The sequence below is a fragment of the Hoplias malabaricus genome, chromosome 9, assembly GCF_029633855.1.
Source record: "Hoplias malabaricus isolate fHopMal1 chromosome 9, fHopMal1.hap1, whole genome shotgun sequence".
In the NCBI taxonomy this organism is placed as follows: Eukaryota; Metazoa; Chordata; class Actinopteri; order Characiformes; family Erythrinidae; genus Hoplias; species Hoplias malabaricus.
Window position 1 is genome coordinate 28,640,099 of NC_089808.1, and position 126,954 is coordinate 28,767,052.

The following is a 126,954-nucleotide window of genomic DNA, read 5'->3' on the forward strand; positions in this document are numbered from 1 at the left end:
TCTGTTTGGAGTTGAACCGGAGACTTAATCCTCTTAGCTGCATTTTCTTTGTTAAAAACGACTAGTGACAAATCGAGCTTCTATTTCTGGTGGTTTTTTTGTAGCTGCTTGTGTTTGGAGACTGACTTCTATCACTCTTTCTGACTTTTATCGCAGTTTCTGTCCAACAGGTGCTGCTGAGCCCCTCCACCGTCACAAGGAACTGAGGGTAGAATTTTTCTATAAATAAACCAACACATTTTATGATGTAGGACGAAACTGAGCTTCCCCTCCTTGAAAGACCAGCCTCCGCCACTGCTTCACACATATGTGGGTTGACAAGTTGGCTGACACCAAACATGATCAAATTTATTCAATTACATCTACACTGGTCAAATGTAAAATAACTTGTTTAATGTTTATATTTGTCAACATTTTTTGTGCAGATTTTGTGGTAGAATTTTGATGACTGTAGTTGTTTTTCTTCGTAAGGTCCAACCCTCTGTGCCCTTTGCTGGATTACAGACTTCAGACCTTCTGTGTTTCTTAAATATGACAAGGGACACAGCATTAGAGAGAAGCTTATATTCTTTATAACACTTTTTCCCCCTTTTCTTTTTAGACCTTGAGGATTGTTAAACAAATTCCAGTAATCTGACACATTCCTCCCTGTTTACTGTATGTTTCTTAACTCCATCTCTCTGGCAAAGAGAGAGCGAGGCAAAAGCTAAAAGGTACCATTTTTCGGAAGCTTGTTTTTAATATTTTATTATTGTTTATTTGTTTTTATTTTTGTGCAAGCAGTGGAATGTTTTACAGTCCGTTGGCAGCAACCCATCTCTTATCCTGAAAGCAGGGATAATTTAGGATTACCATGGAATTAATTAAAGAAGCTTTAGAGCTACTCCAAATGGTTGCCATCAAATAGCACTGCGTGACTCCCATACAAGACTGTGTAGAGGGAGGTGAGATTAAAGCAAAGAGAATCACATTGTGGTGTTTTGTCAAAGTAAGCTCAGTGGAGCAGAGAAATAGACAGGTCAAGTGTTTATCAGGTGGATGTCTCAGAGGATCTCTCTTTCTATATCTCACATTCTCCCTGTGGTATATGTAAGACTGGTCACAGGTTATGACCTTTGCCTTACTAGTGGCCTCAGTGGTCCTAGCTAAAAATGTCATACTGGCATGAGATTACAAATGTGTCACACACCACAAACACAGCTTACTTTAGGGTCTCAGTTGGTCTCCTGGGGTCAGTATGTCAATAATGAACCACTAAAATATAGTCAGCTAGTGAACCTGAATTTAGTGTCATTGTTTTATGGCCACACTTACACAAAAGCTTTGGCAAACACATTCACGTAAAAGGACACCTGTGAATTTACACACTGCTTTAGCCACTTATTGGCAGCTGTACCGGATGTTTGATTAAAACAAAAAAAAATGTGTAATGTGCCATCTATTTAATCTCGGCACAGCTGTCTTTGTGGAGAGCTGAATTATTTTCATGGCAAGGGGTCTAATCTCTCTACTTTTCACAGCTATATGTCACACCCACAGTTACCAGAGTGGCCTAGAATTCTAGGGGAATATTACAGGAATTAAAGGAATATTACCACAGAAGTAACGGGCTACAGAAATGTGCTACAGGAGTATTCCAGTATACATAGAGCATTTTTGCACCTAATTCTCACTAATCTCTCTATCTCTCTCTCATCTACAACCTATGATCATCCATCCATCCATTATCTGTAACCGCTTATCCAATTTAGGGTCGCGGGGGGTCCAGAGCCTACCTGGAATCATCGGGCGCAAGGTGGGAATACACCCTGGAGGGGACGCCAGTCCTTCACAGGGCAACACAGACACACACACATTCACTCACACACTCACACTTTCGAGTCGCCAATCCACCTGCAACGTGTGTTTTTGGACTGTGGGAGGAAACCGGAGCACCCGGAGGAAACCCACGCGGACACGGGGAGAACACACCAACTCCTCACAGACAGTCACCCGGAGCGGGAATCGAACCCTGGAGCTGTGTGACTGCGACACTACCTGCTGCGCCACCGTGCCGCCCAACCTATGATCAATTAATATTTATAATATTTTGACTAACCTACAGAAATTAAACATTTTCACTCTGAATATGTTCAATGTGCAGTGCATGAAAAGGCCTATATAATGCTAACTTGAAATGACAATCACTACAGTCTATGAGTAGAGACCAAACAGATTTGAGTAAAATGTCTTACTAATGCTGTTCAGTAAAATAGTAATTCAGCTTATTAAACTCAAGCCACACCTCTACTCTGTAACATATAACTTTTTTTGTATGTAAACATTCAATAAACTAGTGGTTTGAAGTATTTCCGCATTCTATGCTAACTTCAGGCACACAGCTATGTGATCTAAAATAACAAACGATAGCAGTACTCTGCTAAAAATCTTCAGCAAGTTTCTATCAAACAATCCATTCTTTGCAAAATTCACTTCAAGTTTTTGCCCTGCTAGGGTTACCATGGCCTACTGTGAGAACAAGCGTGATGCAAGTAAATAAACACGAATGAGAGTTGACAAAGACATGTTAATAAATATGTGACCACAGCAGCCATTCATTAGAACCAAAATCACTGAAAAGTTATTTTTGATTTTACTGCCTACATACATTGGATCACAGCATGTAGTTGCTTGAAATAGCACTGAAACCAAGGAAGACCCTAAAAGCATCAGCTGGGCTTGCATTGTGCAAACACTGAGAGATGCTACTTACTTCTATATGATTGCCATGTCTAATAGTTTTGGACTCAGTAGTTTGAGTTTTTCTCATGCAGCGTGCTAACAAGTTCACTAACTTCACATGGTTTGAGTGAACTGCAAAGACTAATTAGACCTTCTACATAAATTGAGCCTATAAACAATTCAAGATGTTTGTGCATAAATGTAAATTTCTTGGTGGCAGAAGTCACAGCACCTCCAGTAATTCATTTCTATTACGTCATTTTCTGTAACTGCTTCATCCTGTTCAAGGTTACGGTTCAAGGGAACCACACAGTCACAAAATGACACACACACAACTATGGGCAATTTCACACTGTTAATCCACCTACCTCAGTCACCTACCTTTGTCGAAACAAGCTCGACAAAGACTATGACCCAAGGTGAAGTTTGCGGCGACAGTACTTTTCTTAACCAGGGAGGAACAATGGCTCTACTCTGGGCTGCAGAGCTGTTCAACCAATCACAGGGAGTTTACACTGCAGCTTGCCAAAGAAAACTCATTACCAGCTATACGTGATCTCATGATGCCTTGCTACCCTGTCTAAGGCCCAGCACTTCCCATAGGATATCTCAGGTCGAATGCCTTTTCCAGATATAGCAAACACATGTAGAGAGGAGAAACAAACTCACAAGCCATCAGTTATCTTTGAGAGGGTAAAGGACAGTAGCCTATCAGTTGTTCTGAATACTTTGTTGACTCCCTTTCATCTCGTTCTTTGATGGTCAGAATCCCCACAGAGCAGGTATGAATTGGGTGGTGTAATCACTCTCAATGCTACAGTGACACTGACATGGTAGTGGTGTTTTTTAAACACTGAGTCCACTTACTGTCAATGCTATTAGACACACCTACCTCGATGGCCCTCCTTGTAGATATCAAGTCGGAGACAGTAGCTCTGTCACTGCACAGTTTGTGTTGGTCTGTCTTTAGTCCTTCATTAGTGGACACAGGACGCTGCCCACTGAATGCTATTGCCTAAATATTTTTGGTTGGTGGACTATTCTCAGTACAGCAGTGTCAGTGGAGCTTAAAAACTCCAGCAGCCCTGTTGTGTCTGATCCAGTGCAACACACACTAACACACCATATATATATGTGTGTGTGTGTGTGAACGTGTGTATATTTCTGAAAATGACAGTAGCAAACTGTCCTTATTTCACACATTGCCTGTGTAATATGAGCAGTCATGACGTCTGCTTTATCTGCTTGTGTGAGTGTGTGTATGTGTGTGAGATGAGTAAAACACGCTTGATCACATCAGATCAAATGCTTGCTCTCCATTTAACTTTGATACCCCATAAATAACCACTCCATAATTTGTCACATCCAGTTGCGCTCACACTCCATTTTCAAACGTGAGAAACAATTCTCCACAGTCACCTCATCAAGTGCTCTGAGTTTAGTCAGCACAAAGATAGGCTTTTGAAGCCAAACTTCATTGTTTTTATTAGCAAGCTCACGAAAAGGCTTTGTGTTGTGTCACTGTTGTGTGACTGGGCCCAGTGTAGTGACACATTCAGAGCAGCTCAAACACACCAACAGAAATGGAGAGCTGGAAAAGTGGGATGGGGTGGCAGTGGAAAAGGAAAAAATGAGTTGAAGAGAGTAGAGGGAAAAGTTGAGGCATTTATGAGTTATTTAACACTTATGTCATTTTCCTTGTCTCTTTTAACCTAGCTTTCTCCCCGGTTGCAGTTATTGCCAACTCTATCCTTTAGCTAGCATCCCACCAATCAGAAGATGTTACCAAGCTGAGAGGATTGCACCTTCTAATACTGAAACATATAAACCAGCTCCATTTCTATTTAAACTTCTGTCAGTGAAGTACCATTGGTGCCTAACAGCACGAAGGGGAATGCTAACTTTAATTTATAAGGAATATCTGTAGAATTAACTCTGTTGTTTTGCCAGGGCTAGTTATTTTAACCCAGTGGGTTCCAGCACTCTGTCATGAATTGTGCATTAGTGAATAATCAGTCCAGCCTGAAACACTTCCAATAACTTCCAGATAACAGAAGGTGGTTCAGGCTACAGGGGTTTCTTGATTAAGTTCTGCTTTGATTTAAACTCTTATTTATGACTTTTTAAGCTCTTAATGGCCTAGCTCCAGTGTTACATTGTAGTATGGTTAATCCAAAAACACTTTTCATATAATTCAGAGAATGTTTCATCACAATAGGTTAGCTCTACAGTTTGTCTGTGTACTGGAAAAAGCTCCAGTATTTGTACACCGCCCTGGCTCCGTAAATGGGGAAAATGTTAAGGCTAAAATACTCTAGCTCAGACATTACCTCTATGCATTGCTTGCTCAGGCACAGCTGAGAAACAGCATTCAGAGGCGGCTGAATTGTGGAAAGCCCTTTGAATGTTACTCTATTTCTACTCCACAGGTGTGTAACATTAATTTATGTTTGCTGTTACAGAGTACTTAAGGTAAAATTTGAGCGACCAAATCATACACTGAATAACAAGAGCATAGAGAAACTAGGCAAGCCTGGTTTTGCCGGACCACCATTAGCTATATAACCATTGTCACAGAGGTATTTCTGGCATTTCAAAAACACAAAAAAATAGCCCAAAATATGTACCCTTGTCATTGGAAGGTCTGGAGAAGCTTTGGTGCTTCATATCTATGTTTACAACAATAACAAATAGTAACAAGCTATGTGATAAATCTCACCCCTTCACCATCACCAAGTGAAATGGTGGGAGGTGTTCTCTATGGGTAGAGTCGGGCGAGAGGCCTGAGATGATGTAAGGTCGACTCGAAATAACACCGAGAGGTTCGATTTTTGGTTCCCTTCCACCTTTATTTACACACCAGACTTTATATTACTATTTACAATATATACACGTGCGCTCCTTGAGAACAAAAAAAATTAACAAAACAAAATTCTCTATTAGCAGAGACAAAAAAGGATAATGACAACAAAATCAATTGAGTCTTATTATACACGTAAGTTATGCTTTTCTTGCCACGGTCTAGCAGAGTCTCCCCTCTTTTCCCCGTGTGTGGTATATATATATAGGTAGCCCCGTCCCCTAGAATATACCATTCCCTTAAGAGGTAAAAGTTATTGTATCTTGGATACACAAGTTTCATAAACAATAAAAATAACAATGAACTAACAACTTTACCAAGATTCAATTACGGCCATGGCATGTTTAACATTCATTCATAATATCAATATTTATTAGTTAATATATTATCCCTCTTCTACATGCTAGTTCTCCCTTCCCTCTGTGGAGAATGGATTCAACCAGGTAAGTAAAACTCAGCATCAAGAGATAGTACTCTTTTCCCTCTCACATGACCCGTATGCAGGTGAGTATACATAATGGTTTCTCTTGGTGATGTGTCACAGGTACTGTACATCATCACAAGCTATAAAAATACTTTATCTTGATCATGATTATTTTCTGTTCATACAAAGCTATAAAACTGAAGTACTGTGTTGAGATGACATTAAACTAACTTGTTTACCAGAAAGCAACAAAAAGTTTTTGAACATTTCTAAAACCAAGCACTTTAACATTTTATCAACCAAGTAATCTATATTTGATAAAGGAACATGGCATCGCTGGAACTAGATATTTATTACCGACTTAAATTTCTATAAGGCTCAGACTGATAAAACGGTACTGTAACAAATTCACACCATTATTTTGAGTAACAGTTCGCTCTGGTGTTCTGGCTTTAATAATCCAGAGATTTTGTAATGTAAAGTTAAACAAAAAGCTGTGCAGATGTAATTTACTTGTCAGAAAGTCAGTAACGGCGAGATGTGACTTTCTGTTTGTTAAATATATAGTAGACAACAAAAGGCTGGGTCACAGAATCATCCTCCAAACATACAGAACAGACTATGTTAAATATTACCTCAACAACGTTCAACATATTTCTGTTCAAGGCTCCAGTAAAACACTGAGCTGCTCACTGGTGGAAGATTTTTTGCTGGATTCTCCTGCAGTCTACAGCAGACCAGACCAGCTGCTCACCTCCATCTACTGCTGTCAGCCTCTGTCAACCATGATCAACTACAATGAAGTAGAATTGGATTCAGATTAGCAACACTCTGACTGATGCTTCCAGTATTATGTCATTATTATGCCCCCAGATTTATGTCACTATTATTATTATTATACTGTAGCATAATGACATTTAACTGGTCTTAATTTAAATTTCTTTCAGTAGTTTGATCAGAGGAGGATGGATCCCATTTTTGAGTCTTGGTTCCTCCTTCAGCCTCAAGGGAGTTTTCACTGTTGCCTTCGTCTTGCTCGCATTGGACTTTGATTCAAATGTCCTGTTCCGATATTAAATATGTGAAGCTACTTTGTGACAACATCAGTTGTAAAAGGAGATATATAAATAAATTTGATTTGATTTGACTCACCGTGGTGGTTGGTGGACCTACAGCTCTGAATCGGCACGAGTGTATCCCAATTCAGCTCTCAACTCTGACCCCTTGAACACTTCAACCCTCGCGCCTTCTGCTCAACCTCATCAATGTGAACATTTTAATGAAGGATTTAGGGCTTATAGCAAGAAATGGGACAGTGGAAAGCCTGCAGGCAGTAAAATCCCAGACATTTTTGGCAATTTAGAAATCCCTTTTTTAGGTCTCAAAAAGAGGACTTGTCCACTCGCCCATGCACGTTTCAACATTAGGTGTTAGTCAGTCAGTAAGGGTATATGCCTTGTCTAGGCCGACCTGGTAGGCAGTCCAACAAAAACTTAGACCTTTTAACCTTCAGCTACAAACAAGGTAGGGTTTTTTTTTGTTTTTGTTTTTTTTTCTGCTGTGAGAACAGTTGTTCTCCAGAATCGTTGACGTTGCCTTTAAGTTGCCTGTGTCCAGACCATGGTGCTCAGCAAGGGCAGGATTACTGCAAACCCCCAGAATCCCTTACAGCTCAGTTGGTGGAAGATCATTTGTACATAGCTTCTAACAAAATGTGGAATTAGAAATGCAGGGTTTATAGGTCTTTCCAAATCTGTATTAAATACGTATTCCTAAAGGCTAGCATCTGTCTAGACATTTTCACACTTTCTGTGTGAACTGTTGTTATTGTTATTATTCATTCATTCATTATCTGTAAGCGCTTATCCAGTTCAGGGTCGCGGTGGGTCCAGAGCCTACCTGGAATCATTGGGCGCAAGGCGGGAATACACCCTGGAGGGGGCGCCAGTCCTTCACAGGGCAACACAGACACACTCACACAACCACACGACACTACCTGCTGCACCACCATGCCGCCCATTATTGTTATTATTATTATTACTATTATTATTATTATTTCAGTAATATTGGAAAGATACACTTCTGTGAACTAAATAGAATTTGAAATGCAACAAATACATATGTTTTTCTGACATTATAACACAATGAACACCACCTTCTAAATATGGACTCAGTTCATTGTACAGTGGATGTTTTACTTTACCAATAGTTTTCCTATGAACCTCACAGGGATAAGGACTATGGAATGGATCATTCATTCGTTTGTACATTCATTCATTCACTCCAAAAACTTGTCTCTTCTACTTCTTTCTTTCCCTCATGCTCCTCTAGTCAGAAATAGGATTTAAAAAAGAGAATCTCTGCTTCATGGAACAAGTGTGCCATCTACTGAAAAAAAGAATGCTACAAACACACACACACATACACACACATGCACTCAGAGGCATGTATGGATAGTGAGCTGAGGCAGCTTGAGTGAAGGATGAGAATCCTCTGATGTTGGAAGGCATATCGGCTACAGCATCTTCAAAGCAGAGACAAAGCACTGTGCACGTGCACACACACACACACACACACACACACACACACACACACACACATACACATACACACACACACACACACACACATTCACACATTCATTGTGGCATTGAGTGTCCTTGGTGGTCCAACTGACTGACAGACGACGGTGAGGGTCACCTAATGGAGCCCTGAGCTGAGCAGGAGCCAAGCCCAGTGTCCAGTCATCTGCACTCTCAAAAACAAGAGCTTCCCTCCTGTGCACATTAAGATTCACTTTAGCAAATTAATGTGATAGACAGCTCTCTCTCTCTCTCACTCTTTCTCTCTCTCTCTCTCTCTTTCTAAGGCTTCCCTCTTCCCCTTAGACTTGGTTCCGGAGGGTGGGCAGTAGAGGAACGGAGAATGGAGGGATGGAGCGGAGGGTTTTAATAAGGAGGGGGAAGTTGAAGGAGAGCCACATGTTTTATTCATGCATGCTCACAACCGCTGACTTCGCACAAATCCAATAGAAACTCCTGTTGTTTGACAGATCAAGCCTGGCTCTTTGACACATATGGAAATGATTGAATTCCTCTTATAGAGTTGGGAGAAGGAAGAAAGGCATGAGGAAAAGTGTGTGGAGAAGCAGAGAGTATGAGTGAGTGAAGGAGAGATAGCAAGAGAAAGAGAGAAGGGGAGAGGAAAGACGGGTGGAGGGAAGGAAAGAGGTGAGAAGCGATTTAGAATCAGAATCAAGCTTTACTGGCCACGTATTAGGTTACAGTAGCTCACAGTGCACACAGACAGACAATATTTCACAACAGTGCAAAAAAGAATAGGAAAGAAAATGACAGAGAAAGAGATGGAGAGGACAAAAGAGAAGTGGGAGAGGGAAAGAGGATGATGAAGAAAGAAAAGGAGAGTTGTAGGAAAGAGGGCAAAAGAGAAAGTGTAAGTAGTAGAGAGAGAAATAGAGGGGACAGGAAGAGAGAAAATGTTGATGAAGAATGGAAGGGAGAATGTAGGAGAGAAAAAGAGGGAAAGATGGTATGAGAGAGAGGTGAACAGAGGACAAAAGAGAAGGGGAGAGGATAAGGGAGGGAGAGAGTGTGTGGAGAGAGTGAGAGAGAAAACAAAGAGAGGTGGAGAAAGAAAAAATATATGGGTGTGAGTTCGGGGGGGGGGGGTCTTACAGGAATAAACAAAACAGGAAAGACTGTCTGTAGCTACATTGTTCACTTTTCTGCCTAACTGTCTACCATTATTCCCTCCTCACTTTGCCCTGGGACTTCAGATTCTCTCTCTCTCTCTCTCTCATGCAATATTCTCAGAAAGAGTCCTGGCATTACCTGGGTGTCCTGCTAAATGTGCAACTGTGGCCACTTCTGGCCTCCACATCTTCAAAATGGTCACTCTCTCGTGTCTCCTCTCTACCCGTGGTGAGTGTACTGGGAGGACTGGCTGGTGTTACATGATCCAGGTGGATGCTGCACACTGGTGGTATTTGAAGCAGCTCCCTAAACTTCTAGAGAATACAAAGCACTCTGAGTGAATTATTTTTTTCTTGTGTGAAAACCTGACAAAATTTTTGCAGCTTTAAATAATATATTTATACACCATGTGGTTGGGTTGCCAGTCCTCCAGGGGCTGGCCTTGAGAATTTGCTGAAGCCTCCTGAAATGCTTAAATGCCAATTATTTTTTGATGATTTAATTTCAAATTGAATGGAAATAAAATCAGAGGAAAATATAATATGTTTGTTTCCCTTCTTTGTCAAGGTTAAGGTTATTTATGCAACAAAACAACCCAGAAAATCCCAGATGTTATAACCTGTCATTGGCTGTCACCACCACTGCCATTCTCCTCTGCTGACAACTCAGAACAGACCCCCCACCCCCCACATACACTGTCAAATGGAGCTGCCATCCAAACTTAGTGTAAATGTGTTTAGCATACAGTTATTGATATTTGTACTTTATATTTTGAATATTTGTCATTGTTTCACATCAAAACAAATGAAACGAAAGTCAGAAACTCTTGTTGAAGAATGTAAATTGAATGTCAGTGTAATTTCTTATGTAATATGCAGCAGTAAACCATGACTGAGTGCTGGACCTTCAGATTGGGCCTTAAATGTGTTTGGGATTCCAGGAATAAGTTGGATACGCATGACTATTTTTTTTACAATTCATTAAACAGAGACAGTGAAAGCTGAAATTCCACTTATTGTTTGAAGCTTTTACCACTCATCCTTGCATATATTTAACCTTGTATGTCGCAGCTATACAATGACTCCTTTAGTGAAGAACCCAGGCATAGAGCTGTTTTAATTAAAAACATGACTATAAATAAGGCTCATATGAGCCGTGAGTGCTGTGCCTTGGAGTCTTCCAGAAGGACTGCACTGAGGGTTTGACTGATCACACATATGTAATATCACAACGTAACTGGTTTATTCACTTCTAATCACTGATTCTGAAGGCCTAGACTATTAAAATATTGCAAGGATACAAGTGAAACAAGTGTATTGTCTATTTACAACATACATAATAAATGATTAAATATCACTGGTATGTATAAAGAACTCTAGTTATGAATTCATTTTCCTTCTAATAGCAGAAAGAGAGTGCTAAGTGTCCAGAGCCATGTATTTGGAAAGTCAGCATTCCTCTCTTTCTCTCGCTCTTTCCCTCTCTCTCTCTCTCTCTCTCTGTGTGTGTGTGTGTGTATGTGTGTTCATACAGTACATCCCTTCCCTTTCTCTCAAAGATCAGGGCTGTGCAGGCAGCAGAGACTAAGCCAGTGTGACATGGGGAAAGTAGAACACTCACCTTCTATACTTTCACCTATTCCACCACTGAAGGCACATGGGGAAACTGTGCATGAGAGATTTGAACATCAGCAAGAGCTTCTTCCTGAGGGCGCATCAAAACACTCGCACAGGAAATGAGGAGGTAAGTAGAAAGAAAAGCCTCATTATTCTCATCAGCAGCACAGTCTGTCAGGAGCCAGTCCCCACACTCTTAACCTTAACACGCTTCAGCTGAACTGAGCCAACTCTCTCCCTCTCCCTCAACTCTCTCTTGCTCGCCCTCTCTGTTACTATTTTTCTTCATTTGCCTCTTTGTTTTTTTTTTTTCCTTAATTCTCTTTGCAACCTTCATTAGTGTTCATCTCCAGAGGTTCTGAACTTTATAAAGCCAGCTCTGATGGGCTTACTCCCAATTCAACTAATGGGGAATGTGGTAATACACGTGTTAAATCATATAACATTAAAGCAGAGAAACTGTAAAGCGGTGATAACTACCCAGCAGTGTTATCCCAGAACAAATCTTACCCAAACACACATCACAGAGCGATGATGTAGTAATCACAGTTGTTTAATATACACGACTATTATGTGGACTAAGAGTTCATTCATTTTCTTTAACTGCTTCAAAGTGATCAGGGTTGCAACGGATCTGGGACTTCCCTGGAATCACTGGGCACAAGGCAGGAACATACCCCGGACATTGAACCAGCAAATCACAGGGTGCCAACCAATCTCAGTACTCTGTAATTAATACTCGAAAAGTCATAAATTAAGATTAAGCAAATCATATACATAACTCACCCCTGTTGAAGAGTTATTGATGAACCCACTGTGCCAACATCAAAAAAACACCCCAGCAGAAGAGCTATTCCTATTAGTTAACCTGTGAAGGTGTATATTGCAATTAGTAGCTGCAGCTGACACATTTAATGACATTTAAAGACTCAGCCTTGTGAACCTTACTAATAAAAATTTACAAACTACTTTTAAATAATTTCATGATATTTTGCTCCATAAAATCTAACGACATGCTACTGGTAACTCACATCAATTAGCTTGAAAAATAGAGGTTTGGCATATAGAATAAGCATATATTTCAAGCATCCAGGAACGCCCCCAGAGCACTTTGAATTCTCCAGTCTCCTCCCTGGCCCCACCCACTTTAACCACCCACACCTGATGCTCATTCTTTGGACTCTCTTATATCTTTTCTTTGAGCATTGTGGTAGGTCGCGGGTGGTGGTGCTGTCACACATCTCCAGGGTCCTGGGGTTGTGGGGTCGAGCCCTGCTCCTTGGTGAGAAATTTGGTGTGTTCTCCAAGTGTCCCCACGGCCCATAAACACGTTGGTAGTTGGACTGGCACGAGGTCCAGGGTGTGTCCAGCCTTGCACCCATTGATTCCAGAAAGGATTCAGACTCAATAAATGATTCTTATTTTATATGTATGCATTTTTTAAAGAACATGAGAATATATACTACAAACTTAATCAAACATGTCATTTAATGTACATGTTTAGTGCAAGGCCCACTTCATTAACGCATTAGTCCAGAGTCGAGACCTCTAGTGGCTAAGTAGATGAACTGCATTAACTCAGACAGGCACTCCGGTGAAGAGCAGTTTGCCAAACAGGTTTTCTCAGGCACAAAATGCACTTGTGATTAAATCTACAGAGTCTGTTTAATCATGTTCTTCATATTTTACAGGTTTATACTGGTTAGAAAATGAAATGAAAATGACTAATGCAACTTTAAAGTGGAATGGCAAAATGAATGAGAAACTGGGGATGATTAAAAAGACCACTTCATACAAACGTTGGTCTTCTTTTGTTTCACGTCCCTTAGTGAGACGTGATGGCGCCACGTTTGCTCACAGCCAGGACATTATTCACAGTAACGTCCTTGCTCACGTGTTACGTTGTTTAAATGAAGCATTCAGTAAGATCTGTGTAATTCAAACAACATTCCGCCAGACCTTCACTCTCTACTGTAGCTTCGTGCTATTTCTGGATGATGAGGGAAAACCTGTTTTGTGCACTTGTGTTATAAACTCCATACCATACTGAAATGCTTGCAAGTTTTTTTTTTTTTGCTCCAAATCAAGGAGCAAAAAAGAAAAAAAAATGAATACAAAAATGTACAAAATGCAAAAACATCTTTGGTATTTGGTCATATTACTTTTACTACTGTTAATTCCACAAATTACTCTCTGTGCATTTTTTGTAATCCTCATACTTTCCACACTCATTTTAGATTAGTGAGGGATAAGAAATAAAGAAGGGAGCCCAGCACATTTTACACAATCTCAGTGATCGGTCACTGGTCTCTAAATGGCCACTGTGCGAACACTCAGAGGAATGTTTTAAATGCACTACGTGTTTCTGTAGAACATCACTGCCCTCTAGTGCTCCACCTGAAACTTGCTTCAACTCACTGCTCTATGATCCGCTCTGTGTCTCAACCGCGGACGTGTTCTGTCTTTAGGAATTATCACTGCATTATATTAATGAGGTGTTAATTAAAGTTTCCTCACTTTTTAAAGCTGAGAATAATTAAAAATCTCTTTAAAAATCACAATAAAAATGGACCAGAGGAATTAATACCTTTGTAGATGGGCGGCACGGTGGCGCAGCAGGTAGTGTCGCAGTCACACAGCTCCAGGGGCCAGGAGGTTGTGGGTTCGATTCCAGCTCCGGGTGACTGTCTGTGAGGAGTTGGTGTGTTCTCCCCGTGGCCGTGTGGGTTTCCTCCGGGTGCTCCGGTTTCCTCCCACAGTCCAAAAACACATGTTGCAGGTGGATTGGCGACTCGAAAGTGTCCGTAGGTTTGAGTGAATGTGTGTGTCTGTGTTGCCCTGTGAAGGACTGGCGTCCCCTCCAGGGTGTATTCCCACCTTGCGCCCAATGATTCCAGGTAGGCTCTGGACCCCCCGTGACCCTAAATTGGATAAGCGGTTACAGATAATGGATGGATGGATGGATAGATTTCTCATAGATAGATAGAGTGAGATAGATAGAGATGTGATAGAGCAGCGGTTCTCAAATGTAAAAAAAAAAAAGCCCCCCCCCCCACCTTGTGGATGGTGAGTGCAACTGCACAACATCTTTAACATGTCCCATGAAACCATATTTTAATAGGTCTCGTCAAATTTTCGGATTTGGGATTTTTTTGCGCTAGGCTTTTCTTCAACACTACTTTCAACTGATGGACCATGCCCTTGTCTTACCAGAATCTTGCCCATTTTGCTGGATAACTCCACAATACTTGCCCTTAACTTCTAGCAATGTGACGCTATTCTAAGTAAACAACCCGCCAGTTCAACACGACGACTGTGATTTGTGGTTATCTGGCAGATATGTATTTTTAGGACTTTTTTTAAATAATAATAATAATAATAATAATGGCAAATAAGTTAATGATAAATAAACATAACTGAAAATGATAAATAAAAGAGATACAACCTCGAATGTTTTTCTGTGGCCTCTCTAGTGCCACCTTGCGGCCTCCAGTTTGAGAACCGCTGTGCTTGAGTATGTAACTCATAGGGTTGGCTTCCCAGACAGGGATTTAGTCTAGTCCTGGACTACACAACATTTTGAATGGTTATTTTCCACTGAAAGGAGGATTATAGTCCAGGACTAGGCTTAATCCCTGTCTGGGAAACCAACCAATAATGTGGGTCTAAACAGTGGTATCATCATTGTTTCAGCATTACAAAACCCATTTAGTCTAGACATAATCTTGTTCTGTGGAACTTCCTTTGACAGTAAAAACTGCAACAAAATAACTTTTGTAGATTTTTCATTATCAGCAAACAAATAAATCCAAATCACTGGTGGACAATCTCCTGAACTGGGATTAAACTAGGGTCACGTCTCCGGGGTGGATTGTGAAATTCTGCCCGGACATTTTTTAAGTCTAAAAAAGAGGACATGTCCGGGTAAAAGAGGACGTCTATTCACCCTATTTAAACCTCGTACTAAACTAATTAAAGTGAATAAGATTTATTGAGAAATCTGTGTTGTCTAGGACTAGACCCAATCCCTGTGTGGGAAACAAGCCCTGATGTCGATCACAGCGTCTCCTAACAGTCCTTATCTCCTGAAAGATCAGAGGCCTGGCTGTGTCCATATAGATCAAGCAGGACCGAAATTCCAAGTCCATATTACATCAGCCGCTCTGCACACAGTGAAGGACAGTGATCCTCTTGGAACAGCACTTTGTTGGGCATCTTTTCAAAGTGTATACTTGGAGAACCACAATGCAGTGAGAGAAACAATGCATCTCATTACTTATGAGAGTTATTCCTCCATTTTTTATTAAGTTATTGTACAGTATACAAATATTCACACAAAAAATTAAAATTAAAATAAAAATGAAAAATCTGACAACATTCACCTGCACTTCGTTTGTCTTAGGGATGGGCAATGAGAATTCAGTTCAGTACGGGTCAGCCAAAGTGATCTGGGAGTATGAGTGAATGATTTATTAAGTGCTTCCAAATTCTGAAAAGTAGTAGATGTGTGACATGGTTAGGAATTTATTTTAACTGAAATATTCTTGTTTGTTTACCCACCACTTGAGTCTTCTCTACCAGTTCCAGTTATGTGTGTTATGTTTTCAGTCCACTGTAAAATGGGGAAATGACTGTAGAGTACATTGCTTGTTGAGTTCATTTCAGCACACATCGTTATGCACTTAAATTGTTGGTGCAGTGGTTTGTCACCACCCAGCATGGTTAGATCTGTTTCATTACTCTGTTTGATGGGTCTGAGTGAGTGTTCTGCACTCTCCAAAAGCAGATGCATGGTGCTGTACCGAATTTTAAATGTCTGGATGTTTTTGCAGGCCCATAGTCTACTCTCCACTGAATGGACTGAATAAGATTAGGTTAAAGGTCCTAAGGCTAGTACCTCATGGAGTGGAGGTCTTGACTCCAGCAGGAAGGCCCAAATACTGACCTCAGGCATACCTGCAGCAAGCATAGAAAGCCTACACACTGACCATTCCTGTTAGTACAGGCCTATGGCATTGCTGGTGGAAGACTGCTCTTATTGCAAACAAATCACTCAAGTAGTTTTAGTCATTTCTCTCTGTAGGACACTATGTTTCAGCCCAAAGCTTTATCACAGCTAAAGTGTGGTGAACTTTCTCTCTCACTGCCCTCCTCCACTTGCACAACCCAGTGACTACAACACAGTGGGGTAGCTTTTTATTACGTGTCTGTTCCTAATGTTGAAGAGAACTGTGGGCAGGCTATCTGCAAAGAAATAAACTGTTCTATAATTCTGTTATCATAACTTAGCCTTAATTATCACACTCATTTAATTGTGAGTGTCAGAATACATTCCTAATCAGCTAAAATAAAAAATAAATAATCATATACTAATAGCATAGCTTATGTGTTATGACAAAATAAAAGCAAGTGAGTTGGGAAAAGGTTTTCAGAGCACACAGAGCATTCCAGTGCCCAGAAGCATAAGATGTGGTTGCAGATTACTACAGATATAAATAAAGACATGAACATAAACAGATGCATTTGGAAACTCCTGAAAATACACTCACAATCATACTGTGATAAACCAGATGTGGTCTCCCAGGTCAGACTTCTGGCTATACTAAGAGTGCACTCAAAAAGGCATAGAACCTCCTACTTTAAAGAGAAGGTTCCATTGTGTTGATATGCATAATGATCAATCACAGACATCATCATCAACAAAACCACACTCACATGGAATTAAAGCAACACCAGTTAAGATTTGGTATTTTGCTTATTTGGGCTCTGCCTACAGTTGCAGAGTGTAATTCACTTTTACAGTACTGTCCTTAAATCAAGTGGGAGGGAAGGGTGTGGCTTTCTACCCTCCTCCAAAAGTTACATAGCTAAGCAGCAATAAAAAAAGGCTCTATTGTCTCTATTACTGATCAGTTTGTGAAGCAATTTTCCAGCTAGTGTTTGGTTAAATTTGCAAACATTCTAAAAGAAAATAGTGATGTATAGAATTAAAGTTAAAAACTCCCAGATCATTCTGATAGCTGTGGCTATTGTAGGTGACATTTAGACAATGTCCCCTCAAGTGATTTAGCACTACATTTTAAAAATATTTATGTGCTATCCATTTTTTGTGCTGTATGAACATAAGGCAGCACCTAAAAACATCCACGGCTGAATAGCTGTTACCACCCTTTAAATGGTAGATAAGCATTTGACTTTGTATCCAACACACCATGCTACAACAGTAGTTTTTGGGTAAGAGTTCCTAACACATTCACCAACATCTGCAGAAAGATTAAAGGGCTAAGCCACTCTGTAAACCAGCATCTGTTGAATGCTGCAAATGCAATTACATTCTCTCTGGTCACTCACCCAAAATGAAGGAAAAGCCCAGCATGTTGTTGTTTAAAATCCAACTGTAGCAAACGATATCTAAACATGGACAAGAGTCTTCTGTTTCAGCTTTCAAACATTAATTAATAATTATATTTATCTACATGTCATTCAAATAAATAATCCTCTTCCTGTAATCCATGCATCTTTTTAAAACCCTTTTATACATTCAGAACATGTAGCCACACAACCTCTTCAAAAGACCGAGGTGGAACAGAAGGATTGGTGATCCCTGCCAGAGAACAACATGGGTTCTTTGACAAATATGCAATGCTGGGCTACTGCAGAATGAGTAAGGTGTGACACTGCTTTAGAGCTTTGGGCTGATTCATAGTACAGTACAAACACAGTCAAATGAAATGCAGTATGCTCTTTTTTTTTCTTTTGAAAATTTCATGTTTAAATGAGGAAACTCATGTTAAATTTCAAATCTTTGTACAGCTATGCCTTAAATAAACAGTTTGAGTCAAGGGCATAAACATATGCAGACATTTCCTATACTGACTGCTGTTCTCAAATATAATACATATTCAATATGTATTTACTCATTCAACATCAGGATAATTGAGCTTCTTTTACATGGCAGTCTTACAAATCACAGTAAAATAAAACAAGTTTGTTACAATTCTTCATCAATAGCACACATTTGTGTGCCAAACTATGCATTACAGTGGGTGAGAATGAGGATTGTGATCACAGTGATGGTTAGGCCCTTGAAACAGAGCATCGAGTCCAAGAATATAGGGCTGCTAAAGGAGTTAGAGGGTTAAAATTGCATATCTCTCTCATATATAAACACCACAGTCCTTCCACAGCTATATAATACAAATGCATGTTCTACATTGCAAAAAAAAAAAATAAATAAAAAAATTCTATCAGAACATTGTCATAATGAAAAAAAGAAAAGAAAGAAAATGCTAAGAAGCGTTTTAAATGCATCAAATCGTTTTGGCTTCACTGTCAACTTGTTGCTTTTTAACGCATCTCAACAACATACTAACATAACTTACTGTTATTCCGCAGGAAGCGGTCCTTTCCAAACAAGGAAAGCAGTAGTGCAACAAACTTTAGCAGGACTTTTCTCCTTCTCTCTCTCTCTCCCCCTTTTTTTCCCATTTATTTATTTATTGTTTTGTTTTGATGTTGTGTGTGTGTGTGTGTGGGGGGGGGGGGGGCTTTCACACACAGTATCAGTTGTATTCAGTTGTTGTCCACATGTGTTGCATTTTATATTATTGGCACAACCTCTTGGCACAATTATGAAAAATTAAAGTTGCTGTTTGACTGAATTTTTTTGTCTATACTTATTTTCTTAAATATCACTTTATATCACTTAAATCACACTTAATCAAAACAGACTGGTATGACAAATATGTTGCATCATACACAAGTTTGTGTTCATCAGTTATAACCCACATCTGCTTGACACTAAGTGTTAACTCAGTTTTTTGCCTTTGTAATGTCAAAGAACTTAGACCTCGTCCACACGGATCTGGATATCTTTTTCTGCTTTTTGGCCTCCCGTTCACACAAAAACTGCATTTTATTTTACTGAAAACCGAGGTTTTTCGGAAAAATGCTCTCCAAGATTTTTTCTCATGTGTGCAGGGAAAACTTAAAACCACTGACGTCACAGTCTTTGCCTGAAATTCAAATAGTTCCTCACTCACTATATAGTAAATTACATTAAAATATTGTAAAGTCATTAATGGTAAAGTAAAGTAATTACAATACCATGTATACATGCAGATAGCACTAGATTTCATATTCCGTCATATGAATACATATAAATTATGTTGTATTAGAAACATGTAGTGCACTACACAGGGAGTATGAATTGATTTCAGATGAAACCTGTGTTACTCACATGTATAGTGGTGTTTTGATATCCCTGGACTAGCATGATAGCGCAACTGTTTTTGCCTGGATGATATAGCCATTTTCCTTCCTGCATTTTTAAAATTATCCAGATCTGTATGAATGGGGCCTTAGTCAAGTACAGGAGTTGTACAGTATTATTAAACAGGAAGTGACATAAAGCACAAAATCCGCATTCAACCCTACATCAGATTAAGGGGCCTGTTGGTTTCAATTGTAAACCCACACTGATGACTTTTTACTACAAGATTTACACTGACACTTAAAATTGCTCAGTAATGTGTTATTGTAATCTACTATCGCAAATTTCTGAGCTAAAAGACCAACTGAGAAATAGCTGAATTTTATTGACAAAATTACCAGAGAAGAGCATCAGATACAGTGGCTATGGGAACATGCAGCCTTATCATTCATTAACAGCCTGACTAATAGCTCTATCGGGTAGAAAACAGCTCAAAATTAACAGACATAATAAAAAACTGAAGGCCAATATGGATGACATTTCTTTAGGATTTAACAAGGTGTCTTATGCTTTAAATAAATTGCTAAATCAAAGAATAACAAAAAAATGACAAAACTCTGAATTAGTTTACGTTCCCAGTAGAACCTCGGGTATTGTGTATTGTGTTATGTCTCATGAATGGAATTTCAGACGTCTCTCTATCTAGAGTACTGTGTAATTTATGAAATAACAGATTCTACACACAAATAGTGCATTATATATCGATTATATGGCCATGGTACATTTGGCCATATGCTACACAACTCCCTGTAGTACATTTAGAGCATGGTTTAGGTGCAGAACCAACGTTTCATGATCTGTGCATTGCACCAAATAGAGAGCAGAGATTCAGCTTCTGATTGTACTTATGCTTCTTGTTACCACTTTTAAATGGTGTTTTTTTTTTAAATTCGACTACTTGTAGTGTGCAATAAAATGAACATGTGTGCATATAAACAGATCAGTGGTAATTTAGAACTGGAATATATTCATTCAGACTGGTAAAAATCTTTGCATGTAAGCATAGCCAATGTTCCATGGATTAAATTAACTTACACTCACTGGCCACTTTATTAGAAATCCCAGTATCTAAATTTACTTTGCTGTAATTTGACCACATGCACCAATCTTCTAGCATATCTATCCCGAACCAACAATGGCTCAATGCTCAAAAATTAATATCTGGTCAACAGCAACAGTGCAGATTAAAACTGACCAGGGATTAATGCCTCAGATGGTGACAAACTTGCCTTAGATTGTGCTTGTATTAATACACCTATACTGTGGACCTACAGTGTTTGTGGACCTCACAGTGACCAGTGGCTGAAAGTTCAAATTAAGGATTTCTAATGTGTGTAAATTGTGTGTCACTTTTAATTACTACTGGTAAAAACAGGATTTTTAAATGCTTTGTGTTCACACCATTGACCTGTAAACTTAGGTTAAGTCGTTTTTTTTCATAGAATAATATGTTTAAAATTATCCACATACGGCACTGTGCAAAATCTTAGTCAAATGGGTCAGGGGCGTAGCTACGTGTGTGAATTTGACCCACCCAGTCAGCCAAAGCTAGATCCAGCGTGCAAGTGCACATACGCAGACTTTTCTTTCTGAATGTTCCGGACAAATACAAATTCCCCCACGAGGGGAAGAGATTAGGATTGCCATCCGTCCCGTAGTTGGACTGAAAAAGCCGTATTCCATTTTGAACCGATACGGGACTTGTTTTATTCCGTGTTATTGAGGTTCCATTGGCTGGAGGTGGGGCAGATACTTCAAGAATGCTAAACAGAAAATGCACTTCTCATTGGTCACCACTTCGATTTAGAAAATCAGCAGCCAGAATTAGTGCTGCAGCCAATGGAGTCACAGTCCTTCCTACAGGGGGTTGTTTTGAAGCGACACTGAGAGGTCAGTGCTGAGACACTGGGAACTTACAGCACTTCTATTAGATAACTGATGTTAGCACCGTGTATTGGAGAAACGACATTTCATTCTCCCTCAGCACACCTGCATAAAGCACCCAAACCCCCAGCAACAACATCGGTGCACTGGCTCTGCCAAAACTGAAACCTTCTGAAATCAATTCCTCTGCACCCCTAAGGTTTTTATTTGTTTATTAAATTTGAATATTAATAAATTGTGACATGGGCACAATTTTTTTTAAAAAAATTTGGAGTAAGTACATTTTATTAAAATCTTCATATAATCATATTTGGAACAAAACCTTGCATTACTCTTTCTAACACTTTATTTAATAATTTAGAAATACCAAATTCCATTTAAACTGTGTAAACATATAATGTCAAACACATGAAGAGAACGTGTCCAAAATCAATTTTATCTCTATTATATAATGAAGTACATTCTTAGAGACACAAGGTTTTGTCCTGAAAGTGAAGGTTAGAATGACTGCAAAAGATTAACGCAGTACAAATAATTATGAATTTCTTTTTAATAGCAACTAATCTTTTTATCTAGTTCCTGACTCATCATTAGTGCACCATTATCGGAATCATTGGAATTGTTAAATTCAGTCACCAAAAGAAAGCAAAGTATTTCATTCAAATTATTTGTATTTATTCTAATTTTAAACAACAAATAAATGCTTTCTGCCCAGACAAATAGCTACCTTTTGCACAGCACTATATCTATGGACAACTTTGTTTTACTTTAAGGCTCAATTATATTTTTTATGTGATTGTTTCTATTGTTGATCTCTGAGAATCAGTCTAAATTTCAATGTACAATGTAGCAAAAAAGTGAACAATTTTCCTTCTCAAATTACAGTAATGAAGTGGCCATTTGTTCTTCAAAAAATGACCAATATGACCCTTAAACTTTACCCATCCCTGACTTACAAATGATGATACCATGCCAGACTTTGAGTGGACTGCAAAAGGCATCATAAAAGGCCTCCAACCCAGGATAGCACCTAGACGGAGCTACATTCCGTTTTAATAAATAAAAAAGAAAAGAAATTTGAACAGAATATTTTGGCTTCTGGTTGAGAGTCTGTTACATGTTTTAAATTTTTTTTTAAATTTGATTTAAGGCTTTTCATGTCTCCATCTTGCTTTTTCCTTGTTTCCTATCTTACTATCTCTCTATTTCTCTCTCTCTCTCTTGCTCTCTCTCTCTCTCAATCTCTCTCTCATCACAGCTTTTTGCTCTTCTTAAATATGTTCTTGATCTTGGTGCGCTTCTTTTCACCATTTTCAGAGTCTGGGGGAGAGGGAGAGTGGAGTTGTTTGGCCGACTTGCTGGCCTTCTCCTTCGTGTCTAGAGAACTTATTGAGGGATAACGTCCCTCAGGGGGCGTCCCGCCAGCATGCAGCTGGCCCAGGCTGTAAGACTTCTCCAGCATGCCGTTATGGGCTGCTGACTTGGTGCCGGGATGAAAGGTCAGGCTTTGGGATTCAGGTATAGCGGAGGAGCGAGTTAGGTCAGGAGAGCCCTTGCGGATGGAGGAGGATACAGAGTCAGCTGAGGAGGAGCTGGGAGGAGACGAGATGTCTGAGGCCACGACCTGTGCCTCCTGGGCAAACAGTAGCTCATCACGAGAAATTTTACGCTGTGGAGTATCTGTCCCACTTCCACCAGAGAATTGCTTTCTGCTCAGAGAAGAACTCAGAGAGTCCGAGTCTGACCACGTGTCCTGAGAATCTCTGTAGGCCACAATAAGAACAAAGCATTTCTAATGTCAAGCGATAAAATGATCCACATGTAAAATCACATCAGCCCACATTATCTACATCCTATGACATTCTACATACAAAAACTGTAACTGAAACAGCTCAATATATTGTTCTTCATAAATATAGCCACTCCTCATATACATGAGCAAAGCAGTGTAAAAACACTTTGGTATTTTATACAAGGTATTAAGATGTATTTGAAAGAAGAAGAAATGATTAAATCATTGTGATGTAAAAAGCTATTTATTGCCTGTTTTTTCATGTTTACTGGGGGGGGGGACTGCATGTGTAAAAATATGAAGTGATGATGCTTTACCCTTTCCTGTCTGCAGTGAAGAAGATTTGCTCATCTTCTGCCTCTGATCTGTAAACCCCTGGTGCGGAAGCCATGGAGAGCAGGTCAGGGTCTGGTGAGAGCAGAGAGCTCTGGTGGGTGAGGAGGCTTCGCCGAGAGCGACACAGGCTGCTGCTGTGTGTCAGAGGAGGACGTATCAACGGGGCTACAAGGAAAGAGACGGGGACAAGTTGAAAATACCGTCTTTATAATTGCCTTACAACTGTGTTCATATTCTTAATCTGCTCACGGTTAAATTGTGAGACTATAGGTGGCGTGTCCTCGTCCAGGTCGTCTACTCCTCCTGCGATGGGGTAAGGAGGCAGGGAGACGCGGGGCATCACCACCCAGCTGTGGTCAGAGTAGAGAGAGGCAGTCAGGCTTGGCAGACCAGAGTTCTGCACCACAGGGAAACCACACAGCCTCTCAATCTGCTGCCAGCGATGCAGACGCTCACGCAGGCATGCCGTCACCTCTGACAGAGACTTTCTGTACAACACACAGCAAAACAACAATCAATAAAACCAAACAAAAATCAAACAAAACACTCTGTCTGGCATCGACTTTAAAGGTGCAAGTCACATTTAAGGTTTTGTATTTATCTGAATATTGCAACTACATAATAAAATATACAGATGTGTACTCATTTTTACTGGAAAGAATGAATAAAATTAACATAAATATGCCATATATTTTTTCCAGTATTAATAGTATTGTGTTAAATTTTTTTCAGTTTTAAATTTTAAGAATAATTTAAACTTTATACATTTTCAAAAATAAAGGCACAGCACAAAAGAACACCTTCTTCTCGCTACTGAATCTTTTAATGGATTGTCCTCTGAGATGTCACTTTGTGAAGGGTTTACTCAAATTAAGTTTTGCCTACAACCCTACATTCAGACAAAGAGCTATTTCATTCATTCATTCACCACTTATCCACTTCAGGGTTGCGGTGGGTCCGGAGCCTACCCGGAATCACTGGGCACAAAGAGGGAACACACCCTGGAGGGGGCACCAGGGCGACACACACTCACACCTATGGACACCTGAACACCCAGAAGAAACTCACATGGACAAGTCACCCAGAGCGGGACTTGAACCCACAACCTCCATAGCCCTGGAGCTGTGTGACTGTGACACTACCTGTGGCACCCCCAAAGAGCTATTTATGAAACATCATTCTAAAAAGTATCCAAATGTTTGTGCATGATTACTTGGCTTCAAGTATCTTGTGGTCAACCTCATCCAGCGATGAACTGTGAGCTACATGAAGAGTTCCAAGCACAGAACCCCTCTTCTTTTTTATCTTTTCTGCCTGAAATACATACACACAAACATATTGTTAATATTTAATTTTTACAGTGCCATTAGACTCTAGTGCTCCACAACTAGCATATAATAATTTTGAAGTCAAACTGCATACACAATAGAGACTATGTACAACTATCCTTATCAACTCTAGATAATGTGTGGATAACAGATAATAGATAAGGGAAAGTGGTGCGATACAGAAATTCTGAGAATAGTCTTATAGAGGCGTCTGCTAATTGCTTTGTGTAACTGCTTGATGACTCATTCCAAATGCAAATGAAAAAAGGCAAAAACAAACTATGTAATTAAAAAGTAATTTACCCACATCATTAAAAAAACAAATTAGAGGGGGAAACATTTTTGTTTCATTTTGTTGGTGTGTGCATGTGTTCGATATATCTATTTCTCAATGAATAATGTGCTTGGCCTAAATTCGGAAAATTGCGAATTCTATTTAACTTCACTTGAACTTTGGAAAGTTTTCCTTGGCACCAATTCTAATAAAAACAAACATATTAAATAAAGAGAAAATGATCCAAGTGCATAATATAATCTTAGACCTAAGCTAAGTTACTTCATTCATTTTAAGTCATCAAATTGCCCTTTGAATGTGGGCCCTAGGCTTTATCAGTGCCCCTGATATCAGAGTTTAGATTCTATTTATACTGAAGACTTACTCATCTGATTTTAGTACAATAGCTGCTTGGGAAGAGGAAAGGCACATTTAAGAATAAAACTTATTTAAGTCTTGTACTTCTCACCTCTTCTTTGGCGACGGTGAGTTGTAGCTCAGCGTTCTGTTTTTTGATGTTGTAATACTGGACCTCCACCTCATGTGTGAGCTGCAGCCACATCTGTAGGGCCTCAGGCACTGAACACTCTGATTGCAGCTCTTTCTCTGCTCGCTTTAAAGCCATACGCACCTACAGACAAACAAACACAATGATCTGCTAGCTCTTTAAAAAATAAAAAGACGTCTAAAAAATAACACCACAAAGTTACACCACAGGAGCTTCTTCCGTTCCTACCTGAACCAGTTCCTCCTCAGCATATTTCAGTCGACTGAGTTCACACTCTGCTCCCTCCCGCAGCTCTCTCAGTCTGTGTGCTTCCTTCTTTGCCCCATTAATCTCATCTCGCATCTTCTGCTCCAGGTTCTGCTTCTCCACCGCCACTGTGCGGTTCTCCTCCTGTGCCTTTTCAAGTCTAAAACAGGCAAGCGCAGAAAAGAACTAGAACCAAATCTGGACATTCACAGCAAAATTACCTTTATTTTCAGAATGCCCATTTATTCCAAATTCAGTATACGTTATTTACAGCCTCTGTCACTGACAGACATTAATTATAAGTTAGTAATAAAACATAATATATATAATTTATTTTCACAAAACCAAGAGGTTACTTTAAGATGTTTGATGATGATGTCATGTTTGTGTGGCTTTTAAGTTGTTCATATCAATATCGACCGTAATTAAGAAATATATTGTAATATAAATTTGGGCTATATCGTCCAGTCCTAATTGTAGCTATATGGAAATAGCTTAGACTTTTTCTAAAGCAGTATGCTGCAATCTAGAAAACCCAGTGACAATAGAAAATGTTCTCTTTGGTTTTACGTTGACTTAGTAAAGCCTTTTTTACAAAAAAATAATCAAATTTCAACTAAAGTACATTTATCATAGTTTCTTTCTCCGTACCTGCTCTGCAGTTCAATCAGACTCTGTTCTGCACTCTGAAGACTCTCCAGGTCCTTCATCATACGAAAGATGTGAACTTTGGAGGATTTGTTCTGCACATAGGCAAACCAGCAGCCTCCAACACCAATGATGATAGATATCATCAGGACAAAATCCTTCAGCCAGTTATGCTGAGGTCCTGCAGGCAGAGACATAGGCTTTATGGACTTTTATTAGGTTATTCATGCTAATGTATTGGCTCATGTTATTTTAAGTCTTCCTCCTTGCTATGTTCCCTATGAAGATGATGCAGCTATGGCTTAGCTAAAAGGGAACATTATTTTTTTCCTTTCTAAATTTAAATAAAGTTAAATGCAAAACTGGAACCTAACTCAAAAAAAAGTGTGAGAATAGTATTCAATGTTTTTTTTTTAATAAAATACATTTTACGTTTATAGGCATATATAGCTGTGGAAACTTAAGTAAATTAACAGCAGATTAATTTACACAACTAAGCACATACATAGCAGCTAAGCACTTACGTAGTGGAGGCCCAAACAGCACTGCATCGAGTGCTTTTAAATTTAGTTTTTGTTTATGTCGTTGATCCAATATCTTTAACTGCAACGACATAAACGACGGTTCATTAGCCGCTATTCTGAAATAGAGATAATAAAGGAGAGAGACAGTTAACATAAAGTACTTTAAAAACATCCAATCATAATCATAGATTAGGTAACACATTAGTAAAGGAGGATTAATTAAGCCTACATTAAAGGAAGCGAGTTTAAATAGAAAGTACAAAATGGTTGAAGGGCCATATGTGCACACACATACAGCATAGCTGAGGGGGAAAGAGATCTACAGTTGTGACATCACTTCATGAGTCAGCGAGTGAAGGCAGAGAGAGGAAACCCAATCCTCTAAACCCAGTAGTTTCACCCATCTCAATATAGTCTACCTGCACCTACAAAGGACTGCCAGAAGGAGGAGGTGTTACTCTAAAAATGGCTTAGTCCCTTTTTGATATTTTTTTACTTTCATTTTCAGTGACTCTATTTTATTAACTGCAATTTATTCAGTTGTGTCATTGTAAAGTAAAATGCATGTAAAATGTGTGTTTACCGAGGTAGTGTATTGCCATCTACTTTGAACTCCCTGAAGTTTGTTTCATACTGTGGAAGTTCTACAGACTCCTTCAGCCATTGCACTGCATCATCCATTGTCCAGTTATGGACTAGAGAGAGAGAAAACACACAGAGTAAATGAAAATTAAGGCTATCTTTTATATCAACATTTTTATGTACTTTATGTGCATCTATGTGTCAGTGATTTGCAAATACAATCGGAACATGACAAATGACAAGAAAATTTCACTCGATACTAAAAGATGAAAAATGTGAAGCCAAAGCAATGGTGTATTATACATTTTATTGGGACAAATTCATCGAAGAATGTGAGGACAATGTGGCTCTTTTTTAGCTTAAAGCTTTATTAGAAAATGCACACAGACACACACACACACACACCAACATACACACAGCTCAAACCCTTAATGAACACTGAGGTTTCTATAAGATACTGAAGTCTCTAAACTAAGTGGGTGGGGAATACACCATGAGAAGTGCTCCCCCTAGCCCACTTTTTAAAGGTGTAATAATAAGTAGGGAGCAGAGTTGACACAACAATATGTTTGGGTTTCAATTAGTGAACACCACTTATGTTTATCCATTATCTATCCATAGTTCTAGTCTAAATTTTAATGAAGCTATGACAGACTCTCAGCTTTTAAATCAAAATTCCACTAATGGCTCTCAAACCAAAATCGTCTTCTGTATATCAGAATGCTATGAGGTTTTCGTTACCAAACAAGTGTCGAAGTATACTTTACAAGAAAAACATTGTGTCAGCAATATAGTAGCACGAGTAGACTACTCTGCACAGTGTTCATGGGAGGACTATGAATGAATCAACAAGATGTAACACAGTAACAGAGAAAGAAAGGCTACATTTGTAGAAAGGTTGAAACTATTGATTGTATATAGCTTTGTTATCAACACATAGCTGAAATAAAATGTACTACTCTTGAATGAAATCAATTTGGTGACATCAGATCACTAAAACAAACACAAAAAACTGAATAGCAATTAATAATTTTATCAATTTAAGGGCAATATTTCCAATAGTACTGCTACAATACATTGACATCAGGGTCTATTGAATGCAAACCATAAATATTTCAGGACACAGAAATAAAGACTTGCATACTACATTTCACAAAATAATACACACACACACACACGCCATTGTTTCATCTCTTCCTTACATTCAGTGGGATAACCCAGTGTGTTGTCAGGCTTTGTAACACAATGTAGGACAGTGCTGTCATCCCTCATTAGTCATTCTGGAGGTTACATACAGTCTTTGTTTTGAGTGTAAGTCTGAAGCTTGGTTAAGAAAGGCTCAAAAATCCACAAAATAGCCACATACACATGACATTAATTTAGTGGCTTTGGCATATTAAATTGTACCATTTGTTAATAAATCTCTAAATTTTATATGCCTTATTACTTATTATTATTACTTATCTTTCTATCTGTCTCTTTTGAATAAAATAGGTTTATTTGAAATATTATATTGAAGTATGCATTTTTCCTCACCTTCAGATGATTTCCAGCCTTTCCACAGCTCCTCCACGGTAATGTGCTGGTCCTCTCTGTGGAGGTTGCTGTGTTTGTTCGTCTGCTGCTGCTTCATATCCTCTATAATGAACTGAAGAAAAAAAAAACATTAAAACAAACTCTGAATAAATTTGTGTTAAGTGTGTGAACCTGCATCATAATGATTTTGTACAAAGTTAGCTATTAACCTGCATTAATTTATACAAACCCCATTCCTGGAATTATAGGATTTTGTGTAAAATTCAGTATAAACTAGAGCCCATGATTTGTTAATTTACTTGAAATCTTTTTTTAACTGACAAAAGTACAAATGACAGATCTCCAATATTCTGGCAGACCAGCTTGAATATTTATGGAGCAGGCTAATCGCAGTCATGGTAGGATGTTTGTGACTGAGTCTTCAGAAGGCACTGATATTGTAATTTAACACAGTCTGACACTGCATCAAGAAATGTAACCTGAAACTATTCAAACCCATGCAGAAAGACTTAGGAGTTCTCTGGGTTTGAAATGTGTGAAAAAAACATTGATGTGGAGGTATATATTCTGATTTTGGTGAGACATAAGCTACCATTTATGTGATGTATTTTCCAGAGAAGTCAGTGATTATTTTAGAAAGTGCTTTTCTAAATAAAATTATTATTAACAAATTACCAAATCACAGATTGTTGTTCACAGCATTTTACAAAATGCTGTGCTTTTCCAGTAATGGGATTTCGTGTTCAAGTTTCCATTAATATTTAAGCATTTTCAAATGTTAACATACTATAATTTTGTGAAGTACAAACAGTACACGTACGGTCACTGTTGGGTCAAAACCTCATATCACAAAAATGATTACTTAGGTAGAAGGAAAATCTTCCAAGAATGAAAGTTAAAAGAAAAATATAAAAAGTAATTTTGGAGCATGTCTTTAAAACAGTTCATCAGAACATTTTGAAGGAACATTTAAACAAGATTTATTTCTGACAGTGATAACATGCTCCTGTGTCACAGTGTTCAAAATTAAAGTAATAAATTACAATCTCATGAGATTCCCAAATTACACGTAAATGGCATTTTCTGGGTCCTGCTCACAGTGCATCAGGCCCATCACCTAATGAAGAGACAGCTATTTATGAAATTAACAAATTCTCTTTTTTTACTTATATATAATGCTTAATCATTTTTCACCCACATCAGATTCAAACAACCCAACCCAACACCTCATCAGCACAACCAGATACAGTTTGCATTTCTGTCTAAGAGAAAAATAAAACCATAAAACTGTTCAGCCAGGTCTGATAAGGCAGAAGGCAGCTGTCGTATATGCCAGATAGTGTTTGTCTACAGTAGAAGGATGTAAATTGCCACCATTAACGGTGTATCATTCTGTCTGTATTTAAAAAGTACTAAACAATTTCATGTGAGCAAATGTATACATATGCACAGAACTTCGTTCAACACACACACACACACACACACACACACACACACACACACAAGCCCTGAAAATGATCTGCCATCATATTAACCTACACACACACACACACACACAGAAAAAACTACCTACACAAAGAGATGCTTGTTCTATGTGCATTGCAGATGTTCTGGTGATTCACACACTTTTTTTCTGGGATTTTAGCAGGAGCTGATCCATAATTACTCCCCTCAGTGCGCATCTAGTTCACTCTGGATTTAATTTGCTCATACAACCTGCAAATGTGTGTGTGTGTGTGTGTGTCCTTCACTATGACATGTCTGTTTGCAAATTAATGTAAATAAAATTTTTCCTTAAGAAATGTCTTATGTCTTTATGTATACTATTTCAATTCATCTGCAAAATCTAGAGTATTTGGAACATTTGAATTTCAGCCTTGGCACCGAAATATATCGGCATATGGTACTAGAAATGTATGTGTGTTTTCTAACTTTGTCTGAAGCTTGAATGAAGCTTGGTCTTGCCTTTATTGTTTCATGCACCGAACACACACACAACAGAACAGAATTCATATTTCAGACACCCAAGATCTGAAGTAAACTCATAAATTCATGTTTAGATCTTTAACTTAAGATAGATTACACTCTTTCAATTTTTAAATACATTACAGCACTGTGATATCAAGTAACAAAAGACGTGTACATTAAATTACACAAATTATATAACCATGTAAATTAATGTGGAATGAAAGGAAGTATGTTTATATACACATTTGCATATTTATATGATAATATTTTCTGACTATTTCATTCATCAGAATTTTGGGTGGGTTCTCATAAATTCACTTTGCGCACAATGTGTTTTAAACCAGTGATATCAGTTCTTAAGCTTTACTATTCTTTAGCTAGAATACAATGTATAGTTCTTTCTTTTATGAATAATGAATTATTAATCTTTGAGTCTATGAAGTGTGAGTAACCAAATTATGGACCCACAAACAAACTTTGCAGTTCAAGGGGTTAAGTCTTGATTTGCTTATGAGAGGAGATATATTCAAAAATGTAGGTCTATGTGCATCACTGTCACACAAATGCACACACATATACTTGCACATACACTCTGAAGAATTTGCTGTGGTATGAAAGATGACACCAACTAGCACTGGCAGTGGAAGAGCAAAATGCTTCAATCTCCTATGAGGCCACTTCTTAAGACTCCATTCCAATGAAGAACAGACACACACATGCACATTGATATGAGAGGTGACGGTGGAAGGTCTTGTAATGTGACTTGTTGGCAAAGCCACTCCAACAGTCAAAGACTGCACCTGCCGTGGCCAGCAACTATCCATAGCAACACCCCAGAGAAATAACACTAATCTTACTGTATTCATATACACGCACAGCACAGCACTACAGAGACAAATTGCAGGTGGGATAAAAAATGCTATTCCAGCATTTAACGCTGTTAAAGTCATGTAAACCCTTGCATTTGTTTGGCAGAAGACAATATTTTGCCAAACTGGAAAGTTGTATATTTAATTTAGGTTTTAGGTACATTATAATATTAAAGTAATATGTTTAACTATATACATACCAACCAACCATAACATTATGGCCACCTCCTTGTTTCTACACTCACTGCCCAATCTCTCAGTTGCACTGACAATATAGCAGCACTTTGTAGTTCTACAATTACAGAATGTAGTCCATTTGTTGCTCTGCGCAATTTGTTCTTCCTTTTCACCCTGTTCTTCAATTGTCAGGACCCCAGCAGGACCACCACAGAGCAGATATGATTTGGGTGTTGGACCATTCTTAGAGCTGCAATGACAATGACGTGGCTGTGGTGTGTTATTGAGAATTGTAATGGTACAAATGGATCAGACACAGCAGTGCTGCTGGAGTTGTTAAACACGTCAGTGTTACTGCTGGACTGAAAAGAGTCTGCCAACCAAAAATATCCAGCCAACAGCTTCTAGTTGGCAGTGTCCATTGACTACTGATGAAAGACTAGAGGAAGACCAACATAAACTCTGCAGCAACAGATGATGACTTTACATCTTCAAGGTGAACCAATGAGGTAGGGGTGTCTAACAAAGTGGACAATGAGTGGAGACAGTGTTTAGCAACACATACATATACATACTCATATACATACATGAACACACACACACACACACACACACACACAAAATCATGTTCTAGTCTATCATACAGGTGTCTTTCAAGGCAAAATTACAGAAACATTTGCAGAAGAAACTTCCTCATTCTGTGGAAGAGGAATGTTTTTTCAAGTTAGAATTTCAGCTAAAAACAAAGAAACAGCCTGTGGGTGTTAGCTGCCCAAACCGGCTATCTGACCTCCACACTCTCGTTCACTTCGATGCCGCCATCATTGTCGTCATCCAGCTGCTTGTGAATGTGCCGCAGCGCCTCAAGGCTAAAGCGATCCGCTTCGTTCATGCAGGGAGGAATCACCATCAGACATGGGTCTGAAACAACAAGAGGAAAGGGCAGAATTACTTAAAAGCTATAAGTTTATTTGTGGTGTTCATTTCAAATGAGTGTATTTGTTACTAGGTTCCTGTCTACACTCAAGAACATTCAAGGTGTTTGCATGTGTGTATGAGTAGCTCTGTATGTGTTTGAAGTAGGATCCGATTTCAGCCATGAGCTTTGACAGGTCTTGACACGCTTATTAATTTGCAGCCTGTTGATATGGCAAATGGTGCTGGAATTTGATTGGATGACAGCCTGGTCTTATTTAAGAGGACATGATGTGAAGGAGGGCTCTTGGGGAAAACCTTTACCACATTTAACACAATGTTACTGGTAAAGAAACAAGAATAGGTGAAAGCATGCATCTGACTGTGAAAATCCAAAAAAGCATGAATTGCATTCAGCTCAGAAATCCTGTGTTACATCCCAGATAGCAGACACATTTGGGCCAAATCTGTCTCACTTTTGGCATTTGCAGCTCAGTTATGGCACTGGGAAGTATTGTGTGGGACAGACGTGGGCCAAATGAGTCAACACCATCATTAAAGGCATAATGTAGGCCACAAGAGAAATGCAGATGTGCCACATTTGGGCCAAACAGTCACTGACATCTGGGATGTGTTTTCCTGGTAAAAAAAATGACATGGGATATTGTTGTAAAAGAAATTAAAATATTAAAACTTTATTAACCTTGATCATGCTACAACTAACTGAGATAGAGAGCAAAGATGGAGTTATATTTCCAACTGAGAAAAACACCCTGTGAAAAGAGCAGGTGTACAACAAAAGTTTTTTTTCATTTTGCTTAAATTTGCATGTGTTTCCCTCTCACATAATGATATTTGCATAGAAAAAGTCCTTCCCTAGACAAATGCCCAATTATTTACAATACTATCACCTAGGCTAAAACACTATGTGGCTTGTTCATGAAGCAAGAGAGCATATGTCCAAAAAATAAAAAACAAAACAAAAAAAAAACCCACACAAATGACAACAACATATAAAATGTTTGAAACTGAAGTTTTGAAGTGACCTGAATCTAAAGTTACAAACAGGTAAAATAGGGATTTACAAAATATATAAATCTGGGTCATGAGATAAGACCCGTAAATCTGAATATAAGGTGACAAGAAAATCCAGTTAAAACTTTGGCAAAAGGAAATATAATAAGGTGATATAATAAAGTGCTTAAATATAAAAAAATATAGTTGGCAGTAGTAGATGCCAGAATTAAATCTGTAGTTATAAACTGTTTATATATCCCTCTAAACTGAACAGAGTCTAAGCATACGTAATATAAGTGTCTAAGTATTTTCATTGAGAAAATGCTGCAGAATACTTCGCAGTGGGTGAATATTGAGAGAAGAATGGATACAGTTGTTGCTTAGTCCAATATCTGCTCTCTGAGCAAGTCAGCGGCAGAGAGGGCCATGAAACAGGAAGTGACACTCATGGGAAGAAACGTCAAACAAAACCAAGCACCAAAACAGAGAGGGGAAAATAAGAGAACTAAAATTAGAACAGGGACTACTAAAAATAGTAACACATTTGTCAGGATGTGGTCTGCCTACGCTGAACAATGGTATAAATGACTGTGCAAACACATCCCCTGGCCATCAAACTTAGGCAAGAATGGATTTATTTGGGCCTGTAAATGAATGTAACGGTAATGAGTAACAGTAAACAAATGAATGTAAATGAAAATGTATTTATTTTGTTTTAAATGCTATTTGTCTACAGACTGTTTAAACAGATGCAGGTTGGTTTCAAAGAATGACTAAAATTCTTATGGTCTATGGGCTTAGTTTAACATCCTCAGTTTATCTTGACCATTACCTCAGCTGAGAGAAAGAGAGAATAAGAGAAAGAGAGAGAGAGAGAGAGAGAGAGAGAGAGAGAGAGAGAAAAGAGAGAGAGACTCAAAAAAACAAAAAACAAAAACAGATGGGAACAGTGAGACGATTTCCCCAAAATTGATGTATTCAAGATGTTGACTCATCGAACACAAATTAGATTATGGCGATTCTGTTTATCAACAGTCCTTAAAACACAAATACTCTGGAACACAGGGTCAAAGACTACAGGTCAGCACGTCTGCAACACAACACAACAAAATGTTCCAAACATTAAAATATATTCTGCAGCGAGTGTCATTAAATGAGGGCTCTTTTAAATGAAGAAGTGCTTTATAACACTTGACACCTACCTGTTCACCCATTCTCAAAACTCAGAACACAGCATTGCTAAAGCCAAGAGCAGGTGAAACAAAACACACGAAAGGATACATCCATAAGGTCAGATGTAGAATGTTATTTAGGAAGTGTTTGTGGTGACATCTGCTTAGCAATGCTAAAAAGATAGAGTTGCTTGTGGATTACTTTAGCATCTAGATTATTTTTACTTGCTTTAACGCATCAAGCTTCAAGAGTAGATATGTTGGCTTCAATTCTAGTGAAGACATAATATTCATTTTCATCTCTATACTGTTAGTACAGCGAAAAAGTAGGCTCCACTTGATTGCTAAACTTGTTATTCAATATTAAAAAGTTACTATTTAATTGCACCACATTTCTAATAACAAACTAGTCAGAATTACAGACATATTTACACTGTAGTTAACTCTTAGTAATGTTAGAGACCACCCTTGTTTATTCAGTTACTACAACTGAGCCCTAGTGAAAGTCTCTCAGATCTATATGCTTGCCAATTATTCCAGCTTCCAACACATCAACTTCAAGAACTGACATTTCACGTGTCATGTAATGTATCCCAGACCTTAATAGGTGCTCACAACGAAATAATCAAATGTTAAACCATTCGACTGTATATAATTCACTGGTTTTAATACTGAAAATATGGAAGGGTTAAGGAGGCAATAGCGTGCACAAACTTAAAGAATGGACTTAATAAATACTTATGGAAATAATTTAAAATCATATTGTTTTTGCAGATTCTGTGTACTTTTTCCTGTTATATACGTGTGTGTGTGTGTGTTTCCTGCCCCCCCCCCCCTCCCACCCCCCACCCCCCATTGCTGAAAAATATTACTTGTACTTAATGCATGTTTTATCTGAAAATAATTACACTTATTCACAGTATGTTTGTAATGAGAGTGGAGAATTGATGTGTGGGCATAACATGGGCTCTTGCAGTTTAACTATTTGCTTGTTTTGTTAGAACAGGATGTTTTGCTCCAATTAATCAGGAGACAAAAACCCTAATTGAGAGCTGTAATTTAGCCTGCTTTGTTTTTCAGCACAATAATAGAGTTGCAGTAAGATCATCAGTCACCAACCATTAGCACAAAACGCACACAAACTCACACTCAGTCACAGAGCAACATACATAGCAACACCTCAAAAGAGGCACAGTACATTTGTAGGATGCCACTCATACAGTTCTAGGAGCTCAGATTTCTGCCTCTTTTCTCCCTCCTCAAGTTCAGCCATGGGGCTCCAGACCATGCCACCCAACAATTTAAGCTAAATTAAGCTCAATGTAAAGAAGGTATTTACTGTATGGTATGCCTACTTCAGTTTCTTATTAGCTGCCTTGTAATATGACAGACTCTTGCTTGTGTTATCAGTTGACTGCATAAAAATGTAGCATAAATAAATATCAGCACATGGGCTCTGGAATATTAAAAAATAAAAACTCTGGTTAATACATACATTGTGTTGCTGTGTCCACAAATTCCTAATATGCACAGCAGAATCCATAAGTCAATAATGTTCAAAATGTTTAAGACTCCTCTGTCAACGTTTCATAGAATTTACCTGCATGAAGTTCAACAGCCAGGGTCTGCCATAGTATGGTGTACATTACAGCCCATAGCATGTGTACCTTGAACAACAGTTAAGGCAACATTAACCCTGAAATACATATACATATTTTGGAATAAAATATGCTTTCTTACAGAAAACTCTTTTTATAGATTTCCACACTTATTTCAGTATGGCAGCCAAAGTTAACTTTCTGCACTAATCTACTGAGATGCACAGTTAGACAGTGTTGGTGCTAGAAGAAAATGTCAACCATAAAAAAATTACAAACTTTCTGCTGTTTGCAACAAGCTAACCAAATAGGACTAATTTAGGTAGCTCAACCCATCTAATATAACAAGTAGTTTCTCCAAATTCAACAAAAAATACCATGGCCATGACAAATTTCGGCTTTAAGAATGCACTTCACTGTACTGTCAACTTCATGCAGATCACCTGTCTCCTCAGATAGAAGTGGGTGATAGCTTCCTCTTCCTGCCTTATTCAGAGTAGCCAGTGTCCTTTTCCAACTTTAAACTTGTAAACTACACTTTCAATTGTATTTCTAGTAAAAATCAGTGACTTGTATCATTTTTCTTGTTTGTGCAAGGCAATGATCGCTTTTCTTCACTTTCAAGATCGTGGTAAACATACTCTTGTTCCATATTTCTGGAATATGTTCCAGGCATCAAGCTTGGAATAACATAATATTTACATTTAAATATTTACTTTATTTTATCTTTATTTAATTATCTTACTTAATTATCTTAGGTGGCTAAGACTTCTGCACAGTACACTGTATATCCCTACAAAAGATCAGAATTTCATAGGACTCGACATATCCAATGCAAAATTCCATTAAAATGATTAATTAATAAGATTTAAACAGACAAAAATAAACCCTTGACCACTTAACAAACAAGCCAACACATTTTGTGAACAGGATCTTAGATGGGAATTATTGTATGTACAGTTAATATGCATGCGACAAAAAAACTGCCAGGTGTCTCTTTTTATTTGACAAATCCATTCTATTTTTTTAATATGCCTCTCAGTTCTGGTCATGTCATTTCCTGTTTTATTGTAATCCCTGATTTTTGATTTTGTGTCAACCCTTCAGGCTGGATGGGTTTTCTGGATCTGTTATACCTAGTAAAAATTAACTTTAGTCCCTGCTTTTATGCAAGGCCTGACATAACACCCAATTCTTCCCAAAATTATATTCTTGACACATGAATTTCCTTCCAGTGATTTTTTTTTAAATATAAGCCATGTAACAATAACATAGTCGTTGTGCCAGGCTACAAAGAAAAACTCTGCTGTGTTAGTCATTCCATTGATAGAATTAATGTTGTGGTTGATGAAATCCAAAAATCAAAATAAATAAATAAATATATAAATGAATAAATATCTGCTGCAGTTAATCCACTATCCAAAGAAACAAGCTCTAGATCTAAGCTCCAGAAATGCTCATTTGTTACTGATAACTAATTACTCTAGACAAATTACAAACTGAAAAAAATACTAGGAAAAACTAATGCATTTGTGTGGAATTCCAGCCACATGCATAATAGTTGTTAAACACTTCACCTCTTTTTCTCTGTTTCCAAAAAAGGCAGACTTTTGGACTCTGTTAGCAGGGTACCTCTAATCCATTGCTTATGATACAGCATAACTGAATGAGAACAAAATGGCCCAAAACCAATTTTAAAACTTGACAGGAACCACAAGCCAGAAACCCAAACTTCCAGAAAAGGAGAAGCAGCTAGCCTAGTGAGGACAGCAGGAATGTGGGGATCAGTGATGAACATGAGCTTCCCTCAGCTGACTGCCAGAGTGACAGAAACTTAGTTTAAGGTAGTTCAAAGGAAGAGAGAGAGAGAGAGAGAGAGAGAGAGAGAGAGAGAGAGAGAGAGAGAAAGAGAGAGAGAGAGAGAGAGAGAATAAACATATAATTAAAAATGTTTAATGAAGCTTGAAACTGCCCGTCATTAAATTCTGTACTGGCTTCCTCATACACTTCATATGTTTCCTGTTTACAAGCCATTTGTTCCTGTGATACTGAAACATGAGGTACACCATGCAAAAGCACAGAACCTCCTCCAGAACACAGACCCTGATTTTCAGGTTCTACACAGTTTTCTGGGGTTTTTTTTACAGCCCTCTGCATTTCAGCTTGAAAGAATCCCCATCTTAAGGGCCATTCTATCACTGCACTAGCTCTAGTTAAGTTAACTAGGTGAGCCTCTGGAGAAGTAACATTAAGCATAGTTTTCAGATTGGCCCAGAAATGATGGCAGAATTTCCTTCCAACCTGATAAATGGCAGATAAGGCTACAAGAAAATAAAGAACAAAATCTGCTTTGCACATCAGACTAAATGGATATTAACGGCTTTGTTTCTGTACTCTGCTAGTTTGTCCTGACTGTGATCAGTTTTCTTATATTTGTGTTAATAGATTTTACTAAGCTAATATAATTAGTTGTTAAATTACAATTTGTGTTGAAATACGTCAAACACTGAACAAATATGTATAAAACTGTAATAGGTTTTGTGAAAATGCTTTAATATTTTGATGATTTTTTTCCATAAACTGCCTGCTCTACTTTTATACACTAAAATTAAACCATAAAACTCGTCTCAGGTCAGGATAAAGCATCCAGGCTCAGCAACACCTGAGGGAGAAAAAGTGTAGCTGTTTCTACAGAGAAGCTGGAAAGAGGATGTTGTCTGCACTGTCTAAGTAAACAAGATCATTCCTCACCGAGTGTGGTTTATGAGAGACAAAATACCCTGTAGCTATGCCTCTCTTAACCCTAATAAAAATATAATAATTATCTATAAATTACAGCATACTGGATTTGTGCATTGCAGCAGACTAAAAGTCTGCAGTGTTACTAAATTTCACATTATAAAAAAGTGGGTCATTTCTTAAAGACATATTTTATCTAGAAGACCAAATACAACTCTCTGAATGTGGAGATCTATGCTGCTTTTGGAAAGGTGGGATAAAAAATGACAATGTTCAATACAGTGCACACTCACTTTTTGGTCGAAACAGACTTGTAAGCCTGCTACTGAAGGGGTTAAAGCAATCATAGACCAAGTGAAAATGTCACAAAAGAGGGCTTGTTCACCGGAGTGCTAGATTCAAAGCAGACACGACTTGTGGCCTTTAATGCAAATTCAAGATCAAGACTTTAATGGTGTTTGCAGAACCTTTCAAAAATTGGTCCAACCATTAGTGCAAAATAATGTGCATCAAAAAGATGTTAATGTGGGATTAAGTAAGCATCCAAATAATTTAACAGGATGGTGCTACATACATGGATATGTGCTACTATTTGTAATAAAGAAACAGGCCAGGGCCGTAGAACAACACACAACAAGAGCACTGGAGACTGCTGAAACATTACAATCATGCCTCACACTGGCTTCAAGCAGGCACCATTAACACCAACTGTGTGCCAAACTATACAACGTGTGAACATTTGTTTAAATACTTCAACACTTATTTCAAAAGGATGCCAATACCTGACCACAGTGCAAACTTCAAACGTGTTCAGTTGCCAGCTTTCATTATTGTACAGTGTATGCATAACTGCTGAACTTGAGTTCATATTCACAAATTTTCTTATGTTCTGTTTTACCTCCTAACGCCACTCAACCCCTGCAAAGAGTATAAACAAAAATTAACCTTGTCATTTATTACCATATAACATTACCACGTTCCATTATCTCTCAGAATGAAATTGCTGTTTTAAATTGCCTTAGAGATTAATAATATATAAAAATCCTTTGTTACATGTGAAAACAAACACACGAAACACACAAACAAAGAAATAAACTTCAGCTACACATAAGTTGTCTGGATACAGAGGAAAGCTATAGTGAGGCAAATACTTTCCAGCAGCCGGGATCAGCACAGTATACACCCTCCAACAATTGCTATAGGCAAAATGAGCAATCATCTATAAATGTGTTAATTGTTTTGACAGCACTGAATTGCAATGAAGTCAAAACAGGTTATATAGATGGTACTTACTGGGGAGGTATTGTACATCCTGAAGCTTTGCTAGTACTTAACAACCCCAGTTCTGGAAAAGTTGGAACACAAAAGTTTTTTTTGGAGTGAAACATACTCCAAAAGCTGGGACAGAAGCATGTCTACCACTTGGCCCCATGAAATTTCTTTAAATTATACTTTTTAATCATTTGGGAACTGAAGATATTATTTGTTGCAGGTTTGCAAGTAGGAATTTTGCCTATTCATGTTATTGACAAGGCTTGAGCTGCTCAACAGTCTGTAGTCACTGTTGTCTGTTTGCCCTCAAAAGGAGACAGATCTTGATGGCAGTCAGACCACTCAAGCACACACACACTGTCTACAAGGCCACAGGGTTGTAACTTGTGCAGAATGAGGCCTGGCATTGCCATGCTGAAATAGACATGGAGCTCCTGGGAAAAGACGTCATCTTGATGGCAGCATATGTTCCTCCAAAATACCAAGAGAAGCCTATTGTGTCCTTTAGTTGGTAACAGTCTGTCAGTCCCAACTGCTTCCTGGGCGCTGGGGATTGATGCCCACCATTCTGGGTGTTGGTTTATTGCCCCTAGTGCACTAGTACGTTCATGCGCGCCTGTGTGTGTGTGTGTGTGTGTGTTTTTACAACCACGGATGGGTTAAATGCAGAATGCTGTGTCACACACATTTACCAGCTGTTTCCTACCTTGGCCTTTATGCACAAAATTTCCCCTGACTCCCTAAATCTTTCAATGATATTATGAACTGTAGATAGTTAAAGACTTAAATTCTTTGTAATACTGTGCTGAGAAACAATCTTTCCAAAACTAACTGAAAATTCTCTTACAGCCTTTGGCACAAAATGAACACTTGTTTGTAAAACTGAGCCTAGGGTGAATGCTCCTTTTATACTCAGACTTGATTACCTCACCTTTTAGCAGTTAAGCGTTGTTTGAACAAACATTTCAGTCTTATTTTGTCACCGTTTTCATCTTCATTTTTCTGACATCACACTTTATTACTTTTTTAATATTTTACAATAAAACAGATTTTTTATTTATTTCTTATGAAGTGTCCCAAAATTTCACACTTTTATTTTGAAAACAGAAGGGGAAAATCTATTTCACTAAAACCTTGCACGGGGCTCCTGGATTATTTAACCACAATCAAGGAAATCAGATAAATTAGTCTCAAATCACTGGATCTTTTAAGTACAACATCTAATGATTTAAACATGTGTCTCTCCTCCACTGATTAGGCTGAACTTCCCCTGTAAGAGATGTAACTTCCTGACAGTCAGGAAATACCTCCTGTGTGGTCTGCCACTGCATCTACAGCAGTCGCCTCAGGGTGCTTCAGTAATTTTCTTGGGCCTGCAGGCCAAAAATCTGTCATGGACTGCTCCAAAGTACACTCAGGAATAAAGTGTAATTGATTTACAGTATTGTGCAAAAGTGAGAAACTACCACTCATTTATTATATTTACATTCAAAATAACCATTATGCACTAGTGCCAAGAAATAAAGCAATATTTATAATGCCAAAATATTATCCTTTATTGCATTTTAGTATGTTCAAATGATATAAATACCCTGTTTTTACTATTCCCTGGTGAAATACAAAAGTAAATCAGTAAATGCATCTGGCATCTGTAACAAACACAAAGTGATGGAGTAGCAAAATTTAGCACTGGCTGTAAATGTGTTTGTTCAGAGAATAACACAGTACCCAAAATTACAACGTACTGGTCCGACATAGTCTGAGGTTAAACCTTTTTAAAATGACCAGAATGTAATGGGCCAACTGAGCTCTCTTTGTTTAAGCAACATATGGCCACTCACTGGTCAAACTGGGTTAAGGATGCGTTTTTTTACAAATTAGTTAAAATCAAGCTGAAAAGTAGTTTTATATTGGTTAGGTATTTGTGATATTTTAAACTAAACATGGATTACAAAATGTATGAAGACAACAGAAAATGTTTTATATCAAACGAACAAGTGACAAATGTGTGTACTTTATAAAGTACATTTCATAAAGTTACAATGAAGGCAAAAAATAAAATAAAAACGCAAAGAATAAACTTGATTTATTCTTCATTTTATAAGAATCAATGTATTTATTCAGTCATTCATTTTCTATTACACCTTTGTAGGGTTCAGGGTCAAGGGGTCTGAATCCTACCCAGAATCACTAGGCGCAAGGCAGGAAAACACCCTGGACAGCCTGCCAATCCATTGCAGCACATACCACAAACTCATACATTCACTTACACAATCTTATGGATATTCAAATAACCAGTGCACCTACCAAGGGACCAAGGGACCTGTGTCATTTGTCACTCTGTACACCGCACCTAGAGTGACCTGTGGCAGGGTTCAAACCCTCAACTCCAGAATCTGAAACCTGGAGCTGTGTGACAGTGACACTACCAGACGAAGCACTGTGCCGTCCACTGGTGTTTCTGCCAGGTTATATTTTGTAATCATTTGTATAATTCTCCCACTACATTTTCTCAATTTAAATCCTCATTTTTATTCAATGTATATCCAATAGACCAACATCTTTCCTTTAAAAGGAAAAAAGTTAAGGTTAATAACAATGTGCATTCATGTACTATGGTCCTTGTTATTTCTTATTCTGTATTTGCTGACAATGGACTGGTAAAATTAAGCGATTCATCAAACAATACATAGTTTCACAGAGTCAGACAAGTGAGAGGACATAAGAGGTCATAATTTTAAAAAGTTAGACTGAAGATACTGACAACACACCTATTTTCTGGTCATATAAAAATGTTAGTAGCATAACAATGGATTAGCCTTGTGTCATGGCTTATAGTAAAGATCTTAGTAAGGTTTTACAGATAAAATGATTTCAGTGTGTCATTTATTATTATTATTATTATTATTATTATTATATTAACAGTATCGTTTTTTTCAAAAATCAGTTAAAAAATGATATAAAATGTAAGTATAGCTGACATTTTGAAATGAATGTCACTCAGCCAAGGATTTTAACTAAACCATGGTTCAGCAGAGGATTTGTTCCACAGAAGGCTGTGGTAAAGCACAACTCTTGGAAAACAACAATCCACTTGGAGCAGGCATTTTTTTCCCTGCTAAGACTGTATGTCTCTTAGTCCCAAATGAGGACGTGGCGTTTCAATACTAGTGTAACTAGGCTTTTTCCTGCCTATATCAATTTCTACAACTGAAAAAAGGCAGCACAGAAAAAAGCAAAAAAATTAAAAATAAAAATAAAACAAGAAGATTGATGCACAAAGCAGCCTAACACAGAGAAGTGGGAAAATGTTTGATTCCTCTGCCATGCAGCCTGATACTTAAGTGACACATAGTGCATCAAGAGACCACGACTGGCCTTCCCTCAATATTACATTTTCCCTAATGACATTTTCAATGGCTTTTGCAGTGACAGAAACTATTAGCCCAAATCTCTCACTCTCCTTTTAGTTATGCAAGGCCTAAGATTGGGGTGCACAGCCTTGCCATGTGAGACACAGAGAGCCAGAAAGAGAAATCTACACCCGTCACTCCTCCTGAGTTCTCGTTCTCGTTCTCTCTCGTTCTATCTCTCTCTCTCTCTCTCTCTCTCTCTCGGAAAGTCCCTGAAATAAGATGGTACAGCTATTCCTCTCATTCAAAATATTCCCTCCATCCCTCACGTGAATGGTAAGCATGCCCCTTGAACTTTTAATTTAAAGTGCTTGAGGGGTTAAGCTTGGTGATGGTCCATGCTCAGAGAATGCTGTAAGAGTGCAATGGTTACACCACATACAGTACATGGCCAAATGTTAGCAGACACCTTCTGATCCAACAGGTAGTTTGTTCTCCTTTTGCTGCCATCGCATTTGTGTGTTATATTTTAACCGAATATTTCTGAGAGGATTTGATTGCATTCAGACAATATGTGGGCTAAACAAACCTGAATCACAAACACAATTCATCCTAAAGATATTGGATGGTGCTTTATTACTCCTTAAATTGAGTTCTAAGTGTTCTAAGCTCCACATTTTTTAAGGTGGAATATTGTGTTTGAAAGAAAAAAAAAACACTGTTGTTTGTATGTGGTTTAACTTCTCTGTATGTTTTTGTTCAATGTTTGAGTCTGTAACTCGAGTTGTTAAGTTTTTTAGCACTTTCGGGAATGCCGTTAGCTGTCTCCAGGGTTTAAAGAAACAGCAAAAATAAGTCAATGTTACCCACCCATAAAGCAGGAGTAGAGCAATCCTCGTTTCAGTTTGTGCTTTTCAACATTTGCTGTTCTCTCCGTTGTCTAAAAAACTCCAGATGCCACTGCCATGAGGAGAGAGAGAGAGAAAATCTAGCATACTGGACAGAGACTGTTTGTCTTTTGACTCATTTACAGACACTTTGTAAACACATTAAACTGGTTTTGAGCACACAAACAGGCTGGAGAGCAGCAAATGGCGAGGTAACGTCTGAATTTTATAAAAAGTGCTTTCTGATTACAATTGTGAACTAGGCTTTTAAAGGTTCATAGTTTTTGTTTTGTTTTAAGGTGGTTGCACCTTAGGCGTGTGCAGCCAAAGTGAAGGCACTGTGGCTGAAACGGCTGGGTGTGTACCATGAGAAATATGAAACAATATGCACAGTCTGCATGGTGGTGAAAGGTTTTTTTTTCAGATATTGCACAATAAAAGAGTAACAAGAATTCATGAACTGCACTAATAAAATCATAAACATGGACCGCAACGGCGATGGCTCAAAGCTAGCAAATGACAGAAAAAAGCTATTTAGATTTTTTACTTGACAATGAGAGCCTAGATGTTATTATTAAAGACATCTATATTGTTTTGTGTGTGCACATGCACACTGGACCAACTTTTAATGTATTGATTGTTCGAATAGATTTGTTTTTTCTATATTACGCAGTGTGTATATTGTGCGTGTGATGTGTGTGTGTTTACACTGAGGCTTTTCTTTGTTCCTTGTTGGTACTGTGCTGGCAGGAGAAGTATGTGGTCACTAGGAACAGTGACATGAGAAGTATGAACATGAAGCAATGCGGTCATTCCGCCACTAGGATGCGCGTTCCATGCCACATCCACGTTAACTACGAACCGGCCTTTAGATCCACTGCTGCACAGCTCAGTGCTATCCTTCCTTTAACTGAGAGCTAGCACCAAGTTTCAGAAACTTTATTATATGACAGGTATTCCTTTACAATTGACGGTAAAATACTCTAAACATATAACTGTTTGACAATGTTTATCATAAATGATATTTTCTAAAATTCATTTCATGTGTCATTTAAACACAGCTTGTCAGAAGGATTATGGTTATATACAGTTAAGTAAATTAAAAAACAAATCCACAAATGTATGATCAATGCATTAATAATACTTGGAATAGCTAGGTGTTGGTCAAAAGCACAGAGACTCAGAGGAGTGAACTTTCTGCAATTTTAATCACAAGCAGTGTCCTGCGAGGCAGTACTCTCTGTATCTGGGTAGATTTGTGAGAGCGTCTTCGAACGACTTTAATGTTATATGCCATTAAATAGTAATAGATCACATACAGCACAATGATTTCTGTTTCTGATCCATGAAAAAGTTTCTTATCCAGATTTCTGTTCTACCTTAAATGATGCATCAGTTATATTCCGGGTGCAACTAATGTACTTTTAAGGTGGGAAATTTAAGGTCAACTTATTAGAAATCTTTTTTTTTTAATATTTTTTGGAAAGACCTAGCATTGTGTAAAATGTATCTTTACATCTCTTTGTTGCAGACAAGTACATGCCAAGTGTTGTATGGCAAAGTAGTATCTGAAGAAAAGGTACATTTCTAAAATACTTAATTAGAATTATAAGCACATACAAACTCTGAAAATATTAGCAGGTTTACAGGAAATTTTTAAAAGCAAACAACAGTTAGCTCTATTTATGTTACACATATGACCATTAATAGTTTCCACAACCCCCACTGTAAAGAATTGGTTGGTGAGTTTCTCTACAATTATGCACTCAATATCAAAACACTCTGAATGGCTTTAGCTACTTCTCATTAACTTAAATTAGTGCAATTCCCCTATAAATTAGACTAGACATTGCAGCTTGGACCAAAACTACTTGCCCAGGACATTAGCCCTTACTGGATCTTAAAAATTAAGACAGGAATTAACATAAAAGTGCAACTATAGACTACACTCTCACAGTGAGTGAGGATTATGTTAAAGTGAGTACAAATACTTTAAGGATATAACTCATTTTGTAAACTCATTCCTGAAATGGTGAAAATGAGGAATTTAGACAAAAAAACCCTTTCATTTTAGACCTTGAGGACAAGGCTGCCACCAAGAAACAATGTAAGAACATGCGGAGTGTGACATATGCAACTCACCAAGCAACTTTGTCACCCAAAGCATAAACATCATCAGTTCTACTTCCTGTGTTTATAAAGATTCAGCACTTGCATACACCCATGTGCAAAATCTGCCAAAGAATAACACAAACACTCAAGCTTTTGTTAAAAACAGAGAGAATGATGAACAAATATAAAAAGGTGAATAAGTATCTGTGTCCCCCTGAAGGGCATGTAATTGCACCACAGGTGGATAAATGTGGGGTGTGATTTCCTCTGTAGTGGGTCTTAGCACATTAAATCCTCTCCCTCTTTTAGCTGTCACCTTCCCTTCCCTGCGGCAGAAGTTAAAGTTGAAGAAGTTAAAGCCATTTCAAAACAAGGCCAGGAATTAATTACCATAAAGTAAATCCTCCGCAATCTCAATCTCCTGTAGTGACCAGGCATACACATGTGGGTTTCTTTCAGTTACAAGTTTATTTTCATCACTACATTTATGCAATATTTTGGCTCTTGGTAAGACTGACTTGGCAAGAATTTGTAGCATTAAAGCAGTTAGTAATTAAATTAATAGATTTTCAGTAAGGCTATATATACACACACACACACACACACTAATAAGCCAAAATCCAGGAAGTACACTACAGCTGAGTTCAGTGACTTAAATTTCCATAGGGAGCAATTTTCTGCATGACTGAAGCTAACAGTTGGATGACAAAGTCTTTCAGTGAATGGTTTAATGTGAAGGGATTCCGGAGCAGAGGGATTACCCCGTATCCTCCAGAGATGTTCTCATAGAGGAAAGGAATGTGGATTGGAGAAACATGCAAGAGAGTATCAGTATTTGGGTTTCATGTCTGTGAAGATGGGGCGTGGAATCAATGTACTACCAACGAAATCAGAGACAATTCTAATCTTATAAAAAAATAATAAAAAGACATGTCTTGAATCACGCTTACCACAGCCCTTCAAAAGTCCACTGTGCCATAACTCTTTATTCTCTGCGATTCTTTAGCTTGACGCACACACAGATTCATGGTTTGTGCTGAAGTACCTACTATTCTTTAGTTCCAGCCTGGAACCTTTTGTGTCATGTTGAAGAAAATGCACCAAGCCATTTAAAATAAGTGTGTGAACAAGAGTCAAAGAAGTTTTATACTGGAGGAAAAAGGTTATCAGGCACTCAGCCCCCTCTCTTGTAAGCACTAGGTTACGTGTACTGTGCCGTAATACTTAGAGAGCTTTAGTCAGAATGGTATTATTGTTCAGTCTTGGCACTCATGGGATGTCTCTCAGCCAATCACATTCCAGGGTCAGAAATAAATGGGGTATAACTGACATGTATCACTGTCAGGTATGTTCAAGGTAAAATATAATCATCAGCATTTAATTGTCAGATTAATCTTGATTAAAATCAGTTGACATATTTCATCATTCATTCATTCATTCGTTCGTTCATTCATTCATTCATTGTCTGTAACCGCTTATCCAGTTGAAGATCACGGTGGGTCCAGAGCCTACCCAGAATCATTGGGCCAAGGCAGGAACACACCCTGGAAGGGGCACCAGTCCCTCACACGGCGACACACACACACAAACCAATCCATCTACCAGCGTGTGTTTTTGGACCATGGGAGGAAACCGAAGCACCCGGAGGAAACCTACTCAAATACACCAAACTCCTCACAGACCTGTCACCCAGAGCAGGACTTGAACCCACAACCTCCAGGCCCCTGGAGCCGTGTGGCTGCGCCACTGCGCTGCCCTTGTTGACATGTTTAATTAATAAAATACAGTATGATACATGTAGTCTTTTCCATATTCCTGGGACATCTGGTTTCTGTTGATTAGTCTTTTACATGTTTTTGGTTGGTGAATAATCAATGGAATTTTCATATATGCTGATAAATATGGTGGATGTTAATAACTGATCTTATGTACCAAAATGGCATACTGGATGGGCCTTAATCTGTATGATGCAAACTCTAAGATAATACATTGTATTTATCACATTTTCTCAGCAAGGGATCAATAGTGGGGAAATAAATCATTAAGCTGGATCTGATTCAAAAACAACTTTCCCAAAGTAAAAGAGCATTTGATCTAAATAGATGTAATTATCAGATAAGAAAGTTATCATTGGCTCCTATCATGCCATTTATTCTCAGCCCTCTGGGGTGCCTCTGAGGATTCCAACCATAATAGTCAGTCTGGCTCACCCAAGCAAAGTCCAAAAGACATGTGTGTGGCTATTCTGGACACCGGGGGCCAGAGTTATTATCCCAGGGCAAAATATCTTCTGAAAGCCAAGTTGTCTTACTGTGACAGAACTGCCTTACTATGAGGAATATTCAGAAGCTAGTTACCACATCACCCACAGCATGACGCTATACGTGATTGCGCAGACCACAATCCCAGCATGGGCAGACAAACATGCATCGCTCTTTATTACCTCTGTCTTTAAAAATACCCTCACTCTCAAGTACATAAGACTCTACAGAGTTCTGTGGCATCAAACTTCTAACAGGAACATAAAAGTCATCCCTCGAATGGCCCTGTCAAAGACACAGTGGGTAAGCTGACATCACACAGGGACAGATACAGAGCTTCAGGTCACTATGTGAGTTATGCAATAGGGAGATGTAATTACATTATTGAAACTGTGCCTAATGCTGATTACAAAAGCACAAGCTTAACAGAGTTTAAATCATTGAAAATACACAGAATTTATATTTTTCAGACAACAGACTAATGGGACAGATAACAACACAGTATAGTATAACTATGTCACAAGTTCATTTATCTCATTACTGCAAGAGGAATACACAATTCATTAACTAATTTGCAGTAATGTGCAAACTTTTCATTCATTTATTTAAATCCAGTTAAATCAAATGTTAAATAAACGTTATGTGTTTTTCAGATGTACACAACATTTAACAATTTAACATTTGTTATATTACCAATAAATTATTAAAATGTGTCATTTTTGCTTTAATTACAGATTCCATTATTTTATTTTTAATTTTATTGGACACTTTCTTTCAGCTTTTCAAACAAATCAGCAATAATCTGTACTGCCCATCTGTACTGCCATTTTTGTTTATACACAAGGAGAAAATATACAAACTGGAATGTGTCCAAGAGATGAAGATAGTACATTGAGATCTTGAGAAATATTCCACAAACTGGCAACTAACTCTCATTGCGCTCCACAGGTTCTGCTACTGATGCACACTGTACTAGACTGAAAGATGTGTTATAGCTGTCGTATTAAGCTGAGGTCTTAAAAGTTATAACTTGCTTTCCACATATTAGCTTTACAAACTTTTTTGACTAGCATTGTCATGGTCTTCCTGGTATGGTATGGGTTAAAACAATCATAACATATCTCTCCAGGTGAGCTTTAAGCTTTCTGGGTGTTATATATGGTTTATTCTAAAAAGCTTTGTTCCCAACAATGTTCACCATAACTGACTGTATGAACATAAAAATATGCCCTGTATATTGTAGTTTTCTCCAACCTCCATCACACCCACTTCAACTTCAAAACAGGTTGTTAATTTGCTTATTAGTTGAATCAGGTGTGTTGGGAGCTGACGAATCTCTAAAATGTGCTAGGAAGCAGCCATCAGGACCAGGACTGAGCAACACTCATCTAGAGGAACAAAATAAAGACAATGCTCTTCAGATATGTATATGTATATTTATATACTTCCCATGCTGTACTAAAAGAACACTAATAATTTGTTTTAACGTGGCAAGAATGAACCAACTATCAAATTTATGAAAATATTTTGAGTCATCAAGTGTTTCAAACAGTACACCAGTGTCAGGCATATGATAGTGTCTCTTGGCCAAAGCGACGAAACAGGCAGCATGCAAATGGGTGAGCCAGTCTTCTCCTCTCATATTAGTGAAGAGTCAACAAACACCGCAGAGAGACCAAATGTTTACTTTCCTGTTCAGATAGCTCCTTTTGTTAGTGCAAAGGTTCCTTGGACCAGCTGTATTTTCACCATATACATGTCTTTATAAAACACAACATATATCATCACTAAAAAATATTATGTTTAAGAGAACAACATAAACCATAAGTTGGCTTTTTTCAATATTGTGTGCACTTTTTTTTCTGACAAAGACTTAGCTTTTTAGCTGAACCAAAATATAAGTTGGTCTGTTTTCACAACAGCTAAATAAGGTAAATAATGTTTAAAAACAGTACACTTGCACTGACTGTAAACAATATAAAAGTTAATATAATTGATAAAAGACCACTGATAAAACATCAGTGATGTTTTACCCTCCGATCTAACAACACTTAAGTGTATATAATAATACACATCTAATTATGATATTTGATACCTTGATACATGCCTTGACATCGACATGTTGAAATTAGCAAGAGAGTCCCTGAAATAAATGTTGTCTAGAAGGCAGAATGTTGATTTAAAATTAGATGTTTCTTTTTATTCTGCCTTAAGTGTGTGCAATATGTGCACGCTGGACATGCCTGGACCCTTACAATCGTGCCAATTTTGCACAGTTCCATCTGGACAAATACTTCTCTTGAACACAGCAGGCAATGCCTAACTCAGTATGCAAGAGAAATATTTAGCAATTAATTAATGTAAGTACAACTTGCATTAAAACGAGAATAGTCAATAATCAGCAACAAAAACTACAACTTCTCTCTACATGGGTTTCATTCAGCAGACCAATCAGATGGATCCCTGAAATTAGGTCAGCATATTGCATAACTTTGAGAGCTACGTTATCTGTTTGAATTGAATCAGGAAAAACGGAACTCTGTTACACATGACACTTTTCAATGGGACACACTCTACTAAAAGAGGCATAACTGAACCTCCCAACCGGCTAAATATATAAAGTAATTAATACACGAAGGTGATCCCTTTTACAGGGTCACTGAGAAATGCTTCTGCAGCTCTTACGTACAGCACTTCTTAGAATCAGCATAGAGAACTAGAGACCAGCTGATATGACATTTTTGCCACTAACACTGGCGTGTGAAAAACATGGATGCATTGTGAGCAATTATAGCATAAAATTTTGAAGTTAGAACTGATTTTTATAGTCCATAGTAATATGGCCACTATACTGAAAACTCTCAGGCATACAATATAATGTAACATAGAATTTTGTTATGTAGCTTTTTATTACCTCTACAGAGATAGAGATGTCACATCAGCATTGATGTGTATAGACCTTTTAGATGGAATATCAAGAAAAAAACAAACTAGATCCAATATATACATGCCTGATATACCACGTTCTCCTCTCTAGTAACCAACAATCAGACTCTATTGTCTAGAATCTATCTAATTCTGATTCAATCCTGAATGAAATGCATACACTAATGTAGCTTGTTGGTATTTCTTCCTGTGGGGCATCAGAGTGAGCGAGGATTTTAAGTACAACAGCCTACTGTCAGATTAATAGATGATCAAAACTAGTATCAGTGGATATACTTTTAACGTATAACAGTATGGGAATGGATGTCCTTGCACCATGACTAACACATAACACAATCAAAGTGAGTTGTAAAAGAATCTGAGGTTTGTATTCAGATTGTTTCTAGGTTGGAGACTGTATAAATGTCATTGTTTTTGCAGCTATCTGTTTGTTTCACATAGCTATAATTCATTATAGCAATAATAACTAAGGTTTGACATTATAAAATAAGGATATACTGAATAAGGCTATACTGTTAGCTATTTGTAGCAATGTGATGAATCTGACAGACCCATTTAACAATGAAGTACATTTATTGTAGATGTGAAGCACAATGCAATTTAGTGTCAGAGGTTAATATCAGGATTACCTGCAGTAAACTGGCCTTGTATCTTTACTCTTAATTGATAAACATGGTAGAAATATCCCAGAGTGAAGGCCACACACAATAAACCTTTCACTCAAAACAGTCCCAATGATAGCCATCAGCACAGGAAATTCCACCATTACGGAGTTTGCAGTAGGGAGACCTTTACTGACCTGGACTCCTTATGCGCACACATACACACACACACTCTTTTACACAAACACCTCCCAAAGAATCTGTCTTTTGGGGCTATTCTCACACACTTCAAATATGCTTCCTCATAAGTACAAGCAAACACTCGATTGTTTACACTCAGCAAAGTCTGATTTTCTCTCTCCATCTCTCTGTTCCTCATGTACACACACACACAGTGGCACACTGCATAGTGACAGATGACCTTTGCAAAGTGCCGGATGGGAAATGGGTCATTTGGTCAGCTCCAGCCTGCCCACCAGAGAGGGAAAAAAACTCTCTCTCACACACATAGAGTCTCAATCTCTCTCACACACACATTCCAAAGTGAATACGATAAAACTATCCCTTTTACAATGACTCCATGATCCTAATCCTAGTTAAAAGCAATTATTTTACAGATTCCACAAACAAATGTATACATCAAAACCAACAGGATGCAAAGCAGGTGCTTTATCAAACAGAAGCGCTGTGCTGAAACATGTAATGTGTTACTTGTAAGAGTTATAAAATAATCAAATGTTCTAATGTGTCTTGATGAGTATTACTAACAATTTTGTAAGCTGAAAAGTAAGACATTTTCAGTGAGACATGACGGATTATACACAGCATTGGAGAAGCTATAAATATATAAATCAATGTGTGTAAAACAGCTTTAGTAATTACCCCTAATTTGCAATGGCATTACAACTGCACTCAACATTGCTTCACAAAAAAGGGTCAATATTCTGTCTAACCCAGCTGTTTTTAAATCAGCATAACAGCACGTACCCTGTTGTTCAAATTAAAATGTATGTTGTCATTTAAATACAATATTATTTTAAACGATTTATCATTTTAACAATATAAAACAGAGTGTACTTGGGTGTACTTGTTGTATTTTGTATCTCCCTATAATCCTTACTGACGCACTGAGCTCACTCTGTCTTAAGCATACAGAGAGAGTAAATGACTGAGTAAATATATGGTTAATAGTGTAAAGTAACCTGATGCATTAAAGCACGCGATTATGTAACACCCTTGCCATTTAAAGCCATTCACTTTCTGGCTGAAGTTTCACTGCCAGATTAGATGTGAAGTGTAATGCTGAGACATCAGCATTGTTTTTCACGGGACCCCTCCTTAGAAAGGCATCACCTAGGGACATAAAGAGGACACACAGTGCTTACTTTTAGTAATAAAGGCTTGACTCTACATGTTCATGACAACAAAGACAATGTGAGTGCCAACTCAGCAGTCACACCTCAATACTTCTGCCTCATTTGGGCGTCTAATGAGGAGAAAGAGCAATCCCAGCACAGCAAATATTTACTTTTAAGGTTTTTAAGACAGCATGGCAACAACACACACTCATGACCACTCCCTCAATCGTTCGGATGTACGTAACACATTGGTTTTCAAGACAAATGTAATTTCCTGTTAAAATAGTGTGCTTGTAATGAAGTTCTTGAATAGACCAGGTCTTTCAACAGCATTCAGCCGGTACACGGTGTTCTCCACAATTTTTGGTACTCTTGCTGAGCTAAATATACTGTTTTTATTGTTTAGCAAATTGATTCTATGCTGAAAGTAACATGAGAAAAAAAAATAACTCTACACAGTACATTGTGTGAGGTCCCTTGGGCTTTTTTGTTTCCTTTCAAAATGACATTCTTGTGACCATGTTGATGAATAACTCTAACCTTCGTATCACTGCCTACATGAATCAATAAATCATCAGTACTTTTGAGTAAGAATAATAAGAAAGAATAAAATAAATTTTGTTTCTGTGTGAGTTTTGCGTCCTCAAGTGAGCACTAGTAACTTGGATATGAAGTGTTTGTCCCAGATCCCTTGATGTGTAATCCCTTCTCTGACTCATGTTTGTAAGTTAAATTTTGTATACATTTTTCTTCTGGACAATGTCACCTACTGAATTGAGTGAATTCTCTCATATTGTCATTGTAAGTTAACAGTAACTGCTAAGAGAGCCAACATGGAACAAATTTGGAAAGAAAGCCTCCTTCTAAATTCTTTAGAATTCAGATTTATTTAATCACTGTCAAAGTAAGATGTTAATAAAGTATTTATTAGATATTTATTTTAATACTTTTCTTTGTTTGACCCTTAAAACCAACAAAATAATGAATGTAACCACAGAATGTGCACACATAGTCTTTCATTAAAATACAACTTTTAAATTTTAAACTTATACACCATCACCAATTAAAGAAAAACATAATCAATCATCATCAATCAACCATAAAATTATGCCCATCCCCTTGTATCTACAGTTACTGGGCATTCTCCAAGTTCTACTGACAATACGGGAGCACTTTGTAGTTTTAGAATTACAGATTATAATCCATTTGTTGCTCTGTATACTTTATTTTCCCCATTTTACCCTGTTCTTCCATGGTTCCCACCCTCTAAGAGCAGGTATGATTTGGGTGGTGGTTTATTCTCAGCGCTGCAGTGACACTGATGTGGTCGTGTGTTAGTGTGTTGTGCTGGTACAAGTGGATCAGACACAGCAGTGCTGCTGGAGTTTTTAAGCACGGTGTCCACTCACTGTCCACCCTGTTAGACACACTTACCTTATTGGTCTGCCTTGTACATGTAAAGTCAGTGACAGTAGGTCATCTGTTGCTGCACAGTTTGTGTTGGTTGTCACCTAGTCCTTCATCAGTGGACACAGGACACTGTCAGCTGGATATTTGTGGGTGTTTGTTTGGTGGACTATTCTCAGTGCAGTAGTGTTACTGAAGGATTTAAAAACTCCGGAAGCACTGCTTTGTCTGATCCACTCATAACAGCACAACACTTCACTAACACCACAAAATCGTACCTGCTCTGTAGTGGCCCTGTTGGGGTCCTGACCATTGAAAAACAGGACGTATACAGAGCAACAGAGTGGCTCCAGTCAATATATGTAGAACTACAAAGAGCTCCTGTTAATAGTGAAGGTGAGAGAATGGACAGTGAGTGTAGAAACACGGAGGTGGTCATAATGATATGGTTGATCAGTGTATACTTACAACAGCAAAATAAAAGTGGAATGTTATTGTCACTTAAGACCATTTTATGCCACTGATATATTGACAATAAAGTAGAATAATAATGAAATCACACACCATTAAAGAGCACTGAACTTTTAGCAAATACATTAGACACTAGATTTTGAATATACAACTGTTTCAAGAACCTAAATAAATAAAACATAAATTTAAAATCTGTTACATTTTTATTATTTTTGTATTAAACAAATCCTCAAAACCAGAATAGAGAGACCAGAGAAAACCAGGATGAAAAAAAACAGGATGAGCAGCTAAAATACTGGTGATATTCATCGTTATATGAACAAACACAGCAGGAAACACAAAGAACGATACTAAAGTCAACAAAACTTTTTGCGGCAATGTCCATATGTTGTATGATAAATCAATAATGCAATAATTGTGACAGGCCTAATCTCCACATTTCTGTAAGAATTCAGAAGTTGTGTTAACAAGAACAATGGCAAGATAGCTACCACCTTAGAAGTGTTTATTGCCACTATAAATGCCACTATTTTTATCCTGCATTCATAGAATGAAAATAACACTGCTGAAGTGCTGAATGTAAAAGTGCATTCTGATCAAGCTTATTTGTACACTCATTTAAGTAACGGACTCACTGCACTGTTTCATTTCCTGGACATTCTCCAGACGTTTAAGAGGTTCAGCTAACCACGGCTTGATACCTCTCATTTCAAGTGCACTTTCAACCAGGCTATTTGATTTTGCACCACTCTTACTCTCAGGCAATCACAGTACATAAATCATACAAACAAACTAACAGTATCTAGGCAGATGTTAATGTCCAAAGAGGCATTAAGGGGCATAAATAAAGTCAGTTCAAATCATTACATGAATCATTGATCAACATTTATCACAGCAGCTTGTACTGTATTTTTTGTAAAGCAGCTAAAGGAGCAGGCTTGCAACGGACAGTCTTGACGTCTTACGGACAGAGATGAATTACCTTCGGGTTGGAGTCCATTTATGTTCATCTGTGCTTATGTCTAACAATTTGGATAGTCTAGTTTCATATTCAACCACTGATGGGGACTGTGCACTTGGCCGGGCCGAGTAGTTTACAGCTGGAGAGACACCAATCTGTCCATGTCAGCCTGATCCAGGCCAGACGCCTGTGCATCAGAAATGATACACCGTCATTAAATCCTGGCCTGAGATTGGGAAAACAGCTGTTGGGGGCCTGATCTAGCCAAAGCAGAGGAGCAGAATCTATGTCACATACGTTCAGCAACATTCGAGTGGACACACAGTTACCCATGAAGCTCATTCACACCCTTACAACATGTAATAATCTGATTACACAATGCACCCAGCTATTATTCAGTGGAATTTGTTTTGGTCTTAAAAATTATAACTACAAATGCTGTCACTGATTATTATACTCTCCGTTGAGAAGTCTACCTATTGTTTTAATTAGATAATAATCAGAGGTAAATAAATAAATAAATAAACCTAAACTGTAAAAACAGCCTTGAACATATTTTAATAAAATTAAAGCCCAGAATAATAATCAAAATCTTTAAGGGAAAAATACCCCTAAAAACAATCAAATCCACCAACTAATCTCTTCCTATTTATCCAAAAGTCACAATTTAACTGAGTTTATGGCCTAGTTAAATGTAATTTAACTTACAGGTAAGGTTCTGCGGTTTGGGGCTGGTGTGTCATGTTGCAGTGCCTTTAGGGTTTGGTGTTAATTGCTTTACACAAGTCCAACTGCAGGAGTCAGAGCAGACACATAAACCTTAAGGACTTCGTCTGCATTCTTTGGTGACCTGACTGACTCCTGGAAATGATATGTTTCATAACTGAACAGCAAAATCACACAGAGCAGGTTTCAGATACATATCAGCCCGTTTCAAGCAAATAAAAACAATCACATGACAAGGACACAGGCCTTCCTTTGGCGTGATGTGCCAACCGTCATCTTGCTCTAATAAAATCTATTGTGACGTTGTACCAGACCCTGTATTCAGTAGGAAAATATTATAAGCTGGAACTAAAACTACAGAGAGACCCTATCTCCCCACTGTGGCTGCCAGATGCAATGTGTAATGCACTTGTACTAGTCCAGCCGAGGAATGAGGTAGCAGGTGCCTAGAGAGCATCCTGTCTTTACTACAGCGGTGATTCAAAATACTTTCCCGTTGTAGTTCAAGCTTAATACTGAAGGTTAAAGGTTACTTTCATCACCTGTCTAGTAAACGGTTTGACTGAGGCACTCAATGAGAGTTGAAATCACAATACAACAACACATAAATATCTGTATCTTACACACAAAAATCATCACAAAAATATATGCAAAGAGATTCTCCCTAAATGTGTAGCATTGCAGAGTAGCTAGCACACCAACTTATCAGAAAAGTATTCACAAATTTAGGGTATTAACAAAAGGTTTGTCCTTCCTTATTTATAAATATAACCTGTACTCTTTGGCTTTACACTATAGATACTGGAACATTTTTGTTAGGATTTTAAGTCACTCTGCCAAAAGAGCACTAATGAGATGAAGCAGTGACACTGGATGGATAGTTCTGGATTACAAATGCCATTCGTACTCATCCCAAAGGTATTGGATGGAGCTACATCACTCCAGAGAAAATAGTTCCACTGCTCTACAGCTTGATGGCGGGTTACTTTTAATGCCCCTCAGCTGATTCTTAATATTGGGCACAGTGACTTTAGGCTCATGTGTGAGTGATCCAAATGGACATATTATGCACATTTGTTGCATTTACTGCAATTATCATATATAAGTTTGTTTAGTTCAGAGAAAATGTTCAAGTATTTGCAATTAGTAAAATAACAAAGCATGTTATTTGACTAAGGGTATTCAAAGTTTTGCACAGATTGCCCCAGAATGTTTGTGGTTGGGGGTGTGTGTGGTGGGTGCCCCTTCATGTTAGCTGAATTCACTCATAGGGAACTGTGAGTTTGGACATGGATTGAAAAGACTACAGAGTGTTGTTTAGGAATCCGGAGGCCTTACCTGTAGAAGCTGGTGAGACATCAGCTTGAGAGGCCAGAGCTCCGGTGGTGGTGAGCTCCAGTCCCAGAAGGACAGTGAGGAGGAGGCCGCGCAGCAGCACACTCAGCCCAAAGGAACTCATAGTGGCCCAAAGCTCTTAGTTCCTCCCTCAGCAGTGGAGGAGAAGGACAAACACCGAAAAACGATGGGGAGCAATGAAGTGTCTGGGGGCTGCTGTCTGCGGAAAGAAACGCTAACGTGGCTGTTCAGACTCGCCGGCTGTGTATGAGTCGAATCAACAGAAAGCAGCGTCACATGCGAGAGTTAGAAAACGAGTCCCCACGAGCCCTGCGTTTAACAACATCACATACCACAAACAATACACCAAAGGTGTCAGATTTGCCGAAAACAAAGAGAGAGTCTAGGCCTTCGGCAATTTGTTGTGACTACAAAAATATACCTTACGTCTGTCTTTAAGGTCTAAGACGTTAAAACACCACGTTAAAACCCAAACTTCTTTCAAATCGCAGTTTCGTAAAAAGACTCAATGCGTAGGTAGCGTTTTAGCTGCTCCTTGACGTCAAGTTAACTTTCAAAGATAGAAAAAGTGCACATTGATGAGAAGAAGGAATCCCCAACATCTCTTCCAGCCACCGAGGTACAAACACACGACTCCTCGCAGAAGAAAAGACCCAAGCAAATACAAAACGCCAGGCTCCGTATCCACAGAGGTTTCTCTAAAGTGCCATAGTCCGTTTCGTGGGACTGAGCTACGAGACAAAACAGCGTCTGTACTTCTTCCACACACCACGGCCAAACATCAGCCGGGCTCCCCTCAGCATAGCGAGCAAACGGAGAGAAACTAAGATCCGCCTTCAGGAATTACACTACAGTAGCCCGTCCATCCAGTTCTACCGCATCCGAGAGAGTATCCACATTTAACCGGGAGCCTTTCGCTGAGTATCCGCGGATCAACAGACTGAGAGTGTCAGCTCCTCGTGTGAGGCTCTTCTCCCGGTTACAGCCTCCTTCACTCTAGTGATGGGCATTCCGACTCAAATCAATGAGTCACATCAAACAAGAATCACTTCACAAACAAGAATCGACTCTCCAGGCTACCAAATGACTTTTAATTTAAGCAGTGATCTGATGCTGGTATTTTTTTAAAGCTATACTTACATTATCTTCACGCTATGTTATACACATGTAATAAAGGCTAAGTCTACCATTTAATTAACTATTTAGAAAAGCTGCATTGTTGTTGTTTTTTTTTCAAAAACTCAAATAAAGCCCTACCTGGATTTTATTTTAGCTAAGGAGGTCAGGTAAGTTAATGGGAAAGTAACTGGCTTATTCATATAGGATAAAGTATCTGTGTATTTCCCAAATTACCTTAAATAATCTGAATATAAACGTCATAGCATAAACATTTAAATAAACTTTAATGTCCAGCCTAAAAACTCATGTCTATTACTTCCAAGAAACACGTCCCCTATTGCTTTAAAAGTGGACATGCTACTCTCCACCTTTGCATTAATTCATTAGGTGCAAATCCATGCAATTAATCCTGTCTCTGACTCCACCCACCCCTCTGCCATTCACTGGCAGCTCCAAATTCTCACTATACAAATTGCTGGGATAGGTTTCTTAGGTTTATGACATAAGAAACCCTGGAAGTTTGAATTCATCCGAGTCTGCTTTGCAGCACATTATTTTCAAAGCCAAAATGCTCAGCCATCACACTGACTGCTTATTTTGTTCATGTCTTCTAGCTTATAAACAGCACCACAGAGAGAATCAGGTTAATGGGACCAAACAATTTGCAATTACTGTAAAGTGGACTTATTCTACCCAGTAAATGCTCCTACCAAAATACTAATGTAACTGCCCTTTGAGAGCTACTTTCAGGGTGTCTCATTTTATTATCTAACCAGGCCATCAGAGGGAAAAAAACACAGTTGCTCCAGCTTTGTTTTTTTTAACTTGAGGACGCTCTCTCTTGGTCACGCCAATGCAAAATATTGGTGCAGTGCTAGGAAGTGTTGTTTACCTAGAGTTTGTTCTCTGAGGAGTTCCAGGGCTAGATAATTATGGAAGGTATATCTAAGTAACTATTACAGACTGTGGATATTGTCTGTCTTATATATATATATATATAATACTCTTCAGCTTGCACTCAAAAGCAGCCTGTTCAGAGAGTCGGCTCGTGAAGAGTCGACTCAGTCGATGCAGAAGCGAAACTGAGGGGGCGGAAGTCCGTATGCAAATCATTCAGAACGAGAACTGAAAAAAATATTGTTTCAGTCAGATTGCTTCCGTATACAGACAGCTAGGAGGCTCCGTGATGTCCGTACAATGAATTACACACATTATTCAGCATAAATAACGGGTATCTTTATATTTTTACTCTCTTTAGTTCGTGCTCTGTTCTGTCACGGTTAACGTTTAAGGTCACTTCTGTCTCTTACAGCCCAAATAAATAGTAGGCTGTGCGGTAAAATGGAAAGCCGGGGGCATATCACTGTCGGTATGTGGAGGACACGCCACAAGTTGTGGGGCGGGCGGGAATCCTCGCGGCGCCGTGACGTACACAAACACGAGCTGTATTGTCCCGACACTTCCTCGTTCTGTCGCATCTCTCTGTCTACTCCTCTGCTACAGCTCTTCGCCTTTACGTGGACCAGTCTGACCTACATTAAAGCCCTGTCCTCAGCGAAGCCTGTGAGACACGCAGGGAGACAGGAGAGAAGATTCCACTATGTCCATTGCCCATTCTCTAGACACAAAGCCGCTCGCGAACTTTCCCTCCCTCCCCCGCGCGCTGATTGGCTGTACTGTCCCAACATGGCAGGATCCGATTGGTTGCTGTGGCAGCTGTGAGCGGGCGTTTGAACGGCAGAAGGCGGGAATGGCGCAAGGCCAGTTAGCATTTCAACTAAATCATAAATATATTTTCCCTAATAGAGTGCACTACACATGGCTGTTTACTCCCATTGTAGTAGCCTACTGCTTAGTGCATGAGTCACGAATAGGCGGTAACTGATAGTTTATGATAGCTCTTAATAGTTTATCAGTTACAAGTCCAGGTCCGGACCCAGACGTGATCCTATCTGGACCTGGACCAAATCAAATTTATTTGTATAGCGCTTTTTACAACTGATGTTGTCACAAAACAGCTTCACAGAATTCCGGTAAGACAGAGTTTTGACATTAAATGTAAAGAATGTAAGGATGTAAAAATCCCCAGGTGAGCAAGCCAAGGGCGACAGTGGCAATGAAAAACTCCCTTAGAGCTGAGGAAGAAACCTTGGGAGGAACCAAGGCTCACAAGGGGTGACCTATCCTTCTCTGGTCAATCTACTGGTAAGAACAGTTAGGAGTCTGTGAAAACTTCAGTGTAGGGGCAGGTCCAAGGCACTTGGTGGTTATTGTCATAACGCTGAACATGGATTATATTTAGGGATAAATTTTATCCCTTCAGAATAAAGAGCCAATCAGCTTGCTGTTAACGAATAAAGTCCTGCCCTTCATCAATAAGAGCCAATCCGATTGCTGATTATAGAAAAGCAGTAAAGTCAACTGCAACAGCAAAAGTCATTAGGAAGTTTGTTTAAAATATGCATTTTTTTTCCACAATCATTGTTTTTTTGTAAATTGTACTTGAAACGAGAAAAGGACATTTTATTTAAAGTATTTGTTATGTATAATTATTAATAAATATGAAATATGTTGAAATATATTTGAAAGTGTAACTTAATTTGACATTCAATTGTTAACTACATAAAATAATGCTATAATTATAAGGCAGTTCTAATGTACAAGATATGGCACTGATCATAATGCAAGTTATGCATAATGTTCCAATTGGGAAAATGTTCTCTAACATGACCTTAATGAATTTCAATTAATTACCCCTGGCCTAGTGCCCATATGTAGTGCACGTTGTACGTCATCAAATACCCTAAAGCTGGAGAATGTGATTTTTCTTAAAAGACATATTTTTGGAAATTCTTTTCACATCCCAATAGATAAAAGTAAAATAAATATTCTGACAACATTCAAAAAACTTGCTACAAAGAGCATAGACTCAGGTAAGTGTCAGTGTTTTATTTGTTGCCTTTTCCACATAACTTCTTGTAAAAGCAACTAAAAACAGTTGTTTGAAGAACAGTCACAGACCCAAAGAGAATTAGTTAAAATATGCTAGAGTCAGAAGTCTAACACATTATGGCATGCTAACCCAATCTGTTCATCTATATTTGGTGGTATATGAGTATTAAGCAGCACTCTTAAGGTCACAGAATAATGGCTTCCTTATTCACCAGTAACCCACTGCATGAGCCAGCTACATTTAGACCTATATTTTAGTTGGTCCCCAACCCCTATGTAGTTTCTTATGTGGGCTACTGAATTTTGATTTCTACACCCAAATAGTAAATCTAATAAAGAGCTATTTTGCGATTCATATGTAGACTGCACAGCTCCTTACTGGACATGGACTACAGAACAGAAAATATTTAACTAGTGAGAAAATTGTACTATAGATTCTGTCATGCCTAATGTTCCTTCAGTATTTGGTGGGATAATATTTGATATTTCTGTCTTTAAATAGGCCACTGTGTTTAGTTTCTAATGTGGTGACTTTTACAGCTATAATCAACCCGTACAGCTACTAGCAAGAACCAAATGTAACATAAATATACAAAAGCACCAAATAAGGAACACGATAGTGTGATCTACATGATATCTTTCATCAAGGAACAGTGGTGGAGTGATGAATGATGGCATAGTATGCTAAAGTGCAACATTTTGGCCAGCAGGGGCGCATTGGTGAGGGTCCCAGACTGGGTTAAAAAGGATGGGGTCTGTTGATACCATAGCTCTGACGATAAGCAGAACCGGCCGTGGGAAGCTGGGTAAACAGGTGGCAGAAGAAGTGAGACTGAGGCTCAGGGTGAGGCACAGGGATTGAGAAGCAGGGCAGAAAACTGACGAGTGGCATAATTTGATATGCGCTAGCCGAAGCAAGAGGCAGGCAGCCAGCTGAGGAGCAGGAGCACAGACAGACTTAGTATATGTCAAGGGAGTTAGAAGAGACATTTTACTGGGAGCTACCTGCGAGTTAATGATGGTGACACAGGGATTGCTCAGTGTTCCAGTATGCAGTCACAAAGTGCAGTAACCCCAGCTCACATAGCCCCTAATAATATTTAGACAGACGTAACACCCAGAAAATTAGGGCTGAAAGAATATCCAACCTGTCTGGAACTGAGAGTACAGAGCGGTTAAGATGAGAATGATTGGAAATGTTATGTACGATATCTTAGGAGCTAAAATTTGGAAATTAAATAATATTGCTGATATAAAATGAAACAACTAAACAGAAATTAATATTTCACTGACCGATGTCAGCTGTAATATTACTGCAGGCCAGATAATGAAAATGTATAGATGCAGTTCCAATAGGGATCTGAACAGTGCTTCCAATATTTATAGTATAGCCTAGCTTTTTGGGCTAAACTACACCATTGATACAACTCAGTGATACAAGTCCTAACTCGACCACTGGAACAGGAACACCCACCTTGCATCTACACTCATTGTCCATTTTCTCTCCTCCAAACCATAAAGGAGCACTTTGTAGTTCTACAATTAATGACTATAGTTTATCTCTTTCTTGGCATACATTTTTATCCCCATTTCACGCTGACCATCAGTGGTCAGGACCCCAACAGGACCACCACAAAGCGAAATTTGAGTGAAGGATCATTCACTGTCCACTTTGTTCGACACAACTACAGTACATTGTTGGTCCACCTTGTAGATGTTAAATCTGAGATAGTAGCTCAGATTACACAGATTGTGTTAGTCGTCATCTAATCCTTCATCAGTGGACACAGGATGATGTTGGCTGAATATTTTTGGTTGGTGGACCAAAAAACCACATCCTGCAGCACTGACAATGAATGATCTACCACCCAAACAATATCAGCTCTGTGGTGGTTCTATGGGGGTCCTGACCATTGAAAAATAAGTGAAATGTGGATAAGAAAGTATGCAGAGAAACAGGTGGACTACAGTCTGTAAGCGTAGAAATACAAAGTGCTCCTGTATGGTCAGTGGAACAGATAAAATGGACAAAGAGTGTAGATACATGGTGGGTGTTCCTAATTCAGTGATCATTCAGTGTAGATCTATGTGTAAAGCCATTCTAAGTTGTCATATTGCCAAAATGGCATGTCTGACTATTAAGTCCACGTTCACATATCGACAATGAATATACCAGGATGACATATCCTTAATATAATTTAGATTTTCATTCTTACTAGTTAAACCTAAATTTTAGACATCTAAAACTGCATATCTTGAATGGACATTACTACTAGTCAAAACTAAATTATATTTAATTAGCACTTTAACTAGTGTGAAACTGAACTTTACAGTCAAATGTGTAATTTTGGCAATATGACTAGTCAGAATGGCTTTATAGATCTATAGATATGTAGATCTACTTGTAAAAATATGTAGATGATATCTGAAATGAAAGATTCTACTTCATAGATTACTAGTAAAAACTGAGTTAGTACTTGTAACGCTGGTGTCAGTTTTACCTTAAATGACTTGCTGCACTCATGCAGGAATAGAAAGCATTATAGTACAGAAAAAAATGGATGCTAAAACTCAATGTTAATAAATGTTGCTATGCTAAACTAATCAAATTGACGAGAATGTATTCTAGTTGCAGTTATAAGAGAGAAAGTAGTTGCAGTAAGTTGATAGCAATTTTACATTAAAAGTTTGTATTAGTAAAAATATTCTGTAAATCAATCCCAAAACAATAACTGATATTTTAAAAAATAAGATTTTGTTGGCTGACAAATGTTTCAGTTGAACCTTACTGTACCACCATCAATACACTACAGACACCAAGCAAAGAGCTCAAAAGTATTTTAATTAATACCTTTCTGTAGATCTGTGTTAACATGTAAAGCAACATCATAGACAACTCAATATTACATCTTTTTAAATGTCATAAAATGCATTACATATTTCATGATACCATGAATACATTTACAACAGAGCAGTTTTAAAGCAAGATATGAATGGCATGTCAGCAAACATAAAAATGTATAAATTAATAATAAATGGACAAAATTAGAGCATTTCCTGTGAAGGATGAACAAATCCTTTTCAGGGGAGCTGATATACTTACTACCTTAACCTGGATTTCATAGTGTTATGTACCTTTGTATGATATACATAATATCCTGAACAGAGATACACATGGCCTGTTTATTTACATAATCTGCATTACAAATAAGTAAAATAAAATAATAATGCATGTAAAATGTAAAAGAAAGTAGATAGGCTGTTTGCTCTGAGGCACATATCTTCACTATAAGCCCTAATATTGTCTGGTAACCACAGTCCCAAAGTGGCACTGTTGAATGTTACTGCAACAGAAGGATATTAAAAGTACATGTATTTAATTCTGTGCCTTACAGCACGAATGTTTACATTCAGTTTATTAACACTGCACAGCTTGATCAGCCATATAATCACAGGAATATTTTAGAATATTAATAAAATTTAAGCTTGTCTACAATAAATATTGAATTGGCAGAAGCAGCATATTCACTGTGTAAATGAAGCCTGGTTTAAAATAAAGTCAAGCTTCTGCTTTGGTGGCATGTAGAATGTTTCTTTTCTACTTGTGTTTTCATTAATATCTTGTTGCATCTGAAAGGTTATCAGTCACTGGAAATTAATTGGCATGGGCAAAACTTGGCAGACCTCTCAGAGGTAGTACTTACAAGCATATAACTTAAGCAAACAGAAAAATCTGCAGGAGAGGCATAACCTTTAGGGTTGAGAGATCAGCGAGGACAGCCTGTTGCAAGAAATAAAAATATTAATTTACTGTGAGACAGGAATTACTTGATCCAATACAACGTATTATTATTATGTAATAATTATTGCTTTCTGGATGAGTGAGAATGAACAAAATGCATCTGCAAAACAGTACTGCCATTTTCAAACATTAATTTTTACAGAGTATGTGCATTATTGGTTAAAAAAAAACTACAATATCTAGTGATTCCCTTCAAAGAAAAGCAAACTAAATTGATTAACTGATCTTAGCATTTGTCTGTGTTATTTTTTATTATTGTTTGTTATACAACCATTCTTGTTTTTTACTTATTTTTTTTTGTTGTTGTTGTTGTTAACACAGCTCATTTCAAGAAAAATTGTGTGGGTCTCAATGGAAATGTAATTTTTAAACTCATATTACATATATTTACATCAGTCAGGGTATTACTTCAGACTAATATAGTGCCGTCGTTGTTTTAATTTTTTACTTGGCTTGAATAAAGAAGTATTAATTAGAGACGCTTATGCATGGCTGAGAGGTATATCATAATATCATATCATGTTTTTTCAAATGGTCCACTGATAATAGAACATGAGTATCCATTAATGATGTGTTGTATTATTTACTGAGGTAGGTAGGTAGAGAATAGTTTAAAAAAAATCATTGCTAACCACATAGAGAAAAAGCATAAAATCCTCTTTTAATCTTCACAGTGAGACCCTTCACTCATGCACTTCACAACATGGCAAGCGGCTGTCACTCTGAGACAACATCTCATCTTCAGAGTTTGATGCCCAAGCCTACCACTCTGAGTGGAGCCAGATGCTCTGCAGATGTAATAGCAAGCCCTGAAGATGAAGGCGTGGAGGGAACAGTGCAATCAAGCTTTCTCAAGCTGTGGCCTTTTGGGATTGGAGGCAAGTAAATTTAGGGGCTCCTATCATGTTTGCAAGCTTCTAATGTTTCAGTCCCAGGCCCTGGGCACTAAAAATATGGAGTGTTATGATATGTTCTCCAGTAGGACCTGGTGGTACATGAGCAAGCAGATACTATCTAGCAGCATCTTCCCTTCGCCCCAGGGCCCAGGCCCATGCGTCACTGCGGATTACGGCCAGGGGCCACTGCCAGCAGCTCCGATGAACTTTTACTACAGTTGTCAATCATAACACTGCCTGAGACTGCAACCAATGATGCTGTCCTTAAAACATTAAATGTCTAATAGATATTTAACACCCATTAATATTAAACAATATTGTTTGAATGTTATTTACTTTTTCTGAAAGTATCTTCAGACAAAAAGTAAAACGATTGCTCCTATATATTACATGCACGTATATTCTATATAAGTGGGCAGTGGTAAAAATAGATTGTGTAATCTTAATACAGTCCTCAAGTAGTTGAAAACTTAGAGTAGTAGAAAATCATGGTCTGTTTATGTCATTGATATCAGACTAAAATATTACCTTCAAATAGGGGTCATTCAGAAATAAACAGCCCAATATGTAAAATAAGTTAAAATAAGGACAAAGAAACATTGTATTTGTGCATTCACTCTGCAGTGCTCACACAATATAGTCCGTAGTTTCCATTAATCTATCAATAAACAAATAAGCAATAGTTTTTTAATTTGACATTGACAAAACTGAATACCCATCACATTTGGTTTTGAGCATGTATTTGCTAAGGGGAAGGGTGGTCTGCTTTTAAAAGTGGCCAGGCCAGCGATTCTGAGACATGTGCCTTGGGAAGACTAGGTTACTGGCGCTGGCTCTGAGTCAACATGCTATTTCAGTCTCCTATTGCTCTCTCACAAGAACACATATACACACACACTCAGACATACAGCACACACATACTCACTTCAGCTGAGGCCAGTGATGTCACTTCCATCAGATTTTCAGCTCGGAAGGCAAAGACAGCGGCCGCCAGGACTGGAGGGAAAAGCGATAGACAAACACACTATCAAATGTTAGCATCCAAACGAGACAGGCTTACTTCAGCATCACACACTTAGCATCATTTACTGGAAGCCTCCCCCAGTGTAGAGTATGAGACACAGATCTCCTGACCATAGTTACTAAGGTTGTCACTACCAGTAATGCACTGTGACACAATGCAATTTATTTTTAGGTGGAATACAATTTTTGCTGACATTCTGTAAAGTTTGTCCAACCTCAGCAACCAAGCAAGCATTTGTGGGTAACGCATACATTTTCTGCCTCAATAAATTAATTTACTAGCAACTATGAATGTATGTATCCCAGAAAACGCAAGACAGAACATGTCCAGAAAAATAAACCGACAAAAGCTGTTTGTGTACATCTCCAAAAACTGACCCACCTCCTACAACCTCCAAGGAGTCATAACCTAGGATACGATCCCATAGCAGTAAGAGCTGGTCAGTGGAAAGGTATCCTGAGAAAGCACGAACCATCCATTTGAATGCAATACGCAATCTGAGACACATACACACACAAAAAAAGTACATTTTAATCAACTTAATGGTGAGAAATTTTATTACAGTCCAATAGCTTAAAAAATGTATTCAATAAAGGCCGGATTACATTGTTTACCAATATATTACTATAATAACTACAATATGTTATGAATAGTGTAAACATACTGATATTGAGGATGCAATAAACCTGGTATTTCACTGGGTTAATTCCTTAACAAAAAGTTCCTTCCTTAGTTGTGAGAGTTGTGAGATTTGTAAGTGCATGGCATAAACTCTAGATGGAGCCATGTGAATACTTCATGCCAGATATTTCCTCTGGGAATGGATTGTATCAGACTGCTCAGAATAAGATTACAGATCAAGGATCACTCTGCATTTTGCATCCTAATAAATCTAAATCTGAAATCTAACACGGTATAGGTGTAGTGTAATCGGTGGTTAGGCAAATAATTGTATCTTTAAAAAAAGCTTGTTTAGATAAGAAAAACATGCGTAAAATATGAATATATATATATATATATATATATATATATATATATATATATATATATATATATACACAGGGGTTGGACAATGAAACTGAGACACCTGTCATTTTAGTGTGGGAGATTTCATGGCTAAATTGGACCAGCCTGGTGGCCAATCTTCATTAATTGCACCAGTAAGAGCAGAGTGTGAAGGTTCAATTAGCAGGGTAAGAGAACATTCATTCATTCATTTTCTGTAACCGCTTATCCGGTTCAGGGTCGCGGTGGGTCCAGAGCCTACCTGGAATCATTGGGCGCACACCCTGGAGGGGGCGCCAGTCCTTCACAGGGCAACACAGACACACACACACACACACACACACACGCCTACGGACACTTTTTGAGTCACCAATCCACCTACCAACGTGTGTTTTTTGGACTGTGGAAGGAAGCCGGAGAACCCGGAGGAAACCCACGCAGACACGGGGAGAACACACTCTTCACAGACAGTCACCCGGAGGGGGAATCGAACCCACAACCTCCAGGCCCCTTTTTTTTTTCAAAATATTTTTTTGTTTTGCTCAAAATATTGCAATGCACACAACATTATGGGTAACATACCAGAGTTCAAAAGAGGACAAATTGTTGGTGCATCTGTGACCAAGACAGCAAGTCTTTGTGATGTATCAAGAGCCACGGTATAATGTCAGCACACCACCAAGAAGGACGAAACACATCCAACAGGATAAACTGCGGACACAAGAGGACGCTGTCTGAAAGGAATGTTCGGGTGCTAACCCGGATTATTTCCCAAAAACATAAAACCACGGCTGCCCAAATCACAGCAGAATTAAACGTGCTCCTCAACTCTCCTGTTTCCACCAGAACTGTCGGTCGGGAGCTCCACAGGGTCAATATACATGGCCGGGCTGCTATAGCCAAACCTTTGGTCACTCATTCCAATGCCAAATGTTGGTTTCAATGGTGCAAGGAGCACCTTGGGCTGTGGACAATGTGAAACATGTATTGTTCTCTGATGAGTCCACCTTTACTGTTTTCCCCACATCCGGGAGAGTTACGGTGTGGAGAAGCGCCAAAGAAGCGTACCACCCAGACTGTTGCATGCCCAGAGTTAAGCATGGGGGTGGATCAGTGATGGTTTGGACTGCCATATCATGGCATTCCCTTGGCCCAATACTTGTGCTAAATGGGTGCGTCACTGCCAAAGACTACCGAACCATTCTGGAGGACCATGTGCATCCAATGGTTCAAACATTGTGTCCTGAAGGCGGTGACGTGTATGAGGACGACAATGCACCAATACATACAGCAAGACTGGTGAAAGATTGGTTTGATGAACACGAAAGTGAAGTTGAACATCTCCCATGGCCTGCACAGTCACCAGATCTAAATATTATTGAGCCACTTTGGGGTGTTTTGGAGGAGCAAGTCAGGAAAAGTTTTCCTCCACCAGCATCACGTATTGACCTGGCCACTATCCTGCAAGAAGAATGGCTTAAAATCCCTCTGACCACTGTGCATGACTTGTATGTACTAAAAGTACTACACCATACTAATAAATTATTGTGGTCTAAAACCAGGTGTTTCAGTTTCGTTCTCCAACCCCTGTATATAGTATATATAGTAATTTTGACATAGCACTGTAAAATTTAGTAATAGAAAATACCAAACATTTGGGATGCTGGGCAAAATGTAAATTAAAAACAAACTGCAATGATGTTCAAAACAATTAAACCCTATGTTTAATTGAAAATTGCACAAAGATAATATTTAAAACGTTGAAACTGAGAAAGCGTGTGGTTTTCTGCCATTATATGCATTATTTTCCATTTTAAATTTGATACCAGCAACACTTTCCAAAATAAAGTGGGACAGGGGCATGTTTACAACTGTGTTGCATCACCTCTACTTTTAATAGCACTTTGTAAAGATTTAGGAAATGAAGATATCAGTTGCTGTAGTGATGAAAGGAAAGGCTTATTATAGGATGGCACTATATTATAGTGAGACATTGTCTGGATGGCAGCATGTTGCCCCAAAACTTATATAACTTATATATATCGTTTAGCATTAACAGTGCCTTCACAGATGTACAAGTCACCCATGCCATGTGCATTAATGCCCCCTCATACCATCATGGATGCTGGTTTTGAACCGTGTGATTAAAAACAAGCTGGATGATCTCTCTCCTCTTTACCACAGAGGACACAGCATCCATGATTTTCAAAAACAATAAAAAAATTTGATTTGTTGATGACAGGATACGTTTCCAATTATTACATCTTACATGAGCTAGGGCCAAGAGAAGGTGGTGACGTTTCTGGATCTATTTATATATGTTGCTTCTTTGCAATGTGTTCATAGACAGTGGTTTTGGGAAGTGTTTTTGAGCTTCTGCAGAGATTTTCACTACAGGAACGGGTCTCTTTTGAATGCAGTACCACCTGAAGGCCAGAAGATCAAAGTCAGCCTTTTTGAGCCTTGTCCCTTTCATATAGAGATTCTCTGGATTTTCTGAATCTGTTAATATTATTACGCATTATAAATGAAGAACTACCCAGGTTATTTGCTATTTTTCATTGAGGAATTCATTATTTGCCTGCATAGTCTTTCACAGAATGGTTAACCCCACCCCATCTATACTTATAAAAGACTCTGACAAATCATGACTGATTTTGTTTCCATGGTACAGTGAGTTACACTTACGGTTGAGCTCCAATCTCTAGTAGATGATAAAAAAGTTGAGGAAGATGGGTTTGAAGGAGTCTCTCAAACTGCAAACAAAGAGAAACTATACCCTGCAAACGCACACACATACACACACGTAAACATACACATCACATCATGATGCGGCACACATTGAAGATTACAGACATTCTTTAATATGTACTTACTGATCGGGAGGAGGATATGGAGTGCAATCTGAAAAAGTAGCGCACATACATCTCCCTGAATACGCTGTACAACTTACATGGCTCGTTATACAAGAAGCACAGAGGAGCCACTGTGGGAAGTAAGCACATGTATGAAAATGTTGGCACTCATGGTGTGAAAATAAGTAGAAAATCACTGCAACCTTTTTCTGTACATTTTAATGCAGTTTCTATTTTAATTATGTAATTTAGCACGTTGAAAGGGAAAAAAGCAAAATGTTATAACATATTTTATAATTTGTTTTACTTTTGTATGTTTAGCTGCATGTTCACTACATCCAAATTAGACTCTGTATATAGTCTTCCCACTCACCATACATTGAGAAGCCATGGAAAGGGATAACACCTAAGAGATAAAGAAGTATTGGTTGTAAAAGAACATTTCAGGCACAGTGCTGCATAAAGAACAGCAATTAAAAGCCAGAAGTCAGTTTGCTTAAGAAATTAACTTCAATGGCATACATTCATAAAGAATTACCTTTACATTTCATTTACATTCAGTATTGTCAAGTTTATCCAATGCTTCTTTTTCATTCTAATGTCAACTATTGAAAAAATACATTAGAATATATATATTTTTCTTTCTGCAAAGCTATCTTGTTCAAATATTACGACAGTTCAAATATTTGGAATGACATATATATATATATATATATATATATATATATATATATATATATATATATATATATATATATATATATATATTTATTTATATATATATAAATAAATAACATTTAAATTGTTATTATATTCATTTTTATATGAATTGTGCTTCAAACATTTTGAAAATGTTGTATATATTCAGTGCTAATATTTTACCGAATTTAAATATTTTATAAGAAACAAATGAAATAACTTGATGGAATTACATGTAAATGAGAATGCATGATAATGAATATAAAAAAGCTCTTTAATATATCTGGTAATAGGAGTGCCTTTATGGGGTTAAAATAACATGTTTTATTATACACATTATTTGTGTCAAAGAGATCCACAAAGTTGGCTGGAAGTTTAAACTGACTGATTCATAGTACCATTTGGAGGATAGACCACAGCAAACTCCTCTGCACCAGTCTTGCCTAAAGTGAAGAAATAAATATTAATTTTTATAGAAACTAAATAAGACATATTTCCTGATACATTAATTTAACATCTATTTTAATCTGAAATTTAATAAATGTAAATGTAATAAATGTGTGTGCTTTACACACACACACACACATTACCCTGGATGTAGGATTTTGGAGGGGTGGCACTACTGTAGCTGAAATGCTCCAAAAATGCAGTGTCTCTGGAAAAACATAGCAGGACCTGTTGCACAGCAAAATAATTCCAAAAACACACACTCAATTATATTTGCAATAATTTTCATTAAATAAATGGTAAACAACAGCATTTCATAAGAGAGAAGTAATATTAGAGACTATTTATTTGCATTGTTAGTATGCAAATATTACATATCCTTAATTTCAGGTTTATTCTGTTTTTTATAATATGGTTCAGAAGTTAAATTCAGAAGAGTGTTGCTGTTTCACAACACATCAACTGACAAATTTTTTTATCTGCTTAGAGACTTTGTACAAAATCAATATTTATGTTCAGTATGCTGCTGTTAATCATTTCACACCTGTGGCCTGGGGTGAAATCTCCATAGAGATGACAAAACTTGCTCCTGTGAATTCTATGTTCAGTTTTTAAATGGGACCTGTTTTGTGTTTACCCAGAATACATGCATATGTTTTTGCCTTAGATCTGTCACAGCAGGTTCTGTGGTATCTGTCATTATCATAATAAATTATGTTTAAGGACATGAATGAGTTAATTATTGCTCACTCACAGTTCCACCCACCAAAATAAGTGAAAAAAATTGGGTGAAATTGTGTATTCTTAACTGTTCTCACCCCATATATTGTATCATTATATCGTATAAATATATTGTATATTATGTCTCATGAGGTTCACAAACTTTTTCTGGAAGAAGAACTACAAAATCTAAAATATTTCACTTTATTCATGTTTGCCAAATTTATATACTTTGGCTTTACTTAGAAAAGGCATTATTTTGTTTTGATTTGGAAAAAGGCTATCACTGAACATATGGTCAAATATTACATAACATTCCTTATGTTACTATGTAAATATTTGAGTAGTTTAAACATTACAGGAAAACAAAATAGTATTGCTCAAGCACTAAAGGGTTATGTTTATTGAAAAATAAAGTTGATCTTAGTAAAAAATAAAATAAAGCAGATTTGATGTGGGACCTGAGTACCAATGGTCAGACAAGTGCAGAGAGTAAACACCTACCAACTATCAGATAAATCTTTCAGTTTGGATATATAACTAAGCAAAATAATTATATTAAAGTTGCTCTTTGCACATTGTCCAATGGGGACAATAACAGGGGCTGAATAAAATATATAAAGATGAATTTGTTTCAGACCGTTAGCCACAAAACAGCATGCATCTCACTGTACATATGTAATACATGAAAATCTGATTTATGATTATTTTTAACAGTATGAATTATATGGTTAGTGATTTCTTGCTACTAAAATAATATGCAGGCAAGCCTCATCTGTTCAAAATGTGAGTTATAACAGACAATGCTCTTTTACATGTCCGTTTGTCTTTACAATGCTGCATGGACCAAGAGCTGTGCTGTTCGTATACTACAACAGAATCTCTCCAAGACACTGTAAAATCTGCGAAGTGTTCAGAAATGAATTACTCTATATTACTAATTATTCTATGATTACTGAACCCATAGCCACATCCCAAAATTAAAAAAGAAAGAAAATAAAACCTTTCCAACATCCACCCGAACCTAACCACACATCTGTTAACAATCACTGTACACCTGCACTTTACATACTTTAAATTATTGAAATACTGCAATGGGACAGCAACCATGTACTGTAGTTATTATGTATTTTTACAATGTCATGTTTCTCCACTTCATGCAGCTCCTGTGTAATATGCTGATGTGTTATGTTGTTCCTAGGGCTGGACAATAATTCAATATGAATATATATTGCAAAACAAAATGTTTAAGTAACAGTTATATGATTTTTAAAACATTTTCAATTTGGGATGCATAAATACCATTTTTTCCAACTGAGTATGTGTATTTTTGTACCGATACTTATTTAGAATTAAGTAATCAGGAGCACTGTGTAACAGTGTAGTTATTAATTAAAACATTTTCTTTTAATTAAAAACTTTATTGTTAATTTCTGGAACTGTCATTTTTATTTAGCATTTTTCCACATTACACCACCAATAATTAGAATTTCCCTCTGGGACCAATAAAGAAAGAAAGAAAGTAAGTAAGTAAGTAAGTAAGCATGTACGTATGTATGTATGTATCTATCTATCTATCTATAAATTAGTAACATACAAACAGTGTCTCACAGCCATTAAAATTACCGAGTGTTTTACATAACCCAGACCTAAATAGCCCCTCTGCCCTTCTAAAAATCTCTATGACCAGAGGCAGAGTAAAATGAGATGAAGTATTGGCCTTGTGTTTGAAAAGTGGAGGCAGACGAGCAGCAACACTACAGAACAGCTGGCTAATTTCCTCTTGAACAGGTAACAGCAAATCATTTCTGAAAAAAATATATAAGTACAGATGCCTAGGTATAGATTAAAAGGAGTACATGCCATAGGTTGTGTGTTTTATATAAAGTGAGGCATAGCGACGTTTGAAAGGTGTTAGGACTGTGTTTTGTGTGTTTTATACGAAGAAGGTGAAAATGTGAAGTGTAAATACAATTTTTTGTTTGTTTTAAAGAAATTGAGGCAGATTTATGTGTTTCTCTGGTATGTGTGTGTTTTAAACAAATTAAGGAGCAAACATTGTGTTTGAAAAGCCTTAGGTATTCAGGTAGATGTTTTAGTGACATGATGTAGACTTGGTCATGTGTTTTAAATTGATAAAATGAGAAAACAAGTTTCAAAACGAGTTTTGTTAATAAAACTTGCGCTAGCTTCATCTCCTAAGGTGGAACAGAGAATTCAACAACCTGGCGAATAACACCATTAGGACTCGTAAACAGACCCATGTAAGGTGGTACAAAATATTTGACTACGTAAATTGTGGATAAGAAGATCCGCCTCCTAAACGACATTTATGGTAGAAGGGAAAATCGATAAGTAACACCAGCCTTTGGATTTGGACAGAAAAGATTTTTAAATGCAGGGAAATTGCGGCCTCATGTTCACGTTTTTTGAGTAGATAGATGTTTCAGTAAAAATTTGTTGATTATGGCACATTCTTCTTAGCTATTACAGCCCAACTTCTTAAACTCGTCTCATGCTTGTTCGTTCAGTTTTCCTTAAATTGGCAACCTGCTCGAGCTTCACATCTGGGGAGGAGTGGGAGGAGGCAGACAGCTCTCTTCACTGTTTTGAAACTGTAATATAGTTCCAATTTAAAACGCTTGGTGTCAGTATTACATATTGCTCCTTTAACCTATTAGAACAGTGGAAGGCTTGTAACAGTGGGAAAGTTAGAACGTTTTCAGTTCCACATGTTCATTCATTCATTGTCTGTAACCCTTATCCAGTTCAGGGTCCGCTGTGGGTCCAGAGCCTACCCAGAATCACTGGATGCAAGGTGGGAAAAATTCAGCACTTAGGAGTGTGTATATATTAAGAACAGCACTCTGATCTTTTGAGGAAAAACTAAATCAAGCAACAAACAGTGCTCTTGTAAACAGGAAACATTTTCCCAGAAGGAAAATACACTTTGAGTGAAGTAAACCACAACTTGTTCAAGGACAGTCAAGACAGTGTCCCAAACACTTTCTCCCTGCACGCGAGGGAATGTTTCTGCACTTGTGTTCTGACAGGGGGTCTCCATACCAGACAAAATACACCCCAAAACACAGTGAAAAGGATCAGTATTCATGCATCTCTATTTTCAATATTTCAGAATACATTATTTACAACATCTGTTCTGTCACGGTGGCGTGATGAGGCGGAAACACTCGCTACAACACAGAGATTTATTATAGCAAACAGACAAACGAACTTGACGAGAAACACGAATTAGAAACATAGGCAAAGAGCACGAACGAGAACGACAAACGAGAAACGAGCTAGAGAAACGAACGCTACAATAACAATAACAATACAATACAAATGACTAGGAATGACGGCACGACTGGGATAGGAAACAAACAATACCAATGACAATAACAATATAAACGAGTAGGAAAGACTATGGCTAGAACAGAGCTAAACAACAAAACAAACGAACTAAAAGGTAAACACAAATGGGGCATGAAAGGAGCAAAAGAGACGAGCAAGAACGAGGACGGAAACACAACAAAACATAACAAATGACCGATAACAGGAAGTGACAAGACCGGAACTTATATACATCAACAAACAAGAGACACCTGACACAGATAACGAGGAAAAATGACCAGGAGGTGGAACAAAGGTGGAGCTAGGGTGGAGATAGGAAAAACAACAAACAGACAGACAGAGCTACATGGAAGGAGAAAACAAACAAGGAATTGCCAGGGTGTGACAGACGACCCCCCCAAGACGCGCAACTCCCCGAGCGCGAAAAACTAGACTCCCCAGGAGCTGGCGCAGGAGGGGCCAGAAGAAATAAAACAAAGATGAAACCAAAAGACTCAGGACAAGACAGGAAATGGAACAGGGAACAAGGAACTAGACTTAAACGTACACTGGACAGAACTAGAAAGAAGAGACGGGGAATGAGAGAAGACAGGAGTAGAGACACGTGACAAGACAGGTGATGGGACTGAGAACTGGACATGGGACTGAACAGAGGGTTTAACAGGGTACTGGACTTGAGACTGGACAGAGGGTTTAACAGGGTAATGGACTGGGCTTGATAGGGGTACAGGAACCATGACCTTAACAGGGATAGAGACGAACACGGTGACAGGGACCGGAACAGAAACAAAAACAGACACAGGTACAGGTACAAGAAGAGAGACAGGAACAGACACTGTAACAAAGACAACTGGGTGGTACCCAGGACTGGCATGTGTCTGTTGAGAAGTCTGATGAACCAGCCTGGGTATAGTTCTGGGAATCGACCCAAGTCCTTGGGGCCGTCCTATGGGTACGACCAGGAGCGGCCGGGGCCACAGTCACAGGGACAGGAACGGCCGTAGCCACAGTCACAGGGGCAGAAACGGCCGAAGCCAAAGTCACGGGAGTAGAAACGGCCGAAGCCACCTTCACAGGGGCAGAAACGGCCGAAGCCACAGTCACGGAGACAGGAGCGGCTGAGGGAGCCGCGCTCACAGAGACAGGAGCGGCTGAGGGAGCCGTACTCACGGAGACAGGAAGCCCTGCGACGACGTCCACGGAGACAGGAAGCCCTGCGACGACGTCCACGGAGACAGGGGAACCTGCGACGACGTCCACGGAGACAGGGGAACCTGCGACGACGTCCACGGAGACAGGGGAACCGGCGAAGACGTCCACGGAGACAGGGGAACCGGCGAAGACATCCACGGAGACAGGGGAACCTGCGACGACGTCCACGGAGACAGGGGAACCTGCGACGATGTCCACGGAGACAGGGGAACCTGCGACGACGTCCACGGAGACAGGGGAACCTGCGACGATGTCCACGGAGACAGGGGAACCTGCGACGACGTCCACGGAGGCAGAAGGACCTGCGACGACGTCCACGGAGGCAGAAGGACCTGCGACGTCGTCCACGGAGGCAGGGGAAGCTGCGACGACGTCCACGGAGGCAGAGGAATCTGCGACGTCGTCCACGGAGGCAGAAGGACCTGCGACGACACCCACGGAGGCAGAAGGACCTGCGACGACGTCCACGGAGGCAGAGGAATCTGCGACGTCGTCCACGGAGGCAGGAGTCGCGCTCACGAAGACAGGAGAGGCGGACGCCGCCTTCAAGGAGACCTCCAGGCGTGCCATGAGGCTTGTAAGCCTCTCCTGGAGGTCAGGAGGGAGGGCAGAGCAGTGCTTGGGAACTGGGGGCCTAGCGACGATGTCCATGGAAACAGGAGGCCCTGCAGCGACGTCGTCCACGGAGACAGGAGAGGCGGGCGCCGCACTCACGAAGACAGGAGCGGCTGGAGGAGCCGCGCTTACGGAGACTGGAGCGGCCGTTGGCGCCGCTCTCACGGGAACAGAAACGGCCGTTGGCGCCGCGCTCTCGGAGACAGGAGCGGCCGTTGGCACCACTCTCACGGGAAAAGAAGCGGCCGGAGACGCCGCTCTCCCGGGAACAGAAGCGGCTGAAGATGCTGCTCTCCCGGGAACAGAAGCGGCTGAAGACGCCGCGTTCACGAGGACAGGAGCTGAGACGTCCAGCGAGGCAGGTGCTCGTGCTGCTCGCCGAGCACGAGTTGTGGATTTAGCGGGTTTAGGGGCACTGATGGGCGCACTCTCGAGGGACTTCTTTGACCGTAGTTCCCCCGGAGATGCGCCCCTGTTAGCCTCATCTCCCATGTCCTGTGATTTGAGGCTAACAGCCCCTACCCATAACCCCCCCCAAAAATCCCCCCGGAGCTGAGGGGGTTATCCGCTAGCGAGGGGGAGACTCCAGCCCACTTCTTTCCGCGGCTCCTACGGTTCCCGTTGGAGCAATCCATCGATTCACGAATCGAGTCCTCTGTTATGGGGAAAGGAACCGCGCCGGGCATGAGCTGGAGCCGTCGACTCCGTTCCGAGGCCGCTCTTAAAGCCTCCTCCACCGGATCTTTGGGGCCTGTGCGAAACGGAGTCCGGCGAATAGCACATCTATTAAAAGAGTAGTCCGTGCTAGCTGTGTTGGCTGTGTCCTTGTGTTGATCGGTCATTCTGTCAGGGTGGCGTGATGAGAGGACTTACGGAGGCGGACACACTCGCTACAACACAGAGATTTATTATAGCAAACAGACAAACGAACTTGACGAGAAACACGAATTAGAAACATAAGCAAAGAGCACGAACGAGAACGAGAAACGAGAAACGAGCTAGAGAAACGAACGCTACAATAACAATAACAATACAATACAAATGACTAGGAATGACGGCACGACTGGGATAGGAAACAAACAATACCAATGACAATAACAATATAAACGAGTAGGAAAGACTATGGCTAGAACAGAGCTAAACAACAAGACAAACGAACTAGAGGGTAAACACGAATGGGGCATGAAAGGAGCAAGAGAGACGAGCAAGAACGAGGACGGAAACACAAAAAAACATAACAAATGACCGATAACAGGAAGTGACAAGACCGGAACTACGGAATCAACAAACAAGAGACACCTGACACAGATAACGAGGGAAAATGACCAGGAGGTGGAACAAAGGTGGAGCTAGGGTGGAGATAGGAATAACAACAAACAGACAGACAGAGCCACATGGAAGGAGAAAACAAACAAGGAAGTGCCAGGGTGTGACATGTACTATCTGACATTTATTACATGGCATTGATATTAGTTCAGTGCACACAATTTAAGATTTGTTAAAAATATATTAACACAATAGGTTTATGTTTGATGATGATGTCATGTTTCTTGTTTGTTCTTGGAAATTTTTCAATGGATTTTATACTGTTCATATCAATAACAGAGTATAAATTTTGGACATATTATCCAGCCCTAGCTGCTCCATTAACCTGAGGAATGGCATTTTGTTCCACTGTATATTAATTATACGGAAGAATGAAAATAAAGACCATGACTTCATAAACATCAACTAGTAGATCATATTTTTTATAAAAGTTAATAAAAAATAGTAAACAACTGAACAAGCAGCCATTTGAAAAGCAGATAGGTTTGAAAAACCCATTTTTTTGTGTGAAAACTGTTCATACTTAATCAGCAGGATCTCCTTTTTAACCACCCAAAAACAGATTCCTGGTTTATTTACTTTCTACTGATCTGGCGAAATCAAACACATATAACTGAAATCAGAATCAAAATGAGCAAGGTACACACAAGACCAATCATGACTTTTCTAAGAAAACTTGAGGAATAAAAAGATATGGTGCGCTTCGAGTCAGCACTTACCTGATACAGAAAATCTTCAAATACAAAGTAATAGTCATCATTACTTGCAGTCAACTTCACATCCTAAAGCAAATGAAAAAGAAACACAAATGACATAAATATCTCCTATAAGAACTGTTATTATTAATCATGCAAAATGATGGCAAAATCTAATATAAAACATATCTAACTAACTAACGTACATTTACACACAAGCATAGTGCTATTCAAAGTACAGAAACACACGTCTATGCGGCAAGAAATTCTTACAGCATACTAGATTTAAGATTTCTTACAGCATACTAGGTTTCACTAATGGTTCATTTCATATTCCTTTTATGTTCAGAGCTAATCTGTGTTCATATGCTAAATGTACCATTTCAAAAAAACATGACCTTGGAACAAGATGACTACAAGCTTTAGTTGGAACACTAAACCTAATTAAGGAAACCTTACAAAATCAATCAAATAGCCAAAAAATCTATTTTTATTGAATAAACTGCATTCTTAAACAATGGCATTTTCAAATGTGAGCCTGTGTCTTTCTACCTTATATATTAGATTGTCCACCAGCAAGTCATGGTGTATGACTGCAGCCTTAAGTTGCTCATAATGCATGATGTCCTGCTTAAAAAGAGAGGAAAAAATGTCTTTGTTACCAGCTGTTCAGCATTTATAAACTTCTCTTTGCTTCTGGAATTTACAGTCAGAAAGTTATAAGCATGCATTATTTTTATTGTTTTATATTTCATCAATCTATGTCACCTAAATATAGTCGAGTCAGAGATTTTTAATTTTATTCAAAATGGGCATTGTATACAGGTTTTTTGTTTGTTTGTTTGTTCTCATATTACAAACATATAATAAAATTACAAACATTTAACAGAAGGTTACAGAGGACTCCAAAAACATTATATAAATTCTATCAGTATTTTATTAGTCTCTTTACTCTTACTTTAATGTCTCGCATTAAACAACTACATACATGTGAAATTCAAATACAAAAATTAATTGGAATGAGCAAACATGAAATAAAAATCAATAATAATAATTCACAAATGTGTAAAGATAATTTAATATATAGAAATAATTTTTAAATATGTAGAAAAGATTGGAACTGTAAATGAAATACGAGTGTGTGAATCAGTACTGCTCAAATTACATAAATTGTGCCAGAGCATAACATCACATTAAAAAGTGTAAGGTTACTAGTGTGACTATGGGAGTTTTAATTGTGAGAGTACAAATCTGCACACACTACTACACTTGTGTTTGTTTGAAACTTTTTCTATGAATTCAGATTTTTGACCAAGATTTGCTGGCAAATTGGTAGACCAATAGGAAAGCTTTAACTGGTTCAATCAGATAGCAAGTTTGGTTTATCCAATCACAGCTCTCCTGTGGCTTAAAGATTTGGATCGCTGTTGATGCCCACCTTTATTGTTTTTTTGTTTCTTACTTGCACATTCCAATTCATTTGTGCATTTGGATTTTACATGTATTATGTAAACAACTCAAAACCCAACTGCAAATTTCAGTACAATAGTGAATATTGTTTTACAAGCTCAAAATCTTTTTGACACTATTTTGACTTCATACACCAAACCTATCAACATCAGATAAACCGTATTTTAATTTTCAGATTTGAGAGACAGGAGAAAATTTAAGCTCCACTTCATTCAGGTCTGATTTAAAAAAAAAAATAGTCTACTGGCTGTTCTGTCCAAGCTTACACTGTGAGAACACCACTTAACGCTAACGGTCTGAAAGAATGTGTAAAGAAAACTGTTGAAATGAAGAAAGGGAAACGTGGACACCTGACTCACAAAACTTTGAGAATACAAAATTGTAGTTTTGATTACAATGCAAACAATATCTAAGAATTTGAATGTGTTTAACATACAGATGTATTGAAATATATATTAATATTTTAAAATGTGTAGTTACTTGGGGCTTGTCTATAATGTTCCTCAAATATACCTAGCTTGTACATAATGACTGGTCTGGCTGGAATATAGGTAAATAAAAGGGCAGTCCTTTTGCACAGTGCTCTATGCAATAATATATATATATATATATATATATATATATATATATATATATATATATATATATATATATATATATATATATATATAAAACATTAAATCTATTACAGTTTATATATGCTCTTAAAATAATAAAATAAAGGCAAGCAGGAAACTGAAAAAAAAAAAAAAAAAACGTGTCTGGCGTATGTCAGATCAGAAAGTTAACAATTCACCTCCAAAGTCTTAAAAGAATCCAATGGGCTGGAAAGCATTTAATGGGTCTAGGGGTTTGTCAAATACAGGACATGTCACTTGTGACATGAAACACACTGACAGGAAACTAAGCTGCAGCAGGTCAGACAAGGGTAACTGTCACTATAATTAAAAGGAAATGTGTCAGATCACTGCACACTTGAATGTCAGAATGGATAGGCTTGGATTAAAAACAACAGAACTCAAAATTATATTACTGAAGACTAGTAAATCCCAAGTAAAATAGATTAAAGGTTACTAAATTCCTGCTGAAAGCTCAAATCTTTTGATAAAAAATGGTGCAATCACTGCTAGTGACACTGAGGAAAAAAAAGCGCACTCTCAATTTTTGCAAAGCAAAATAATATTTAACACTGATTCATTGGTGGCCACCTACTTAAATTTTGTAGATATTCTGACTTCCTGACACTGGAAGTCACTGTCACATTTTTTTCAGCTATCCTGGTCACTGTCTTCACAGCAGCAATTTTATATCTGGTTACATAATTGTTCCATCTAAAACATTAACAGTACTACTCGTTTCTCATCATTCTGTTGCCATACAATCTGCTTCTGATCTGTTAAAGTCTAAGGCAATGGGAAAAAAAAGAAAGATAAGCCAACTCAAAAAAGCTTGATGCTTTTTTTAACATGTGTTTACCCTTCTGTTGCTGCAACTCAACAATACACTCCCAAAACCCTGTTTAACTGCTGGAGATCTGTCTTAAAACAGCTAGCGTTGTTTCAGGTTTTAGGAAGAGTGCTGCCTAAGGGTGGCCTGATGTACATATACACAGAGAAAAATGGCATCGTGCCATACAAGCAGTTCATAGCTAACTTGATATTTATGTTGGCACCTGCAGAAAGGTAAATTTAGCAAGCCAGAATAAACATCACTAAATATATAAGAGATGAGCATTTTCAAGACAGCCGCTGTAGGTCCTGCAAATAAGGAAAAATGTGGCAGGCTTCCGCATTCATATACATTACTATTTTTAAAATTAAATTTAGTACATAATTTCTATTTATTTGTTGAGTATATAAGATAAAGCATAAAACATATCAGCTTTTGCACAGTGCTTTACATATTATAGTCAAATAAAAATGAATTTTTTATTGAATATGTGGTGTTTACAGAGGATGAGTGCTGTCTATTGGTTTTAACAAGGTTAGACTAAGAGGCTGTTATTTCAGCAAAGCAGGGACATAAAGTGTACTGTGCAGAAGTCTTAGGCACCTAGGATAATTATGTATATTTAAACTAATGTCTTTTTTTCTATAAAGTAGTAGGTTTGAGTGAGTTTGAAGAACCATGATTTGTTCAGATTCTTCTTGACTGCATGCATTTGTTAAATCAACAGCACACATTATATAAAATCATTATTCATGAACTGGTAAAAATAGGTATTGGATGATAACCTGATATAATATGGACTGCCACAAAGAGAGATTTGGAAAAAGGTAAACCAACACATTCACACACAGAATATCACACACACTGGAATTATGTTATATGGTTTTATTCTAATGTTGGGCATTATTTGTTGTTTGTTTGTTTTTTTAGCAAATGAACACTTACTGCTCAGATAAATTGCTTTTTAAATTTCATAATCTCTGGTGCCTTTTGCACAGTACTGTACTTCATTTCCTGACATGTTCACATCACCACGCTTGTATTTGTGCTGTGTCTGGATGTATGTTTTTTCATAACCAAATCAAGTCATATCAATATTAACAAATAATTCCCTTGGAAAACAACATATGAATATTATATATATATTAATAATGAACTCATAACATATATGTGTCACAGTTTATTTATTTTATAAAAGCTTATGTAATGCACAGACAGATATGTACATGAAAAATGTCAGATTTATAAAAGGTCCATAACTTCAAAATGACATTAAATGGAGATAGAAATGCACACATTACCTCTGGTTCATTAGCAGCATTGAGGATTAGAGCCCATAGCTGAGCTCTGAGGCCAGTGGGACAACCCTGTCTGCTGTACTGCTGAGCAGCAGCACTATCCTGGTCACTCACCACTAACACAAAAATACACACACACACAAACTTACTGTATACACTCTCAAGAGGTACTCTAAACCTACAAAGCTAATCTATACACTTCAGTTTCATATACTACATATTCCAGGTGCAGAAAAAAGGGTTAAAAGCATTTAAAGCATAAACACTGCACCCCTCTCTCTATTTGGGTTGTTAATATGATGTGCATGTGTGGCAATACCACACTCTGGGGCATTTGATGAGAGGTCTTAAAGTTTGTGTATGTTCCGCTTTCCTTTAATAAATGATAACATTAAAGGTGATGTCTACAGTTGTGGTGAAACACTGTTCTCTGGTTTGTTTACATTCAGAAGCTGCATGTTTTTTTTAAGTTGGAATGGTAGATTTAAGGGGAGAAAATGACTGTTGTCTGTATGTGGATGAAGTTTAACTTGTCTGTAAGTTTTTATTCACTTTTTAAATTACCACAGGAACTCATTTGGCATTCAAGTTGTATAGTTTTGTAGGTCTGTGATCACTTTCAGTTAGTGCTGTACCGAATTTAGAGTCAGTTCTATTTATAGCAAAAATAAGTCAATATTACCCCTCTATGGAGCAGGAGTAGAGCAATATCCTCATCTCAGTTCATACTTTTCAACATCTGGCAGTCTCTTCATTGTTTAATATCCTCCAAAATGCTGCTTTTCTGCCATGAGCAGAGAGAGCCCTAGCATACCTGACATTACACTTTAGTTTTTTACCCATTTACAGACACTGGGGGTTTGTAAAGAGCTAGCAAAAGGTGAGGAAATATCCTCAGAATTTTAGAAGAAAAAATGTTTTTATTAAAATCTCCTTTACAAAGGAAACAGAGCAAGACGAAAGCATCACAAAAAAGCAATGTGCTGTATTATCTGAATTCCTGGTACAGATGAAAAAGGAATGATTAAACAAATGCTCTTAGAATGACAGAGCGATCCAACATTTAAGCAAACAGCAATTCCACAATAAAGAATAGAAGAATAAATGAAGCTGTATTTTTTTTGTACCTTTCATTCCAATACGAATGTGTTCACTTTCAAACATATCTGTTTAAAAATGCAAGATGGGAAACAGAGAGAGAAACACTAGATCACACATAAAATCGCATACTAAAAGGTTTTAGAGAAATAGCTCATATATTATGTATTTTTAATCATGACCCCATCAAGTAAAATTCAGTAATATATTCATTTTTGTGATCATATCTGTCCAGTGCTTTGTTACAAATTTCACATTATTTACAAAATAAATACATTTTTGAGTGCATTACCACATTTATTTTTAGATTCAGTGCTCCCACCCACCCACAAGATGTGAAAAAAAACAGCCCAGTAATTTTGTTGTTAGCTAAGTTAGAAAATAAGTTAATCTGATATTTTGCTGCTTATATTTTGTTGATATCATGCGTAGATAGCAGGCCCTTTAAAACTGCCCCATCTTCTCATCTTAGTCTCTCCACTCATGGTGCTGGACCAATCTGTGTCTCTCCAAGCACTGGGCCCACTTTTGTGTGAGCACAAATATGAGGTTAAACTGAACAAAATCAAAATGAGCGTGGAGAAATACTGATTAAATACTGCCTCCAGATTTTGGAGTAAAAATAGGCTCATTCTCATTTAAAGGAAAAGGAGGAGGTAAAACTCCATAACAAGTATTAAAAATGTACTCTTACATGGGGAGTCACATGGTGAAGATACAAAAACTCTTTGATGCAATGATCAGTCCCTAAATGTGAGCATGTGAGATATAGCTCTCCTTGTGGTTCATTCACTAACCCTGAGTGAGTATGTATATGGGTATATGTATAAGTGACATCGAAAAACTGCACATCGTTTACTGACACAGAGCAGCCAAAGTAAGGCATAATACGATATGATATATTATATAATATGAGTTGTTTTGGAGGTGTTAATCCACACAATTGACATTCATTCTTTTTATCTTCTGTAAAAAACTCAGAAAAGGCTAAAACAATATGTCTTTCAAGGGAGGATTAAGAATTCTATAGTATTTAGTACTTCATGCTTATGCATAAACTAAGAGATGCTTAATTTTCAGGTAAGAAAAATTTAATATGTGATTGACATGCTATTGCTTCACAGCTGGATGGACTGAATTAAGGCATACCTGGGGGAATATGTGCATTATCATCTATGCCAAGCTGGCAGCACGTCAAGCTCAATTCTGGATAAGCAGCTCTCTGAAATGTGGCATACAAGATAATTTCTGCATTTGTAACAGTGATTTTAATTTTTGTTGTTTTATAACCTTATCACATATCAACATAAGCCTTCATTATGTGTAAAATGGCAAAAGATTCAGATATGTGTTTTACCTCATTTACCTCGTTAAAATCTGCTCTCAGTTAGCATACACATAATGCATACAATGTCCATGCTTGGCAGAGAAAATTGGGAATCAGAGTATATTGTGTAATATTATGTTGTCTAAATATTATTAAAAACAAGAAAATGTACTTTTTAGTAAACAATGTGATACAATATGTGCTGAGAAAGCAATCTATGGGTGCATATTATAAAACAATTAATATCCCTGAGTGTGTTTGTTATTTTTTAATCAGAGTAACATGATAACAATGGTTCTGTTCATGTTTGAGAATGTTAGCAGCAGCAACAAATGCAGAACAGAGAGCCTTCACTTATATCCTCACTTTTGAGAAGTTGAATATGGCTCTGAAAAGAAAAAGTGGGAAAAAGTGAAGGAGAAGGAAGATAAGACATTCCTACCATCTGTGGGATATCACGGATGTTAAGTGAGATTTGAATAAGTCCCCAGTGGCTGCTGGCAGTAAGCCCATCACTGCAGTCATGATTGGGGTTCCTCAAACTGATCAACACCTTCCAAAAAAACATAATATGCATTGTCACAGGTGATATAAGGCATATGTAATTTCTGACACCCCAATCAAACTAAATGTTTTGTACAATTCCTATGTAAACATAATGGAACACATATTCTGAAGAGAATGGGTTTAAATACTCTGCAATTTGTAATGCACATTTTAACCATTCATTCATTCCTACATTGTCTGTAGCTGCTTATCCAGTTCAGAGTTGCGGTGCATTTGGAGCACACCCGGAACCCACATTTTAACCAGAGGTGCTTGAATCTTTGCATACAACTATATGTATACTCTCATTAGCTCTTCCTACTCTTCCCACCACAAATAATATTGAATAATACTGCACCCCATCATCCCCCCTTTATAATCCATCCTGTCAATACTCTGGGAAGTTAAATCAGATTTTTTTTCTGATTAATTTAATCTGGCTCCTCAGGGCCCCCAATGAAAATGTACAAATTACTGCTTATGAATATCTTTCCAAAGTCTAATACTTGTCTGCTGTATGTCACCTGTATTGCTCTCCTCTTGATGTACAATGGGCTGTCTTATGTAAACTTTACCCTGACCAACTAAAAGGCAAACATGTCTCCACCCTGTCTTCAAATCTGAGCAATCTCATGTTTGAGTCCAGTCACTCCAAGCCTCATGCTGAGTAAACCCAGTCCTCATTCCGAGCCTCACACTGAGTAAACTCGCCCCTCATTCTGAAACTCACACAGAGTAAAGGCAGAGTTCATTCCATGAAAAACACATGTAAATCCAGCACTCGTTCTTAGCCTCATGCAGAGTAAACCCAACACTAATTCTGATGGAGAGTAAACCCGTTTGTTTTTCCAAGCTTCACACAGAGCAAACCTGGCACTTGGTCCAAGCCTCACATTGGAGTAAACCCGGCACTCTTTCCAATTCTCCCTGCATGTGTCATTATGTTGTTTACCTATAAATGGGTTCTTACTTCTTCTAAAGTAAAGAACTCACAAAACCTTTGTATGTAGTTTGTTTCTCTGCTCATGGTTTATGCTTAAAACCTGGACTCTGATCTCACTAGAGAAATATTGTGTATGCCTGTATCACTATTGGTCATAAGGAAAGTGAGTTTGCTTCCTAACTTATAATACACAGAAATGTGTATCTGTGCCTGTCAGTCACTGATAACCTCTCCCAGACCAATTAAGGGTCATTTAGAAGACCATTTCCCACTGAAATCCAATCAGCTATTTCATACCCCAAAGCTGCATTCACTTCATAAGGACCGGATGTTTGCAATTAAAACTCACCTCTAGAAAATCTTTGGGTGCATAGACAGGCCTAAACTTGCTTAGATCTGCAAAAGAAAAAGAGAGCTCATATCAGGCATTATAAAAGGCAGGAGGCAATATATGTATAATATGTTAACACATATTATAAAAAATTATTAAAAGGCACTGTATCCTCCAAAACACTGTTGCATATTCTATAAAGGAAAAGCAATAGAGAAGCAGAAGCAGACAGTAAATAGAAGTAGTTTAGAAAGAGTGGTTGTGGTTATCAGGACTGATCCCAGTGGTCTGGACATGCTCTGGTTTCACAGGCTAAGCTGTTTATGCCAGTGTCCAGCAGACAGTTGTAAATGTTATCATACACACAGCAAACTGATAGCATTGTTATGGAACTGTTATATTCCACAGGAGAACCGTATACAAGCAAAGTCTGAAAAATAAACAAAGTGAGATACACGCATACACATAGAGAGGTAATGATGCTAACACAAGAGAGGAACATGAAGACTTCTGGAGGAACATTGTTACAAGGAATGTGCGCATTAGCAGCTTCCGTATTAAGATGTTAGGAGTTTGCTGTAGGCTGGAACTGCCTTGTTGACTCTAATGTGCCTCAGACAAACACAGATCTGGAGTGAAATGTTGGCTGTTAAACAAACACTTTCTTCTTTCTTACATTATATTCCAATAATAACACAAAACAACCAAATATAACCAATTATTTCCCAACTTTTTAAGCTGAAACCAAGTAATTATAATTCAAGTGCAAAATGCTTTTTAAGAGTTTGTTCATATAGGGTGTCCCAAAAGTAAGAACCCAGAACAGAAAGGAAACCCCCAAATAAATAATGGTGATCCAGTTTTAGTCACAAAATGTAAGGAAAGAGTAAAGGTCATGGTTCCCCTAACTCTACAGCTTGTTATTGAAATTGGATCACTATTTTCTCTCTCTCTCTCTCTCTCTCTCTCTCTCTCTCTCTCTATATATATATATATATATATATATATATATATATATATATATATATATATATATATATATATATATATGGGCAAAATATATGTTAGCTTATTTAATTAGCTTACTGAAGCTGCATAAATGCCTCAGATTTCAAGAAGATACAACCAACTACACTGTTTAGTTACGGGAAGTTGACTTTATCCTATAGAGAGAAATTGTCTTTCTGACATGGAGACAAAATAACCACTTGATTTTTTTCTTTAGACTTGATCTTCCTTTTTTTAAATTTTGTGTCAACATTTGATGGTGTTAACAATTTTCATGCTGAACATATTTTGAAAGTATGTTACAATTAGGTTAATGCTGTTTAAACCCGCTGGATCAGATTTAACTTTGTGAGAAATTACACTAACAGAGGATTCTTAACATTTTCTGTAGTATTTTTGTGGGTGTTGCGTTTGTTTCACTAAATTATTTCACTTACAGTCAATGAGCTACACTCAGTTTAATTGTTAAGCTTCATGGGGGTTTACACTGCGTGTCATTTCATTAATGCTGTCACAGACAGAAGTTGAAAATCGTTAAAGATTCTTCTACTGCAAGTTAAAACATAATGTCTTTGAACATATTTGGTGTTTCTAAACGAAAAGATGTCCTGTGGTTAACCATTAAATTTTCAACACTTTTAAAAATTTTGGTCCAAAACCTCTGAACCTGACAGCTGCTAAACACAAATCCACATCTAAAGAATCTCTACTTTATAGTCTGACTTCAGCACACACAATTGTACAGTCTTAAGATATGCATCAAGTCAAGTCTGATACATATTTCTAGCACTGAATGTATACCAAAATGAGCATGCAGTTCCTTCCATGGAGAGAAAAAAAACAGACTAATTAATCTCAGGTAAAATCTAAGAGGCCTAATTATTGTGTCCACATGCAGACATCATTTTTAATTATTAGTCATAAAACTTAATGTTTAATAACTAATATATTATTCAGTAACAACAGCAAATATGTGTGCAAACTTGTATAATATAAAAGCAGCCTTTGTAACAGAAGTATTTTATTCAAGACAACAGAAACATGGACTGTGTATCTGAGGGAGATTTAGGCACATTGAACTGAGGGAAACAGAAAGTGCCAAAAACCACAAAGTTTTTTACTCTTTTTCAAACAACTCAAGACAAATATTCAGAATGAAACATCAAATTCCCAAACTGATTTAAAACATTTCATAAAAAACATATGGGACACATTGTTTAAACATCAAAAACTTTAAAAAGGTTCCAATGTACCTTCAATTAGTTAAACTGCAAAACTGTCTTATTGCTGTATTATCTGGGCCTGTTGTAAACATTACTGTAAGATCCAAGCTACAGAATCAATCATACTACTGTCATTGTATGTTTTACAGTGCCAAGGGAAGACAGCAACATTAGTAAATGATTGCACGCTCAACCTCTTGAAAATGTAATTCATCTTTTATTTTTAGTAAAAATTTATTTTAATATGTGAAGATTTTTTTAAATCTCCTAGATATCTTAGAATGTTTAAAACCATTTGTCTCAATGTGGTTCTGTCTGTACAAATTCTAATAATTCAAACAAACTATTACTCAACAAAAAAGTAAAGAGTGAAAAATAATTATATTAAACCTGTGAAGGTGTTTATGGATTTATTTTAAATGTTCATAGTGTTAAACAATCATACATTAAATTAACCTTGTTTAAACTAGTGTAAACAACCCTTAAAGGCAAGGGTTCTCTTTGGTATCTTTAAAGGTGGAAGGGTAATTTTAAGTGAAAAAAGGACTGTTGTTTATATATGGCTGAAACTTAACTTGTAAGTTTTCATTCACTGTTTTAATTACAACAGAAACTCGTTTGTAACTAGAGTTATTTAGTTTTGTGACACTTTTGATATGTTTACTTTCATGCAGTTAGTGGCCTCCTGAATTTAGAGTGGGCCGCTACCTAAAAAATCTAAAATATCAAAAATAAGTCAGTATTACCCATCTATGGAGCAGGAATAAAGCAATATCCTTATTTTTTTCATTGAAAGTTTGGAAGTCTCATCATCACTTCTATGCTGGGAGAGGAGAAAGGAAACCTAGCATGTCTGACAGACCCACTTTGTTTTTTTTTGTTTTTTTTTAACTTGTTTATTGAAACTGGGGCTTCGTAAACACACAAGCACAGATGTTAAGCACACAAACAGACTGGAGTGCTTGCAAATGGTGAGGAAACATCATCTGGATTTTATAAAAAAAACATTTTAATTATAATTGGGAACATTGCCTTTAACTGCAATAGAGCCATGTAATATGAACAAATGCATTTTTGGCAGTAAAATTGTATAAACCCAAATATGCAGTGTAGTTTAAATATGATTTACAAGTTAACATGATGAGATGTGGAATGATTCTGCAGTGTTTCATGGTGGATTTACTATAGAACTTGGAACACTGTTTTCACATTCATGCATTAAAATATCCTGGAGACCGAGCTTGGTTGGTCCAGGTATGTCTTTGTGCGCTTGAAGACTTTAGTAAGATACTGATAAAATATATAAAATATATTCTAACATTGTGTGACACACGTTTTTTAACAGAATCTTTAGATTGTCTTGGGGTTGCTCAGATGTCTTTAAAGGTGAAGGTTGCATGCATGTGTTTGACCTTTATAAACAATGAAATTTTCCTTGTAAAAATAAAAAGTGTCCTTTATATCTGTATCTATATCTAACTGTCCTTATATTTATATTTATGTTTAAAATTCTGTAATTTTCATTTCAATTTCTGAGATGTTTTTCTTGTAATAATTGCATCAAATTCAGGAAAAAATAAACTCCCCTCTTTTACTGATATTTTGCAGACAGTTTCATTTCAGTTGTTGACTGAGAATTTATTAACTTTGAATGACATTTTGATATTTTAGTTATCACTGGTTACAGCTGCAACTTTTAAAGCTTTAAGGTATTTCAAGTTGAGAATTTATTTATTACCTGGTTCATCTGTGCCCATCTCATTCCATTTGTTTGTCAGCTCTTTCTGCTCTGGAATGGGCCTCTGCAGTACAAATATCATATTTAGTCAGCAGAGAAAGAGAAGAGTTATGAAAAAAAACATTGAAAAATGTGAAGCTTTTGTTCTAGCTGGTGAGCATTTGTTTTCAATGTGTGGCATGAGAGGTGATTTTGGTGGCCATCACCTTCCGGGCCAGCGGAATCCCCAACTCAGTGCACATACTGTTCAAGCTCTTCAGAATCCTCTTCTCCCAGCTTGCCTACAAGGATGCCAGGTACACGTATGAGGTATGTGACAACAGTGAGGGATTTAGAGAGAAAGTATGGAATGCAAAGAAAAGAATGATAGAGAAAGGTCATACCTGGGCCTTGCGCATGTATGCCAAGGGCTCTTTAGTATGCTCAGGGGGAGCTGCAGGGTGCCCAGGAGGAGGCAAACTGTAAACCACAAACACATGCACATTCAAAAGCTAAACTTTTTTCAAATAATTATTTATGTGTTAAGTAGAATTGCACAATGAATTATGTGCTAATCAATGACATATTATTGGTTTCTCTTTGTTCATGTTTATATATGTAGAAGACGTTTCCCATCAGTCTATATGTAGTTTTGTGGATGATCATGTGGAAATTACATACATATTTAATTCAGAAAGACTCTAACCCAAGTGATTTAATGAGTTTAGGATTGAAGCTGGGCATTAAGGCAATTCCAGCTCAATCCAATCAAATTAGTTAACATTAAAATGTCTTCCACATTAGACTTGCCAGATTACTTTGTTAACGACCTCACTTTGTGCACAGGGGCATGGTCAACCTGAAATCGAAAACGTCCTTGCTCCAACTAATATTACAAAGTTTATTATATGTGGTTTATAAATATTACAAACCACACACAGATAAATACGTACTCACTACACACTTGGTGGTCCCCAGCTACTACCAAGCTACTTTACCATGGAGCCTGCATGACTGTATACTTGAATCTATGTGAATTTCAGTGATAAACAAGGCTACAATTGGCCACACATTCAATAGAAATGATGGGCACATATTTATGGACACATTGTGCATATAATATATAATAAAACTAGATATACCATAAAATTCATGTTGTAAATGACCCTTAAGTGCAGAAAAATACATAAGCTACATAAGCCCCCCCCCCCCCCCCCAAAAGAAAATCTAAAACACCACAATAAAAGAGATATTCCACAGAAAAAAAGATTTGAACTGCTCTCACACCTAACATAGGCAGGAAATGTCACACTGAAACCATCAAACTTAATGACTATGGACAAGTACAATGTCCATTTTGTTCTAGTTCTCCTTCCAGTTCCATTACCACATTTAAACACTCTATTTTAAATAAACACATCATTATAAAAGACGACATTCAGATAATTCAATACCTTAAATTTATGTTTCGCCTTTTCTAACAGATAGAAACTGTTGTCTATGAGATATGAAAAACCCTCTTAAGAGATATTAAGGAGACTCTCTACAATGATAATGGTTTGTTTCTTAACCTTCATCACTCATTGTCAAAGCTGCTAAGTGCTACTCAATAAAGACCATTGTTTTTCAGGACGTAGCCTATTTTTAGGAGTGAGAGGAGAACATTACTGACAATCTCTGAAAGCAGTAAGCTGAGGCAGTAAAAAGATCTACTCACTTCAGGAATATATCACATAAATGCAAACCCCCAAACACAATGAAAAGGGATAATTACCAAAAAAATTACAGTTAAAAAATGACAAAAAAGTAATAGTGAATCCCTGCTATTTAAATTATTCCAGCTGTTAGAATATAAGGAAAAGGTTTCAACAACACAATAAAAATATTTTCTACAGTAGAGAAATTAATATAGTGAATTTACTTACACATTATTAAATTCAAATATGCACATCCAGATTATGAGGTGTTTTAATGACATAATGTAATAAAATATTGTCTTTAATTATATTTATATTTCAAATTTCAAAAGTTCCTATTACTTTCATTCTCTTTTCACAGTGATTTTCTTTCAAACTTTGTACTTATAAATACAAAGATAAAATTAATTAAATTATATTAACATTTATTTATACATGAATTGAAGCTAAATTAAATATAAAAAAATATTAAAATAATACTTGTTTCCCATCAATGTATATAATACAGTTTTGTGGATCCTGTTTATGTGGAAATTATGTACACATCTGAATTACTTCCATGCATTACAGTATCAGAAGAATGCTTCTAGTACAGATTTACACTGGACATCATTCATGTTCTTTGTTGGGTTGCCAAACATTGCAGGCTCTTAATGTACAGTTTTAATATTTTACATTTTGCATGAACAGCACACACGAAATTCTCTTCTATAAGGTGTTTTGAATTCCTTGGAATACATCAGTGTCTGATATCTCACAGTTTGCAGATAAACCAAACTTGTACATCTGAAATCATATGGTCCTGTATAACAACTTGCATACTTTTTCCAATGTTTGCATCTGGTTTGTACTAGGCCGTATGCCATGAAGGAAATCATTGCATCTCTTCTCATTCTTAAACATTCACTGACAGCACAGGAGATTCCCTCCAATAAATTAGTATAAACAGCTGTAAATTAGTTACATAAAGGGATTGCTTACAGTGTGTGTGTGTGTATTGATTCAGCTTTGTTGTAGAATTATCCTTCCAAAGACCACTTGAGTAAAGATACAAAAATGATTAGATGAAAAACTACTAGAGTATTGAGCAGCTCACAGAACTGTACTTCTTCATGATTCAGCATTAATCAACATAGAAAATAAATGCTTATAAACCTCCATGCTCCATTCTTTTTATGATTTTTATGCTCACTAGAAATTAAAATAAATAATATATATTTATTTATGATTCATTGATTCATTCATTGTCTGTAACCGCTTATTCAGTTCAAGGTCGTGGTGGGTCCAGAGCCTACCTGGAATCATTGGTCACAAGGCAGGAACACACCCTGGGGTTGGCGACACACACATACACACACATTCAATCCTATGAACACTTTTGAGTTGCCAATCCACCTACCAAACTGGGTTTTTTTGGACCACTCCTCCCAGACAGTCACCAGGAGCGGGACTCAAACCCACAACCTCCAGGTCCCTGGAGCTGTGTGACTGCAACACTACCTTCTGCACTATGGTGCTGCCACATAATAATAATAATAATAATAATAATAATAATATTCTCTGTATTACTAATAATGTTTTCTCTGTATTGAAAATACTGGTATTGTCAACAGTTTAGAAATATTTATTTTCAATATCTGTAGTCTGCACCAAGCAATTGAGCCACAATGCTGCATCTCCATAATGAATCTCATACATCACATGTAAAAAGGTCACTTAAAATTCAAGTCATATAAAAGGTAATTCAAATGTTCAAAAATATTTAAAAAAAAATATTTAATTATTCATGTAAATTCAGTTACATGATTACAGGGACACCTATTCATGTACTTGAACAGCATAAGAAGTTGGCAATTTGGCAAATTTGATCATTTTTGTTAAAAATTGCAATTGTGATACAAAACACTTCTGTGATCAGCAATACTTAAAGAATACTGACCTGCTAGATGGAAAGATGGAAATAGGAAATTATCAGAGAATATATTTGTATGAAAATACAGTGTGTAAAATGTTGAATAATCATCCCAATATAGCATTTTTTACAAAGCACTATTTATTTATTAACCAGTGTGTCAAAATGGTGTAATACATATTGTGTATTGTAAATTGCCATTTTGGGTAATCAAGACTCACATGTGCAGTTCTCTGTAGACTGCATTCTGCAGCTTTCTCTCCCAACCTGAAAAAAAAAAATAAAATTAGTAATATTCTGAAAAAGAAGTAAGGAGAACTAATATTTTAGAGAAAAAAATGAAATGCTCCTTTCGTCACCATCTTTCTGCACCTGTATAATATGATCAATACCAGTTATCTCTGTTTACCTGAAGCCTTTAAAAAACTCCTCACATCTTCTTTTAACGATTCCAGCTTTATCTCCGGTCTGTGCAGACATTCCTGCAAAGAGAGAGAAGCGTTTTACTGAAGTGTGGTAAAACGTCTGCTGTCAGTCCTGAGCTGTGAAGAGAGCAGTCAGGTGTTCAGATGTTTAGCTAACGGATGCTAGCTTCGCTGGTCTCTCATCACTCACTCTGGCTTGTTTCTCGAGCTGTGAATGTAAATGAGCTCCTTTCAGCCGCTGGACGATTTGGGCTATAGTGACAGAAATCTCCGTTCCTTCGTCCATCATTTGATATGTTTAACACGGTTAAAGGGACTCCTGAAAGTGATATTTTAATGTCATTTGGAGGCTTAGCATCTAGTGATAGAGCGCCGTCTCTTAGCAACTACAGAGCACGCGCTGGAGAAACAAGCGCAGAGAAAAGGTTCCTACCCAGAAACATAATGATTTTACTGTGTCCAGTACTAACACTGCAAGTACTTTTCACTGTCTTTGATAGAACAAACAACCACGGGGTTTACTGTGTTCTGTAAAGATTTAATGCTGAAAATTTCTAAATAACAATAGCAGTGCTGAATTCAGTACACTAAAAACAGAAGTCCTGTATTCATGTGTCTGAGAGTGACCAATGACAATAAAATTAATGCCAAAAGCTCTTAATGAGTATTTCATAATGAACTAACAATGGCTCTACTGAATGTGTACAGTAGGCTACAGAAATAACAAAGTACTGAATGTTCAGTATAGAACAATGACGGTGCTATATTCAGTAGAATTAACATGATTCTTCAGAATGTTTAGTTAAGGCGACCAGAGTTGGAGGAGCGGAGACAGCGGGAAGGACAATACAAAGAAAATAGGGCCTTGAAGGTGAGAAGAAGGTTTTTGTTTTTAACCCTAAGCTTAATCGGCTGGAGAACAGGTGTGATATGTGCTGTACGCTTAGTGGAGGCAAGGACTCTAGCTGCAGAATTCTAGATGTATTGAAGACGGTTTAACTGAACAGTAATAATTTATATGAGAAAAAATCACCAACATTTTAGCATCATTGTCACTAAGCATGGGACGCAAGTGTGCAATATTCCGCAGATAATAAAACTTAGTTTTAGTGACTAGATTAACATGAGAGTCAAACAAGTGACTAGAATATAGGAGGCAGCCAAGGTTACAGAATGGGCTGGCTTAATATCAACACCATCAATATGAACTGAGAAATTTGATACACAAGAAAGTGATGTCTTCGTTCAAAATAATAAAACTTCGGTCTTGTCTGAATTTAGTTTGAGGAAGTTGTTCTGTAACCAAATGTATAACTCCATAATGCATGTACTCAAAGACTGGGCAGAGGCAGCGAGGGAAGAAGTGCAGATGTAGATTGGATATCATCAGCATAGCAGTGGAATTTTAAACCATGTTTGTGGATGATTTGACCAATATAAATTATAAAAAGCTAAGGACCAACCACGGATCCCTGAGGAACACCACAATCTACTGGGGCCTAATAAGATTTATGAGAACCAGTAGTAACATACTGATGTCTGTTGGCAAGGTATGAATGAAACCACTGAAACCACTGGGAAGGCCAGAAATACCAATAAATGATAGTCTTGATATAAGTAGGTTGTGATTGACAGTATCAAAAGCTAATGTTAAATCCAAGAGAACCAGGATATTAAGGAATCCAGCATCTAAAGACAGCAGCAATTCATTCAAAACTTTAACCAGTGCAGACTCTGTACTTTGTAAAGTGTGAAATACATATAGAGTATTTAAGGATAGAAAGTCATGCAGCTGAGTGACTACAAACCTTTCCATGATTTTGGAGAGAAAGGGGAGATTAGAAATAGGTTTGTAGTTGGTCTAAAAAACAAAGAAGGTCTAACCCAGCTGTCTTCAGAATAGGGGTGATAGTAGCTGTTTTAAGTGAGAGTGAACTGTACCTAATGAAAAGCACAGATTTATCGAATGAGCTACTGGCCTTGTTTTGCCTGTTGTGCACCATGCCTCCTCTTCCTGATCGCGAATAAATCTAGTCATCATTTGCCTTCTCTCTGGTGATGTGGCCTTACTAAATGGTTTCCACAAATCACCTGACCCAAGGCCCACTCTTCCGCATTGAACTTGGCCAATCGCATCACTTAGCTCTAATGAGCTTCTGGCTACCTGCACTGCCACTTGTGGGTTCCACTTCCTTCCTGCTTTTGTGACTGGCGCTGCTGCTTTAACCACTGCATCCTTAGACCCTGACAAAATCATCTCGCGACTCACCTTTGCAGATTTAAATTCCCCAAATAAACATGTGAGTGGTAGCTATAGTACCCCTTTCCCATACCATGCCACACTACTTAAACACTCTGGCACACCTAGCCACTTTCCTATAGTCATTTTCATAACCCTTTCCATCCTCCCAACTTCTGTGATTGAAACGTTATAAACTGTCAACAGCCATCTAATACAAGGCAGTAAGCCAAACTGAAGACACCACAGTTTCAACTTCCCTGACAGACATGATCTATCAATACCATTAATAGCCTTCACCAATTCAGCCTTTATTCCCACATTTAGCGCTGCACTATACGAACTCTTCACTGGTCTTTCCAGTACTGTAGGAATAATTTCTCCTTCCATCCAAAGATTTTCCTGTACAAGTTTTCCTTTGACAATCAACAGACTTCTAGACGTGAACGTTTAACTTTCAGCCCTTCAGCCTAGCCTACCTTAGAATATCTTTTAACTTCACCATATCTTGTCCCCTTTGTTTTTTCTGCAACCTACCAAACCTTGCCATTTCATATTCATAAATAACTTTACCTAAGCTACTGAATTTCTTCTCTGCTGAACCCTTCAAACCAGCCAGCTTTCAAATCATCATCTATACACTTCCACTCTACTTTATTTACTGCAGCTGGTCATTTTATTTTTATTCTCTGCCCAATCCCTTTCTCTTTCACCCCTTGCTTCACCCTCTCTTGCTCTCCACCATTCCTCTGGTTAACATCAGGTTCACCCTCCTGTACACTTGTGCTGGTGTTCTCCTTAGTAAAAACTAGAAATTCTGACTTAGTATTTCATAAAGATTTATCAATGACTAGACTGTGTTCAGAACAAAATTAACATTGAAACTGTAGCGTGTGTTCAGTGTCTCAAAACGCAATGAAAGTGACAGTGCTAATTCACTGAGAACATGTCAGTATTAATGGAGTCCTGTATGAAACTGAAAATACTGACTGTAATACACCGACAGAATTAACCATGAGAATACTGACAGTTCACTTTCATAAAATAAGGATAATTTGATAGACCAATTGTTTTTTTGTTTTGTTTTTTTTTATTTAAAATAATATATGAATTTAGTTTATGACTAAATAATTTATTCAACATATGAGTCTTGCATATCAACAGACAATGTCATTTACACCATTTACATTATGCCTCTGTGCTTAGCCATTAGATTCAAACACACACACACACACACACACACTTTCATTTGTCCTCATTAGGACTCCTGGAGGTAGCACATGCTCAATGTTCCTTTATCTTCAATAAAGTCATAAAGAGATTTCCTTTCTCCACTTCCATTCTACATCAACATGATTTCTTCTTTCATAACAAAGTTAGTCTCAAAATCATTTTTCATGACTGACTGATTCAGCATACAGAGGAAGCTACTGTACAACATTTTGTATATTTGCAAATATAATTGTACACTATTCCATTATGACAGAAACTCCATATATTTTCTTTCTGATGAACACTGAATTGTTATACTGCTTAACTTCGAACCGGGTTGAATAAACTGTGTAGTCCGTTCATGGCTAATATCTAAATTTAATAAGATAAGAAAACAATGGCACGTAATATGTTCTGATTGGTCTGATGTTTATAGGTACAGTACATGTTACTGTACAAAAACATGTACTGTTTCTGTACCCTTTTTATTAGACTATTGTGCACATCTGCTCAGATTTTAACCCAAATGTCTCCTAATTTATTCATGCCCAATGAATTGTCCTTTGTGTTTTGGGCAAAGGATTCCTGTTTAAATTTGTTTTTTGGAAAGAAAAATGTACATTGATATATCCATATTCATTGATATGAATGTTTCAGGCACATATAGTTTTACTTTTTTTTTTACCCAAATGTCTCCTAATTTATTCATCCCCAATTACATTCATCATCTAGGTCTCCCCCAGTCACGCACTATGCCACCAACCTGGGAGCATAAGGACATGAAGCCTCCAATGGTTTATTTTTGATCTACTGCTAAAACAACACCACTGGCAGCTGAACGCACTGGGGAGAGCTGCAATTCCAATTGTGATCTTTTGGATGAGTGATGTGTTGTGTGCAAAGGAGTCCTGTTTAAATTTGTTTTTTGGAAAGAAAAATGGACATTAATTTCTCTGTGCCAAAGACAAAAAGTGTCATTCAGATCTTTATCAGTGAAAGGTGCAAAAGCCAACATTGTATGCTGTGGTATGGAGTTCATCAGTGCCCAAGGCAAGTGTTACATGTATATGTGTAAAAAACAACTTTGATGTGGAGGAATTTATTGGAGAGATAAGCTTTTTAACTGTTCAGAAAACACTTGAAACCATCAAAGTGACATCTGTTCCAGGAAAGTCCATGGTTATTTCAGTAAGACAACGACAGGCCGTATTCTGCATGTGCTACAACAGCATTGCCTCTCAGAAATTGTTGACCCACATTATGTCACACACAACACTTACCAGGCTTCCAGTCCACAGCATCCTTGGGTGCACTATGAAATGAAATAAAATCAAAGTCATCGTAGTGGTAAACATGCCTCTTTCCCAAAGTTTGTGTGTGTATGGCTAGAATCAACTTAAGTATAATAACCATAGGCTACTGCTGCATTTGCACTTCTGGGTTTAGGATCACCTGCACACAAATGTGTTTGTGCGAGGTTAAGGCGGAGCTTGAATATTTTTCCATGTGCTCAAGCTCCATACAATTCCCGAATTAGAACACCCACTGTCGCGCGCACAGAGAGGCCGGTCTTGTGTGGATAACTAGAGCCTTTACCCGCAGCTTTTTCACCGTGACCGCGGAACAGCTCCATTCTGCCATGGCGCGGAGAGCGGTATTAAAATGAATGAAAACGCAGCGCGCTTCCAGTCGCATGCGCATTTTGTGCTTCACTTAGTGAAGGAGGGAGGCTTCTCTGTAAATATTTCACTGTCTTGGGAAAGTAAGACAAGCTCGAGACATCATGGAGACTTTCACCATCAACGACATGCTACTGAACAGCACGGACATTTACCATCTGCTGTGCAAACTCGCGAACTTCTCCGAGTGTGAGGGCCCCACTCCCAGCCCAGGACCCTCCCGGGAGCCTAAAGGTGAGCGGGAAATCGGGTTTTCTCTAAAGATAACGTTCATATCCAGTATTACAGATTCCAATCTTATTCCAGGGCAGAACGTTATGCGCAGCTCCTGCGTTACGCACTGCGCATTGTTCACATCAATGGACCACTCTAATGTGAGACATTAGTTACAGCGACTACCTGTAGTTTCTTTTCCAATGTGATGTCCGTCCACTTTCCGTGATGTCCGTTGGTTGAAGCTCCAAACTCCAGTGTGACACTAGGTTTTGCGTTTTGTAAAAGAACTGAGCAATAAGTATTTTACTTCAGCACCAGTGGTTATTGCCCACCTGTGTCATTCAGCAGGATATTAAAACTCGCATTAAATAATAATGAATCAGTTCTTTAAAATATTCTCATATTTATATTGACCATATTATGAAATAACTGAATGTTTTCTCAAAAGTAAGCACGTGTCCAAAATTATTAGTGTGTTTTTAAAGCTATAGTGTTTTCATTTTATTACACAGTAAATTTACCAGTGTTTGATCAACACTATTAGTGTTAAATTAACACAGTTAGTGTAATAATTTAACACTCTCAGTGTTATGATAACACTAATAGTGTTGATTTAACACTGGAGAATTTACTGTGTACACACTGCTCGTAATTAAACTGTATATGTTTAATTAATAATTCAAACTTATGAAGTGCAATTCTTCTCCATTGATATGAATGTTTAAGGCACATATAGTTGTGCTTTTTTTAAACACAAATGTCTCCTAATTTATTCATGCCCAATTACATTCATCATCTAGGTCTCCCCCAGTCACGCACTATGCCACCAACCTGGGAGCGTAAGGACATGAAGCCTCCGATGGTTTATTTTTGATCTACTGCTAAAACAATGCCACTGGCAGCTGAACGCACTGGGGAGAGCTGCAATTCCATTTGTGATCTATTGGATGAGGCAAATAGTTTGGATAAAATCAGGGTCTTTTATACCCTGGGGCTAATAATTTGGTACCAAACACAACTCACCATGCTTAAATAGTATTATAAATTAATTTAAAAATAAATGAATTAACTATATATAAAAGTTGCTATTTGAGTTTGTTAATTACATGTAAACATGTATGTAAACATCACATCACAAAACACATTTATGAGTCCAAAAGAACATATAATAATTTTCACTGAGGAGAGGAAAGGTCAAAACTCATTGCAGAAACAGATTACTTAATTTTTATAAGACTATTGTGCACATCTGCTCAGATTTTGTTACCTTTACTTTTATAACACCAATTCTATATAGTATTGTTCAAATTATTTTATAATTTTAGCAACCTGGAAAAAATGTTGAAAAAACTATTTTTCTGAGCAATGCACCTACAACTATTAAAAGGTTACCAGCACCAATAGAAAGGAACAACCGAGGTGTTCACAAAAAGACAATTTTTTTATCTTCTTCCTCTTTGGTCTCTGGGTAAAGAAGGTCAACCATCAGAATCTCATTATGTTTGATTTGTTATTTTCTGTGTCAGCAATTCTTCAAACAGTTTTTTGGCACAGAAAATATTCCCAATTAGTCACTGGTCTTTGATAAGTCTCCAGGTGTTTTCATGACAAACGCAGAATACAGATATAGCATATCAGTCTAAAACTGGTTTCAGCAATCTTTGATACATTTCCCTATATGAAAAATAAAAACGAGCTACATGAAGAAACAGTTGAATGGATTTTGAAATGAGTGTCTCTTACTCTAAGTATATCCCTCTGTTTTAATAAGGTCTGATTTTGTATAACTAAATCTTCTAACATATACCTTTTATTTAGCATATACCTTTTCTCAAAGAAAGATAAACCTTCATGAGTGGGCCCTGTGTTAAATGAGTGCAGCTTACATGTGCTACTGATTCCCACTGGTTCAGTTCAAGGTCACAGACTTAATGTATATCCTCTGTGAATGTGTTATAGCAAATATATAAAAGAGTAAGTTATTTAAATTGAATTTTGGGGGCTTTCGACATGTTTCAGCATATAACAGACATGACACCTTCGTGCAGTTATTTACAATGAATAATGCATGTATAGTTCCCTCACTCGGCTGCCATAATGAGACGTTTGGAAATGATTACATGAAAACATACATAAAATACTAGTTTGTGTAGTAATGTTATTTGTATATATTTTAATTTCAATCAGCCATTTATAAAATTGCATCAAGTTATTTTAAGAAACCTGTACAAACACTGGGAAAACTCCACATATCAGCTTGCTCTTACACATAGCTCCTAACATCCCCTAAGATTAAGAAACCATTGTTGTTACACAGGTGGTAATATTGGTTTTAACTTTCCAACTACTGCATTCACAGATATAAACCAGCCTGTGCGCATCATCCTCTACAGTGTGATATTCCTCTTGGGTGTACTGGGCAACAGCCTCATCATCACTGTGCTGGTGCGGAACCGCCGCATGAGAACGGTCACTAACCTCTTCCTGCTCTCGCTGGCTGTCAGTGACCTGATGCTGTGTGTCTTCTGCATGCCCTTTACCCTGATCCCCAACCTGATGGAAAACTTTGTATTTGGCAGCGGCATCTGTAAAGTAGCCACATATTTCATGGGTGAGTAGTTGTGTTCAGACAATGTTTATGTCCTTTTGAATGGAAACGATATGAATGTTAAATGGAACATATCTGATGTTAGAGAGAACTTTTAAACTTTTAAAAACTAGGGGTGTCCAAATTTATGTATGCTACTCACAAATGCTCATTATGCTTATTGCACAAAGTCTATTCAGACAAATAGCTATGCTTTGAGAATTTAACAGCACAGATACAACACCAAGCCCACTGAAAATATCTAAGGTTGTTGTGAGATCCAGAATTTTAAATTCAGTTGTATGGCTCAAGGGTATAACTTGGTTGAACATTGAGTTGAATAAAACATTTAGAGAGGTTCTGGTAGCTTGGGAAAAATGGAAAAGGCTTTAAAACAGCTTTTGGAGACACACAAAAATTCCAACATTAACATTTTTGCTGCTAAAAATGTAAAAAAATATAAATGGCAGATTTACTAGAGAAGGAACTGGTTATAATGCCCTCCAACGCTCCTGGAATTCCACCTAGGGAGGACTGTAAGTTTAATGTAGATAAGAGCAAAGAATTAGTTGCTTGGCTTGTCCAAATAAAGTGAGATTATAGTAGGGTCTCCTAATAAAGTAATGTTGACATGCACAAAGATGAATGCCACACAGTAAGAGAAATATATTGATAAAGACCCAAATGCACAATTTGAACACCTGTTTTTTTTTAAAGTGAAAATATTAAAACAAATTCCAATGTGCCATGTTTTCTGCAGATTGTAGTGCACAAATGTAGATGAAAGGAATTAAAATTAGAAAATAAGAAAAACAATAATCAAGTTGCCTTAAGTGAAGAGCTTTGATTCAAAATGTTATATTTTAAAACTTAGTAGTTTGTTTAAAAAACATTAAATAACAGACAGCTGTTGGTATCAGCTAAAACTAAAGCTCTCAGTATCACTTTTGAAAAAGAAAACAAAGTATTCTGCAAAAGCAGTTATGTTAACATTACCCTATGTGTGAGTTTTCTGTCAGATAACTTATTTCACTTGCATTACATTATGTTGTACTATAATCAGATCTGTGAGTTTTCCAGACTTGATGGTATTTGATCTTGCATTCGGATCCTTGTCTTCTCTGATAGGGCAGTTTGGAATAATGAAGCCATTGTAGCTGGGCCATAAGAAAATATCTATGCCATATACCTCATATTAATATCAATCTAAATACTTCTTTGCAATGCTCAGCTGTGTGACAGTGGCCTACAATAAAGCAGACTGAGCCTCGTTGTTATTCATGTTAATTTGTTAGCACTGAAAGGTAACAGATCATATTGTTGACAATTAACAAAAGCAGGATCTTAGCTCAGCATCCTGTAAATCCAACCATTGACATTCAAGCAGCTATTTACATGACATATGGACCATAATTTTCATATTATGTCATACATATATTTACATATTAAATAAACTTTGCTAAATAAGCACTAGACTACATAAAGTCACAAGGAAGTTGTTATGCATAAATTATACATTATCAGGAGTTATTTCTAAGAAGACTTGATATATAATAATCCATTAGATAAGGAAGAACAGCTTGAAATAAACCTTAAAATATTGAACTGTGGAAGAATGAACACACAAAATATTGAAATTAATTTTAGACGGGCTTTTTCTACTAAAGACGTTTATTTTTTTTGTTTGTTTTTTTTTGTACTTAATGACTGTTTTGACTGGACATTAAATTGATGAATGGTGGTTTCAGTGTTTGTATCAACTTTAGTGTTTCACAGATTCATATTAGGTTTGTGTAAGTAAGATTATGGAGAATGTTGTCTTGTTTACAAACGGTAAGTTAGATTTGTCCCAGTTTAATATCCTACCATATGTCACTTTGTATAAGGGCAATCACTTGTTTTCAGTCTCAGTAAACTTACTTTTTCAGGAGCACTGTGTGCATGATCAGTGCTTACATTTGATATCATTTATCCTGTCTGTACTGATTTCTTTCAGCAGGACGATAACAATAACAACACTAAAATAATAACCATATGCCTTAGTGTTTCAGTACAAAGGAGATTGAATTCACCATTTCCATGTTTGTTTTAAACACACACCAACACAAAGGTATCTCAGTGAGCGTATCTACCTTCAACCTGGTGGCCATCTCTCTGGAGCGTTACAGCGCTATCTGCAATCCACTAACGTCGCGTACATGGCAGACCAAGTCTCACGCTGCCAAGGTCATCACTGCCACCTGGCTTTTCTCTTTCCTGCTTATGCTGCCCTACCCCATCTGCAGCAACCTCGTGCCATACCGCCGCAACAACAACAGCACCGGCAACATGTGCCGTCCAGATTGGCCCAGTGACTTCATACAGCAGTCATGGTAAGTTATCTTCAAGCTCATTACATGTCAGAAATAAATAATTGGAAGTTGATGTTCTCTTTCAAGTTTGTTAAGATGTCAAGTGAATTTGCAGTACCAATCTAAAAAGGTGCCGGTTTGCATCTTGGAGGCAACTTTCAATCCCATCAGCTTGATATCATAATGTGGAGGCCTAGTAAGTTGGTGATCTAAAGCAGAGGAGAAAAGTGTTTAAAGACATAAACATAGAAGGTGGGCGGTGGAGCAGCAGATAGTGTCACAGTCACACAGCTCCAGGGACCTGGAGGTTGTGGGTTTAAGTCACTCTCCGGGTGTCTGTCTGTGAGGAGTTTGGTGTGCTCTCCCGGTGTCCATGTGGGTTTCCTCCTGGTTACTCCCACAGTCGAAAAACACACGTTTGTAGGTGGATTGATGACTCAAAAGTGTCCGTGAGTGTGTGTGTCACCCTGTGAAGGACTGGTGCCCCCTCCAGGGTGTTTTTTCCACTTTGCGCCCAGTGATTCCGGGTAGGCTCCGGACCCACTGTGACCCTGAATTGGATAGGCAGGTTCAGACAATAAATGACCATAGAAGGTACAAAACTGGGACATTCTTTGTATCAAGTTTTGAATGTACCCTCAAAGATGTAAATATAATTTGAAAGTTCAATTGTGTACCTTGGTAAATTTAATCCTCTCATTTATACATTGGGTATAAGTGCTTAGTGGTTAGCACGTTCGCCTCCCAGCGCTGGGATCTTGGGTTCAAGTCCCATCTGGGTGGAGTTTCCATGTTCTCCCCGTGTCTGTGTGGGTTTCCTCCGGGGTCTCTGGTTTCCTCCCACAGTCCAAAAACACGGAGGGTAGGTGAATTGGCTTCTGTCTACTAACTGTCCTGCTGTATGTGTGAGTGAATGTGTGTGTGCCCAGATATGGATTGGCACTCTGTCCTGGGTGAAATCCTAGTGCCCGATGCAGTCCTCCAGGTGGACGGTCGTTCCTGGTTGAGAGTACGCTGTACGCATTTGGCTGCCGCTTCTCGCCAGTGTGTGGATTGAGTGTTCTGAGCGTTCTGAGCAGTGTGGATTGTAAAGCATCCTTGGGTATCTAGAAAGGCGCTATATAAGTGCACTGATAGATAGATTTTTAAATATTGGACAATGATTGGTTCAAGGTCACTGTAATGTACATCATTGAGCTGCTACATAATGAGTCAAGAATCACCTTTTTATTATTTATATTAATTGAAAAGGCTGTTACTAAATCATTCGACACAAAACAAAAATCTCACTTCACACAAATGTCAGTGTATATAATAAAGAGTAAAACCTTCAAGACTGAAGTTCAAGATTGAAATTCAGATTTAGATTTAGCAAAATAATAAGCAGAGTTTAGTCTATGTTTATTTGAGTCATAGTTAGAGTATATATATATATATATATATAAAGGATTTACACATGAATTTAACATAATGTGTTTGATCTGAATATCACCCAATGTTTTTGTTTAAAAAAATGTTTGGATTATTTCTAAATATCATTATTGTTTTTCCTGATATTGTGCTATTTCAGAATTATTTCTTAATTTACCTGTTGTTTTATACTGATTTACTTGATTTTACAGTCAAGCTTTTCCCTGCATTGTGTTCTCCTACTTTAATTAATCATTTTAAGAGGTAATATTAAGTAAACTAATATAAGGTCTTAAAAATATTGACGCACATCTGTCTTCTTGGTCAGGTACGTGCTCCTGTTATTGGTCCTATTTTTGGTGCCAGGAATTGTGATGATGACGGCATATGGCCTCATTTCTGTGGAGCTCTACAGAGGAATCAAGTTTGAAATGGCAAACAGAAAGTCAAACCGAGGTATACCGTAAACTTTATAAATAACAAAAAGCTGGAATAAAATTTTATAGGGATGTAGTGTATTGTTCAGAACTAAATATGTTTCCACTGTAAAACGCTACAGTGCTGACAGGACTATGCTCTTGCAGCTAATAATAGAGGCTATAGGTCAACTGGAGAAATGAACTTTCTAACAACTTGTATCAGCTTAATAACAAATATAGGAGTTTTTTAGCAAAAAATTGTGCACAACAATTTCTCATGATGCTGATTTTCAGTAAAACTTGCCTTCACAGCTGATATGAATAAATAAATGTGAAACATAGGTTGGTGAATTGGCAGAAAAATATTATTTACATTATGTGGAGTTTCTTTTAACTTTAAAAACAATATTACATGGATATTTATAAAAATCTAAAACTATAGCTTTAATAATTATAATAAAAAATTTTTTGGTAATATTTTGGTGTCCATGCTCCCAGACCGAGAAAGCAGCACTGGGAGCCTAAAGGCCAATGACAGTGATGGCTGTTACCTTCAATCATCCAAGAAAAAGCTGTCTAAACCATTGGAACAGCACCAGGCTCTGACAGTAACCTCCAGCAACCCGAAGAGCCCCCTGAGCCGCGTCTGCAGCAACAGCCCCACGGCCAACCTGATGGCCAAAAAGCGGGTCATCCGCATGCTGCTGGTCATTGTGGTCCTCTTTTTCCTGTGCTGGATGCCCGTGTTTGCAGTCAATGCCTGGCGGGCCTTTGACAAGCGCATGGCTGACAGGCTGCTGTCTGGCGCACCGATCTCCTTCATTCACCTGCTGTCCTACACATCGGCCTGCGTCAACCCTATCATCTACTGCTTCATGAACAAACGCTTCCGTCAGGGGATGCTGGCCACATTCAGCTGCTGCTCAAGCCCAACAGGCAGGGAGGCCAGGGGCAGTGGGCATCTCAGCGGAGGAAGAGAAGGAGGCCTGGTCACTTTGGCGTGCGGACAAGGCTTCGGTCAGGAGAGTGTGAACACACGCTACAGCGGAACACTGACCAGACTCACATACACCAGCATCCGAGGATCTGCACAAGCATAAGAGGCATTGGAGAACCTAGTTACCACGGGTTTCTAAAGTGGTCAGCTCAGAGGAGATGCACACAATACTGTGTAAAAGTCTTAGGCCTCCTGAATGAAGGTGTTTATCCAGGAAGTAGATGCATATTCATATTATCATTAACCTTACGATAAATACAAACACTGTCATGTCAAATATTTGTCAGTATGTAATCATTAATCGTTAATTTCAAAGCAGTTATTAATTACAAGTTATTTCTGTTTTGGGATCAGGAGAAAAGCTACATAAAAGCATCAACAGATACATACTTTGAGATGGGTGTCCTCTTCTCAAAGTGAAAGAAACACAAATACATTTGTGTGTGATTTGTGAATGCTTAAGGCTTTATAGCAGACATGAAGCCTCATTTTCTCCTGTTTCTCAAAGATGAAATCTGTAAATGCTGCTTATCTGTTGGGGTCTAACAGGTTTTGCTGGTTTGTTAAGAGTCACGTTTTGTCTGTATTTTTTAAGAACAAGTTGAAATGTATTAAAGCTTAATGCAATGTACTTCCAAATTAATATTACATCAGTGACTAACATTGACTGAAAATCAATATATCATACAGTTCCTGCTGGGGTATGAAGCAGAAGAGAAATAAACCTTGTTGTTCTACACTTCACACTGGGTGTCATTAATGTTAATGAAAACATGTTTACCTTTTACTAAATTTAAAGCTTCCTTTTAGTTCGTTCTTATGTTTATATAACATTTGTTTCATTGAAAATAATAACAAAAATTCATTATTATTTTCTGTACTGGCCTAAGACTTTTATACAGTATAGATATTCGGAGACAATGGCATTTAACCCAAGCAGCTCCAGAATGTTCGGAAACGTTGAGTACATTTGTGGACATGGGACATGGACGTCAGTCTTCCCCAGAGTAAAGAGACTGTGTTGTTGACTCATGAGTTGTGAGACAGGCATAAATACACATGCGCTGGTTGGCAGGGACATTGAAAGATTGATGTCAAGCAGAATCCAGTGTTTAACTTTGGCTGCATGTCACAGTCCAATAAACAGCTGCATCAAATGGAGCATGATTGTGGATTGCTGGAGAGGGTCATCTCCCGTCTGCATTAGGTTACTGACTCATACAAAAGGCTTACATAAAATGCAGGAGTTTATGGATTGTCTCTGGCCCTGTCTGTGTCTTTCCAGTCCTACAGCCAGCCTACAATCCTCAGGCCACAACTTTGCTTCCACTGGAGGAACAAAATGTTAAATGTTAGTAAGTGCTCATAAAAAAATGCTTTCATTCATTCATTCATTCATTGCCTGTAACCGTTTATTTAATTCAGGGTCACGGTGGGTCCGGAGCCTACCCGGAATCATAGAGCAAGGCAGGAACACATCCTGGAGGGGGTGCCAGTACTTCACAGGACGACACACACACATTCACTCACACACTCATACCTATGGACAATTATTTTGGATCGCCAATCCACCTACCAACGCATGTTTTTGGAGTGTGGAAGGAAATAAGAGCACCCGGGGGAAACCCACGCGGACACGGGGAGAACACACCAAACTCCTCACAGACAGTCACCTGGAGAGGGACTTCACCCCACAGCCTCCAGGTCCATGGAGCTGTGTGACTGCAACACTATCTGCTGCGCCACCATGCCGCCTTAAATTGCTTTCAATATATTACAATATTATTAATGTACCATGTTGAGTATCATAATTGTATTTATGAAGTAACTCCAAAATGGTAACCTTATAGAATTCACTATGTCTATCAGTCTATGTAATAAGAATTGTTTTCATGTTTCATATTGCAATTTAAGCGCAGTGTAAAAACTGTGTTCAGATGATGGAGAAAAAATGTAGATGCTTTTTTTTTTAATTATTTTTTTATATTTATGATATGAAGTTGTCTGAGGTATGCTTTATTAGATTTGAAATGGAGCTACAAGGTAGATGTAGCTAACAGGCAAAGTTATATATGTATATATATATGCAAATGTATTTTAAACGACTTAACAACTTTACAAGCATTGAGGCATGTGTTTGATGATTTAGTCATGCATTTTGTATTGTATTATGCTAATAAAGGGGAATTCTCAAAATCCTACCTAATTAAACCAATATAAAGCAATGCCACTCAAAGTGGTTTCATGTGTAACCCATCAGTGTAGGGAAAGATATCGAGTAAAGAATTCTGAAACTTTACATACTGGATGCCTATAGCTGTAATGTTTATTGCTTAATGTCTCATTGGTTTTAAGATAATGTGTCACCTAACACCAGTTGTTTTTTATTTATCATTATTCCCAAATAAAAGCTCAGTAGACATTTTTAAGTTCACTGGTTGCTTTTGATAGCAAACAAATTTCCTATACTTGCATCAGAGACATTGTGGACCTTTGAAGTTTCAAATCAATTTGGGCTGACGTTCCCAAAATGTTTTCTTTTACTTTTTAGCTACCATAGCCTTGTAGCTCCAGCACAAACCTAAAGAAGCAAACTTCAGACACCAGAAGTGTCTTGGGTGATTGTCAGTATTTGAGGCTATGGTTAAACTTTGTTCATTTGATATGTTGCCAAACTGTATTTGCTGCATTTTGTATTCTTCCAGACGGTCAGAACATGCAACGTCTATTTGGAAGCAGGCATAAGGGAAAACAAGACTCAAGAATTGATTTTTGGATCGTGAATGTGGGTGAAGGTATGGTCTCTTTAAACCCTCCTTCACCAGCTGCGTGTTCTTCTTTTGTTAAACACACAGACTGAGGCTATCCAGATGTTCTGAGAAAAAAAAAAACGGCTTGGGTGTTGGGAGACGTTACAGACCTCCAGCATAGCAGAATGTACATGGGCTTAGAACACTGCCAAACTTACACTGCAGAACTCAGCTTGAGGATCTGTGTACATAATCTTGGCCATATATCACTAACTTATCCATGGGATATTTTTCCGATGACAGAAAGAACACACCGAAGTACAGCTGAATTATTCGCATGATACAGAAATGCCAAATTTACAGAGCACCTCCACAGTCACGATTAATTGCCAGTGACACATAAATATGTGGAAATGTGGAAATATGTTTTGCTGAATGTTTCTCCAGCACGGAAAATAGACTTTGTCTTGTCAAGTGAAATCACATTAGGTCTAGTTAATTTATCGAATATTTCACATTTGTCCTAGAATTGATACTTGTTTTAAATAAGCAAGTAATTTTTATCAACAAACCTACAAACATTTATGCAGTATATAAACAACCCTCTTTAACTCATGAATGGTAAAATCTCACTGCGTTTTAGTCCCAGAATGAATTATTGTATTCTCCGTAGAATGGGTCACCCACACAGGGTCAGACATATTTAAAATTGGCTTAGATCTCTGATACAGATTAGATTTAAGATCATTGTACTGGCCAAGACATTATTTAATGTAGTTTTACACTCTTTAAATGTTGATGGGTTGAAGTCCATGCAAAGTTGGACATTTTTCTCTCTTTCCCAAAATTACTCTGTTCTATATACAAACACTGGTCCTCCAGTCAGACAGTTTGTACCCTTTATTTGACATGCAGTCATTCCTTATCTTTACGTGAGACTTTTATCATGTGCACTTTCAGCAACATCAAAGCTGCTGTGGAAGAGCTGTCAAAAACACCTGCCCCATTCCCTCAGAGTGGGACATTTGGAAAATGTAGCATTTTTTATGACTTTTCTTGGAAAATGTATTGCTTGACCTTTCTTCTTCTAACATGAAGGTTTTATGTGATTTCAGTAAACTGCCAAAATAAGCATGTGTCTTCTGTATATAGTGCATATTGGAACTGTCAGGAAACAATCTTTTCTCCATCTTCAAGAAATTTTCAGTAAACGGGGGAAAAACCCTTTTACAGGAAGTTTCTTTTTTCCTAGTAAATCTGGATCATTCCTGTTGGATTGTACATCATAACACAAACATTTTGACAAAACAGTGGGTTGTATTATCCAGTTATTCAATGTTTATTTCTGATAGCGACAATATATTCCATTGCTTTATGTATTAAAACAGTATCAATACTTAAGTATCTATATTCACTGGTGGCTGAATTTTAATCATAATAAAGCCTTAACTGAAATCTTGTCATTTCTATTGTATGTTAAACAAAGCAGAATGCTTCTGCTCATACATAAATATACATCATATTAACACAACACAGATATTTAATATCAGCTACATATATATGCAGTATATATATACATATATATGTTTTGAATTTCTGTTTGCTTACAGTTGTCAATATTTGCTAAAGGTGGTATAGCACTTTAGAAAATTACTGATGGATGAATACAAAGTACAGTGTGTTAAACATATAGAATAAGGTATCCTGTGACAGTTAAAAAAAAGGTAATGAGCATGAGAATATAGTACATTTAGAACTCTTAATAAGGAACATTGGGAATAGGTTGATGTTGTTGTACTATTTAAACAGTCATTCCTCATTTTTACCTGTGAACTGTTTATAAAAGGTGAAATATGCCCTTTTTCCACAAGTTAACAAATGTTGCTGAGGCTTTAATGAAATGTATGTGACATGCTTTGGTCAAAATAACACAAAAATCAAACAAAACAACACTATTCTGACTGTGTCTAAACAGCTCTTTTCAGACCTGGCTTTGGCTCCTTTTGCTGTAAATGAGAATGAGTCGCAGCTCAGTTCACTGCGAGAGCCCAGGAGTGAGGAGCAAGACACAGAAGCTCTAGTTTTTAGACATTTTTCACTTAGTTTTCTTTCTTCTCTATTGTTGTATAATTAATGCTCATTTCTCAGCACTCATGTTGGTTTTGCTCCATTTAACCTTATAGGTGTTCTGTTTATTTAGTATTTCTGTCTTTAGTGTTTAACACTGACTCTTTATCTAACGCTGTAGTTCAGTGGTATTTGAATTCTATTCTATTCTAATCCTATTTCTATTGGAGCTGTACTTTATGAACAAAAAAATATTTGTCTTTACCCCAATCCAGCAGCACTGAATGACAGCAATCTGCCTTTGTGTTTTGTTGATTTGAATATTACTAAATAAATATTTTCTGTCTAATTGTCTTTAGCCTGACACTCTACACACAGAGATCCAGGAATGAAGAATAACGTTTAGTTTAATTACAGCACCCAGTGCAGTGTAAAACATGAATTAGAAATAAAGAACAGGCAGATGAAAGTTATTTTCATGTAATATAGTATAAATGAAACCATACTAATCTAAATGAACAACTTCAGAAAGGCAACTAATGATGTATTAAAGTTTTACACTTGAAAGGAAACAAATATAAAGACACAAACTTAAATGAAAAGTAATAACAGTATTTACAGGATGAAATATTTACAAAATACTATGTGAAGAGAAACAGTCTCACACAGAGAATTTAATAACACTTAATACATAATTACTTAATGACCTAATGATTTATTCAGTTTAGTAATACTGTCATCTCCTTGTTTCTACACTCTGTCCATTCTCTCAGCTCCAGTGACCATACAGGAGCACTATGTATTTCTACAGTTTCAAAATATAGTCCATCCATGGTTCTGCATACTTTATCTGGCCCCTTGCACTCTGTTATTCAGTGGTCAGGACCACCACAAGATGACTACAGAGCAGATTTTAGTTGAGTGGTGGCCCATTCTCAGTGATGTAGTGACACTGATGGGTTGGTGGTGTGTTAGTGTGTGTGGTGCTGGTATGAGTCCAGACAGAGCGACAGAGCGGTGTTGCTGGAGGTTATACAACCCTCAGTGTCACTGCTAGACTGAACAAATTCATTCAAGCAAAAATAACCAGCCGACAGAGTCCTGTGTGCATAATATACTGTGTTGCATATTTTTTACTGCTTTTTATTTTGATTATAAATTATTTACACATCATGGCATAAGAAACATTTTATTTCAGATAATGCACATCCTGAGTTGAAACCGTTTTTTTTTTTTTTTTGCTTTTGCTATGTTCTTGCCCCTGTTATGGATGCAGCAATATAAGCAACCCATAATTGCAGTTACAGAACTGTCATCAGCCCTGTCTTCCAAACTTGTTTTCCAGGTACATATCTGGGGACACATAGAGGGAGAATCTCAAAGCCAAAAAAAAAAGAAAAAGAAATAGAAAAGTGACACAAATCTGAGAATAGTTTTCCACTGATTGTAGAGCTGCTGCTGCCAGATGTTTACAGCAAAGGTATGTGCAACAGGCAAAAAGCCAGTGTGGAGCATACCTGCTGATATTACAATAGCGAGTTCATACTCCAGTGAACTTTGTTTATCTGCTAGAGGTGTGTGTGAAAGAAAGAATTCTCCTGTATATTCCAGTCTAAAATGTTTAGAAAATCAGCAGACACTTCTCCAGACCATTTAGGATGTTTTGTAAAAATCAATAAATTTTGAATCTGATGCCTGCAAAACACTCCAAAAATGTTGAGACAGGGTAAAAATAATAGTGATAAGTTCAGAGAAAGCTAATGTCACAGTGATCTGAAAAATTACACTACAAAAAAGTGAACAAAAATGTTATATAAGGAGAATTCACCAAAGGCTCAGTCTTTGTAAACAACAATAGGTCGTTGCTCACTTTAGGCCAAAATGTTGTGAGAGAACTTTCAACTGGTTCAAACAGAGTATTTTTAAGTGCACAGTTGGAAAGGATTTAGATCTTTCACCTAATAGAGTTCATGAAAAGATTCAGGGGAAATATCTGTGAGTAAAGGCCAAGTGTAGAAGCTACTGCTGAATATGTGACCATGGGGCACGCCACAGTAGCTTTTAAAATGAACAATATGGCAAAGAGTGTCCAACATTTAAATATTAAAAATGTGTGTTAACTGGTATATGATTTTGCATCACAAATCCCACGCCAAGCCTTCCCAAAAGCTTCCAATGCTTAGTTCCAATATACACACCCTTCAAGCTCTGGTTTAAAGGGGAATTACATTTTTTATTAACATATATATATAAATATGTATTCTAATTAATGGTATATTATGTGGGTCCTTTAACGAATGGGTGTAACGACCGACAGTGTGAAAATATGATATTAATTTAACGTTGTGATGTAACAGCCTCTGTGTTTCATTATGATGACATTTTTCTCATATCTATCAACAGTGTGTAGCTCGTGAGTGAAATGCCTACCTTCTCAAGTGCACGGGATTAAATAAAGCTTTTAAGCGCCTAACTGGATGCTCTCATATATACACAGAGCAACCCAATAAAATGTTTGGGAAGCTAAATGGAAAAGTGTGTGCAGAGTGCTTAGCATGCTCCTGTTTGATTCTTTCCCTAGCAGTACAGTAATCAAAGACAGTGAAATAAAGCTTTTAACGGCCTCGCTGGAGGGGACACAGAGTAAAAGGATTTAGAACATCAGCCGCTTTGACAAGGTACTAGTGACATTACCCATGAGTCACTGCTCCAGCGACATAACACTTTTCCCCTCAGTCTGTTCCAGCAGCCCTGAGTGACCTGCAGACGAGGCACAATCTAAACACACAATTCAGCTTCACAAAGCCCACCATACATCACACACACAAGAGCAAATAAACACATTTACAAACTAACAGCAGAACTGAGAGAGTGCCCTGAGGTCATATTTGAGATGTATTTTAATACTGCATTTCAAAATATGAACTTGAATGCCATAAATCTTCCTTCTTCTACTTCTTTACATAAAGCCGTTTTTATTCAGAAGCATTTTCAAAGAAGACGCCGAGACTGGCAGCAGGTTTTCTGTTGCATTTGTACTTTAATATTTTAACACATTTTCACAGCACGGAAAACTATTGGGTTGTCATTGACCAAGCCCCTCTTCAGCCCAAGAGAGGGGTTACAACCTGAGGGTAGACATTACAATAAATGGAGAAGTAGGGAAGCCAGTGTAAACAAAATTTGAATACAAGAAATGAACTGAAAGAATTGGTTGACTGCCTGCCAGTTGGTGTATGTGCATTGAAGTGGTGAAGGGAAGTATTTATTTCTTTTTCTTCTTCTCTGTCTTATTGCACAAACACACCACTGGTACTCATTACAAACTGAATCAAAAGAAATGTCTAAAAAATAATTGTAGGTTGGAATTCAGTCGGCCCTAAATACTGCAGTGGTTAATGTATGAACATTTGAACTGTTTTTTTCAGCTTACTTTATGTTCATTAATAATCAGGTTTCCTCTGCTAGCATAACGCTAATTCAACTGCATCAGTGGCTTTTCAATGTGATTAATTAAATATTGTAACCTGCATTCAATTAATGTTTTTTCTTTGTCTTTGAAATGTGACTCACCATCAGCCCCCTAACACAAGTCAAACTACATCCATGCTGTTTGCTAATAAGCTCAGTGCCCCAGATGAAATAGGAGCGCTCCTATCGCTCCTATGCCTCACTGTTTATTAATACAATATTGTTAGCTCGTCTGTACAAGCTAGAGTCCTCAAGCTTAGATGCTCTCAAATACAAAGTCAGTATGGATAAATAGAGATCACATACTACACTTTGCTTAAATGTCAAATCAATAAGACATGAAGCAGCCTTTAATTAGCCTTTAATAAGTGCAAGATAAGTGTAGATTTGATTATTCTTGAAAGAGATGGGACTTGGGCAGCACAGCGGCACAGCAGATGTCACAGTCACACAGCTCCAGGGACCTGGAGGTTGTGGGTTTGATTCCCGCTCCGGGTGACTGTCTGTGAGGAGTTTGGTGTGTTCTCTCCATGTCCGTGTGGGTTTGTTCCGGGTGCTCCGGTTTCCTCCCACAGTCCAAAAACACACGTTGGTAGGTGGATTGGCTACTCAAAAGTGTCCGTAGGTGTAAGTGAATGTGTGTGTTACCCTGTCAAGGACTGGCGCCCCCTCCAGGGTGTAATCCTGACTTGCGCCCAATGATTCCAGGTAGGCTCTGGACCCACCACGACCCTGAACTGGATAAGCGCTTACAGATAATGAATGAATGAATAAGATGGGACTTCAATTAGCGTTTGAAAACAACAAGTGACTCTGCCATTCTGACCCCACCCCTCCCAGGGGGAGACTGTTCCACCACCACTTAGTTGCCAGGACAGAAAAAATCTAGATGGTTCTCTTCCATGTATTTCAAAGAATGCTGGGTCAAGTTGAGCTGCTCTTGAAGATACAGAGCCGTACAGATCTGTATCTTGGTAGAGATCAGGCTTTGCTGATAGTCAATAAGTATGGAGGGGTTGGTCCGTTTTTGGTTTTGCAGGTCAGTGTCATGGTTGTGAATCTGATGAGGCATTATGAAATTAATGCAGCAGAAATGTCACACATCTGAACTTACGAACATTGAAGACAAGTCGTGCCACCGTGTTCTAGTTTGATGGTAAGAGCCTGATGTTATGCCCAGGCCCATTGGATTACCAGCCAGAAAGTGGGTGCAGTCTTAAATGTTTTATATTTGAGATGACTTTTTTTTCTTTCAGTAAGATTTATTCTCTTAAATTCGTACTTTTGTTTACGGTTTTGAAAATTGTTTTTAAACAAAGCCCCCTTTCCCTTTACTAAATATTGTAAACACATCTATGGACACTTTTGAACAAACAATCCACCTACCAACGTGTTTTTGGACTGAGGGAGGAAATTGGAGCACCCAGAAAAAAACCCACATAGAAAACACAAACTCCTCACAGACAGAACCCACAACCCCTAGGTCTTGGAGCTCTGTGCTACTCTGTGTTTCCAATCAACAATGGTGTAATAAAAAGTATCTCAAATTTGCCATTCAGATGCCTTTATATTGATTGCATTTTAACCCAATTTTCATCAGTTAACATTTATTAGAGCCTGAGGCTCTTGAAAGTGTCAGTGTCAAAATGTGTGGCAATAAGGGTGTGTTCATTGTGATTGGCTTCACCAATGGATAAAAGAAGAGCAGCAGTTTCATTACTTCTGTAGCCCTTTCTTATTGATTGAGGACATGAGGAGTGATATTGGAGAGAAAATCAAAGTATAAATATACAGGGGTTGGACAATGAAACTGAAACATCTGTCATTTTAGTGTGGGAGGTTTCATGGCTAATTTGGAGCAGCCTGGTGGCCATTCTTCATTAATTGCACATTGCACCAGTAAGAGCAGAGTGTGACGGTTCAATTAGCAGGGTAAGAGCACAGTTTTGCTCAAAATATTGCAATGCACACAACATTATGGATGACATACCAGAGTTCAAAAGAGGACAAATTGTTGGTGCACGTCTTGCTGGCGCGTCTGTGACCAAGACAGCAAGTCTTTGTGATGTATCAAGAGCCATGTTATCCAGGGTAATGTCAGTATACCACCAAGAAGGATGAAACACATCCAACAGGATTAACTGTGGACACAAGAGGAAGCTGTCTGAAAGGGATGTTCGGGTGCTGACCCGGATTGTATCCAAAAAACATAAAACCACGGCTGCCCAAATCACAGCAGAATTAAATGTGCACCCCAACTCCCTGTTTCCACCAGAACTGTCCGTCGGGAGCTCCACAGGGTCAATATACACGGCCGGGCTGCTATAGCCAAACCTTTGGTCATTCATGCCAATGCCAAACGTCAGTGTGAATGGTGCAAGGAGCACAAATCTTGGGCTGTGGACAATGTGAAACATGTATTGTTCTCTGATGAGTCACCTTTACCATTTCCCCACATCTGGGAGAGTTACAGTGTGGAGAAGCCCCAAAGAAGCGTACCACCCAGACTGTTGCATGCCCAGAGTGAAGCATGGGGGTGGATCAGTGATGGTTTGGGGGGGCCATATCATGACATTTCCTTGGCCCAATACTTGTGCTAGATGGGCGTGTCACTGCCAAAGACTTCCGAACCATTCTGGAGGACCATGTGCATCCAATGGTTCAAACATTGTGTCCTGAAGGCGGTGCTGTGTATCAAGACGACAATGCACCAATACACACAGCAAGACTGGTGAAAGATTGGTTTGATGAACATGAAAGTGAAGTTGAACATCTCCCATGGCCTGCACAGTCACCAGATCTAAATATTATTGAGCCACTTTGGGGTGTTTTGGAGGAGCGAGTCAGGAAACGTTTTCTTCCACCATAATCACGTAGTGACCTGGCCACTATTCTGCAAGAAGAATGGCTTAAAATCCCTCTGACCACTATGCAGGACTTGTATATGTCATTCCCAAGATGAATTGACGCTGTATTGGCCGCAAAAGGAGGCCCTACACCATACTAATAAATTATTGTGGTCTAAAACCAGGTGTTTCAGTTTCATTGTCCAACCCCTGTAATATTTGTAAATAAATATATCTAAAGTATATATATATATAAATTTTAATCCATAAAAGGAAGAAGTCAAAGAAAACTTGAATAAGAAGCAAGACAGCTAAAGTAAGACATTACAGCTTTAAGATGTAGACTATGGTGAATTTTGTTAATATATTGTAGCTTTGTTTGAGAAATAAAATAATTCTTTGTTTAACTGCTGCATTATTTACGGTGGTGGAAATTAGTGTATAACAATGTCACCTTTGCCTATGTAAATGATACTGATGGATTTAAACACTGAATAAAAAAGGGATACTGATCTAAACGTGAACAAATGAAATCACATTTTAATATTTGTCATTTTTTATTTCTGGATTTTTATGCCAATATTGCAAGTTTTTTTTTAATATCTTTAATGACATATGGAACTGGGAAGGTGAAATATGTACAAAACAGACAACTGGTACTGTCCCCTTGGTTCACGTTATTGCTAAAATATCACAAACGGCACAGGATCCTACTGTCAGGACTGATACCACTACCATACCAACACCTCTGCTTGTTACCACTAGAACAATACACTAAAAGAGAGAGAATGCAAAAAATAGTGAGGGGGGGGGGGGTAAAGAAAGGACTGGTTAAGATCAACAAAGTAGTTTATCTGAAAAACATAAGATTCTCTCTAGGTACATGTGGCAAAATGACAAAGAATAAGTGCAAAAGTATCAGAGAGAAACCATCTACCAATCAATAATAAAACAATCAAGAGATTCGGTCTTTCCATTATTCCTTTCTAACTGAGTGTAGTCGATAGAGAGAGAGAGAGCTACAGTTAGGGAGAGAGGGAGAAAGAGAGAGCTACAGATAGATAGAAAGAGAGACAGAGGGGAGAGGGAGATAGTTACAGATAGAGAGTTAGAGAGAGAAAGAGCACTTCAGATATTGAGAGAGAGCTACAGATAGATAGAGTGAGGGAGAGAGAGAGAGAGAGAGAGAGAGAGAGAGAGAGATGGTCTTGCTGTTCTGTACTATTAACACTGTACTGTGCCACAAAGAAGAAACGGTTGCTTTTCTGATAACATTTTTGTAAGCTGCCTCTGGTGCCGTGTTTTTTTTTTTTTAAGCAGTGCATGAAAAAAGTTAAAAAGTCATTTGGCATATTAGAGGACATGCGCGCGCGCACACACACAAACACACACACACACATTGATCAGAACTCATAAAATAGCTGCTTTTGGAAGAGCAGATTAAAACATGAACAATGAAAGCGGTGGACACATGGAAATTGTCACCATCACACTTGGAAAGCTGTTAAAAATGGAAAAGTAGACACGATTCTGAACATGGTTTTTAAGGTGTGGAAACAATGAAGTCTGAAAAAACATTTGTAACATTTGTTGGACTGCTGCTACAATATGTGCCTCCAGCTAGAAAGACACTGTTGCTTCTTATCACAAAGACACAAACACACACATCCATAAACACTTGAACTCTGAGATATTTAAGACCAGACATTACTATGAAATATATGCTTCCTGCAAATTCTTGTTGTTCAGTCCTGTAAGTAATGTAAAGTACAGCTGGTCATCATCAGTTTAAAAGTTGTAGTCTTTCAAGACCAGTCCTTCATTCTAAAGCTCCATACCAAAAACACAAAGAAGAAAAGAAAAATTCAATGTAAACAGTACAAAAAGCTAGGATTGTCTTATAGGCTTGTTCTGAGAGCAATTCAATGACACTTGCTGCCACAGCCACAAGCCACCATTGTGATTCGATTAAAAAAAAAAATGAAAAAAAAAAGGCAGAAGTTGAGCCAACATCCTCATAACAAGCTACAATGTCTCCTCATATGAAATGCAATAGACAGAATCAATGGGCAAAAGGAAAAATCTAATAGGGGACATATTTCATGAAGGCAACTTGGCCTTAAAGCACTTTTTGATCAATATTGACACCACATTTAACAGGGAGATCATCTCAACAATAATTTTAAATATTGCAATATTACACTTTAAAGCTAGATTTCATCTCCGCACAAAAACATAATGCAAAAGGGAAGAACAGAACTCAAAATCGGAGGCCCTTTCAGACTTAAAGGTTCCAGTCAGGAATAGAGCAAACTTGGCCTAGCTTGGAACAAATGCATAATACACTTCATGTCCAAAATCAGCTATTTTAAGGAGCTCGCATAACTTCGGCAAAGACAGGTTGTATAGCCTCCACAGGAAAATATGAACTGAAATTGGGCATTCTGGAAATCTCATTGCTCAAGTTGTGGGTTAAGGAGGTACAGCATAATGGAGCACCAGAATAATTTTGGGACGGGTTGCAGTGGTGTTTGTGAACTACCCACCCACCTGGACCTGGCCATGTTCATGTTTATGTGGCTAAATTAAATGAAATCTCCCACAGTTCCAATGTTTATTGTCAAGTCTTTCCAGAAATGAAGAGCCTGTTACTCTAGTAAAGAGGAGAGGAGCTTGTGTTTCTTATCAATACCCCTGCATTCACAAGAAACGATGGAGGACCAGGTGTATCTCACCAGTGTATCTCTGTAGCTGATGCAATTGTCAAATGGCTCTGCCTATTTCCTGATAAGAGCTCTCTGGGGGTCACAGAAGATTATTATTTATGACATTCAAATTACAGTTTTCCCCCGGAAGTGCATTACATGAAACGTAATTGTTAAAAACAATATTGCCTTATTACACTGTTTACAGCCATTTTACTATTACCATTAACAAAAGATCCACCAAGCAAGGAAGACTGTCAATTATAAACAAATCTTTTGTTGATTTTGTTGTAGATGCTGGCTTTTAACATACACTCTTAGGTTTGTTAAATCATTCCTTTCAGTTGCCAGAGAGGACGTCTCATTCATTTGTTTTTACAGACAGTGACGTAAAGGAAGAAGCTGGAGCGTCTGAGAAGTCTCTCACTGACTACTGAGTGTAGCATGTGAACTTCTGTCCACAGGTTCCGGACGATCGAGCTTTTAATTGAATCATGGCAGGGTGCTTGCTTTTCCTGTTCTAAAGTCACTGTATGTAAAAGAAGTGGTTCCATTTCTTTTTCTTTTTGAAAATGATGAATGTGAAGCAAAGTGAACTGGACTCGAGACGAGTGTGCTGTTCATCAGAGCCACAGGAAGTGGATCAGGCTGGTGAAAAATCAGTGGTTAATCCCACAGACCAAGACACAGAATGTGACGTATACAATATTGCTGTATGCATATATCTTTGAAAGACAAACACGTATCTAAAAGGCAATTAAGTTCTATTGGAAACTAGTCCTTTGTCCCTTACTACTAGGACAATGTAAAGGAAGTGACGATATTAGACATCTTGCACACGCACACACACACTGAACTGCTCTGACAAGAAATACCACAGGAAATTGTTAGATTTAGGTGCAATGTAAGGAAAATAACAGACAGAAGGAAGCATACTGATGGTCCTTTCAAATTAAATTACTGTACAAAGAAACAACATAAAAGGTTACAAAATTACTAGAGCAGGCTGCTTTTTGTTAGTTCACTCCTAGTTTCCATTGATAAATCTTATACATTAGTGTGTTAGCAAGGCCACGACAAAGAAATCTAGAAACAGGTGTAATAAAGCTCTCTACTTTTGGTGTACAAAAGGCCACAACTGCCAACACACTCTTCAAAACATACACAGAACAGAAACAGGTATGTCACACAATATCTTTGGGTATGTTCATAGGAGAGTGAAACATTTCCATCATCTAAAGTTTGACAAAGTACAGTAGTTAAGAGTGTCAAGTCTGAATGCTGAAACAGCCATGTTATAATTAATCACTTTTTTGGAAAAAAAAAAATATATAGAAAAAAAAGACCAAATAAACAATACAAGGCTGAGCTCAAAGTTCACAGGCCACGTTCGTAAGGCGTGAACTGAA

General features: G+C 37.8%; 4 protein-coding genes across 8 annotated transcripts; 1 reads left to right on the top strand and 3 right to left on the bottom strand.

The window, feature by feature from the left end:
• Nucleotides 1-19,686: 19,686 nt before the first annotated feature.
• stim2b (stromal interaction molecule 2b) lies at nucleotides 19,687-60,410 on the bottom strand. Its single transcript, XM_066681674.1, has 12 exons — nucleotides 59,414-60,410; nucleotides 33,069-33,199; nucleotides 29,265-29,376; nucleotides 27,730-27,841; nucleotides 27,147-27,262; nucleotides 26,626-26,803; nucleotides 25,957-26,134; nucleotides 25,690-25,851; nucleotides 24,832-24,932; nucleotides 23,868-24,106; nucleotides 23,600-23,783; nucleotides 19,687-23,253 (listed from the first exon to the last, which is right to left on the bottom strand). Exons 1-12 carry the CDS (start codon nucleotides 59,532-59,534, stop codon nucleotides 22,743-22,745), a joined length of 2,145 nt encoding a protein of 714 aa, XP_066537771.1. The 5' UTR covers nucleotides 59,535-60,410; the 3' UTR covers nucleotides 19,687-22,742.
• Nucleotides 60,411-66,387: 5,977 nt separating this feature from the next.
• tbc1d19 (TBC1 domain family, member 19) lies at nucleotides 66,388-99,000 on the bottom strand. 5 transcript variants are annotated; one of them, XM_066681751.1, is made up of 22 exons: nucleotides 98,787-99,000; nucleotides 98,581-98,653; nucleotides 98,393-98,438; nucleotides 94,967-95,042; nucleotides 94,790-94,864; nucleotides 94,584-94,647; nucleotides 90,633-90,679; nucleotides 89,237-89,347; nucleotides 88,617-88,689; nucleotides 87,497-87,535; nucleotides 86,373-86,485; nucleotides 82,705-82,779; nucleotides 82,177-82,239; nucleotides 74,374-74,458; nucleotides 74,182-74,226; nucleotides 73,458-73,490; nucleotides 73,106-73,215; nucleotides 72,918-73,009; nucleotides 69,606-69,721; nucleotides 69,126-69,196; nucleotides 67,207-67,283; nucleotides 66,388-66,846 (listed from the first exon to the last, which is right to left on the bottom strand). In XM_066681751.1, exons 1-21 carry the CDS (start codon nucleotides 98,883-98,885, stop codon nucleotides 67,218-67,220), a joined length of 1,572 nt encoding a protein of 523 aa, XP_066537848.1. In that variant the 5' UTR covers nucleotides 98,886-99,000; the 3' UTR covers nucleotides 66,388-66,846; nucleotides 67,207-67,217. The 5 variants fall into 5 exon arrangements, 4 of the variants coding, with proteins under 4 accessions (XP_066537848.1, XP_066537847.1, XP_066537850.1 ...); XR_010804228.1 differs by lacking the exon at nucleotides 69,606-69,721; XM_066681750.1 differs by having other exon boundaries at nucleotides 66,388-67,283.
• LOC136707589 (calphotin-like) lies at nucleotides 79,034-82,037 on the bottom strand. The gene is made up of 2 exons (XM_066681748.1): nucleotides 81,981-82,037; nucleotides 79,034-81,021 (listed from the first exon to the last, which is right to left on the bottom strand). Exon 2 carries the CDS (start codon nucleotides 80,621-80,623, stop codon nucleotides 79,046-79,048), a length of 1,578 nt encoding a protein of 525 aa, XP_066537845.1. The 5' UTR covers nucleotides 80,624-81,021; nucleotides 81,981-82,037; the 3' UTR covers nucleotides 79,034-79,045.
• A 4,830-nt stretch (nucleotides 99,001-103,830) lies between the features above and the next one.
• On the top strand, nucleotides 103,831-111,809 carry cckar (cholecystokinin A receptor). The gene is made up of 5 exons (XM_066681754.1): nucleotides 103,831-103,960; nucleotides 106,302-106,553; nucleotides 108,640-108,901; nucleotides 110,619-110,746; nucleotides 111,208-111,809. The coding sequence occupies exons 1-5, from the start codon at nucleotides 103,831-103,833 to the stop codon at nucleotides 111,807-111,809; spliced, it is 1,374 nt and encodes a 457-aa protein (XP_066537851.1).
• The last annotated feature ends 15,145 nt before the right edge of the window (nucleotides 111,810-126,954 follow it).

Bases quoted from the DNA above. Each gene is read 5' to 3' on its own strand.
- cckar (XM_066681754.1), top strand. From the start codon at position 103,831: ATGGAGACTTTCACCATCAACGACATGCTACTGAACAGCACGGACATT. The intron at 103,961-106,301 runs GTGAGCGGGAAA...CTGCATTCACAG, and splicing joins ACCCTCCCGGGAGCCTAAAG to ATATAAACCAGCCTGTGCGC. The intron at 108,902-110,618 runs GTAAGTTATCTT...CTTCTTGGTCAG, and splicing joins GACTTCATACAGCAGTCATG to GTACGTGCTCCTGTTATTGG.
- tbc1d19 (XM_066681751.1), bottom strand. From the start codon at position 98,885: ATGATGGACGAAGGAACGGAGATTTCTGTCACTATAGCCCAAATCGTC. The intron at 88,690-89,236 runs GTAGGAATGTCT...GCCACATTTCAG, and splicing joins TCCGTGATATCCCACAGATG to AGAGCTGCTTATCCAGAATT. The intron at 73,491-74,181 runs GTACTATGAATC...TTTATCTCTTAG, and splicing joins TGTGGTCTATCCTCCAAATG to GTGTTATCCCTTTCCATGGC.
- LOC136707589 (XM_066681748.1), bottom strand. From the start codon at position 80,623: ATGGGAGATGAGGCTAACAGGGGCGCATCTCCGGGGGAACTACGGTCA.
- stim2b (XM_066681674.1), bottom strand. From the start codon at position 59,534: ATGAGTTCCTTTGGGCTGAGTGTGCTGCTGCGCGGCCTCCTCCTCACT. The intron at 26,804-27,146 runs GTAAGTGCTTAG...CTCTGCCTGCAG, and splicing joins GCTGTTTGGGCCTCCACTAC to GACCTCAGCATAACTGGCTG. The intron at 23,254-23,599 runs GTAAAGCATCAT...TGTGGCCTACAG, and splicing joins TTCACTGCAGACAGGAAAGG to AGATTCTCAGGACACGTGGT.